At 44.1% G+C, this 103,121-nt stretch overlaps 3 protein-coding genes across 3 annotated transcripts; 2 read left to right on the top strand and 1 right to left on the bottom strand.

The window, feature by feature from the left end:
• Positions 1-8,938: 8,938 nt before the first annotated feature.
• On the top strand, positions 8,939-45,653 carry HOMER2 (homer scaffolding protein 2). Its single transcript, XM_014944643.1, has 8 exons — positions 8,939-9,739; positions 26,804-26,935; positions 33,815-33,907; positions 35,161-35,300; positions 36,680-36,836; positions 39,135-39,245; positions 42,165-42,245; positions 43,614-45,653. The coding sequence occupies exons 1-8, from the start codon at positions 9,500-9,502 to the stop codon at positions 43,800-43,802; spliced, it is 1,143 nt and encodes a 380-aa protein (XP_014800129.1). The 5' UTR covers positions 8,939-9,499; the 3' UTR covers positions 43,803-45,653.
• A 14,284-nt stretch (positions 45,654-59,937) lies between these two features.
• WHAMM (WAS protein homolog associated with actin, golgi membranes and microtubules) lies at positions 59,938-75,966 on the bottom strand. The gene is made up of 11 exons (XM_014944644.1): positions 75,285-75,966; positions 71,822-71,995; positions 70,333-70,483; positions 69,656-69,825; positions 68,789-68,954; positions 67,650-67,837; positions 66,091-66,177; positions 65,911-66,006; positions 65,266-65,527; positions 64,654-64,863; positions 59,938-61,238 (listed from the first exon to the last, which is right to left on the bottom strand). Exons 1-11 carry the CDS (start codon positions 75,819-75,821, stop codon positions 60,952-60,954), a joined length of 2,328 nt encoding a protein of 775 aa, XP_014800130.1. The 5' UTR covers positions 75,822-75,966; the 3' UTR covers positions 59,938-60,951.
• Positions 75,967-81,915: 5,949 nt separating this feature from the next.
• On the top strand, positions 81,916-99,138 carry FSD2 (fibronectin type III and SPRY domain containing 2). The gene is made up of 12 exons (XM_014944424.1): positions 81,916-82,700; positions 82,781-82,876; positions 83,759-83,992; positions 85,282-85,304; positions 85,934-86,055; positions 87,103-87,258; positions 88,156-88,290; positions 89,033-89,186; positions 89,542-89,675; positions 91,625-91,757; positions 95,929-96,105; positions 98,250-99,138. Exons 1-12 carry the CDS (start codon positions 81,957-81,959, stop codon positions 98,500-98,502), a joined length of 2,361 nt encoding a protein of 786 aa, XP_014799910.1. The 5' UTR covers positions 81,916-81,956; the 3' UTR covers positions 98,503-99,138.
• The last annotated feature ends 3,983 nt before the right edge of the window (positions 99,139-103,121 follow it).

Genomic DNA, 103,121 nt, shown 5'->3' with positions numbered 1-103,121 from the left:
AGTTTTTACAATATTTTTTTAAAACTAAATCGATTGCCTCCCCCCCCCCCCCCCAGTGTAAGTGGAAGAAAAGCCTCAGGGGAGAGCATTTGAATAGGGTATGGGAAAGCATATCGATAATTACATGCATGGATTAGTGCACAAAAGTATGCCCCTCCAAGGATCCGCTTAGTTCTGTGGAGTTTGAAATAATGGAGTGTTTAATCATATTATTTTGCAATAGTGAGGCTTTGATTATGCTACTGATTAAAATCAACTTTTCAGATTTCTTTGTGCAAAGATAACCTCATCTGCCATGCAAATTCTTACAGCAGGGAAGAAGAAAAGGTCCTAACATAAAGATGCCTCGGTGGTGGTGTCAGTGGGTTTGTCGAGGACAATCTCACACATGGTCCTTCGCTTTGGTCTTCTGTTTGTAGGTACAATGCATTTTGATCGTACATCCTCTGAAATTTAGTATCTTCATTTTTTAAAAAATAAACACCAAATAGCCCTCACAAACTCAAAGTATCCCCAGCCTCCTGCGCCACACAGAAGACATAGTGCAAAGGCTTAATAATAATAATAATGAAGACCTCACTAGCACGCTAAAGGATTTTTCCTGCTGGTTTACAAATGCAAAATAAATTGCTCTCTTCCCCCAACATTGTGTTTACGTTATTTTCTCCTCTTTGATCATTTCTCACCCATGGTAACTCCAAATGTACGGTGTCTGATGTTGGGTGAGGAGGCCTGGCAGCGATGGGCTGCTGGTACCTTATCTCCCCCAGCAAGGCCAGTGCTGGGGGTCCCTGGGCAGTGCCTGTGGGGTGGGTGAGGGCTCCAAGGAGCGCTGCCCCTTGGGTTTGGGTGCTGCTCGAGGACCTTGGTGCTGCTCAGATCTGCACAATGGCTCCTTATTTCTCCTTTGTAAAGGAAACAGACCAACATCCTTGATGTTTCACCTGTGCGTGGGGAAATTCACTGTGGCACAGAGCTGTGGGTTGGTGCTGGTTCGGGCAGCAGCAGAGGCTGATGTGTGCCCCACAGGGCTGAGATGAGCATTTCCCACATGTGGGGAACCCCTGGGCTGGCTCAGCCCCACACACCCCACTGCAGTGAGATCCTATGGGGTCCCTCCCTCCATGGGTCTTGTCCAGAGCTTTCTTGAGCAGCCGCCAGCATGTGGAATGCAAGGCTAGGGCTTGCAGGTGCTTCAGCCTCCCTCACATCAGCAACACAGGGTAGGTTTTGGTGTGTGAGGCAGAGCCCAGCGGTTGTCACCACCACTGGGTGGGGGCTGAAGGCACCATGCAAGGTGTGGGGGGGAGGCTTCTGTCCCTCTCCTACAGGTTCGTGCTCTCTGCTCCAAGATTTACACTCCCAATTTACAATGGCAATCTCTTGCTGAAATAGTACAATGCAAACATTGTGCCACAGCGGAGCCTGTGCTGAAAGCATTAACCCTGCTGGAGCTGGGGCGGACCATGAGGATGTCATTTTGAACCGCTCCAGAGAAAGAGGGGGGTTTGGGGGGTCTGTTTGTGTGCGGATGCAGCCTCATTTGTCAACAAAGGTAGCGGAGGTGCTGGGGGCAAACAGAGTACAAGTACTTTTTTCTGTTTAATAGGGTTTGGATTTATCCCTATGCAAATGAGAGGCTGTGTAATCATTCCTAGGGGTGCAAATTTATGGATCATCTTTCAGTGTCTTCTCAAGAAAAATCTCTGAAATAATCAGAGTAACCCAACCATTTTCACACACACATACCTCAACTTGTTTTTTTCTAATTAATAACCTTACCTGTGCTTTATTCACAGTGTCTTGAAAGGTTAATAGCTATCTGGAGATAGCCCAAAAATAAAGTGTGAGCTTTTTCACTGCCGAAGTTAAGCCTTTTAATTTGTATATTGACTTCATATAGGCATAATAGTATAGTGAGATCTCACAGATGTTACAATGATTTTCATACTGAGAGCTTTTGTCATGAAGATTTATTCTTTTGGACAGAATAAATCAGCCACAAATCAAAAATGAGTTTAATTAACATCTGTGCTTTTAACAAAAAATTCTTCTTTAGCTAGCTAGTTTTTTTTCTTAATTTTTTTTTTTGTCTAAGTAACTGGAACTATTATATTTCCCGCAAATGCAAGAAGCACTTCTGCTAATTACATTTTGTATGTTGAAATAGTAATAATGCCTATGATAGGAGGTAGCTAAAAAGATGGAGAGGGTTGCATGAAATTCATCTATTTCTGCAAGTGAGTTAATATCAAACCTAGTGTAAAGTGGGCAGCAGCAAATCACGACTGTGGCTAGTTGAATGAGTTGCACGACCCTGCCCTTGACGAGGATGAGCTCTGCTGCTGAATTCAGCACTTCTTTTCAGCCTCATCACAGTCGCTCACAGGCAGATAGGTCTGCCTACAAGAGGCATGAAAGACTGAAAAGAAAGACTTCAACTAAACTATATTTTCGAAGTTGCTGTTTCTCTTCCTTGTTTGTTCTTTTTTTAGGGATGGTGCAATTACTGTCCTACTAGACTGAGTTTTTCAAAGGTTGTTCCCTGTACCCGCAGTTCCTCCCTGCAGCAAACACCAGCAGTGCAGCGCTTGGCTAGCAGCGTACCAACAAAGGCACTTTAGGGCGGTTTAATGCGTATTTATTTTTTTATAGAGAAAAAAAAAGAGCAAAATTCGAGTGGAGTTGTCCCCTGCTAGCCCAGCCCATCACTCTGGGCCAGTTCTCCCATCCCTCATGTACAACAAAAGATATTAAGGCCTTCCTCTTCTCTCTGCGCTCACCTTTCCTGCCCTCTGTTGCTCTGGGTTGCTTCTCCATCCTTCCCAGTCATTTTTGCTGTGGAAATCCCTGCATGAGGAGTGTTTGTGGGGCGGGACAAACAGGAGCTGCCCAGGTGTGCACAGCTGAGCAGCTCTGGGAAGACCCACACCCGGCCACCAGTGCTTGGCTGCTATCGGGTGGTCTGCAGGCTGTGATTTTTAACTGATCCAGAGAAACAGGAAGTCTTTGAGGATCTGTTTGTGTGCTGATGCAGCTTCATTTGTCAACAAGGGTAGGAGAGGTAAACATGGTACGAGTATTTGTTTTAATTTAATAGGGTTTAGCACTATCCCTATGCAACTGGGAGGCTCACCTGCCTCCTCGTCATGTGCAAACACTTGTTGAAACCACCAATAGCTTCCCTCTGTTAATTTTTACAATAATCCATTTTGTTGAGTGGTGAATATTCAACTGTTGATTTAGCCTTTCAAACTCACGTAGTTAAAAACTTCCCTGGGTGGAAGATCTGGTTATAAAACTGCCCTGCAATGATAACAATGCTACAGAGAGGGAATGAGGCGGTTTAATTTTATTTCCAGGCTTGCTACTGCCTCTGTTATCCCAGGATGCCTTCTCGCTCTCGATGGCTGTTTCCTCAGGTGTAACACGGAGCCGTCACCCTCTGGTTTGCTTCCCCCTGTGGGTCCTGCTCCCCTGTGAGCCGGGACGGGGTCTCCTCTGCTGCTGGTGACGTGCGCTGGCAGCCGGCACCCGAGCCCGCCTGTCACAGCCCATGAGATCGGGCTGACCCAGATTAACGAGCATATGCCAATTTGGGAAGGGAGCAAGCTGCCTGCTTTCCGGAGGCTGCTCTGCTGCTACCAAAGTCTGTAAAATGTGGAGGTTTAGGGTTGGCCTCTCCCCAGCTCTGCGTATTGCCCGTGCTGGCAGCCCAGCCTGCCGTCCTGGTCCCTGACCCCGGTCAGGAATGGGGCAGTGATGGATGTTGAGGCTACTGTATCTCAGGGAATTGGGCTGAGACAGCTGAATTTGCTTTGTTTGTGGCGAGTGTAAAGGGGATGTGCTTGTCTTGGCTGGAGTGCCTGCTGTGAGGTGAGGAGGGGTCCTACAGCTCCATCCTGCATCATCATTAAGAAGCTAATTGATGTGGCTTTCTGCTTCCTGAAAGGATTTGATCCAAGATGGCATGAGCCTTCCCTTTGTAGAGGTAACAGGCTGGAGGATAGCGGACTCTCTCTTTTGCTCTGAGCAAAGATTAATTTTGTGTATAAACCACAACCAGTGTGCTAATTACTGTGAGCGACACCATGAGCTGTTAACTTCTCCCCACAGCAGTTAACTCCTCCATCAGATGTCTGCCTTTACTTGGATTTTGGTGTTTCGGGGTGAGGGCTGGGTTGTTTTTTAAAGTTTGAGATGAGCACATATGAACAAGTGAATAGTGTTACAGGCAGATGAAACAGTAATTTTCACAGGAAATTTTTAGACATCATTACTTGCCCGGACTTTCATCAAGATGGCTATTTCAAATAGGAGAACAATCTTTTTGAACTTGGGGGCCACCAAGCAACAGCACAGCCTGGCAGAGCAGCTGTGCACCCCGAGGCCCAGGGACCCCCAGTGCCAGCACTGCTGCCAGCTGAAGGGAGACATTTGGTGGTCATGGAGGAGGGACTGGAGAGCTTGCTGCTTTTGAGAGGCAGGAAATATTTATTCAGTTTTGTTTGGGACCAAAGACACGAGATTGCCTCACTAATGTTGCTTATTTTTGCATTATCATAAATAAATGCGAACAGCATTCCAAACTACATTATATATGAAGATACACATAAGGAATTTGTTCTTTTTATTGCACTGTCAGGCAGTAGTAGCGATATTTGATCCAAATAACTATTGGCACCAAGTGTATCATGTTTGGTTTAGCAAATAAATTATTTTGTATCATCCCGAGCAGTGCTGGGGGGTTTGTCACAATCTAGGATTTGTGCGTTCATACTTCTTTTTTTGAAAGATCCTCATTATCTAATACTTGTTATAGCAAATCACTGCAGATCTGCTGGCGCTGTCAGGTAGCATAAACCTCAGCGTGAGCACGATGCTGGCCTGTAGCAGGAAGCACCATGTTCCAAAAACTCTACGCTGACGTGCTGTCTGCAGGCATGTGCGTCCTCTGCCAAATGGCAGCTGTATGGGAATGTTTTCTTTTAAAAAATGTATTTATTCCAACTGGTAAATTAGACAGTGCAAATCTGGCTAGTATTAGTGTGGGAAGAGCACAAATAATCCTGTCCTTTAAACTAGGAATCCTCTTCATGGAGAATTTGATGTGATCTATTAATGTGCAAATAGTGGTTTTGCCTCTGGTGGAGCACCAGGCAAAGCTCCTGTCACAGATGTGTTTGATGTCCAGATCCTGCAAGTGAAGGATCTGCTTTGTTCTATTTACTGCTCGGTCAGCACGTAACTGTCCTGCGTAACTGCGTAAATTTGCACTGGACACTTTGCAAATTCAAAAGAAATTGGGTGCTGATCCCTCAGGCACCCCTGTGAGTCACTGTGTTATATTTACCACCAAAAAAGATTGCTCCAACACACAAGTGTTCACATCAGCGGTGCCTTGTTCAGAGCCGGAGCCGGCTCCATGTGGCCCCGCACAGGGCTGGGGGCTGGGGCTTTCCCAGTTGCCAGTGGGCCACCAGCCAGGGCTCATGGTGCCACGGCTCTGCCAGCCACCAAAACCCCACAGCCCTTACGGTGCTGGCTGCCAGTCAGCTCAGGCTCTTTACAGCTGAAGTGATTTAAATCACTGGTTGTGCTCATGATTCAAATGATAAACAAGGAACTTGGAATTAAATAATTTGAACTTTTCCTAAGTGAGAGCTCATTCCGGTTGATTAGGAGGAGTAATATAAAACACATGGCTTGCAGCTAGTCACACACTTGTAAAATTTGACATGGTTGTATATTAACCAGAAAGTGATACAATATCTCACACAGCTGTGGATGCCGTTAGTTAGCTCCAGAGTCTTGCTTGTTGCTTTTTAAATTCTTCAGAAAAGGTTAATGACATATTTCTACATTTATGGAGAATGTTTGGTTTTTACTTGAGATTTGTCTCACGTGACACTAGGATGGAAATTAAAAGTCAACTAAAGTGAGTAAAACCATGGGTTGAAAATTACAATCATATTTATAAAGCATGCTGTCCATATTTAATAATAAAAAAAGCTTATCAAAGTGCACTTTATGTCTTAATCTGCATTATTAAACAAAGAACTATTAGCTATAATTTAGGTTTCCATTTGCTATTTTTCAAGCAGCTTTACTCTAAACAGTGGATGTTACTGTCAAATTGATTTTTAAAGAGGTTTTTTTTATTTTGAAATAATCATTTAATCAATCATTAACAACTTTGCTTAAAATTCATGGGAGTTTAAACATTCATAAATTCCCTTTGTTTTCTGATTTACAAGTCTGCAGCCTGGCTGGCTGCTCCCTGCCTCCCCAGGCAAACTAGCAGCCTCACATAACGACCAGCTTACGGGTCGAGGCGGGATGCGCTGGGGGAATTTCGAGTTAGCATTGCTGTGCTTTTAAGCATAAGACTTGATAAATCTCTGTCAAAATGAAAAGGAAAGAAACCCTGGTAAATTAAGTCATTCCTCTATCAGTAAAGCGCTTTCTTTAATGTCAAAAGTTGCAAGTGAGTAACGCGGAATCATCCTTCTCAATTTGGAGCTGTGTAGGGCCATGGTAAGTGTTGTAAAAGTGCCTAATTCAGCGTATCATTTGAAAATGGAGTGCCACAGTTTTACAGCTGCCTGTGTGCATGCTTCGCTGGTCAAAGGAGTGAGGGGTGCAATGAAGGAGGATATTTCCCCGCTATGTTAAGAGCTGCAGTGCTGGAATTTGTTGACATTGTTGGCTTTGCCACCGCCGCCGTGGTGCAAGGGAAGGCACAGTGGCACCGGTGGTGCGGGCTGGTGCCCACTGATGGTGGGTTTGTACTCCTTGGGGTAACAGCCGAGCGCAGACCCCTGGGTGGATTCAGCAGCAGGGAGTGGGGCAGGGCAGGCAAGGCTGCAGAAATGCATTTTCTTGTCTTAATGTTTACGAGTCAACGCTGGGAAATCCTTCCAGTGTCCTCGGGGCACTTCATCCGCTCCAAGGGGTCAAAAATCCGTCCTGGGGCTTTGCTGCCTTACAGAGCCACCTATGCCAGGAAGGTCAAAGGCATATATTTGAGACTTGGCACAAGGTCAACAGCTCATTTACCTTGAATGACTTAAAATGCTTAAGTTTACACGTTGCTGTTTACACATGGGGCTGTTTGCACCCAGGAAGACAAAATGGACTTTTTTTTTTTTTTTTTAATAGTCTCAAAGATTAGAAACATAGTCAGGTTTTGCCTTTACTTTTTAATAAAAGCCCCACATGAATGGATAGTGGCTATCTCAAGCCCTTGGCTTCATTATCCATTAGTTTATCCACTTGGATGCATATTGACAACAGTAGCTGCTACAAGACTCCTGATAAAATGGAGAAAGATAGTTTTTTCTTCAGTCCACTTTTGTTATCTTCAGATGTACTTTATGTCCCTGCTGCTGCAGAGAGGCCAGGCATAATTTTAACAGTGTTTTCTGGTATTGTTAAGATGACTTAACAGAGTTAAAGTAGTTTGTAGAATGGGTTTGCATGAAGGAAAAGTCTGAAACTTCTGAAAGTTTAGACTGCAATATATAGGCCATATTACGGTTAGCAAAAACAATTATTAGCAAAATCCACAAAAAATATAGAGCTAAGTAAAAGGCAAAATAAATTCAAATTTATTCTTCATTCAGGGAAAGTCTGTATTTTTACAGTAAAAGAATAAGTAGCTTGGGGAAAACTTCCCTTTCTGGTATTCCGTAGTGCAAACAAACCCCACGACCTTCATGGGCATTATGCTGCTAATCCTGTGTAATGGATGATGGAAATATTTTAAAAATGTTACGGAGACCTGCCCCTTCTTTCCTCCCAGCTAAGGACGGCATTGATTTTAGTGTGCAAAATGAGTCAGGTTCAGTGAGTTACTGATAAGGAAGAGCTGAATCAAATGCTGTTCTTCCACAGCTGTAACGTGACAGTCCCATTGAAATTTCAATTTATTTCATATAAGTATTTTACAGAGTTCAACACAGTTCCATGCAGAAACCTGCATGGCAGCCCCTGCAAAAATGTAAAACTTTGTATATGTCTTGCCAGGAGAAAACCATTGTTTCATTTTCTCCCTCCTGAGGCCTTGCTGGGCTTTGCAAGCTCACTCCATCTTTCCTGTGCTAGTTCTACAGGTAGATAGCTTCATCTGTTTGATATTTGTTATTTCACTTCCCTCAATTTTAATTTAACTGCAAGGGTCAAGATCATGTGTGGTGTTCGATACAGTTCCTACATACAGTACCTGAAGTTGTTCTATTCTGAAAATGCACAGGTGGGTAGATATACAAGAAGTTGAAGATTATAGGAATGTTAATAAAAACATACTTCCAAAACTACGGAACTGAGAATAATGGAGAGAATTATTTATATGAATAGGAAAGACTAGCATGTGAGAACAAGAGATCTCTCTGGCTTTCACCTACCTCTTTTCATTTGCTTTATGCAGAATTCAGCCTGGGAGCCTTTTCAGTTTCCATGTGGTAAACATTTTTGTGCAGAAAGTCTATTGTAGTACAATTGTTTTTGAATCCTGTCATAATTCTGTCAAGTGTAACTATTAATGAATAATATTTTGTATGTGTTAACAATATGTTGAGCGATACACTTAATATAGACTTTTATATACTGTAGCTTTTAAGAACTAAAAGTATAAAAATGTATATAAAACACAGCAGAGCTTGATTTGCAGTTTACTTCTAAACTTGGATTAAAGTTATAGTTGGAAGTGAATTTAGCTTTATGCCTTTAAGTAAGTCTTAATTCTGATTTTCAACCTAGATGACTTTGTGTGTATCACGGTTTGTTCTTTTGGTCCTGCATCCTCTCTGCTTTTCTATGTGATTTGCATTGTCACCTGGTGAAGGTAAAACAAAACCCCTTCACTGTGTGCACGATTTTCTTGATGAGTAAAAGCATCTGAGGAGGGCTGGTGTTTAGGTGTCTGGGCCAATACATCACCCACTGGTAGTTGATCTGAAAGATAATATATATCAATACAGGGTTTTGCTTGAGTTTCTTTTCTCCCTTGCTCCCCAGGATCATTGACTGGTTTTGCATCTGATGAAATTTTCATGCCCATCCACAGAACAGTGGGAATCTAAGGATAGAGATTAATTTTTCAGTAATTATACCATGCCAGTAGATTGCTGGATTCATCCCTGCATCTGCAGAGGACCCCTGGCTGTAGGTGGTGGTTCACAGGAATGTGTGGCAGGAGGAAATCCAGCCGGGGGGAGCTGCTTGTTTCTTTTGGCAAAATATATGGATGGGGAAGGAAGGAATGCATGTGAGTGTCCTTTCCTGGAAATGTTTTGAGGAAAAAGTGGGTACTGAGCTGGTATAACATGCAGAGAAAAAGCTGATTGCTTTCTGGGCTACAGCAGTAGCTGTAGGGCACTGAGTGTCACTGACGGATGCCAGGGAGAGGTACCCAAGGCTGGATTGTGGCTCAGCAGCATCACTGCTCTGCCTTTTCACTTGGGGGATTACCAGACACTCTCTGCCTTGTGCTTTCAACATGCCTGGTCAAGGCTGGGCTTCTGGGACATTTCATCTTCCGCAGACTCATGCATCCATTTCTCCTGTCCCTCCCTATTCCAGAGAACAGCCCATCTTCACCACCAGAGCCCATGTCTTCCAAATTGACCCCAGCACGAAGAAGAACTGGGTTCCCGCAAGCAAGCAGGCTGTAACTGTTTCCTACTTCTATGACAGCACGAGAAACAGCTATCGGATTATCAGTGTGGATGGAGCCAAGGTAGGAGGCTGATGGTACCCTGGCGTGTTTACTGTGTGGAGAGGATCGTGACTGTCAGCCTTGGATGAAGGTAGACATAGATGGGCTACATTAAGCACTTAAGTTCATAAGTAGTCGCTTTTTTAATATAATCCATTATGGACACTTGTAGTCATAATTGGAAAACTACAGGGCACCTTAAAAGTGATTTTGCCAAACTTAATTGATTTTTCTTTCTGACTAGTTTGACTTCTTTGACTGATCTTAATGAGCCAAGAGCTTTAAGTGTCCAAATAGAGTCTGTAGCACAGTATCTGAAACCTCCACCCATACTAGGCAGATAAGGCTGAAGCCTTTTTAGTGAAAAAATGTTCTTTTAAAGGGAATGAGGAAACAGATATGTGCAGGCTAGAGCTTTTAATGTAAATGCCAACCGCATATTCACTTTCGCCTGATTGAACTGTTTACAGGTTAGCACTTAATTTTCTTCATCATTTGCACTGGATTTCATTAGCCTCAGGTAACAAATTAGGCGTGAATACTTTTCCCCCCTCACTTTTTTTTGTTATTTTATTTTGCATTACCAGATAGTTTGCTGACGTATTTCCTGTAAGAATCCTGATCAGTTGGATTGGTTGCTCAATCAAGTGTTTTTATTACATACTAGGTTTATCCCTCTAATCAGTCCCTCTGAAGTAAGCTGTAAGGTGACTGCTTTCCCCTAGCAGACCCCAGTCAGTGGTGTAAGTTAAAACATTTCACTCATCTACAAAAACCATCGGTCGTTTATGTCAAAGCACCAACACAGGATAATGAGACAAGTTTACAGCCTGTTTATCTGTGTTCCTGTTTGGATGAGGATGTTAAAATATCACTGTCCTGGGAAAGAGAGATCGCAGAAATCATCCCTTAATAATTTTCTATTTGTCATGCCTATTTCACATGCTTGTTTTTCCAAACATCTCCTGTGCTACATTTGGTTATATATTGGCTTACAAATCAGCCCTACTGCCTGCTTAAATTGATGGTAATGTTTCGTCGATACCAGTACAGCATTAATATATCACCATCATTACGCTGTTTGTGCCGGTGTGTTCATTTCCATAAATGCCAGCTAACTGCCCCGGCTGACTGTTTCCAGTCAGCTCACACAACCCCTGCAACTTGCTGCGTAAAACTGAGCCCCCCAAAATTTGCTTACACCCCACGGATGCTCCTGCTCCTGCTTGGGCGAAGCTGGTGGGCTGCTGATGCTGCAAACCCAGGCGAGTGTGACTTCCAAGCCAAAACTTCTGTACCTGCAGCAGTGGGTTGCTTGATTTGTGGATGTGCATGCATGCATTAAGACCAATTAATTAAAAGAAAGTAATTACTGTATGTGGCAAGGGGAAGCTGCAGGGGAAGAGTCTGCCCACAGCCAGAGGTCTTGCCCAGAGCTGCCCAAGTGTGTGCTGAGAACAAGGTGGGCATCCAAGCTTTGCTTTGTAATCTACCCCAAAGCCATTCAGAAGGAGCCACCCCTCTGTTTTAGTGTGTCCCAGAAGAAGGTGAGCTTTCCATGATTAAAATTCTCCCCTGGGGCTTCCTGAGCAAGAATCAATTGCTGCCCACATGAATTATTCCTCTTGTATTGAACCTTTGCTGATTAAGGAACAGGTGGAGAAGAGATGCTGCCTTCACGCTCACCACTGGAGAGTCCCCAGTTATGCTGCCTGTCGAATTTAACAGTGCTGATTTGGAAAAAGAAGTGTATTTATGCCCAAATAAGGTTAAAAGTTGATTTCTCCCTCAAACAACTATTGTTTAATTTTTTGACCTACTTTTCTAGCCAAAAAATGAAACTGGGTAGAACTGTGAGAAAAAATATGAACAGCATCACTTGGTGTTGTCCTGCTTTCGGACATCTTTATTAGAATAATGTCTTTTGTGTGTTGGCAAATACCAGATAGATTAGCATCACGGCATCGCTGCAGGCAAAAGTTATCCCTGTTTTAGAGACAAAAAAGCTGAAGCTCAAGTAAATTAAGGGACTTGGCCCTAGAAGGAAGGTGGTGATGAAGGGTGTGTATCTCTTACAATTCTCTGTCTTTGTCTGAACTGCCAAGGGGCTGTTCTCACAGTTTATTGTAGAGAAGCATGTACAATGCACATGGGCTTGCAGAAAAATCTCTTTTAAATCCAACTTCTATACAGCAGTTGTAAAAAAAAAAAAAAATTAAAAAAAAAAATTAAAAAAGGCAGAAGGAATCCTTACAATTTCTCCTTCCTGGCAGATCCCCATCCCTCATCCCCAAGCCCCCTGTGGCACAGCGGGAGGGTGAGGGGTGCTGCAGGGCAGAGGGGAGTGGAAGGATCTAGGAGTGGATTGAAGGGGGAGATTAAGGGAACCGCTGAGCCCATGTGTTTAGGGGTGTAAATATTAAGAGATTTTGTGAGGGTGTCTGGCAGAGGGGCAGGGGTTTGCTTGGCTCTGCTGCCAGGGCAGTAGGGCATGGACCCAATGGCCTTTGGGTCCATACCCGTTTCAAAGTGGTGGGGCAGGACAGAGGGTCTGGCAGGTACATGTGGAGGTAGTGAAGATGGACACTGCTGCAAAGAGGAAAATGGGACAGAAAAAGAGTAGGGTAAAGATAGGGAGCAGAGTGAAGTCAAGGGAGCTTAACTCTTCCCTTGCAGAGGGATATGCAAGAGGCTTGTGCTGAAGACCAGGAGTCCGGTATGACGGAGGGCAACCGAGCGAGAGCGTACACCTTCCAGGTGCCAGGTTTCTTCCAAGTCCTCCCAGCTCAATGACAGAAAACCCCATTGAAATGCCTGGGGAGTCAGGCATTGATAAGTGGAGACCCCAGCTTCAAAACAGCCTGTACCACTTTAATTCCCCATGGTTGCAAAGCTAGAAGGGAACAGGTATTATAATTCCTGTGTCTTTCACAGAAAAACAGGTGCTGTGGACAGTAGCTTACAATTTATAGCAAAAGCTTTCACAGATACTATACAAGTATACACTGGATGATCTTAACCAAGATACTGTTACCAAACAAGGGAATAGATTAGTATAGCTTTTAATTACATTATAATTGACTTGTATGTTGTCGAAAATGTAATTTCATCATGATGTTTTAAGAAGTTTCTAGCCAGAGGCTGTTTAAACTGCAGCATAACGAATGCTGGAGGAAATGATACAGTAAAATGCAGGGGCACACACTGATTCAGAGTTAATGAGGCAGCCAAGAGACTTCGGCATATGAAAGTGCCCAGCGTTGTGGGCAAAAGTCAACCCTGTTGAAAAATGACAAAACACAGCAATGATGCAGGGAGAACATGAACTTGTAAGTGCCTGGTTGCTGTGTAGTGTGTGGGGAAAGCCGTGCACGGGGCCTCTCATTAAAAGTGACCTACATTATTCTGCCTTTTAGAGGCGAAAAAAAATGTTTGAAAGCATGAAAATTACTCAGACTGATATCCTCCGTTGTCCTCTGGAATAATGCATGGTGGTGCCCTGGTTGATGGGTTTGTTTATTTTTTATAAATTGGAAATATGTGTTATCCAAACAATATAGACAGGGGGGAAAGAATGAAAAACTTGTTTCTGTATAGAATTTGAGAAGGAAATACAATCCCTCAGAAACAAGCTGCTGTCCTCATTTTAAAATGTTTAGATGATATATTTCTATAGAACCTGTGATTGCAACAGCATTGCTTTCATCTTTTGAGAAATAAGTTGTTAATAAGCTATCTTAAAAATTAATAGCCAGCAATAAAGTATATAGTGAGACATTCTGAGATGGCAGCATCAAAGTGACACAGCAAGAGTCATCTCAGATGCCAGTCCTAAGTTGTCTCTGAGAGGTGTTTAAACAGATGACTAGAAAAAAATCAAATCAGGCTTTAAAAGGTGTATAGATCGAAAGAACGTTTTTGGTAAATACATGATACAGAAGCAAAGACTTTGTGTTTCAGAGGAAAAAAAAGTTGCTGGCTGACACTCATTCCCAGTTGCTAGATCATTTAAAAGAATTTATTGCATAACAATTACCTTGGATATTGAAGATCAGTAGCTAACTTGGGCATAAGTGTGTGAAAGTATTGAAGGGAGAACCAGAAAATTGCTGTGTTGGGAAAGGAAAAATCAATGGGTCTATTTCTGAAGTAAATTGCAATTAGTAGGAATAAGAAAATGGGCCAAATTTTGCCAATCAGTATTCACATAATGTTCCCTGAAGTGAATACTGTCCATTATGCAGTATAATGAAGGTGTTTGATTAAGTGACATATATGCCCTTATCATGGGATCTATCAGTGAATGTCCCAGCAGGAGTGGACAGTATGATTCCCAGAGCAGAATAAAGCTGGAAGGGACAGAGCCCCAGAAGCACGTGGTAGCAGATATTTAGGGAGGTAAGAAGGAATGATATGTAGATCTGCTAATATTTGATGTATTTCTGGCTTTCTCAGTTCCTGTACTAGTCCTAATTGCTACCTAATTTAATAGCTGCCCACCTCTTTATGACCACGCTTTTTGTGTTCTCACGACTGGAGGCAGGCCTCCTCGGCACACTCAGAGGAAATTCGGAGTTCTTCCAGTGCTCTGTTCAGAGACTCAAAACAAATCATTTTCCTTGCCCATGGAACTGGAATTATTTTAAGACATAGTTGTTAAAAATATCCTAGGGTATTTTGCCAAAAGGTGACTCCTGAATTTAAGAAGCTTTCCTTTCACAGGAAAAAAATTGCAGGGTATGGTAGCACGGATGAAATTCCTTCATCTGGCAAGTCCTTTATGTTATTTTTTTTCTTTCATTGACGTAAATTCAGCCATTAAACCAATAACAACTCTTTCTCAGGGAAAACCTACCAAGTAATTTAGATATTACAGAATTTTTGGCACTGAATTAAAGAAGGATTCTGGCAATGAGTACCTCACCAGGGGCCTGCGTTGGTGTGGCAGCATTTACCCATGCCTCTAAAACCTCATGGATCTGATTTGCAGTAACGTGTAGCAGAAACAATCACAACGTCACCTTTCCTCTTGGCATTTGGATTATCGGTGTGTGTTTGCCTGACCCTGCACTCTATGAATGAGTGGTGTACAGTGTTTCACATTTTTTAAATACCTAAGTTTTTTAACTACCTAAATTTTCAGGTTTAATAGTTTTATAGTGAAATGATCAGAGGATGTTTTACAGCCTTGGGTAGGAAAAGATAAAGGGATGTAAAAGAAAGCAGAAGGGACCTTCCAAAGTGGTGTGTTGCCCTTTCTTTTAACGTTTATAGAGAAATTCGGAATTAAATGCTATGATTTTGAAAGGTGCGGGTGAGCATATATGTGTGTTTTGTCAAAGGGATGGAGATTCTCTTATTTCCAGTTTTGCCTGCCCTAGTTTTATTTATGGCCATGGCTCGTCAGGAGCACTGCGTGCTGTTTGCATCCTGGAGGAGCAAGGTGCTGCTGGGTCCCAGCCGGCTGCCCTGAGCCTGCTGAAGTGCTGAGACGCCCCGCTCCTCACCCTGAAGATTATTTTACTGACTGCAGCACTAGCTGGACTACAATTTCCAGAGAGCCCCTGCTAGTAAAATCTGATTAAATTAGCAGAAAAAAAAATTTATTCCAATTTCTGAAAGCATTTTTCACTGCTGAGATGGATATTTCTATTTTTCAAAACTTTTTCTGCTATGTTTTTTTTTTTCCCTTCACCGTTTCTTCCAGGCTGGGTGGGAAATCCCTTCTTTTCTGCTCGTTTCAGAAAGAGTGTCAATCGTAAAACGAGCGTGGAGAAAGCTCAATATTACTTATACTTGTGGCACTGAGAACCAACATGAAAAGGACCTTTCATCAAAAGGCAGTGTGTGACACTTGTTACTGTTTGAAGAGCCCAAGAGACATATCCAGCTTAAGGGTGATGCCGCATTAGGGTAAGCTGGTGGACAGGTGACCAGGTTGTGACCTCTGGAGGTCCAAGCTGACTGATCCAGTGTTCCTGCATTCTTGGCCATGCCTGTCCAGAAAAGAAACCTTTGTGTCCCATAAGAAAAGATTTCCAGTACTGGTCTGGATGATGACTGTAATACAGAAATTTAGGCATATTTGATGGCCTTCATCTTCTCTTTATCATAGTATGTTCAATACTTTGTGAACTCTTGGAGCTAGTTTCAACACGATTATCAGCACTGGAGATGATACTGGAGCCATAAAAGAGTAATTCCAACAAATGGAACTAATTAACCCCCCACATAAAAAAGAACATCTTCTGAAATACAAAAACTGGGTATAGAATCTAATTTTAATGCATAATCCTGTCTTCCAGTGTGCATAGTTTGCGTGTCTGTTGTAGTAAACATCTCATTGCTTTTATGCTAGTGAGATGACTATTAAGGAAAAACATTAGTTGTGGTTTTATGGTCTTTATATATACACATCATATAATAGATAAGTACCATTGAGACAGAGCAACTGTAATAATATTAGCGTGTATATACTGTGAATCCATTCTAGAGCCTTTAAAATAATTTGATGCCATTTAATCCAGTCTCATCAGATGAGTTTTCTTTGTAAGGCAGCTCCAGTGTGGACTTTTCCTGGTTCAGATTTCCCAGCCTGTGCTGGAGAACGATGCTTGTCTGCTGGAGACATGTTCTAGTACCCGTTGTGCTCAACGAAGTACTTTGTAAAAGATGACTGAAGAGTCTCTAGCTGCTTTTTGCAGCCCCACTTGGGCTTGTTGTTGTTGTAAATAATGAAGCTGGATTGGGCTGCTCTCTGAGAGGCAGCTGCTCCTTTCGTAGTGAAGTTCTTCTTCATTTTGTATGATGAACAGATTAAGAGCAGGAGAACATCTGTCCTGCCCTGGGCCACAGCGCGCCAGCCTAACCTAAGCTGGAACCAGTCTCTCTCATTCAGACAGCGAAGCAACTTGCAGTAAATAATTAATATTTTTACTGTGCTGGTTTTAATAGCTATTTCCTGATTTCATTTAAAGCTCTTGTGGAGCTGCAACTTCTAGATTTTTGTCATCACTGTGAAGGACTGAGGGGGGACTCTCAATTTAAGGAAAAGCTGCCGTCAGTGGGTGGTGGTGGTGCCGTCCAGGCAGCAGCTGCTGAGCAGCAACCGGGATGCGGGGAATGGGGGCACTGGCAGGAGACTGTCTGTGGGGTGGCAGGGGGTGGGTGTCGGGCACCTCAGTGGGGCAGGCTGTGCTCCAAAGGGGTCCTGTGGAGACTTAAATCATTCAGCCTGTGGAGTACTGACTGTGAATGTTTGGGTTAATAGAAGTGGAAGCAGGGACAGATGCAAACAGAAAACTAAATGCACGTTTTAAAATGAGGATCAGTATCTATGTGGGGTCAACACGCTGGGGAGTGCACTGGATCCTTCTGCTACATAGGCTTCACGTTCTTCTCAAAGACATCTTTGAAATAAGAGCGAATGAAATTAAGGAAAATAACAGTTGCCAATGATCTTAAAATATTTGTGTTGTCTGTGTTTGTGGTGTACTCATCTTGACTAAAGTTACTTGAGTTTTTCTCTCTAGAGGTTAAAATAACTTGAGAACATTTTCTTTGGAATTTGGCAATGAAGAAATACATAAAGGAGAAGCAGAGCTGTCAGCCAAGGATAAGACTACCCACTTGCATCATCCCTTATTTGCTTAAGGTGATATCAAGTATTCAGAAATTCAGGCTGAGGGGAGGTGCAGGATTTAATAGGAGGGAGGATAGTACATTGCCTGGAGTTGTGTCTGCAGGAGAATTTTCAGCAGTTGCCAAGACTGGTTTAGAGAGGTAGAGCTAGTAACATTGGGTGCGCTTGTGTCAACAGGTCCATGAGTGTTCAGAGGATAAAAAAAAAAATACATACTGTTATGGCTTAACTGCAATGGTAATTTCTAATACCGGTGGAGATGGGTTGGGAATGGAAGGAAAAATTAAAAATGTTTGCACAAACAAGACCTGGGGCTTCAGGTCAAAGAGAACTTGTCAGAAGCTCAGAAACGGAACAAAGTAAACACCAGGAAATTTGGTCAGTCCCTTGAGACTGCATCAACCAGAAATCTTGATCATCTGCTGAGGATGTGTTTAAAAAAAAAAAAAGTCTGGAGCTGTAGAACTCATATCACTTAAATGTCTCTATATTAATCTCTTTCCAAGTTATTAACTTTGAAATGTGAAAAATCCTCTGTTCATTGTCTGGATTATTTCTGCAAGCAAATCCTTCAGAAGCCGGTTAGTAAGCTTAGGAGAAAAGATAACAAAGTGCTGGCAACAGCTGTATCCTTGACAGAAGAACAGAAGCACATCTGCCACTGTTTGATCCTATCTGGCTCGTTTTTCTGCTTGTATGTACAGCGCGTGTGTGTCACTGGCTCTGGAAAGACCACACAGCCCCAAATGCAGGAGATCAATGTTGCAGAAAACTTTTCAGAAACAATTTGTTAAAGCAATTTGTTATTCTTTAATTTAAAAAGAAAAAAAAATATTTTAAAGAAAAAGGGGGGAAAAGATAAAAATCCATGATAGAGGATTTCTTGTGGCACCACCCACCAGCAAGTAAGGAAACTTTGGTCTGGGTAGATTTTTCCTTTTTAAAACCTCTCCATAAAATTTCTTGGAAAAGCTCTGTAAAAGAAAGTGTTGTTTTAGCCTGTAACTGCCTCGTGCACAGCTGTGTCTGATCACCATACTTGAGTATGGATGGGGCATCTGACCGTGCCAGAGAGGTTAATTAAACCATGTGATGTTATTGTAAAGAAACCTTGATTGTAAATCAAGCGAAGGATGCCTGGTTTAGGTCATGGTCCTTGAACTTAGCAAAGCATTTGTAGGATCTTGCACAAATTTTTGGTGAAAATAATCCATTCCTGCTGTTAGGTAAAAACAGAAAAAATTCAAAGTTTTTAGTAACATCATCAACACAGGCACAACATGGTAGAGTTTATAGATGCTTTCCCTCATCTTTTTGGTTTCATTAGCTGCTCAAAACAAAAACTGTGGGATGAGACTGAAATAGGCAAGTTCACAGATGGTAAAAACTTCCGTACCTTCTCAGCGGACCCCAGGGAGCAGAGTGGTGCTCAGCTTGCTTGAGGGTTTTGCATTGTGCTGCCTTATTCTTCCAAAAGAAATTATAAGGGAGCTGAGGAACCTTGTGCTCAAAGATGAACTGAGCACATGCTCCATCCCCTTGAACTTTCCACAGCCTCCCCCCAGGGTATTAGGGACTTCCATCAAGAACTGCAGTAAATGCAGCACTGGTTAGCTGTTGGTTTCCTAATCTGGGATTTTTACCCCCCTTTTTTTTAAGTTCAGCTACTGAAATAATAAAGAATAATTCCTATAAGCTGTGCTTCATGAAGCTCTGAGGATTGCTTGTCCACTGAAACAGCTATATAATTTATTTTTTCCCTTCCCCTCCCCTCCCCACGCTGTAGTGCCAGGGGTACCTAATACTTGGAAATCCCTATTCAGAGAGTTAATGTATCAGACATGCTAATCAAGTCGTGCCAGATGGAGTTTTATAAATAAACTACACTGCATTGTGTATTCTTAAAATTTGAGCATCAAACATAATTAAAGGCAGTGTTTTCCTAGTTTTACAAAAAACCCTCGAAACATCGCTTCTTTCTTGATTCTAGATTGTGAAGTCACATCCAATGGCACAGTGGTTGTTAGAAGGAGATTGAGGAACAGTGTAAATGACTATCAACCATTAAATAGTAGCTGAAGTCCAAAGCTGATTCTCCCTGAGGAGTCAACAGGATGATCACATGAGCCCCAGCCAACCTCCACCCAGCTTTATTTTCTAACAGCAAAATACAGGGTGAGGTGTTTGTGAAGACACAGAAGGATTGGTATTTTATATTATCTCATAGGTACCTTGTATCTCCAGTTATGTTAATGAATTACTCTTAAGTATCGCTAGACCTGGTTGCCCTTGATTGTCATGTAACAGTGATCACTTTGAGGTGCTTTAGAAGTGTGTCATCTCCTAAAAATAATGTACCTGCCCTTCTTGGCCATTCCTCATGCTAAGGGACAGCTTTTCCAGGTGTTAGAGAGGAAGTGGTCAGCTATCCTATTGTTAACATCTCACAAGGGGTGTGTAGGTTGTTAAAGAGTAGAGAAGTCTTTAACAAGGTCACATGGTCCATGCCATTTCTGACCTCTGTGAAGGGTCCTTCAGACTTAAGTGAAGCTGTTGTCATACAGCTGGAAGGATGCAGAAAATTATCAATGCTTAAATAATTCATGTAGTGATGTGTTTATACTCTACAAAAAAAAAAAAAAGACAATACGCTTTTACTAAATCCTCCAAAGCATGAATGTGACATAAATATAGGGTTTTTTTAATTGTATCTAATGGTAGATAACACAACCTTCTTCCTCACCTGGATTTTAGTCACTAAGAAAAAAATCTCCATTGTATTCTTCTCCCTGTCTCTGATAAGTTAGAAATCTTATTTCTCGTGTGAAAATAACACACAAGCATTTTGGTGTATATATTTTGTAAAATGTTGCATGAAATTCCTGGGTAACAATTTTTTCCAGTGTAGAGGGTTTGAAAATCCTTGCTGTAGATTTTCTTCATGAAACAGCTGCTGGTGCTTTGAATCGTGTGGGTGGGTGGATGTGTGTGCTGTGCCTAAAAGGAAAAAAAAATCTAGTCAGATGTCAAAGCAAAAATAGGAGATTTTAGAGACTTAGACTAGGTGGAGGAGGTGGGAATCCAACTCTGCAGAGATGTTAATTACCTTGGGAAGAAAAAGAGTGCAATGGAGTAGGTGTAGCAGGAGATTTACTTAATAGAATTCACATAATCATGAACCCACTTTTGTTGCATTTAGACAGGTTCTCAGCGAGGGCTTTACAACAGAAATATTTTACCCGAGGAAAAACAGTTATTAGTCTTTTTATTGGAGAGGGGTGGCTATTTTCACATCTCTTTTCATGAAGGTGGACAAGAACTGTATGGGGTTTGTTTGATTTGTTGGCTTTTGAGGTTAAAAATGAACCTTATCATTCATTGAATTATCCTGGGGATGCAAGGTGATGCAAGATGACAAAAAAGCGATGTGCAACTGTAGAAATGGCCCTTTTCCCCATAAAGCAAGCAGCAGCAGCTCATGAGATGCTTTATCCACAAAAGGTGAGTCTCCAGTCTGCAGAGGGAGCTCAGGTTGGGAAGTAAATGCTTCGGACTGCAACAAGTCCTCTGCAGTTTGCAAGGCGTGCTGGCACCTTCCTCTTTGCAGAGTGCAGATGAATCACTGCGGTTCCCCTTCCACTCCTGCCTCCCACGGCAATGCACGGTGTGGCTATGGGAGCTTTTGGAGTCCATGGATAGGGGAAATAGCTACTGTCCTGTTTAACTGTGTAGAACAGAAACTCTTGAAAAGCAGTGGCTGGTGAGGCTTACTAGCACTGTAGGGGTAAAATGAGCAGGAGTCTGGTAGTAGATGTCCTTCTACCTGTTGCCTACCCTGTGCTCTGCACAGACGATGGAGAGGAGCAGGAGGAACAGCAAAATGGAGAAACCCAGTGCTGCTCTCAACATATTTTTACAGTGTTCCCGATCTAATTAACCTGTACCCTCAGCCTGTGCCAGGTAAAACACTGTGTACCATCAGGTGCAGCAGATAAAGTGAAGCCAGAACAAGTGCCCTTGCTAATTTCAGTTTTCCCAGGCTTGCTTTTTTTTTTTTTTTTTAAGGACCTTTTACAAAACCCTTACCGGAAGGGGGACACAAACTTCATGTCTGAAATTACTGGACTGACCTTAATAACCCACCCCCCACTTATTTTATTTGTGATTTTGCAGGTTTGTGGGTTTTTTTTTTTTTTTTTTTAAGGACCTTCTACAAAGACTTAGCAGGAAGGGTGGGAGGAAAGATTTGATCACATCTGCTGGCCCTGATTTGTAAAGCAATTACAAGAATCCTCCTGCATTACAGGTTCACTGTTTTGGCCAAAGGCTGTTCTTTCTTTCATCCCCAAGTTCTTGCACTGCTGTGAGCATGTCTTTGTGCTGCTCCTGCTTTACTCTGTTACCTGGCCTCAGCAAGGGACTCACTTTTTTCACTTTAATAGGACTGTCTTGATTAACAGTGTGTGTGCGTGTGCTGGCTTTGTAGGACGAGAAATGAAATGATCAGTTTATCACCAGTGTCATATTGTTGAAAAGATGGTACATTTAAGTCCAGAAGCTCTCAGCAGAGGCAGGAAGAATGCTAGATAGCAGAGGATAGTGCAAATCACAGAAACGTAGGTGGGTTAATTCCACAAAGAAGTTGCTGAACATTTGGGACATAGAGAGAATTTCTCTGCAAATCCATCCCTGTCTCCTCATCTTTACCTCCAGTGTCACAAGCCCTTCTGATTCACGTCGACTTGATGAGCTGGAAGAACCTGCTGAGCCTGTGATAGCTGTGGCCAGAGGATTAGCAGTTTCTTTCGCTCTTCAATTCTGTTTTTAGACTGGGATACATCTTTACTGAAGATTAGTAGCCTGGTGGGTTGGGGAAATTAAATTTCGCAAGGGCTACAAACTGGAAAGCACATATTCAGAGGTGTGAAAATGAAATGGGGAGGTTTTAATGTAGTGACTTCTTAATGGGTAAATCCTATGGCCTCGAGCCTTGGGGCTTTTCTGGAGGTGAGGTAACTTCAGAGTAACAGGTGATGTGAATTTAAAAGGGAAATTCCAGAATAATTCCTAATCTGGCACTCTTGTCCTAATTTAATTTAACGCTGTTCTAAAATATATTGGCTAATATATTAATTAGGTATTTCATAGCTGTTATTTTGGTCTTTTCTCAGGTAGGGAAGCTTGTGGCAGGGCTGGCTCAGTTGGCTCATCATCCCCTTTGGTTGGTGTCTCATCAGAGGAGGCATCCTGGCCAATTCCTCCCGGCACATTGGCCCTCCTCCTTGGGGCTGTGCTGGTGGCTCTGCCAAACGCCCACCACAATCCCTGCTCTCCTCCCCTTGGAGCTGAGCTTGCTCTCATCCCTGCTTTTCCCTCTTGCCAATCTGTCGAGCCGGGGCCAGCATGACCAGGGTGCTCGCTGTGAGCCACAACAGCGAAGGGCCCCGTGTGCTGCTCCAGCCCCTCTCCCTCTGCCAGCCCACACGCACCTTCGCCTCGTGTTAATGAAACAGTGACTGGGATAATGTATTTTCAGGAGCCACATCAGCATTTCCTCTTCCATGCGCTGTTGTGGTACAGGGAGTGTGGGAGGGGAACCCTTTAAATACTCAAAGCATCCCCTAAAAGAAATGGCAGCTGTATATAGGGGCACTGCTCATATATTACGAGCATCATGAGTTGCCAATACATATTTTTTTTTCCCTTCTCCACACTCAGGTCGCCTCATGACCTCTCCCTGCTTGATTTATTTGGCAGTTTGTCACCGTGGGAAGGCAGCGGGATGGGTGTGTTACAGCCTATGAATGTTCTGCTCTATGCCAGCTTATTTGCATTCACTTTTATCTGATGAACATACCTGGTGTGTTTCTAAATGTCTGGAGTCATTTCTGGTTGATGTAGCACTACCCTGTACAGTGAACATTCTTCTGTGTCATCTTCAAATAAAACTTTAGATCTGTCAGGATTGTTTTTCTCCCAAAGGAAGTGAAATTAGTATGAGATTTTGTTTGGTTTATTTGGATGTATCAGGAATGTTCACCATCTGATATGCTTGCATGTAGATGAGAGCAAAGGCAGATATTTTTTCTTTAACCACATGTAGACCACTGAGTATGATGAATGAGTTTATTATTCTCTAAGGTGCTTATTATGTTATGCTCCTCTTTGCCTTTGTCTTTAGGGAGAACTCTTTAACCACTTCAGGGATTGATTGCATTTGATTAGAGAGTAGTTTGTCTTTTGAATCCATTATCCTGGATGAAAGTCCACACGTTTATTCTGTTTTCTGATGCAGCTGGAATTGCACCATGTGTGTATTATACGAATGAGGACCAAATGCAAAGTTATTTCGTAAGAGCCCATTTGAACTGATGAGTGGCCTTTTCTTATAGAACTGTAATACTGTATTGCAGTTAGGGGTGGAAAAGAGCCTGCAGGCTCTCCCTGTCTACAGCAGCTTTCAAATAGTGCCCTTTCCTTTCTGCACCCTTCCTCCCAGCTCCTTCTCCCTTTGAAACTTGAAAATTCTGGCTCATCCTTTCATGAAAAAAATACAATTTTTTCCAGCTTGGTTGAACATTCCTGTTATGGTGGCCACAAATGCTTCCCCTGCCTTCTGCCCTGGATGGAGACCTTCTACCCAGGAGATGGAGGAGTGGTGGGGAGTACTTTTCTTCTGGTCTCACGTAGCCGAGGGTGAGACAGCTTTGGGAGGGGGGACAGGCTGGGCTACCTGTGAGCCTTGCTTTTCATTGTTCTTTGAAATCGTAACACCCTTTCTTTCTCCTAAACACAACCAACATGATTGTTCTCTGGCCAATGTAGTGTCTCTGCCCTGAAATGATGACCAGGTTCACTTCAGGGAAGTCAATGTCCAGGCTGATTGATGCTCCCAAAGTTTAATGTTATGGCATCTTCCTGCGAGTGTGAGGGGTGAGGGTCGGGGGGGAAGACCAGGTGGATAATGCAATGTACCCACAGCGAACGGCTCCTCTGAACGGTTTCCATGAGCTCTGATTTTATCTCCTAAGCTTCCACTTAGGTTTTCACTTCTCTGTAGGAATGAAGTGGTTCTGAAGTGCCTGACTGACAGAGGAGGATTTAAGGGGGAAAAAAAACAGTAGAGCCGACTTCCAGGCAGTTTCACTAATTGCAGCTTATTATAAATTTAACAGATGAACTGTCAGTTTCTTGAAGGTGTGTGATCACCACAACCTTTTCTTGGATTCTGCGCTGGCTATAGAAGAAAATTAACCTCTAAGGTGCTAAGCTAATGTAGTGCCTTTCATTGCTCAATAAGGTGTTCTTTGATTTACAGTTTGCAGGCTTCATTATTCCTTTTATCACATCTTTAATAATATTGGACTATGGTCTAAAAAATATCTTTGCTGTGTTTTTTTTATATATTTGTATTTAGTCAATGATTATTGTAGGAGGTATGGAAGAACTGTATTCTTCTCAGAGTCTGCTTCCAGCGAGTGAGCCTTTTGCCTTTCAATAAACTAGGTCATTTTATTAGTTTTTCCCTACAGATGTCTAATTTGATACTGAAATAATACTTTTTATCACTTGAAATTTCTGGGTGTTTCATACCTTCTAAAATAAATTCTGTAGCTTGAGAAGCTAAAGATTTGTAAGTACTTCATCTGTCTGATGTGAGATTTCAAAAGAAGAAATATACATATAGCACTTTCCTTAAAGTTTTTGGAAAGCATCCCGATTTTTCTAGCTTGGTGGTATCTTTTCCTCCTGTTCTGGTTACTCTCTGTATCATGTAATCCTCATATCATCATACTCCCTTTGCGTTGTCAAAACCCTACATCAAATCTTTGATTTTCTTTTAATTTAAATCTCTGAAATTGCACTTGGATTTTTTGTTGGCTGTGTTTCTGTTGCGTGACTTAGCCGGAGGAGAGCCCATCTGGGCAGCTTTGCTTATACCTCTGCCTGTCAACTGGCCATTAAAAAAGATGTTTCAACCCCAAAAACTGGTGTCTGTATGGTGCGCGATGGCCAGTGCTGGCTCCAGAGTCACCTCTGCCCCTTTCTTCCCTGATACTTCCCATGCAAAAACCAATTTCAGGACCATCAGCCACCTGGCCCTCATCTGGTTTGATCCTTTTGGTGAAGGCTTCAGTGATAGGACATGTCAGAAAATCATATGTTTATTTGGAAGTTATAATGCAAAAAGAGAGAACCACTGAAGTTGAGCAGTTTCTAGGAAAGAAAAAAGAAGCATCAGCATGGAGGGCAGAAGTTAGGGAGGGGATGGAGGCAAGTAAAAATCTTTTTCTGGTAAATTTAATTCACACTTTTTGCTAAATGTAAATGATAGCTTAGGAAAAAAACTGCTTGGAATACATAGTAAATGATGTTGCCAGGATACTTCCTGATCATGTTAATTAAACTGTCCCACAGATTTGGCTTAATTACTGCATAATTTGCATATTGGAAATGATGGTACGCATTACTAAAGAAAGCTCCTATTCTGGTAGCAGAAAGAACATTGTAAATGAATTAATTTTCAGGGGAAGGAGTCTCTAGACTCCTATAATGAAGTATCTTGGAAATAAAGTTAAGGTTTTTGATAATGAACTGACATATATCTCATTCCTTTTTGCAAGATCACATTTTTTGATTGCTCCACTAAGTTCCTTAGAGACCTCATCCCAACAGCCTTCCTCTTGTTGGCTATATCTTTAATCACAAGAACCACTCTTGCATTCAAGGTTACTGGTGGTGAAGCAGATATTAGCTAACTTGTGTTAAGCAGGAGAATATTTGTCTTCAGGCCTGCATCTGTTACTGCATGCACATTGTTGGTTACGCACTTCACCTCCCTCCTGCAATGAAGTTAAACCCACTATTAAGCTACCAGTTTCTCCTTATCTTGCTTTTTGTTGTTTGAGTGGTTTTTTTTAATTTCTGACATAGCTCTGGCATCCTACTTGTGGAGGCCCGAGGCGAAATGGAGAAAAGCAGAAATATCTCTTTGGTCTTCCAGCCTATGGCAGGTGGTGTTGGTGGACACCCTGCCTGGAGGCCTCAGGCCATGCTGGGTGCCTGGGGGGCAGTGGGAGTAGCCAGTGTGCTACTCCATGCCTCTGCCTTTGTAATGCTGAAAAAAGCGGAATTTGCATCTGCATTTCTGCCAGGGTAATTTTATAGCCCCTGTCCCTGCTGTCGCTTCAAGTTCAGCGACGTTCCTGCAGCTGTGTTTAACTGCAGGTCTGTAATAGTGCCTTGGAAAAAGAAGGTAAAACATCGAAATTCCTTCATGAAGTATGACAAGATAGAAACTGTTTTGTTTTGGGAAAAAATCTTCTGAATACAGCAATTTCCCAATTTAGACTGATAATTGCTTTGGAGGATATCGTTGCTAGGATATGCATTTCCGATGTGTCTTCAACTTTTTAATTCTTTTTTGATCTGTTTCTAAACAGGTGATCATAAACAGCACAATCACGCCTAACATGACCTTCACTAAAACATCGCAGAAGTTTGGCCAGTGGGCGGACAGCAGAGCAAATACAGTGTTTGGATTGGGCTTTCCCTCCGAGCAGCAGCTGACAAAGGTATGGGGAGGGGGGCTCATGGAATCTCTGCGAAGGCTGTCTGGTTTCTTATTAGTGAGGAATTGCATCTATCCATTCGACCTCTTCTGAGCTGCATGCTTCTGCAAGTCCTCTTCATCCATGCAAGTTCTCCATCACGTGTAATTACCTGATGCCTGTGTATACAGAAACAGGCGGTATCACAAACTTTGTAGTCAAAGCTATAAATTAAGTCTGACCACTGACAATGGTGCTAGCAAGGTGATCTCAACAGTATCTTGCCCAGCCTGGCTGAAAGCATTTGTGCTTTCAGATGTTTACAGAAACAGCCCGTACTCTAGTATTTTTGACATCTCCCTGGCCTATGTGCTCCTTTCAGCTCAAAGTGGCACCAAGAGCAAAGTGAACCACTGATATACCTGGACCATTGGGTGGCATTAGGACCGCCTAATGTGTCTGAAGGAAGAGAGTTGCTGTCCCAGCCTCAGAAATGTGTGTTTTGATGACTTGCTGCCGTTGGTAGCTCACTGAGGTAAAGGAGTTACCAGCCCCTGGGGCTTGCTGGTGCCCTTGTTTCACAGATACCGCTGATGGTGGGGCTGTGCTCTCGGGAGGCTTGGTAAACTGCCCTCAGGAGGCTCAATAAACGGATCTGGGTTAAAATAAAACTGCATTTCTGGCATTTCAGCTCAGTGTTGTGATTCACAAAGCTGCTTTATCACCGACCTGAGGAGGTGGCAGTGATGGGGGATGAGTGGCCGGGGAGGTGTGACACCAGGTTTGCTGGCAGAGCTGCCTCTCCCAGAGGGCAAACCTGGCCATGGGTTTGGTATTAATGCAACACTTCCCTGGACCAGAGACGGGCTGCAACAGCAGGCTTGCAAAGTCTAGAGCTGCCTCTTGTCATGAATAACCAGCAGTTTAAAGTACATCCTCTCTCATTAGATTAGTGGTCTTGGCCAAGCGCTCGTCAAGCAGCTGAGATGTTTGTTTATGTAGTAAAAAAAACCCCTATCTATCTAACACATAGTTGACACCTGAAGCATGGCTACTTGGCACTGGGTGTTTTCAGTTAACTCAACATTGTGTCCTTGGGCATGGCACACAGTCTCGTGTTGCTGTCCTCTTGTGTGCTTTGATAAGAAAAGAATGAGGAGAACAAGGTGTTTTTTGTAGTATCTAAAATAGCAAGGGCAGACCTTTGCAAGAGAAGGATACTTTTCCACCAACGGAGTTGTTATAGGAGTTTATTATACTAAGTCTGCCTTATTGAGTTTATGCAATTTCCGAAAATGTTCATTTTTTTGCAACTGTTTCTTAAAAGTAAAACATATTTTACTTTTCACGTTAAATTAGTCTTGGACTTGGGACGTCCGTAAAGGTGCCATGGCAATAATCCACTCTTCTGGGATGCTAAGGCCACCCAATCAATCACATGCAAAACTGTTTTTTAGGAATGAGGTGCTGGGTATGTCTTATGTCTACTTAAGTGTAGAGGAGCTCGTTTCACCTGTGCATATTCTCCCCTCCTGTGGCAGAGAGGTGTTTAGTGTAGCTAATAAGTAGCACGGGAGTAAGAGAAGATTAAGGCAGACCTAGGGGAATAGTTTGTTTTGAGTAACAGATAAACCTGATACAATGCAACCTTTGGACACCATATCAAAGAATTAGCACTTTTGGATAGTAATTTTTAATCCTGGATTACTGAAGTTGCCAGTCTGCTGTGTGACAGGTGACTACATGGTACCTCAGTGCCAGCTGGGGCTAAATGTGCTCCACAAGTGGAGCAGGTGGTGCTGAGGCTGGCTCAGGAGACAGAGGTATAACAATGGATTTGGAGGCCCTTGAACCCTAATCAGAGAGATTTTACCATATTCTCCAACACTATCCAAACACGTACTTAGAATAAATTAATGCTGGTATACGAAAGCAGCTCTTCAGTGTTCCTGTGGCCAGACTAGAGCCAATCTGAAAAACATGTCGTGTGGGCACAGGGGCCTCAGCACCAGCTGTTTCTCTCCAGATCGGTTTGCACATCTGTTTGCACTGCACGATCTGCTGAAGAGCCCACTGCCCACAGCCTCCTACCTGCAGGGAAAGCTTCCCAAATCAGCAGAAAGACTTTTTTTCTGGCCAGAATATCAAAGGGAAGCACTTCTGAAAATGGCTCGAGATGATCTATTTAAAAAAAAAATTAAAAATCTGACAGTTTTCTAGCTGGAAAATGTGAGAAAACCTGGTTTATTACCACTGTGCAAAGCAAAGGGACAAAGATAGCCCTTATCATCCATGGTTCTCAGTTTAATTATTGAACCATTAATAAGAAAGATCAGAGATGGTGGAGAGATTACAGATGTATAAGTGTATTGGGAGTAGTAAAATCAAGTTTAATTTTATGTTGATATCATTATACTCTTATAAAAGATATAAATTAAAGCTTGCCAGTTTCACTGGAAATAATTGAAGCTTTTAGTCAGGAATTGGAAGGACACACTAAAACTCCACTAAACCAGAGATCAATAGCCCTGGCTTAAAATGAATGAATAAATAAATAAAGCTGAAAAATGTCTGCTGAAAACAATGAATAATAATGAGATGGGAGAAGAGGTTAGCAAGCCTAAAAAGGTCTGCATTTTTAAGTATATTGGCTGGCCTAATAAAAGATATTGCCTCTTTCTAGTGCCTTGCTTCTCTTGAGATGCTTAAGCATTAATCCATATCTATAGGGAAAAGCAGTTCAAATTAAACATAAGCCATTAATAAAAACTGCATTCAGTGACCTAGTAACCTAATTACCATTCACATTGATTGAGAGAATGCCAGGGCTTAAAGTTGATGTCCTACTCGGGGTCCTTTTCCCCTCTTGCAGGACTTGCTGACCCTCCTTTCTCTCCCCACCCTCAGCCTCAAGGCATTATTCAAACATTGCTGCAGCCAAATCGAAACAGGAATCAGCAGAGAATTAATGGTGTGCCTGTGTGTGATGAAGAGGCAGGGCCGGTGCTGTAAAGGTAGTGATGTGTTTTGCACATGAAGCAGTTAAGTAAAATTTCTGCAATCATTCAGGATGCTTGGAGGCAGACATGCTCTCTGAGGAGCTGCAAGTAGTCAAGGGCACAGGGACAAAGATTTATACAGGTGCGAAATCCCAGCAAACCCAGACTTTGCACATCATAAAGCAACTGCATCCAGCATCTGGGGAGCACTGGAGACTGTTTCTCTGCACGCGAGCACATCGTGTGAGCCTTGTGCCAGGAGCTGTGTGACAGGGGAGAAAGCTCGGAGCAGAGTCTGCCCCTGCCCCAGCACAGCCCCCCCGCACAACCGGCACCGCTGCTGGCAGCACACTGTGCCAATTACTGACCACTTTCTGGAGTAAATAGCCTTTTTTTTTCTGCTGATCTGCCCGGTACCAAGGGCTCATCCAGAAAAAGCCACGGGCAGAGCGACACGTGCATTGTGGGTCACGGCACAGCAGTGCTCCCCAACGGGAACGTCGCATCGCCCAGACTTCTGCAAACCGAGAGGGAGATGAAATATTTATGAGACTGCTTTGGGTGGGAGCAGCTGTTTCATCTATCTGACACTGGCACAATTTGTCAGTAGGAGATGTAAAATATTATGCCAGATCAGGAGCTTAAAATTTACCCATTCAAAATAATGCTTTTTAATGTATAAAATGTTAGGAAGGTCTATTAAAAAATATATATATTTCTCCAGGTGACAAGCTGGCTGCAAATTTGAACAGCCTTTGAATAATTTGTGCAATACACAGTAGCATCCTTGAGTCCCCATTAAATTTCACTGGCCAAGACTCATAATCAGCAGAGCCCATGGGCTGCAGCAGCTTTAGACTGAACGGCTTCACAAGCGTTGGTAGCAGTAAGTTTTTTCCATATTGCAGTTTGGTCTCATAGTTTCCTGGAGCATCGGAAGACACATCATGTAATCCATGATGGACTATTGGAGTGGTCTTTAGTTGGCGTTTCTCCCACCCCAGTTTTTTTTTTTTTTTTTTTTTTGCTAATTTTGGGAAACTGCCCAAGGACAAAGGTGGAGGAAAGGGAAGATGAAGGGCGGGAAGATGGATGGAGAATGAGCATGATGATTTAGTTTGTTTTAGATATTCTTACATGCGTTGTCCCTCAAGACCACATTTACCAAGCTTTCATTTACTAGATAGAAGATTATTTCACGTTTTAACTAGGATTTTCTCATTGAAAAAGCACTCCCTATTGTTGCAATGGTTTGATAGCTCAAAGTCAACTTAGATCTCGGAGGTGGCATGTGATTTTGTAGAATCAATTATTTGAGCATTGATTGTGTTTGGGACAGATGAAATCATTTACTGGAGAGAAAGTATCTCTCAGCTTTCTGCTGGTGATTAGACGCTGTGGCCGTGCCATCACTCCTGGAGATGGCCTCGGGATCTGGGTAGCTTCAGAAACGCCTGCGCTGCTGCTGTAGCAATTAGCATTGGTAATGCAAGACAAGTTTGGGCTGTCAGCACCGTGTTGCTGCACTCAGAAGAGTAATCAAGTGAAAGGCTTTAATTTCATAACAAGCCAAGTTACCCTCTGTAGCTTTCAAAAATAGACTGTTAGTAAAATCTAGCAGGTATTAATTAGCTAAGAATTAAAAGAAGTTGCAGCAGAACTCTTTATGGGCTGACTTTCCTAATGTGTGGGGTAAACAAAAAAATGGAGACAGTCTTTCACCACCATTTCCGTTACAGCTGTCTTTACGTTCCTAACAACAAGAAGAATGAAGGGTAATATTTTGACTCTTAAAGCCTAAGATCTGTCACTAAGATGGAGAAAAATTCAGTTATTTGTGCTTGTTTCTAAAAGCAAATGTGTTAAATACACATGTTGATAAACTAGAGACGTGGCTGAAATCTATTCGGCAATGACATCATTATTGGTTTTATATTGAAGATTAACTTTTCTCAGTCACATACAATTTTTTATTATGGAAATGTGGGAAAATGTCCTTCTCTTCTCACCTCATGTAATTTTTCACAGCAGTCTCCTATGTGCTTTATGAAGATAGCAGCAAAAATAAAATTTGATAGATCACTTCCAATTCTTTTTGTCTTTTCATATTTCATATAGACCATGAAGAACCCTCATAAATTTTTCGTACTTGCCCATAAAGAGTTATTGTAAAAAGGAGGCTCAAAACAGCCCTTTACTATTTGCAAGAAACCCAAGTGTAGAACTTACTGTTGATACAATATTTTAGAAAAAATCAGTTTGTTATAGCTGTTTTGTCGCAGCAGGAAATACATTTTGTGTAAAGTTGGAGTTAAATCACTTAAGGTGAAAATGTTGTGTAGTTGTTCCTAATGATCTTTATAGTGCTACAAAGGTAATCAAGTCATTTGTGTGTGTAGTAACTGCACATGCCATCCGAGAGCACGTACTCTGCATATGCAATTTCAGCTGTTGTGTAGAAAACAGCTGGATTCAAGAGTTTTGATCTTCATTCATAATGCATCATCACAGATCATAGTCTACCCCCGAAATTTCACTTGGCTTTGCAAATGTGCTTGTCCATGGGATTTAAGAATGATGTATGTGAGTTCATTGGAAATTTTCGTATGTCTGTGTTATACAAAACACAGGTGCCTCCACATAAAAGTTCAGATTTCTCTTAGACCAGTTGAAGAAAATTTGTTTTATCAGTCTTTATAGCCCCAGCGTTTTACTGAGAGAGAGCATACTAAATACCTGCTGTAAATCTAAAAGTTAGAGGATAAGATTAGTAAGTGGATAATGATTCTTCCCATTCCTTGACTATAAAATGTGATGGTTTTTTCATGCTTTTATTTACACTTCTGTCATAAGTGTTCTGAATTATCCGAGGATATAATGGCAATCCTTTTATTCACAAACTGTGCAATAAAATACATGTATTTATATTTTTGCTTTTAATATGTCTTTCCTTTCTAGCATTTCAAGTTTCTTCTCAAAACACAGGCAAGCAAGACCAAGCTGCTTGAGCAGAAAGACAAAGTTACTCATTCTTATACTGGATACATCTTAATTAAAAAAATGAATTATGTATTAAGCCTTTTCTCCCATCTTTGCAATCCTCCTTTTAAAACTTTAAACACCGTTTAAAGTGTTTAAAGCCCTAGAACCCTGACTGGCTGTGATAATAGCGGTATTTCAAAAGTGCCAGACTGGCTTCAGAGCAGATATCCTACAGCAACTTGTAGAGATTGGGATCGTTACTTTTCATCTTTATCCTTCCTTTCCCCTGCCTCACCCAGTTTGATATAACCCTTTTACAGGAAGCATTCAAGCCTTCCCCTGAAGTCTTCTACCTTCATTTTTGCCAGTAATAAGAAAATTAGACCAGAAAAGCTGTGCTTTCATATGGCCTCATCGTACATTCAGATCTACCTTCTTCTCATTTTTTTCTGTATCTTGATAATTCCTTGCTTGCATCCTCCAGATAAGCTCATTTGCATTCTTTAATTTAATTGACTTGCTCTTAGGAACAGAAGACATTGATAATTTTTTTTATCCAAACATATGTCTTTAACACTTTCAACTTTAATAGACTGTCAACACCAAGTGAAACAGAGGAGGAGGAGGAAATAAACAAAACCAAATGAAACCAGTGAACACTAATAGCTCCTTTTATTCCCCATGGGTTTTTACTGTGATCGGCCAGAGCTATAGTGATGTCCCTCTTTTAAAAACATCCCCATTCCTTTTTAAAGAACCTCCCTGCCAAAGAATTAGAATGTTTTTTCTTGCCAAAAATTTTTAATTATCAAAATTAGTTGTTCACTTTTAGAGGTCAATGAACCATATAAAGACAGTAATCTGCATAGCTTAATAGAGATAAATCATTTTAATAAATATCTTTCATGCTGCTTTTTTCCAGTTTGCAGAGAAATTCCAAGAAGTAAAAGAAGCTGCCAAACTAGCAAGAGACAGATCTCAAGAGAAAATTGAGACCTCAAGCAATCATTCCCAGGTTTGTAATTTAGCTTTAATGCCTGTATTCATACAGGATAAATAATTTAAAGTTAAATTTTCTAATGGACTGTACCAGCTTCTGGCAGCAAGCTTAAAGTATATACAATGAAGATTGCCGAAGGTAATTGTCAGCTGCTGGACATTAACATTGTCAGAGGAATATTTTTCATCCATCTGTGCTCTTTGCCTTCATTTATATCTATTTTTTTTCAGCAATTCTTGAGCTGTTATAACTTTTTTAATAACAAAAAGCTGTACGTCCTTTGATTTGTAGTGTTACGCTTACTTTGGTCACTGGAAAGTAAGTCAGTGTGGTGCTTCAGCAGACAGTAAATGAGATTCATTGAGATAGTTTGCCAATGGAGAGACTGACTTTGTGGTCATAATATTTCATTGCTTAGGTGTGACTAATGGAAAGCTGTGGGGTAGGAAGAGAGGCCGTGCGTGTGTTCCTAATTTTACAATACAGTTTTCTAGATAGCACATGATATAGCCGAGTTCCTCAGAGTCCAGGGAAATCTGGGTTTCTCACAGATCAGGGAAACTGGATGTTGTCCCAGTCTCTCCATATGTTTGACTGGAAGTTCATACACATTGCATTAGGTGAAAATGAGCCCCGTTTAGTGGGTGCTCTTGGCCTGGGCTGAAGTTCAGAGGAGAGTTAGATTAATTTTGATCAGAGGGAAATTCAGCTGCATGATCAGAAAAAAGTTGCTGAGTGCTCTTAGTCTTGCAACTACCCCCTTTGTGGGGTCCACAAAGATCAATCTGAGAGACTGACTTTGGATACTCATTTTTTGGAGACTGGTCATGGCCTTCATGGTTCACTTCATTTGTTCTCTGTTGGTGATCAGCACCAAGCAGTCTATGAATGGTATCTCTTTGGAGGAGCAGTATCTTCTTTGTTATTATTTTTGGTTTGGACTTTGTGTGATACCAGGTGCACTGCATTGTTTCATTATCTTAAAAAAACCAAACCACATTTAGAAAACACAAGCCTTTTCAGTTAAAACACTTAAATTTTTTTTTTAATACTTTAAACTTCCATTTTGTGTATCATTACCATTTTTTCATTCTTTTTAAGCAGACTGGCTTTGCAGCCAAGATGTAAAGGGTATGTGTTTGTTACCACTGTTCTGCCAGGAAAGTATACCCAACCTCAGGAGGGTGGTATGGGATAAAGATTACAAGGAAGGTGGTGTTGTGGAGTTTCAGGAGATGCCCAGTGTTCATTTGTGTGTTGTGCTGCAGGAATCTGGACGTGAAACACCATCTTCCACTCGAGCATCTAGTGTGAATGGGACAGATGACGAGAAAGCATCACATGGTGGTCCTGCTGAGGCACACCTCAAGTCTGAGAATGATAAATTAAAAATTGCTCTAGCCCAAAGGTGAAGTTCCTTTAATATCTAAATTGCATTGGAATAGTGTGCTGTAATTATCTGATGGCTAATGATATTAACAGAAATTATTCAAATGTAATTGCACTAATTTAAAATGACACAGCAGAATGGATGAATGAGCAGATTTGAGCAAGTATGTCCTGGTATCCAGTTGAGAGATATTTACTTCTTTTTTTTTTTTTTCCTGATCTAGTTTGTGATGGAATGAGAACTCTTTTACTCTGCTGATGCCAACTATTATAGCCACTTTCATTTGTGAAGTTTTAGAGCTACAGAAATAACATTAAAGCCATGGGGGAGCAATTGCTACTGATAACATGTGAAGCCAATTTCTTCTTCCTCTTTGAATTTGCCACATTTACTTTGATGAAAATAGATACGGATGTTTAAAATTATAAAAGGGAATGAACTCAGCTGTAAAAAGTTGAAGTGAGAAATATAATTCCACCAGGCTGCTTAGAAGTCTTAGGGGGATGTTTCTAAAGCTGTGGACAATGCCCCTTGAAGTCACATTTTTTGCTATTTGCTTTGATAAATTATCTGAAAATGCTGAGAAGAGTAATTTGCAGCCATAGTGAAAATACAGGTGTTGGAATATGCAAAGTTAGGACATTAAAATAGAATCATTCTCTGCTGGGATCTTGCCTTGTTTGCCTCTTGATGTGAATATATCTGTGAATGGAAAGAAAATCTAACAGGATCAAGCTACTCTTAAAAAGCTATTTAAAAAGTAAGGCAGCAGCACCATAAGCAGTGTTACCCAGTGAGCAATTCTACAGCTGCATATATTATATTTGCAGTACATCGTCTCTCTTTATTGACATTTCAATAGCGTAACCTATTTCAAATCATAACATTTGCTCGTTCCTCCTGCTGAAGACACCTCCACAGGCAAGTAGCAACTAGCATGTGGGGACCTTCAAAGCCTTCCTTCCATTCACTCTCTAATCTCCTCTACGCTGCAGCTTGACGCTTTAGGGAATGAGTAGTTTAATTCTTCATCATTATGTAACACTCCTATATTTAAGGCTGAACATTAAAAAAAATAATCAAATATAAGTAGTGTCACCCCCTGACATCATCTGTTCTGAATTACCATGCCATCTGCAAATGTGCAGAGTGGCTTTGTTGCACGGGTACCGGGTCCCCAGGCGGGTGCTGAGCGAGGCACAGCCACCCAGCTCTGGAGAAGAGCACGGACCGTGCACAGCCCCAGAGAAAAACCCTGTTTGGAAACGGTGGAGATGACAAACATCTGAGTGTGCTTGATCTTAGAACAACAGATTATTGGTGAATGTGTACTGCGGGTGGAGGAGTTTGCAGTCAGGTTAAGGTGAAGCCCCCTAATGGCACCCTGTTTTTTTCAGTTCATCCAACGTGAAGAAGTGGGAGACGGAGCTGCAGACGCTGCGGGAGAGCAATGCCAGGCTGACCACAGCGCTGCAGGAGTCTGCAGCCAGCATCGAGCACTGGAAGAAGCAGTTCTCAGCCTGCAAGGAGGAGAATGACCAGCTCAGGACCAAGGTAGCAGAGCGTACCCACAGGGGAGCCATCTCTTCCAGTTAGCTGCTCCTGCCATTGCTCTTTCTCTTGGATTTCTGCTGCTTTGTCTTTGTGTGTGTTAGGAGATAGATTTTGTCTTTGAAAGGGAGTTAAAGGGGGGAGTTGAAGCAGCTGCTTCTCCTTGCACACAGGGGGGAAGTTCCGAGGGCTGGGCGTCAGTGGGAGGACGGGTGCTGCCACATCTCCTGAAGCTCCCTCTCTGCCTCTTGGTTTGGGAGAGTTGGTGTCAGCAGGGGCTGCTGGCTGGGGTGATAAAGCAAAAAAGTTTTAGAAGTGGGAGTACTATTTCATACCCCTTTCAAAGCTTGTTTTGAACTGCCAGATGATGAATGAGCAGAAGGCAAGGTTATGGCCTGGTTACCCACAGGCAACCAGGCTGGGAACCACTCAGTATTAGAAGCAAATCCCAACAGCAGGCAGGGGAACGAGGACAGGAGTTATGTCCTCAGCACCGTGAGCTGTGAGCTGGGCCCTCCAGTGCTGATGCCGGGCACATGTCATCCAGAAACCTGCCAAGAGGCATCATTAAAAGCCTTTTCCCCTCCGTTATTGAGCACAACGCTTCTCAGTAGTGTATGACTGAGCAGTGGCTACAGCAGAGAACAATTGAGAAGTTTAAATTTTTAAAGCCTCGGTTTAGAGCAGTCATTGGTATTATCTCTCAAATAATCCCACGCTATCTGTCAAGAGCTGGTAGCAGCCCCACGTGGTGCTGGCACCAACCTGGGCATAGGGGACCCTGGTTTCCATGAGCACCCCTTGCAGGGGTAATTTCATGTTATTAATCTTAAATGTCTTTGAAAAAGAGCTGGACCCTTTCGCTGCTCACTCAGATGGATCACTGGGACATTTGGTGTAGAGATCAGATTCTATCAGTCTGGTGAGGATTTTTTTTGGTTTAGTGTTTGCAGTCAAAGAGGGGAAGGAACTTCGTATGTGTGTCAGTAGGCTGCAAGCAGCGTTTCAGTGCTGGAGGTGGCCTGGGTTGCCTGTTGGCACTGAAAATCCATGTGGAGCAACCTTTTCCCCAGGCGGATGCTCTCTGTCTATTCACATGTATTTTAGGTGTGCATAGTGATAATTCAGAGATCAAACCAGAGCTGTATTAACTGATGTTATATTAACAAATTAATATCAGTTGTTACATGATTTGGGTTCCTATATCCAGTCTCTTTTGGAGAGGGGAGAAGTGAGAACAGTACGTTAAAGAAAATAGTATAATTTGCTATTTTCTACTAATCACTAACTACTAATTTGTAGTTTTTTACTTTTCTGTACTGTTGCAGTGAAAAGTTGTTCTCATTAAGCAATGAAACAGGCCGCATCTGAGTAGCTGTAGTCTAGATATGAAGAGATTATCAAAACACTGCCTTACTACAGCTCCAAAATCATCATGCTGGTGACTAGCCAGGCTCTGCAGTAATGCTGCCTGTGTAACATGCTGTCTTTTTCTGCACAGAGAGGTTTTTCTGAGCTTTTCCCCCAAGTAAGTTCCTTGCTCGGCGCTAACGCTGCGCCACTGCAGCGCCCTGGGAAGTTCCTTCTCCTTTATTAATTAGGTCAGAATTTTTTGCATATTGCTCTACCTTTCAAATGAGGGAAGTTATAATCCCAAAGCAACGCGAAGCTGTGAATTAAAGTACATCCTTTAATGAGCTGGCCCCTCAGCCTGTGGGAAGTGTATCTCCTGGGAGCTAAGTCCAGAGCTGGCGGGAGGAGGTATGGAGAGAGCAAAGCGCGTCCCTGGGCGAGAGAACAAAGCGGCGTACGTTACTCTGAACTGGTGCTCCTCGCAAAGTTTTGATGTTGTATCTCTCATACTCCAGCTAGAATAATAAACAACCCTTGAGGGGGCAAAGCTGGGAGCACTGGAGAGATTTCTTTCCCTTGCTGTGTTAAGAAAACCTATCCCTTATAGTCCTGTGTTGGTTTCATAGAAATGAAGTGTGGATTTTATCCCCAGCCCCACTTATTCTAGCAGCACATTCTTGAGTAATTAGATGAGATACTGTGCAAGAGAGAATAAACACAGTCCCGGGGCTTCCTAATGGATGTGTAAATTGGCTCTTTTTAAGGAAAGAAGTGGTAATTTTGTTGCAGTGAATCAAGTGGTATAATCTAGAAACAGATCCATGAGAAATTGAAATAGCCTATGCTTCCCTCTGCTCAGTGGAGCAATGCCCCTTTACATCAGCTGTGGTCTGCCCCAGATTTTCAGAAATCTGAAAGATTTCACCTAATGTCTGACATTTCTTAAAGATTGAAGAACTGGAGGAACAGTGCAATGAAATAAATAAAGAGAAGGAAAGAAATGCGCAGCTGAGTAGACGTCTCCAAGAACTAGAAACAGAACTTCAGGACAAAGAACTGGTAAGTGCCCTGAACACAGAAATATCATGCTTTAGGGTCTGAGAGAGTCTGTCTGCCTCCCGCTTGGGATGTAGATATATGGACTGACCCACCTACAGCCAGAAGCAGCCAGATGTCTCAGGGTGTCACCCCTTTCTAGATTTTCCACTGTTTTGATAGACATCCTCAGGTTTCAGTTCCATGACGTTGTTATTTGTGGTGACAGCACACTTTAATTTGGCAGTGGCCAGTCCAGTCCAAACCATGACAAGTGGTTGGCAAACATGATACTTACAGGTATAGAAGTGGTGAAACAAGTTGCCCAATGCCAGACAGATGTTTGCTGAGAACAGATTTCGTTGCCAGTCCCCGTGTCTGAATTCCCATATACATCAGGAGCATCATTAAAAAGGCATTATTTACAAAATCACTTGGCTTTTGCATAACAAGTCCTGTTTCTTTTTCCGGATGGCTTGTAGCCTTCAGCTTTGCTGTTTTATGGTCTCATTCTGATCTCAGGACTAATGCCAAGAGTGAGAAATTCAGATACATTTAGAGTACCCCAGTTTGTCATTTTTGACACATAGGGTGTTCTTTTTTCTATGGAGAATGATATTGATGGCTTGGAGCCCCTGAACAGTGGGGAAAATAATGGGATCCTTGTTTTTTTCCTTCATTACAGTGACCAAATGCTCTGTGCTGGCTGAAGAGAAAAAGCTGTCAGCGGGCGCTGTAAAGTTTGCCATGTGCCATTACAGCATCTCTGCTGGTGCTCTTAAAAGCAGTGCTGTTAAGGGGTTTTAAGATGGCACAAGGAAATAGTTTAGGGAGATGGATTTTGATGCACTGTTATAAATATGTTTTTTAGCCCCATATTTCAAAGGAAAATGTCATGCTTTCTTCCCAAGCTTTCTGTGGTAATAGCATGTATAATAGCCCTTATTCTCTGCTAGCGTTTTCTTCAAGATACACATTTTTATGGTACCAAATGAACCAGAAAATTGATTGACTTGTGAATATTACATGCCTATCTTCCATTTACACTGACAATACACTAACTTGTTTTCAAACTGCATACTTACATTAGCAGGTTCTTCATTAGATCTAAATCACCCATAAGTAACCTTTTCATGGTTTTCAATTCAAACCAGCGTGAAGCCTGCTCATGGACATTGTCATGTAAGAGGATCTGCTGATACCCTCTTCATGTAGGAAGCGAGGAGAGAGAAATATAAAGACATTGGAATCAAGACAGAGCTATCTAGTGAAATATTTATATTTTACATATATGTCATAAGCCGTATAGCATATATACGCACACACAGTATTATACTATATATAGTAAGTATCCAGTGTAGTAGTGTATGTATATACTAAGATAATATAGCATAATATATTTATATTTTAAGATATGGGCCACCAGACGTTATTTATGTATATACAGATACATATATGCACAGGAACTCATATCTCAAAACAAAGTGTAAGTTGCCCTTTCTTTCCCCTCTATCAGCAGCTGGGACACTGCCTGGATGTAGTTGCTATTATATTAGTTACAATCATCAGTGCAGTTCATAAAAACTCTGTAGTATTATATGATTTGTCTTCTTACATGAATGTAGACTAATGCTGAAAAACTGGGAGGAAACAACAAAACCAGTTAGAGTTGCCCTGGAATTACAGAATTTCTCGAAAAAATAAATAAATTATTGATGTAAAGACAGCAGCATGCTCTCCAGGCTACACTGGATTCTCGTGAAATTTGGGAAGCGCTGAATATTGATGTACTTAAAGCAAGGGAATCAAGTGGCCTTGAGGAAAAGCGTTATTGTCAGGTTCTGTGGAAGAGCTTGACTTTGAATTCTGTTACACTCACATTGGGCTGTAAGTTTGCCTGTTAGGGAAGAAATCCCCTTTTGTAGCCAAGAAATCTGCTTTTCAGATAGGGGTGTTTTTTGTGTCAGTACAGCTCAGAGGAGACCTACCCCTGTTTGCTCTTGAGATGGTCACCTACAAAGGCAGTCTCTGGAGGAGGACCTTGCACTCTCTTCAAGTCACAGAGTTTCTCTTGGACCTACAAATGTGCTTTTCAGATGCTCTGACAATCCTGTAAAATGTGCAGCTTTTTCCGAGTCTTTCCCTACTACCCACAGTGGTGGTGTTCACTTGTGGTGTTAATGCACTCAGCTCTTCCAATTCCCATCAGAGACATGGTCTCCTATCAAGTCACATTGCTCTTTTCATGAACCCCTTTCAGCCAGTCCTCTCAATTTTGATAGTGATGCCAGAACTGAATACAAATTGGGGGGAGAGGCCTCGGAGCTGTGTAGTGGAGGAGAGCCCGTTACAGGGTCTCCTATCAAGTCACATTGCTCTTTTCATGAACCCCTTTCAGCCAGTCCTCTCAATTTTGATAGTGATGCCAGAACTGAATACAAATTGGGGGGAGAGGCCTCGGAGCTGTGTAGTGGAGGAGAGCCTGTGCTCTGTAATGATGCCTCTATATATTCAGCTCATAATGCCATTGGCCTTTTTTTGCTGCCATATATCATTGAAAATTCATGTCTAATTTGTTCTTCGCTACCATCTATGAATTGCTTGTAGCATTACAGCCCTTCAGGTTTCTCTCTTATTGAATGTACCTTTTGCATAGGTATGTGTTTGAGGTTAAGATTTCATTAATATAATTAATAGCATTCATGCTAGAGATTGGATTACGTTGTCTGTTTTAGAAATGCAAAGTCAAAAATGTAGTGCAAAAATGTATTCGAGTAGAAAATTAGCATGAGTTTTGGAATGCAGACATGCTATTTTGATTATTTTATATCCAAGTACTCTACAGTATACAATAAAATATGCAAAGTCATTTCATATTCTCAAGTTTTCATTATGTTTTAAATTGAAGCTTGCATTCTTTTTTTTTTTTTTATGTTTTCAAAGGAACTGGAAGAGCTCAGAAAGCAGGGTGAAATTATACCACAGCTAATGTCAGAATGTGAATCTGTATCTCAACAATTACAGGTACAGTTTAGCAACAAAATTAATTTTAAAATGGTTGATACATTTACTTTCCTTCTCATAACTATATGCTTTTCTCTGTTCAGACTTCAGTGTTTGAAGGCAAAAGAGCTCCAGTTGGTAAAAAAGAAAAAAAGCCAGCTAATTACATGCAAAAATACACTGTGCCCCTCCCAGCACAGGAGTAATTAAATAGCTTTGTTTCTTTGCCTTGCTGTTTGCAGAAATTGGTTAGCCTGGGATCGCGTTGCATCTGTCTCCTCCAGATCCCAGGCTATCTTGTATCCCATGTTCCTGCTGCTCTGGGCTCCTGGAGCTGCACCACAGCCATGTGTGTTAAGCAGCACCCCGAGACCTGCAGCTAATTGCTTCAGGGGCACTAGGGAAAGCTTTTTGGGAAGAAAGAGATGAGCGTAGCTACACACCACCAGGGAAAAAAAGTTCACCTGAGGATGCATTTATGTTCTGTGTCGTTCCTTCCCGGCAAAGTGTGGCTGGTTGGGCTTGGCATTGCACGTGGGGCTCCTGCTGGGCTCTGGGCTTCCCACCTCCATCACTTGTTAATGTCAGGGCTTGCTCAAATGTAGTAAGTTAATACACGCAAGGAAAACGAATTTAAGCTGTCTCATCAATGAAATCAAATCCGCTCCATCAAACCAGCCATCAGTCTGATAGTCTAAACAATGTGAAATTATTTAGAAGGCTGCTGAGGAGTGCAGATGCTGAAAATGGTTAAAAAATGAGTTTTGATTGATTCAGTGTGGTAAAATATGTTGTCTATGGGGTTTGGTGAGAATAAGCATGTGCTTACAGGCATGAAATGGAGAACAATAGGCAGAAGAGCTGACGAGAGGGGCAAAGAATAGAACACACTACAGCAAGGGAAGTGTTACACTGCTGCCCTGTTCCTTGCCTGGGTGCTCCTGCAAAGTGAAATTTAAAAAAAATACCAATAAATCCTGCTGCATAAAGCAGTGTTATTCCTCAGTTAATATTTTTTAAGCTTGTTTTTCACCACAGATAATTCTGTATGTAATTGGTGGCACAGTGTCTAATTCTGCCACTGTAGCAATGACAGAAATATATGCACAGTGCATGATTTAAATCCAGCTGAATTTTAAGATATCAGCCAAGTGACAAAAGTCTGATGGAAAGCGTCTTTTCCAGTTAATCTCTGTCCTTTCCTGCATGGGCTCTGTTTCCTTTTGATCTGACTAGCACATGTCACTTGCTCTCAGAGGTGCTTGTGTTAATCTGTGCAGAAGTCAAAGCAAACTTTTACAGCCCGGCTGCCATTTATTGCTTTACCCTGTTAAATGCTGTTCATCCTTCTTCTCTGTGATTCATCTTACTGTCTCTTTTGTCTTTAAGGCTGCTGAGGAAAAGAACAAAGATCTTGAAGAGAAAGTCAGAACGCTAAGGACAGAAGTTGAAGAGAGCAAACATAGGCAGACCAACCTTAAAACTGAATTAAAGAATTTTTTAGATGTACTAGACGGGAAGATAGATGAATTACATGATTTCCGACAAGGACTGTCTAAACTTGGGGTTGACAACTAGATGGCAATAGAATTTTTTTTTTGTAATCTAGGGTCTGGATGTTTGATGTTTTGTTGATCCCAAACGTGTTTTACAAAATATAACTAGAATGTTCCACTTGTTTGCATTGTTTTTGTACATAGAGGCTGAAAATTTGCTGTGGGGGTTTTTTGGGTTTTTTTGGTTTATTTTCCAAACCAATCGTGCTGCTCACTGAATTCTGTTGAGATTAGAAACTTTCTATATTGCTGCTCTGGCTTCGTGGGGGTTGGGAACAGGTAGAGGGTTCTGTCTCAGGAATCTGGAACTAGATCTACCTTAAAATGAATATGCAGTTAGTTGTTGCAGGGAAATTTATATCTTTCTTAAGGGCTGTTGCAACCATAGAAACAGAAAACAAGTCTTTTTCTTGTCCGGACTATCAGCACTCCTAGCAACATCCACTCTTATTCCTTGGTGGAGCAGAGAGAAGATTAGTTGGAGCTCCTGCAGTTTGTAAAATGTGCCTGTGATGAGCTGCAGTCAAGTGAATCACTTCACACAGATACCAGTGTCTTTAGGGACCATGTCAATCATGCCTGAGTCACCGAAAAAAAATAATCCAGTGGATTTCAGATAACCTCCAATACAGGTTGCATGTGCTTGCCTGGACCCGTACAGCACAAAGCGATGATGTAGGAAGGAATCTCAGCTCTTGAAGTCATGCATCTTACCCAGTAGGTGAGGGGAGCTTCTCGTGCTTAGCAAGATCACCTCTCTCTGGCCTTCAATTTTGAACCCCTATAGTTCTGTCATTATGTGCATCTCTGAAAAATGCCCACCTGAGTCTCGGGACCAAATATTTCTTTTAAAAAGCGGTATGTTGCTGATTTTTACACAGAGCACATGCACCTCTGTGCAATTTGATCACTGTTGGTTAATTTCTGCAGCAGTGAAGAAGGAAATGTTGGTCTGAAGAGCAGTCTAAGGTTACTAGAAAAGGGGGTTGCTCGGAAGCCAGTTTCTGCCCAGGAGACCAGCAGGGTCACGGCCGCATGAAATTAAAATCCTTTCCTATGATTTCTGCATTCTCACCTCATGTATCTTTGACAGTAGGGTGGGAATTAGTCACGAAGTTAGACTGTGCAAAAAAAAAAAACCCAAATCAAAGGGCAGAAATGCTGTTGTATTCTCAAACTGATTATTCAGCAGCTCTAAATACGTTTTGAGAAATGTATATGGTGGGCTCCAATGAGAAGTTCACTTAATCAGAGACAGGGATGTAAAAAGGACCAGAGAGGAGATGTCAGCCCAAGTTTTGCTCTTGCCCCCAGGACTACCTTCAGCTCCTTTCTCTTTTTCTCCCTAACCTGGTTTGAGAGTCTGTTTACAGAGGATCTGAATTAATTCAGGAAAGAACTTTTGTTTATGTGACATCATTACTTTCTTAATTCAGGCGAAAGCTCGGTTAAGCACCATGTTAGTGCTGTCCAGCAGTAACTGATATAAAATGGCTGTGGTTTATTTTTTTTTTATTTAGGGGCTTTTTTATTTTCTTGGCACATCTCAATTATAAAAGTGACCTTTAAAAGAAAGGAGGCTATAGATGAAACATGCATTTAATACTTTTTGCATGTGGATACATAACCCCCCTGCTGGAGATAAGTTCTGTCTTCAATTGTCCCTTGAATTTTCATTTCATCTGTTGCTGTTGTGTTACCTTCATTGCCTGTTTTTTAGACTGGACTTTGTGTATTTTTGCTTTTACTCCTTTTAAACAACGGATGTGAAGCTGGAACCTTTCATAACCATTATGACCATTTAAGTCTCTTTAAAAAAAATTGCTGTAGGCTGTTGATATTTAAAAATAAAAATAAAAATCAGGTACATAGAATGTAGGCGTGTGAAATTAGACTTTGCCAGCATGGAAGATTCAAGAGTTGCATAATGTGGGGTTAGATCAGACCTCAAAATTGAAAATGACGTCAGAAACTGTGTGTGGTTGTGCACAAGTAATCTCCATTTTTAGTCTTTTTATTTGATAGGAAGTCGGATAGGCACCATCATTTAAGAGGCAGCTTGTCCTGCTTCTCCTCTCCTCCCATGCTGCTTTAGAGTTCCTGAACTGCAGCCAGTCTCTGCATCAGCTGGGAACCAGGGAATGACACAGCTCAGATCTGCGAGCAATACAGGTGGTCAGGGTCCTCCTCACCACAGTGTTTTATTCCTTTGGCACTGAGGACTCTGCTCCATCTCCTGCTTCCTTTTTGCCTTTGAGCAGTACTAGGTCTTCCTTCTGGTTTTAATATGAAATGTGATTTTTAACATGTTTCCAGGTAGAGGAAGAAAAAGGCTCTGTGAACAAATTATTTTATTGAGGTTAATCCAGATCTGGTTTCGCCCTTTAATCAGGTCTATCTCAGATCCAGTTCATTAGGAATGTATTGAAGCTACTCTTGAATTGCAGGAAGTGTTTCTGTGGGATTGCATCGATTTAACAGATGGAGTTTAATACTGGCACATTAAACCAGCGCACAGCTTTGACACGGGTGGTTATTTCTGGGTGCTTCGTGCCCACTGGAGGAAGGATGGGGGTGTCCTCAGAGGAATCCCTGCTCTGGCTCTTCTAGTCATGTCCCAAATGTATCTTTTCCTGATCTGCTGCAGCCCTGATGTTGAGCGTAGGGGTGTTTATTCATGGCTATATGCTATGGGAAACTCCATCCTTCAAGCATCCAAGGTCTTGCTATAATTGCCCCCTTCCTCTGTTTTTCCTTCCCAAGAGCGGTGAGTTGAGAGCTTCTATGTATAATCACTTAAAAACCTCCCCCGCGCTCCGTCTCTTTTAACCTTTCCCTCTGTCATTGTATTTTTCCACTGCAAAAGCCAGAAGTGCACTAGGAAGAGATGGTACATGCTCTGGGAAATGTAGGGATGCCAGCCCAGCTCCTCTCTCCAGCCTGGCCCCGTCCCTGCCCCAGGGCTGGAGCCCCGCGCGCCCACCGAGTGGGAACCATTGGTGTCACGCACTGATCGTTCCTTGATGCTCTGTGGTGGCCCAGCAATAACCTGTGTGCCAGACCGTGAGTCCCATGCTGCTCCTCAAGAACGCTGCCTCCCTCCTGGTGGGAGTACTGGGGCAGCCAGCCTTCCCCCACCAAAATGCCCATGCACTCCTGCAGATGCATTTGTTCCTCCATTTGGGCATGTTGGATATTCAGCACATACCAGGACCTGCACTCAGCCGGTGGCCACCTGCTTAGGGATGGCCCCAAATGTTGCCGGGGCCAGGAAATGCTCATCCTTGTCCAAGAGAGGGTCTGCAGAGCATGTATTTTTTAGTTCTTAAAAGACAGTGCTGTGCAAAGCCTGATTTCCCCATGCCATCAGGCAATGAAGTAGGTCATTGCTCCGTCTCCATCAAACCTGAGCAGAGATGTCTTTATACAAGGTTGTATCTCACCTTAGGCAATCACAGGTCCCCTTTCTGAGCACAGGTTTCTCCCTCCACGTGGTTGATGGCAGGATCTATCCTACCTCAGTTACATGGCTCTTTCGTTAATAAAGGTCTTGTTCTTGGCACTTCCCATGCTGATGGCTGCCAGCCACACTGCCACGGGTCCCACCATGCTGCCTGTCCTGCCTGTCCACCCTGGTGGTATTGACAAGCTGGCAGCTCTGGGAGCAAAAAATGTGAGCTGGTCTCTTATGACACCAGGTTAGAGAGTGTCTTACTGCCTTTTTCATACTGGGCTTTCCAGTGAGAGGCTCCTTTGAGCTGGTGTTAGAGCTGCTGAATAACAGGGGAGATTAGGGGTCTGGTGGCCAAATTAGACAGATCCACTTTGTATTGGCACAAAACCTAAAAATATTCAGTGACATAAAAATATATGGAGATCTTTTTTTTTCAAGGGGAAAGAATGTTTCATTAGATACATTATTTCACATTTTGGAAAATGACCTAGACTCATCTTGGAATAAATTATTTCAAAATGGAAAACTGAAACATTGTTTCACACCCCAAAATTAAACAGGTTGACCTTCTGCTTTTTTCCTATTTGGCTAAACCTTTATTTGCTGGTTTTTGACTCATTTTCACGGGTAGTTTTGTTTGGCCTAAAAGTGCATTTTCAGTGAAATTAGTACTTTCCAGTGTTCTTCTGTCTGTGTCTATTTGGTATCTCCTTTACTAAATGAGCTCACTGAAGAAAACTGTATTTTCTGTAAGAAATTCAGTGCCATCTCTCACTTTAAATATCCTAGTGTTCAAAAGATGCACTTTTTTAAAGCGGTTTTAGACTGGGTGTGTCTGTGCGTCTAAATGTTATTTAGACAATGCCTTGTTTTTTCTAGACAAACACCCAATGTTATTTTTTGTGAGCGATTTAGGGTGGACATTTTTTAAAGCTGCTCAATGAAGAGGGGAAGAGTTTCTGCTGTTCCTCCTGCCAGCCCTGCCACTGCCCTCGCTCTCAAAGTGCGTGAGCGAAAGCATCCATGATGTTACGGTGAGTGCTCACCATGCACTTGTCCCACCTTTGCTCGGTGGCCCCTGTCCCCCTCTCAGCAGGGTACAAATTATCCATAGGCTTTGCACTCTTCTGTTGTGCTGGTGGTTTTTTTTCCCAAGCATTTATTTTCTCCCTTGTTAAATTTCTTGCTGCCTTTGGCTGCTTTGTAAATGACTGAAGGAAAATTCTCCATTGCTGCCACCACCTCGTAGTGGTGGGAGCTTCTCAGCTCTGAGACCGTGCTTTTCATCAGGCTCTTCCGAGTAGTTATCTCTGCAAAACCCTTCAAAGCATCCGTAGCTTGTAAGGAATATAGCGCTGTCTTCCTGAGCCTGTGGATTAGCGAAGATAAAACCGCTCTCAGGGTGAGATGCCCCACTCAGCTCAGTGTGGGGCTGATGCTGAATCCAAAGGGAAGGGATGGAAGGGGAAACCAGCAGCAGCAGGTAATTTTGATGATCATTTCAGCAGAAGCTTCGGTGAAAGATGTGCTCTGCCCACAAGCTGTGGATGTGCCAAAGGTCTAGGATGGCCGCGCTGATCCATCAGCTCATCGGCCTTTGTCCGGGCAGTTCTGGGCTTGTCAAGCCTGTAAATATCCTGAAGTCCTCAGCATATCACTGGCGTGGCGATGTGAGGGATGGCAGGCGAATGTCCACACACACAGAGCTGAGCAGCACTGGTTTATGGTCAGACACTTTCAGTCAAAGCTACGAAAAGCCGTTGCCATCGTTTGCAGGCTCAGCAGTACCAGAGACCTTGCAGAAGGGCAGGTTCAGCTTTCGGGGGGCTGTGAGGCAGCGAGGACTCCCTGGATGGACTGCCGGGCTCTTGTGGTGGGCGCCAGTTAGCAACGGTAAGGCACAGAGATACCCTAAGGGAATTTTTCTTTCCATGGATTATGTTCAACAAGCACCTGTGTGTCAAGCAAAGCAATAGGTAGCCACAAGCCGTTTAATCCAGCCAGACCTCCCAGCAGAGAGTGCGGGCTGGACGACACGGCCTGGCCGGGGATGCTGCGCCTGGAGGCCTGTGCCCCCGGCAGCTCAGCAGGGCTTTAGGCTGGTTATTGGAGTGTGAACTCAGCACTTGTATGACATTCGCATTGCTTAGCTACTGTTCTCTGCCACACGGGATAAGGTACCTGCAATGGAATCCAGTCAGGAGGGGAATGATGATAAATGTGATGAAGGTGCTTCCCAAACGAGGGCTCTCCTGCAGGCTGCGGGCAGAGCTGGGCCTGGCCGGGAGCGCTTTGTTTGCGTCCCTGGGGGATGTTGGATATCAAACCAGTTTGACTTTCTGCTGTTTTGTCTTACCTCTTCTGCTTTTTCGTTTTCTTTTCTTTTTTTTTTTTTTTTTTTTTTTTTTTCAGATGACGAAAAAAAAAAAAAAAAAAAAAAAAAAAAAAAAAAAAAAAGTTCTAGGAAAATTTTTTTTTTTTTTTTTTTTTTTTTTTTTAGCAGATAGCCTAGGCATACAGTCTTTGGATGGAGGTGCCTGTACCTCCAAAAAATTTTATATGCACATTTGAAATAGGTTTTGTTTTTCCTCTGTGGTCATTTAGTTACCTAATAACAATGGCACTTGTGAGAAAACCACTTGAGAAAAGTCTGTCTGCTGTTCTGTTTTTGTTTGGGTTTGTCTTGGTTTTTTTTTAACACTGGTCAGCAATAATTATTTTAGCCATATACTAGTTAAAGAGACTGATAATGTAAGATTTGTGAACTAAGCTTCTAAGTTTGCGGTGCATTGATTAACTTGGGTATGTGAAGAGGGAGCTATGCTCAATAAAAGAGTATTTTGCAGCATTTAGGTATTTTCATTTAATTGCCTAATAGTGATCATGAACATACTGTTCTATAAAACTCATCATGAGTGACAAACAAAGCACATCATTTTTACCATGAATATACCCCTTGTAGTTGAAAGTTCTGAGAGTGTTTTAGTGTGGTCTGCTATACCAAAATATTTAGATTATTATGAGATTTTAGTACTAAAAATAAACATACACCCTGTTTTTACTGTTTCAAGTCAAGTTTAGTGAATGACTGACAATTTGTTGATATACAACTGTGGGAAAACACTGCAGTGCTCTAAATGTATATTTTTATTTGGGTTTATTATATTTAGTATATGGTTTAATGAAAACTGAAGTGTTTACTACAGTTGGATCATTGTAAAAACATCTCTTACCTCGTCATTTTGTCTGCTGTGAAAAAGTACTTCCCTCTTCCTTTTTTTCTTTTCATTTTTTTTTCAAATTGACGATAAACAGTCAATGTTAACATTTAGACTCCTAGTAGCAGTAAATGCTGGGTTTTATATATATAAAAGGAAAACTTGATTTTTTTCTTTATGAACTTATTATATAACTTTGTGATTTTTATCTGATTTTATTGTAACATAAAGTTGTTTTATGTAAAAATATATAGTTTAAGTAAAATCTCTTGTCTCACTGACTTTATTGCCTTCAGAAAATGAGCACGCTTTCCCTCCTGCAGATGCAAATCTGAACTCGAGGCAATGCTGCCCTTTGGTAAGAGGAATCTGGTAGCTGTGTAGTCTCTGTAGCTGTGGCACATTCAGATGGGAGTGCAAGATTGCATGGGGTACATACTAAACTGGAACAGCAGTATCTAGAAATACTTTGGCATGAAATTTTGGACTTATTGCGTGCAGAGAAAGGCCTGTTGCTCAGCGAAGGCTTTCTGTTGCCCTGGTTAGGGGATGTTCTGGAAGGAAAACCCTCCGGTGATTCCTGTAATTGATGTAGTAGCCTCTGGTGGTGTTTGGAGCTGGTATTTTCTCTGGAGGAGCTAACTAGGATTCAGAGTAACCCTCTGTATTGAAATTAGAGAGGTTTTGACACCAGTATCTCCTGCATCAGTACATCGTGGTTAGTAAAAGCCCTCTCAGAAGAGACTGCTTCCCAAGGTCCCCGCTGGTGTCCAGTGACACAGTCCATGCTCAGCAGCACAGCCCTGGTAGGGGATAACACTGAAGTCCATCTACAGATAGCACGAAATGATGCTCTCAGCATCATCGTGTTCATCGTACAGACACTGTGTTTGCTGTCTTTGCACCAAACCAGGCTTCCCCTGGAAGGGGGAGGAAAGGGAAGGGAATAAGAAGGTTCACAGACCGTTAAACGGCCGAGACTCATCTTGCCTTTGTTAGTCTGGGCTACAAGGCTGCAAATGTCAGCTTTAGGTGAGCAAGAAACACATCTGCCCCTGACCTTTCACCAGAGCTCTTCTACCAGGCACCATCAATAGCTTTGACAAGCAGTTCAGCAAATTTTGGCAGTTCCTGAATATCCAGTAGCTATAAAAGCAGCTCATAGGTACTCTGGTAAAATGCAAGCAGCAGTCTCTAATTCTGAGCAAAAAAAAAAAAAAAAGGCATTTATCTATTTGGATTTGCATAATTATAAAGCTGAGCGTAATAGACGTGCCTGTGTGTACATCCAAGCACCTACAGCTATCAGAATCCAGCCTCGGTCTCCCGTTACTGAGCCAGCTGATGACCCCGCAGTCACGCAGCACCGCTAGCGCCCCTCTCCAGTCACCCATGGGGACGTGCCACCGGTGCGTGAGGTGCTTGTTGGGTACAGGCACATCTGACACTTCTGTAGGCTAATCGCCTCGTTAAGTCCAGGTTATATTTTTAGCACTGAGAAGGCCCCTGGTCCGTGTGAAAGGCTGTTCCTCGCCGGCTGTTGGTAACGCAGGTGACCAAAGGAGACAGATGAGTGACGCTGCCATCAGGGAAATCTGCTGCTGACTGTCTGCCATCCTTTCATTGTCATGTTCCACTGGATTCATACCGGAAAGCTCGGGGAGCCTCCTAAATGGGGTTTGTACTTCTGAAGCTACCCATTAAACAGCTTTTTTACCTTGCTGTGTGATACTGAGTTGCGATGTGCCACCTTGGGGTGTCTGGTGAAAATATGAGCTAAAGTGAGATGAAGTTTAAGTTTAATGTTTGACACTTCAGCAGAGGAATGGCCCTGTAATTTGTCCTCCTTTTGGTTAGCTTGCATTCCTTCAACAGCACAGGAGAAGCTAATTTCCTTTCATTTGGAGAAAAAAAACCAAACCACCATGGGGGAGGCCAGTATAAAAGCAGGATAGCGGATGAGATCCCTGCGCAGGAACAGGCTTGCTCTCTCTATAACATGTGTAACTGGTGCCAGTGCTGAACTTACATAAAATTCAATATTATTCTGTCCCACGCACTCCAAATGCTTTTAATGTTCTGCACTTTTCATCTGAAGGCATGTCTGCACCAACAAGGGAAGAAAAGAGATGTGTTAATTATATATTACTCTCTTAACTGTCTCCCCACTTCCTAGGAGACTTGAGCATTTATGCACAGATCCACTAATATATAGAGAAATGTGCATACATTTTTCTCTTATTTCTTTTTATCTCCTAACAAGCTCGTAAATAATTTTATTGATTTACAATATTAAACATCCTTTACATAATCGGCATTGCCAACCAGAGCAGAACGGCAGCACCAGTGAGCCTAATAGGTTAGGGGCTAACCTCCTCCTGTGAACAACTGAAATGTCAGATATGGAAGTGCAGCAGAAGCAGCTGAGAAAGTGAAGCTGGGCAGTGGATGTAGCTGGGACCCTGACCCGCAGCGGTGGTGCAGCCACGCTTCCACCACTGAACCCACTGGAGCAAAGTCCAACCACCCTTCAAAAGCAGAAACAAAACACCCCACCAGGTGCACGGCCAAGTTTGGGCCCAGCGAGCAACGCTCCAAGTGGCCTCCAAAGACTCGTGAAGCGGCTCTGCAAAGGCCGTGCCGGTAGCCTGCAGCACCACTTCCCATTTTAACACTAAACACACGCCAGCGTAGAGCCACCGTGTACCCGTCCCAGGCTGTGAAGAGCTGAGACCTGGTGAATTTTAAAAGCTCGGCTAATCTTTGCAAGGCAAACATCTCCAATCTTATTGCAGGAGCGCTTTGCTGGGAACACTTGACAGATCATGGCAGCTGAGTGGTACTTAGCTCTGACCTCTGCCTGCGAGTTGTTCAAAGACAGATCGCCATGCCATGAAACTTCCTTTGGGTCTTAACACTTCCCTTGAAAATTGCATGTATTTCAAACACTTTTCAGAACTGTTAGTTTGTCTTCTCAGAAGCACTGTCTGAAATGAAACCATCTCTAGATGGAAAAGTGCAGGCTTTCATTTGGGATGAAAAAAAAGAAATGTCTGTGTGCCAGTGTGGGGCCCAGCTTCTGGCTTTAAGGCTGGTACCCCAAGTGTACCGGCACAGCACCTAGGAACATTTTATTGAATCAGTCCTGCTTGAGCAGAGCTTTGGAGACCGACTGTTCTCCACCATAAAATGCATTTTTTCATAAACACATGCATCCTTGTGGTGGTCTGTATCCAGCATCCAAGAGCTAAACCCCATGCACTTTTCCGGCACTGTGCTTCCACGTGTGGCTGGATACTGCAGTCTGAGCGAGGGCTTAAATACCCTGAGCAACATTTCTTGACAACAGTTTGCATTTAATTAGTCAAATTTATGAGCAGATACATCTATCAGTACATGAGGCACATTGATTCGAGTATTTTTGTTTCCCTTTCATGTCCTCTTCATTCATTAGTACTGGCAGTCTATGAAAAAGAAATCTGTGGCTGCTGTAATCAAGAGAGATTGAGCTCTTGCTTTTCTCCCAACTTTCCATCATTGAATATGATTTGTTGCATATGCCCTGAACTGTGCTTAATGTATGCGGGCTGGAGGGAATTCAGACGTTCAGGGAATTATAAATAATACCAGCACAGGCAACCTTTTTACGTTATCATGTCACACTGAAGTGTATCAGTTTTTAAAGCTATTTACTTTCAGGCTTTTGCCATTTATTTTCTTGCTACTATTAGCCATGGCTTTCATTTTTCTGCAGATGCAGGTTTATACCATTCATTAGCCTGGAGATAAATGATGCAAAATGAGATCCCGGAGTTCCCTGAAGAACAAAGAAGCCAGGAAAGAAACAAAGTATTGGTGTCTTTCAAATCCTGCTTATCTATAGCAGTGTTGGGTGCATTTATAAAGATAATCCCTGGCTCTGAAACCTGAGAAATCGCAGTGATTCACTTTCTCCTTATGCTGTGGAGGTCCCGCAGTCATCAGCAGAGTCATTTCAGTGGGAGGGGAATGGCTTTAGGAGAGGGATGAGAGAGACTTACGAACACCGCTTAAAAGACAAGACGGAAGAGAGGCACAGATGCCTTGCACTGCAGCCTTGCTCTTCTAAATCACAGCATTTCACATTTTGTATGCCTTATTGGTTCAGATGAAAGATGACCAGAGCCCCGGTCCCTCCCTAAGGTGAGCTGCAGCATCCCTTGGCAACCCCCAGCATCAGCTGCCCTACTTTTGTATCTCATAACTGGGTACCAGAGACAGAAGGTGAAACCTGTGACCTGCAGAGGGTTTTGAACAAACCCGGGACAATTTTCTTCAGATATGGTTGCTGTAACAGATTTGGCGGGTGTTTCTTTTTTATATTTCTGGATAAACCAACATTGCCGATCATAGTTAGCTCCTCTTTAGAAAAGCACCGTAAAGGCATGGCAAGGCTGTTACTGAGGTACCAATCCTTAATTCCATGTGTGATAAATACACATAGAAGCCAACACTAGCACTGATGGGAGTGTGCAAACAGGGACTGAGAAGCACAGTGTTTCGACAAATCATTTTGCACTTTGCCTTTTTTCCTGCAGCAGATGCTTCTTGGTGCATTTAGATGTGCAAAGTGCTCCTTTTGGCAGCACAGGTTGAGATGCACTTCTGCTTCAGTGCTCTGTGTGCCTGCACGCCCGTGCACACTTCTCAGGATTTTTATTCCAAAATAACGAGCCCGCTGGCTCGGGAGGGAGGAAGGGAGCAGAGCTCTCTGTGTAGGCTGGGGGGAGTGTGCTTGATCCCATTTTGCTGTCACCTCTGCTTCACAGGAAGAGACCGTGGGCAGGGCAGTGACTCATTTGCTGATGAATAAGTGATTCGAGCACATCTCCAGGAGTGGGACAGATTCATTTTGTCACCCACAGCGTCTGCACTGCCCACTGCCACGGTGCCGAGACACGCGGATGCCAGGCTGCTGGCGTCGGAGCTGGCTGCCTTTCAACACCTTCTGGGTGAGAAGAGGATGGAAACCGGGGGCAGAGCAGAGGCTGCTGCTGGGTCTCAGAGAAATACCTTTCCATTCTGCAAAGACACCCATGGGTTGGTGCTTAGGCTATCACCTTGGGACAGAAGGGAGCTGCAAATGTCTTTATGACACTAAGAGTGATTAACCAAGTCTTTCAAGTGGGGAGTGAACCCACTCTCTCAGGAGGACATCGAATTTCTTCCCCAGGTTGCAGCCACGCCAGCATTTCCCCAGACTCCCCCCACTTTGGCTACCAGCAGGGCAGAGCTGTACGTTACCAGTGGGAGGGGGGAAGAGGAAGGACGCTGCTTGTCAACCCTGTCCTCAGTGCTTTGCTGAGCATCTGGGGAAGGAGGGGGCTCCAGTGGAAAATGAGCAACTGTAATTTTACTAAATATATATTCTGAGCAGGCTGTGGCTCATTCTTACTGCTAGAGCAATGGCGTGCTAAAGATGGCTTGTTTTACAAAGCATTTTCACAAGTAGCCGAGCTGTTAATGTCAGTGCTACCTGAGCAGACTTAATTGTGCTGCTCACTTTTGGCTTCGCATGACATGCTGAGAATGAAAATCACATACCTTTTCGCCAGGAAAAAAAAATGCCACATTCTGGAGCGGTTTCGAGCGTGTGTTTCCCCCAGGGATTCGCTCACATATTGTTCTGAGCTGCTTTTGCTGCCAAGGTTTGCTGTGGCATTTATTGAAAGATGCCTTCAATACCACTCACATTTTATCATCGCCACGGGTTTAATTGAAACGATGTGTCCCTCTTTCCTGCCAATATCATGTTATTGTGGTGTGTAGCGCACAGATGTGCTCTCCGAGGCAAACAGGAAGTTTTGGAATTAAAACCCCACTTTTCAAGTGAGGGCATGCATAGCCTTAAATCTCATTTTCTCCAAAGGGTGCACACTCTCATCTACCGACCTCTTCTTTGGCAAGGAGGACTGAAAAAAAACAGCATTTCCCATCTTTTTTTTAGGCCTAATGAATGCCTTCATACTGATAATCTTTCTCCTTCTTGCTCCTGGTGTCCTGGCGTACATGTGCATCTTTTAATTTTAAGGAATAAAAGAAGTGAGTGAAAGTGATTGAAGGACGGATCATGGATGCTGACCTGCAAACCTTACCAGGCTCTCTGAAAATCAGGTTAAACCCTGATTTTTGGCAGAAATAGAAATTTAGTGGTTTGGGGTTTTTTTCCTGGGTTTTAACAGGAAGGCAAATGCCTGCAGCATCCAGGCATGTGTGGCTGGGAGCAGGCTGCCCATGCAGCACACCAGTCACCTCCAACCAGGCATCATCGAAAAGAGCCAAGGAGAAGGAAACACATGTGGTTCGTATGGAGTCGGGTGCTGGAGTCTTTAACACAATTTGATATTAGGTGAAGTACTTTTATAGCATGTTTATAGCTCTCTGTATATAGAAATGCACACAGTTGCCCAGCACTGGAGGTGAGGATTGGACTTCTCCTGGCTCCGGGCACATTCCCCATCCCTTGTGCAAACAGATTAATTCCATGACCGATAGACACGGGTGAGGTGTTTCCTGTTGCTGAGAAGCCCATAGGGGAGGACAGGTTATCTTTGTGCAAGCACATTATATAAATCAGCATCAATTTCCATATAGTATTAAATTAACTCAGGGAAGCTCTTTAAACATAGATGAGTGAAGTGACATACTTGCTCAAGCCCCTGTAACATCAGAGTCTGGATCACTTCAGCGTGTTCACACTCAGACTTGATTTGCTTGATTCAATACCATTTTGCAGGAAAAAAAGAAAAGCCAGTATCCAGCCTGCACGTCAGCCCTGTGTGCTGAACTGGGGGGCTGCTTATAGAGGAGCTTCATAAATCCTGAAAACCAGCATGCTGACAGAAATGCTGACAAATCCATAGCTGCACTGGCATTACCAGCTACGGCCTCGGTGCTCCGTGCGCCGGGTAACGCTGCCACGACTCCTCTTGCTGTGATCAAAGCACTGGGATTTCAAAGTAAAATTCTTTTAGTCAGACCAAGTCGTCTTTGAATACATTAAGTTTAAACCTCCCTAAAAATAGTGGCAGCTACTGTCTGGCCTGCCCACGTTTAGTTAGAGACATCACAAGCCACAGCGATACTGATTTATAAAAATTGGTCTCTTTACCTCATAACCAGGCTTCCCAGCAAATCTGTGCATTATTAACTCTTTAAAGCCAGGCATCTATATTTTTTTCAGTTCAAACAGCCATTTCTGCAGCTGGATGGTTAGGGCAGACTATTCCCATCAAGGGATTTATTTATTAGCCCAGGGTGAGATACTTAAAGGAGGGTCTTAGATGTCAAAAACGTTGACAGCAGTTTTGCAGGTTAATATTAATCTAATCTGGTAGAGCTGGTCATCACGGAACCAACCTGTCACTCCGGTCTGTCCCATTTTGCCCATTGGCCCTTGCACGTTGTGGAAAGCGCATGGCACCCGCTCCTGCACCGAACCTGCCGTGGTGTGAAGGCACCTGCTGAAGCCTGAGCTCAAATCCAGATTAAGGTCTCTCTCCTCCTGACACTTGTGGTGGATTCTCTCGCGTGTCCCATCAACCCAGGGTAAAACAGCCTTGGGGCACTGGGGCCATTTCCTACCCGCCACCCCCTTCACAGCCTGGTGCCAGCGGCACGGGACAGGTCATTGTCACCAAGAGTCAGAAGGAAAATCTGAGGGTGATCCAGTAAGGGTTTTTGGTTTTTTTTTCAGTCTTCTTACGTTTGGGCATCTCTCAGAAAATGAGCTGTGGCTTCCCCTGCAGAGCAAAAGGAGCCCCGGGGCAGCACAGCAGCGAGCTCCATCCATGGGCTGGCCACCAGCTCAGCCCTCTCCCTGCCACAGCCCATCAGCCACTCCAGCAGCACCTCGGGGGCTGTGTCTGACCTGCTGTGAGAGATGGCCCGTGGCAGAACCTCCACCACCTTCCCAGGCAACCTGTCCCTGCGCCTCTCTGCTCTCACTGTTTGTCACAAAGGTTTTCCTGCCGTTAACCTGATCCTTCCGGCTGTAATTTAAGCCTGTTATCTCCCTGTGAACATGCAGAACAAACTACTCCCCTCCTCTTTGCAGCAACCTCTTATGTATTTGAAAACTGCTCTCTTGCCTACTCTTCTTTAGGCTAACACCAGTGCTTTTGGTGCTTGCTCTGGTCATGTTTCTGACATCCAGGAGCAGTGGTGCCCCGGCAGCACCCACAGGCCTGGCCAAGACCCCACCATGGTCTCCAGGCTGTGCAAGGGCTGCTCTGCCTCCTGGGAGCCCAGTTCCCATCAGGGCTCATCTCTGCAGAGAGATCCTTCAGACTTTGGTACTGAACCAAGGGGCGAGAGAGGTGGACTCTGCCATGCCAACTACAAAATTGCTGCAGCACATTTTTCACACAGCAGGCCTGCTGGCCATACCACAAATGAAGTGGGCTTCAGAAAAAAACTTCAGATGGTTTCTGAGAGGGTTTTTAAGGAAGTTTTTCAGCCTGGGATATTGAACACCTGAGATCAGCCCCTACCTGAGCTTCAGGTACGCTTCCAAAACTCCAGGTAGGAGAAATCACCGTCCAGCATCACTGTTACTCATACGGCCTCTCCTGGGTAAAATTGCTGCTGTTAAACATACAAAAGCTGTAAGATTTGTTGGAGAAATCACAACCCACTTACTCTCTGCATACTCTAAACTGCAACATTACTCCCTAACACGCTAGCTGAGAATTCAACTGTAGCAATAAAAGGGCGAAGGGCTCTGCCCTGGACTCAGAGCTGCCTTTTGGCAGGAGGGACAGGCCAGGGAAGGCAGCCAAGCCCCTGCACCCTTTCCTTTTAATTTTGCCTTAATTAACCACACTGCTGAAGGGCACAGCTCATACCAGGGCACCTTTCTCTTCCCCTGCCCTCCCCACTGCTGGCCGAGCACCCCCTCTGCCCAGGGTGCCTTGAGGAAGGCATCTCCCCTCTCAAAGGACCAGATTTTGTCCTCAGTTCCAGTCTGCAGGAGGAATTCAATGCTTGGGATGCTGAGGCCTGAATGTGCAAAACTTACCTGTGCTGCTGACACTCTTGCCTCTGTTTTGCTTGATGACAGTGGACAAGAAAAAAACAAAAAGAAAAAAAAAAAGGTTGTTTTTTTTCTGACTTCCAAATAGCAGTAGGTGCTGAAACAGTAAAAAATGAACCCCCAGCTGCTGCTTCTGCGCCTTGCATGAAAACTGTTGCATACATATTTACTGTGCTGATTAAACAGATCTGCTACTCCGCAGTAAAACAGGGAATTAAAGCACCATGCTTACAATTCTGTTACCAAATTACAGTTCATAAATATTTGAGAAAATAAGGGCATTTATACATACAGCTAGTGACGAGCACAGATGCTGTACGGCTGCCACTTGCTATGAAAACCAGAGTACCAGGGTGTAAGTAGTGCTACTTCCCAGCAGCATCCAAAAATGAGAGCACTCTGAATCCACTACTTCTGTCAGGATATATTTTATTAAAGGTCAGTATAAGTTCCAAAAGAAACTTTGAATCGTTTTTGTCACTACCTACCCAAAATAGAAACAGTTTCTAAATTGAATGTGGCTGAATTTTTAAATAGACGGGTTCCAGGCACAATACAAACATCTGCCATTTATAAGGCTATCAGGTAATTTAAATTCATGAAAGTAGCTATAAACACATATTGATGTTCTCAGTGGAGAAATGCAGCTCTGCATTACAGGGCTAGAGCCCAGAAAATATACACAATATTTTGGCTGGCTCTTTCATGCCAACAGTTCATTGTAACTGTAGACGTATGAAAAACATTTAGCATCTAAAAATCCCCTATTTTAGGCCTCCTGCTAAAAAGTAAACTTTTCAGTAGTTACTACAGTAGTGTTCATTTCAAACTTGGAGCAATTTTTCCAATCAGCATTACCAAGCCTATTCACAACTGCACACTTTACAACGTAACAATAAATGAAGTATCCATGTAGCTATTTGAGAGTAGCTGTATTACAAAAGCAAAATGCTAAAGAATTTTCTGGACAACCGAGGTAGGAATGAGAGGTTCCAGATTAAGTTTTCCATTCTGCCTCTATCACCATGGATTTGGTTCAACTTCCATTTAACAAAATAAATTTTCAGTTAGCTTTTTGCTCCTTAAACTTTGTTGTGATAGCATTACTTACTGTGTTAGTAACAACCTAAATGATGTGTCACAATCCAGCATTTTAGCTGTCTTCAGATGTGGTGAAAACTCTACATGGTTGAGCCAGAAATACCTATTAATGCAAGCATAAGAGTACTGGAGTATGATTTTTCATGCAAAAATAAGAATCTGAAGTTCCTATAGAAAACCAACAGGATTCTTTTCCAAGGCATTTTTGTATATGAGAAAACACACAATCAGGCTGTTCTTTCATTTTGAAAGGAACAGTCTTCTACAACGTGCAAAGTGAGACACACACTCTATTCCAGTCAGTAAGTCTGTTACTCTGAATTCGTTAGCTGTCCCATTCTCCATTACCCTGATCATTGTTCTCCTCTTCTTCAGAATCAGCAGACACTTTTTTAATTCTCTGGATGGCTGCCTTAATGCTTCTCTCTAGCTCATTAGTGGATCCATTACTGACATCCTTCTCTGTATCTCGATTCACTTTCCTCAGTTTAACTCCTTGCCTTATGGCAGAGAGGATGTTGTCTTTTACAGAGGCGTACGGATCTGGTGGTTCCACTTTGCGAAGATGAACTTCACCACGTTTAAGTGAAGCCAACACCTCATCCATGGAACCTGCAACAGATAAGTCTATTGTTACCAGAAGAATGAAGAAGACAACCACACTCGGAGGTATAAAACCCTACCCAAGTGTTCAGGGTTCTTCCTTTCATCTTTGCTGGAGACAGGAAAAAGACTGGTTTGTTCTGGCACAGACTTTCAAGCTTCTGCAACACCAGGCTCTGGAACTGCTTTTAAAAAACAGTTAAAGCTTTTACATCTTGAATTGGGAATCCAACGCCTCTTCAACATTATACGAGGTTGTGCTTTAAGCAAGAAATTATACACAAGGGAGGATGCTTCTTTTTCATTACAACTTTATGGGCTTTCAAAAAAATTTCACTGAACCAAAAAATCTCTTGTATTCTGCATTAGAAACAATCTACTCTTCCTCCTAGCTCGCTCAGATGCCTGCTGAGACTGCCAATTGCATTTTTGCTCAGCCAAGAGAAAAACGAAAGGATTTGAGCAGAAGGGCTTGAAACTGCACCACTGAAGTCAGTGGGAGCCAGATCATACCCTAAGCAGGCAGCTCTTTTCTGTACAGACTTAAAAAATAATTCCCCTTTTACAGCATGATTTAAATCTCAGGTGTATGTTTCTGAACTTCAGACCATAAAGGACACCACACTGAGAGAGCTTCCGCTAGTTCTCTTGATACGCACCATAATTTGTGTTTCACTCCTTCTGTTGGACTCTCTGTGGCTGCTGCAGACTGCTGGAGAGGGAGGTGGTTTCCCTGGACAGCAGTTGGCTCCTGCAGCCACAGGTTCACACCATCTGTGCCTCACAGCTAGAAGTGCTCTTGCCATGCGCAGTGCACAAAAGGTTATGCGATTCACATCAAACACTCGAAATGTAACATTCTGCTAAACCCTATGGTACCTTCTGAGACTGAGATGCCAGAAAAGGATCAAGCAAAGATCCACCCAGTTGTCTTACAAAGCCTTCAAGTAAGCCTTAAGTCTACTAATCAAACGGGCTGCCCAGTAAAAGCCTAGTCAGACTAAGAAATGCTAAAAGAAGTTCCCCTTGGAAAGTATGTTAACACATTACAGACAGTATTTTCAACACCAGAATACAAACCTCTCCTGGCTTTTCATGTGCAAAGACACGAGTAGCCCACGTGTAACTGAAAACAACCTGTTTATGAGCTATTTCAGTAAGTTCCTGTGGCAGTATTTTATCCATTACTATTACAGCAATTAGCACGCTGGTTTTTTTCATGAAATACATAAAAAACCAACCAAATCTCTCCAATAAACGAAACAGGATTTTTCTTAACCAAAAACAATGAAAGGACATCTATGTTAGGCTGTGAATGGTAGTAAATATTAGCTACTAGCATGGCTGTTCCAGCAGCAATCAAACTGCTCTGGTGTGCAACTCCTGCTTCTAATCAAAGCTGCTTCAGAGTATCTGTGGTGGAGTTATCCCATGGCCTTCCCTGGCTGATGCCTCTCACCGATCCACTGGATGCGCAGCAGCTTGGCATCGTAACTCGGCTGCCTCAGCCCTCCAGCTCTCGTACTTCCCCACACCTTGGAAGAACTGAAAATGCTGAACTTTCCTCGGGATTTCTGCCCGCAGTTTGCCTCTTAACTGAGAGGATACAAAGGCTGCTTAGATGTATTGTGAATAGTATGAAAAGGAAAAGGAATGTACCACATTTAAAGACATGCTTCGTTCTAGCATAAGCTCCACAGTGAAAAATGACAATAAAAAATTGCTGTCTTCCAACTTAGATTAATCTCCCTGACAGAGTAAAAATATCTGCTTGCTTTAGAGATAAAAATAAGCCTGTTAGCAGGATGTAACCAGTGCAGCCTCGGGAGGCTGCTGAGCTCTATTCTCATTCAAACTACTGTTTCAATTGCTGAGTTCAGCCTTCAATTACACCTGCATGATCTTGCTAACAAAGCAGAGGTGTAACTGAACAGGATTTTTGTCCTAGGAATGTTAGTATGCCAACACTATCCATCTGCCTTTCAAATCCTGGTTGAATTCTGCATGACTGCTCTGACGAAACCTTTATTTAGAAACCAAGCAAATTGTAAGTGGACACAGGCTGTGCAGACCTTAGAAATGCAAACAGCCCAACTGCGAGCTCTGGAGTACATAAATCATAAAGTGTAGTCTTACTACAACCACAAATTTACCCACAGTGGTCTTCTGACTGGACAGGCGATTAATTCTCAGTCAAAATACCACATTTGGTTCAAAAGTTGCAAACTCTTGGCAAGAACAAACCCCATAATAAAAATTGCTTCTCACCAAACAACATGAATAAATCCTCTCTCCTTGGAATTTCTTCTGACACCTTCCTGCCTATTGCAGCAGTGGGATTTTCAGCATCATGAGAACGGCAGGTCCTGAATTAAGATCTCCACAGAACTAGCAGTGCTGTGATTAAGCACGGGGCCATGGTTTCAGCTGGGACAGTGTCTAATTTCTTACAGCAGCTGGTATAGTGCTGTTCTGGATTTGGGATGGGAAACAGTGTTGACAGCACGCTGGTGGTTTTGGCTTTTGCTCAGCAGTCAAGGCTTTTTCTGCTCCTCCCCCCACCCCACCAGTGAGTAGGCTGGGGGTACACAAGAATTTGGGAGGAGACACAGTGGGGACAGCTGACCTCAACTGACCAAAGGCACATCCCATACCATCTGATGTCATGCTCAGTATACAAAGCTGGGGGAAGAAGAAGGAAGGGTTGGAGACGTTGGGAGTTACAGCATTTATCTTCCCAAGTAACTGTTATGCACGATGGAGCCCTGCCTTCCTGGAGATGGCTGAGCACCTGGCATGCCCACGGGAAGTGATGAATGAATTCCTTGTTTTGCTTTGCTCATGTGGGGGGGCTTTTGCTTTACTTATTAAACTGTTTTTATCTCAAACCATGAGTTTTCTCACATGTACTCTTCTGATTCTCTCCCCCATCCCACTGGGCAAGAGTGAGCGAGCGGCTGCATTACTTATTAAACTGTTTTTATCTCAAACCATGAGTTTTCTCACATGTACTCTTCTGATTCTCTCCCCCATCCCACTGGGCAAGAGTGAGCGAGCGGCTGCATGGTGCTTGGTTGCCAGCTGGGGTTAAACTATAACACACAGTTTAAACCTTTAAGGCTGTACTTAATAATTAAGGATTCCAGCAGATTCAAGTCCAAATGTCCTAAAAGATTGATCTGTCCAATTGCTGAGTCACACACTCAGGACCCTGTGAAGTGTATCAAACAGAATACACAAATCATTGTTACTCATTTAACACCCTGAGTTACAGTCAGTGTTATCACATGTGGTTTCTTAGACTAAGCTTTCCATTCTCTTGAGTAAGACTGCGCACTATTCCTGTCCAGAACCACAGAGAGGGAGAGAACAGAGAAATAAAGGAAACAAAGAAAAAAACACCAGTCAACGTGAGCCTTCTTACCTACGTAATTATTTATAGATCTCCTGGATGAGTCATCCTGTTTGTGCAGTGCAGGGCGCTCTGTGGGGCCATCGGAGCGAAGGGGAAGTGGCTTATCCTCTGCTGCAAATGGTGTCTTTAACTGGAGAGGTAAGGGGGGAGGTGGGGGAGGAGGGGGTGGAGGAGGAGGTGGTGGAGGAGGTGGTGGTGGCGGTAAGGATGGAGAGACCATCAGTCCTGGAGATGGTGGTGGTGGGGAGGAGGATGGAGAGACCATCAGTCTGGGAGGTGGTGGTGATGGGGAGGAGGATGGAGAGACCATCAGTCCTGGAGATGGTGGTGGTGGGGAGGAGGATGGAGAGACCATCAGTCTGGGAGGTGGTGGTGATGGGGAGGAGGATGGAGAGACCATCAGTCCTGGAGATGGTGGTGGTGGGGAGGAGGATGGAGAGACCATCAGTCCTGGAGGTGGTGGTGGGGGTGAGGAGGAGGGACAGACCATCAGTCCTGGAGGTGGTGATGGTGGTGGGGAGGAGGACGGAGAGACCATCAGTCCTGGAGGTGGTGGGGAGGAGGACGGAGAGATCATCAATCCTGAACGTGGTGGTGGTGGGGAGGATGAAGAGACCATCAATCCCTTGCTGTGCTTTTGTTGCTCTGTGTCACCATCATTAACAAATATCTGGACAGGGATATCTGCTGGGGTATTCTGATGAGAAGCTTCTGATTCTTTGGCTTCTACTAGCAGTATGCTCTTTGGCTGCTCTGGAGCTGCCCTTGTTCTCGACGAAGGTGGATGGGACAGTACTGCAACCTGCTGAGTGATGCTTCGTGGCAACTTGGGACTGAGAGGCTGGGGACGAGATGTTTTTAGAACAACATGACCTGGACACTTCTGAAAAACAAATCATAAGGCAGGAGGTCACATCTGCACTGGACTGTCCAAAACATCAACCCCAAAGAAACAAAAAAAGCCACAGAGTACAGACCTCTCCCACTCACCCATTCAAGCAGAAAATTCAACCCTGAACAGACTCAAATGACTATCAAGGTATTTCTTTCAAAGCCATTTCCTCACTTTTATTCTTTGCAACAGGGTCTGCATCTGGAAACTATATCCTTAGTGGATTTTATCCTTTTGAGTCATTACACACAACCCTCTTTTTAGGCTATCCAGATAGTGGTCTCTGGTTTGGACCATGCTCACACATGAGCTACAGCTATTTTCTGATGCTGTATTTTGACACCATTCCAGACTACTGCGTTCACAGTACTTGCCTCCCTGAATGTTTTCAGCCTCTCCAGTGTTTTCTGACGTTCCTGGCTTATCCAAGCTTTTTTCTTTTTCTCCTCCTCTTTTTGCTTGTCTCTCTTCTGCATTAGAATACAAGTAAGTGAGGATTAGTGTGTAAAAACAAGCAGCTGCCAGATTCTCCAAGGCTGCTACTTGGTACTCACAATCTGTATACTGTGATGCTGCAGGAAGCGTTTTTTGCTCTCTTCTGCCTGTTGCAGTCTCTGCCGATGGCTCACTTCACATTGATCCTGGTAGAACAGCAAAATTCATGCAACCCTTGGTTAGTTCACATTTACTGTGCACCATCTGTGCCATCAACTCCTGTGCAGAAGCCACTAAACAGTGACCAAGGCCAAGTGCTTGGCTGTGCCAAGAAGGATGGCTAAGCTCAACCAGTGGCAGATGCGAGACCCTGAAGGTGAAGCCTGTGGGATTCCTTCATGGCTAAAGCCAATGGGATCTTTTGTTCTCCTAATTGGTGTATAATAACCCTATTAGGGTTATTCATGCTGCAGAGGAAATAGACCCAGATCTGAACTGATCCCTCTGTATTACATTTAGGTTTAAAAAAAAAAGCAGAAGGAAAAAAAGAAAAAGAAGCAGAAGCAAGCTCTGAAGAAATTGCATCCAGGTACCAGCTGGAGGGAAGGGGTGCAAAGCCATGAGGAAGGCAAGAGGGAAGCTAGCAGGGCATTACAAAAATACAAGGCTACTTTCCCCCTGCCCCTTCTTTACCATAGCTTGCAAGTACAAAAGTTGGGGAAGCAAAGGCACGGGAAGCACAAGTGCCTAACATGGGTACCTTCTGTTAGTAACAAAGTGCCACAGAGAAGCTGCAGGCTTCAGTATTTTCTCTGGGAGTCGCTATTTGTCACTGTACAGCAGGGGCTTATCCACACGGCTGGGTAAGCATTTGCAAATCATCTGGCATTTGGCATTAGTGTTATACAACCAACAGACAGCAATTAAGTGAATGAAAACAGAAGCAAAGGAAGCACCTGCCGAGGAAGCAGTTGCAAGCAAGAGACAATGATGGCTCACAAAACATTTCCAATGTCATTCCCATTTTGTCCAGGCTAGTGAGGGGTAAAAGGCCAGATAGACTTGAGCTTAATCTCTGGTCTCTGCCCCAGCAGAACTGTGCAGGTGTAAAGCAAGCTCAGCTCACTGGGAAGGCTCGTGAGAGTCAACTGTGATCTCACTTGTCTTCCTAGTGCTCTGCTCTGAATGGGAAGCAAAGGAAAAAACTGCCCTTTGCACAGAACTGAGAGGCTGGAGAGAGAACTGCAGCAGTTTAAATTTCCCCTCCCTCCCATTCAAGGCTCAAGTAAGTATCACTGTGTGGGTTGCTCTGTCACTGCAGCTTCCCTCATTGTAGGCCAGGTTTCCTCCTTTACTGCAGCTGCTTTGTAAAACTCTGCCAGGGGAAAGCTCCAGCTGATCACAGCGGGGCTCTGGTAAGGTTTGGCTGATAGAGGAACACCTCCTGGGTCATCCATGTAAGTTTGTGCTCTCTTAATAAACCCGGGAGGCACTTGCACCACACAGTGGAGTGTAAAGCTTAAAATCACATTGCCCCTCTTTCTGTGTGGTGGCCTCAGCACTGAGTCACGTATCATCTTGTATGCTCCACCCAACGCTTCCCTGGTTGTTTCCTGTCCATCCCTCATGAGTCAAGATATCAGCTAAAGAAAATGCACATCTCCAGGACTGCATTTACTTTTTTGTTCCTGAGGTAGGCTCTCCTCGCACAGACAGTCCCACGCTTTGTCTCCAACTGCTTAGTCTTCTGCCTCAGCATCGTCATTTCTGACAAGTTAGCGTAATGTTGTCCCATTGTCTGTTCAATGACCTTGAGCTCCTCAGGATTTTCACATGTATCATAGTAAACAACTTCATCCTGTTTCTCTAAAAAGGCATTTGGCATTTTTTTAAAAAACCAAAAATTGCCACAGTTATTTAAACATTTAAAGAACTAATGACATTTTAAAAGCCACTGAAGGCAGTGAGTGAGTTAGTAGAAAGTATAATGCTCCAGAGCCGAGCTTGGTCCCTCAAAGTCTTACGCAAACATGTGACATTACTCACAGGGGCGCTTTGCAGGATCAAATTTATGCTGTTAGCATTTGTTGTTGTTTAGCTTCCTCTTTCAAATGTCTCTCTGTGCTTTAACTCCTACCTTCACCGACTGGAGTTTTCCTGGAAAACTGAAGACTGTTCCGAACAACACTGGGTGACTTATTTTACTATTTACCAGGTTTTAATTATGCAACAAGCAGGAACAATGTTTACTTCACAGTGTACGCAGTCATAGAGAATTCATAAGCACAAATGAGTACAACAAGACTAGTGCCTAATTTGGTCATAAATATGTTACGAAGAGACACTGGAATATAGCAGTACTGAAGTACCATCTAACTATAATCACCTCTTTTTGTCATTACAGGATGTTGCAATTTCTATATGTTAAACTACAACAGCTTTGTGATGAATTTCAGGGCCCATTTCAGCAGGTGATGATATCAACAGTTTCTATGCATAGATCCTGTAACTATAAGCATGGTTAAATATTTTCAATATAAGTTACTCCATACGCTAAACCAGTGCATGCACATATCACAGCTACTGTCAAGATGAGCTAACAGTGGTTTTTTTTAAAAAAACTTGTATTATCAAATTAATGCCTAGTTAGTCAGAAGACAAATCACCAGATTGTGCGGTGTTTTCCAAAGATGCTTTCTACTATCAAGACCTGAGCAGTAACAATCCTCCTTTTTTTATTTTTTTGTTAAGTGAAAACAGAGCAGGCTATATCACTCCTATGTTTTGGATACATGTTTAATATTTGTTTATTCTTACCTTTAATATGTCTCCTTAAAGTGTCCAACTGTGCGATAAGCAGCATCTCTTCATGTTTCAATACTTCAAGCTGTACATTATATAATTCCAATTGGGTTTCATAATAGTGTATTTCCAGCTCCTCCACTACAGTTAGGTTCTCTTCCTGTTCACTGAGGTTTTCCATCTGTATACCCCCAAATAGAAAATAAAAAGCATTAATAACAAAATATGCACACATGAAAAATGCATGGATGCACAAATACCTGTACAGAGCCTGGCCTAACTGGCAGCTGCTTAAGTGCTTTGGTATGGAAAGCACAGAACTTTAGAAATGGCTTGGAGCAGAAACTCAGAGGAGCAGAAAGCCTTATTAACATGAAGTGTACTTTTACCTTAAGTCTACCAGGAAAGACTTCCATTATAATCTGCACAAACAATACTGCTCCTGAAAACAATTATATATGGTGCAGTACACTACTCTTGGAAAATAAATGCCAGGTACTCATAGCAGCAGTTAGATAGCATCAAATCAAGATCAGAAGATTAAAATTAAATAAGTATCTTTATTTTCCAGTGTCCTCTGAAAATAGTATCTGTCTTCATCTCCCTAAAACTAACAATTTTAAAGGTTAATATCACAAATGCTAACACAACACTTGAACTACAAAAGCATGCATCTTAACCTTCACTAAGTGTCCTCATATGTGCAGGAGCAATTTTAAAAAAACTGGAGACATGCATTTTTCCACAAATTAAACCCATGTTGAAAACCTAAGCTGTTTCGTAGACAAAGATTTTGACAGTTTACTCTCATGACCACTTTGGCAGGTTTTGATCAGCCCTTCCAAAACCTGTGACAGAAAAGGAAGCTTTTGAAGGTCTTACATTTTTCTGAATGCCAGCTCTCTTCTGCTTCAGGCACAACTCTCTTGCTCGCAGATGCTGAAGGGTTTCTTTAGCTAACATACATTTCAGGTTTTCTAGTCGTGGCAAAGCTGATGCCCAGGAGGTTTTACCAAATCTTTCCTGATCTTGTTCCATCTGTTTGTGCATTGCTGCAGATTAGAACATTGAAATAAGAGATGAGAAATTCAGAGTACAGATAGCCCTTTTGTGTTTCTACTATAGCTGCAGTACTAAAAATGTTGATGCTATTAAAGAATTTCTGAAGCTTCTTTACAAATTAGAAAACTAAAAGGTTGAATTTATGATTCTATACAAGTAAAATACTTCATTGTACCATGGAAACATGCCGTAACAGTTACACAGTGATCTACTCAGCTAACATACTGAAATCCTTGAGGCTCGCATATTAAGTGTTAAAAGCATGCATGGTTTTTGTTCAGAGGTTTGCAGCCATAACTCTCAGGTCTTCATAATGTTTGTGTGCAAGTCAAATGCAAGTTGTAAGCCAAATTGGTTAAAAGATAATGCTTCTTAAGCTGGACACTCATCCTAACCTCAGGGTCTGCAGAGAGAGACCAGCAAAGGTGATAAAAAGAGCTCTCAATCCCTCAAGTCAAGTATTTACACAACCTTTTTGTGTATATCATTCTGATTACCTGCCAGAGCCTTTGCAGTTTCCTTGAAGTAGTTCACAGTGATATCCTGAATGGAGCATACAGCACTCTCAGCTCGCCTAGTCCACTCCTCAGCATCTTTCTGCAGAGCTGCTACTCTTTTAGGCCCCAAATTATCATACTGCAAAGATTTCTGCAAGGAGACAAAACTCTCAGTTACAACAGTGGTGCAGCCCGTATTATGCTACACTTGCAGACATTTCAAGCAAGGCAGAGCACAATGGCAAACATGACCTTCCCCCTCACCTGACACAAAGCAAATCACTATTCGTGTATGTGTATTGCCTTGTGCATTCTCTGGGCTAAACTCAGGGTCTTTGTTCCCCAATTATGACTCCACGCTTAACTTTGGATTAATTTACTTCTTAAGGCATTTTTAAACTATCATCTTAAACATCATGTCCAACACAAGTGTTTTTAGTTGTTACTAAAAGTAACTCAAAACGACTCTTCTACGTGCAATGTTCTCTTCTATTTTTCCCCACGTGTTGACAGCACATTGCACTCTCAGGTTCTCCGGGTTGGCAGTTCTTTCACACAGGAACAGCGATATAGAAAAGAAATGTAAGAGTGTATTTTCAAGTCCACCAAGTGTACATGGGTACAAGACTAGTATTCAAATATTTTTTTAAATAATTAGATATCAAGTTGAGCCTAAATATCCCTTAGAGGTTGTTTTATACAGAAACAATCTTTCTGTTTCAGCCATTCCAATTTTCACTTAAATTTTCAGTACAGCATACGAGATATTTTATCTCCACAGATTTAGACTTTCGGTATCCAAGAATCTTAGTCTAAACTTAAAACTGTTCTGCTCTTTTCGAGAACAGCTCACTTCAATTTTCACAGACTATTTAAGGAAAAATCAAAATAGTAGATGGCTGTCTTTTCCAGGGGCATCACAGCTTTCAGTATGTGCTTCCAGTTTAAGATGCACATAAAATTAAACGAACAGTGATAACGAACATGTTTTAATCTGTACTTTCAGCAGGTTGTAGCAGCAACAGGAAATTGCTTTATGTGGTAAGGTGTCCTCTGCCTTCTATTCCACCACCACAACTGAGCTAACCTGGTGCATCAGCATTGCTGAGGGATGGCATTCTCAATGTCACAAACCACCCCACTAATTGGATCTCTGTAAATTCAGCCTACCAGAGACTAAGTGCTAGAGAGGTGGAGCTTGGCAATGTTTTCCTTTTAATTCCTCAAAGCAGAGGGAGGTGGGACACTGCTGGGAAGACAGCTGCAGTGTTATTCAAGCCAATACCATGGACTCTCAGATCTTCTGAGAGTGATTCTGCCTTAACTCTGAATTTCTCAGTCACATTTGGTGGCTTGGCAGGGGAAATAAAAAAAAAGCAGGTACAGACAGAAGTAGGAAATGTTAAGTGATTTAAGTCTTAAATGCTCCAAGAGCTGCTGATGCCCTACTATATAACTTGGCCTTTCACTTTTGTAAAGGCAGACCTACCAGGATTTCCAGTTTGTAGAGTGTCGCCAGCTCTCGCATATCTCTGAAGGGCTGCAGTAAATACTGGTAGAACTGTGTTGCCATGGTGACCAAATCCTGATAAGCTTCGTCTTCCTCTTCATAAACCTTCATCAAAGCCACCATTGTGTCAGCATTTTTATGCTGCTGAAGAACCTAGTGGGATAAAAGGTAAATCAGACTTGGATGCTTTGCATCTGTGTGTGCTGATGAGCTTTGGTGGAAAGGACCTGCCCTTTGTCAGTCGATGAACAGACAAGGCTTCCCATTGCACAGGAGGCGTACCCCAGGCATCCAGCAGCCACAGCCACCCCCAGCTGGAAATATCGTTAACACCACACTGTTAAAGGCACTAATTGCTGCATATTGCACTGGGAGACTGCAAGGAGACTCACGCCTAGGGCTACCACCGCAGAAGTTCTAATAGCTGTGTGCAGATGACTTGGTCGCTGCTATTTATAGACACATATGGGAAACTGGGGAAGTCTGTGTACTGGAAGGACAAATAAGGTATTCTAAAACTAGCTCTTGCATTGCTTCCACAATTACTAAATGCCTGCTAATATGCAAGGAGTTTCATCCAGAATTTCTGGCTGTGGGCATAGAAAAATCAGATTGCCATTTAAAAATAAGAATTCAGTAACAGATTTCTACTCCTGATATACCCTGCAGTTAAATTCCTTTAACATTTGTATAATTTATAATTCATTCTAATCTTAGTTCCAGTGATACTAAACTTTGTAACTTGTAATTCTCCCATGGACCACCTGCCTTTCTGATACACTAGTCCTTACTTAAGGTCTTTATTTGCTTCTATGACAAAATACAAAGTTGAAAACTTCCCCTCAGTTACATTTGTTTACTGGCACCAAAGATTCAGAGATTCTTCTTTGACAGCAGCTAGCTTAAACCACGGTGTGCTCTGTGTGCCAAGACAGAGTGAGCCAGCTGAGAGAACAGAGCAAAGTTCCACGGAGAAACACAGACTTTCCTGGAAGGACAGTGTTTGCTCTACAGCTCTGTAAGGAGGGACAGAGGATGTTTGGTGCTACAACAATGAGAAAAAGTATTAGAAACATAAGCTTGATTGTGTTGCAACTGGAAAGCAATGGAAGTAAACCATCACCTCTGCTCTTGCCAGCTGAGTCTGGGTAAGTTAACAGGAGTGAAGTTCCCAGCTGTGGAGGCATTTCCATAGGGAAAATCTGCGGAAGTCAGCTCAAGGGCATTTCCCCCCCTTCAGGCCTGGCACAGGCAGGATGGGGGAACAAGGGGATCTGAATGGCACCATTTCTGATAATCCAAGAAGTCCTGTAGCCCCTTCAGCTTCCCCAGGAGCTTGTGGAAACCCAGACGCAGTCCTAGGGCCCTGCAGCAATTTAGCAGTCTGCTTTTTCCCCCACTATCAAAGCCAAATAGAAACACAGTACTTCACCCTCTGGTTCCCATACTCAAAGCAAGCAGTGAGGGTCATGCTGCTCCTGGGGATGTTTATACTGAGTAGAAGGGAAGTACCAGTTAAATTTTAAAGCCAACTCATGACAAAATTATTCATTACCAGGGTTTGGTTCTTTTTGTTTTCTGTTTTAAACTAAAAACCTTGGTTTTACACAATATGATATTCTTTTCATAGAATTTTGGTTCACCATTAGCCCAAGTGACTCCTGCGGTTGTTTTAACAGTATTGCTCTTAGTTTTCTTCTTTTGTCTTTGAACATACACAAAAGAAGTATTTACACAGTACTACTCTCCTCCATGTTGTACCGGGTACCTTCTGCATTCTTCAAAATTAATTTCCTGGCCCAGAGGATGAAGTATTTGAGAAGGACGTAGATATAAAAAGGTAAGGATGCTCTGATATTTAAGGCCAGTTTAGTGCTAGAAGAGGCAAGTTTTACTTCTTGAATCCTGCATAACTTGGTCTAGACTGCAATATAATGAATTTATATCCCTGTTAGGCCTGCAAATACAGGAACACTCTACAGCGTGTTTAGCCATATCCAAAATATAGTTAGAAATACCAGAATAACTGCTACTGAGTTATGCCTAACTACCAAACCACCATATGGCTGTACATGCTTGTGCTGCCTGCAACAGATCATGGTGGCCAGAAAGTACTTCTAACTGGGCCATGAACTGTTATGGTCAGTTACAGAAACTGTAGTCTTTTTATACAACTTTGTGCATGAACTTCATGTAAACTAAAGTTGTGTTTTTAAAAACAGTGTTTTTCTGAAACAGTAATGTTGTTACAACTGTTAACTAGTGAAATAGGAAACAGAAGGCTAAAGCCAACTGTCTCAACTTTCCCCCAAAGCACAATCATTTTCATAAAACACCTTTCAGCTTGTTTTGCCAGGAAATAGAGTGCAAACATACTGCAAGAAAAGTATAGCAGCAACACAATGGTGATCTCTAACCCTTATTTAAACATGCCAATGTCTTATTTGCAAGCATGTTACTAGATACCATTCTTTGAAGTCACGATTGCTACAAGGGGGGAAAAATCAGCACAAGAAGAAACTTATGGTACCAAAGGTAGAAAGGGCAAAAATCATCACTAATTCATACAATAATTAGGCCAGAATTTGACACTTAGAAAAGACATGCCACAATTTCTGACTATAAAACACCTATTTGGCATAGGTCCATGGCTCAGTTTGGTTTCAATATACTTGACTGAGAACCCCCCAGTTATAGGAATCATTGCAAACAGGCAGCCAGAGACCTTCACAGGGAGGTGAGAAAATGACAGCATGATTGTTCTTTCCCTTTCGGTTACCATTCAACCCATTGCACAACACTGCTGGATATTTTTAGCAAGGTGTTTTTGTAGGAGCACTTGAAGCTTAAGTAAGCACCCCAATGTCTTACAGGGACTGCCCACCCGGGGCTGGCTTATTCCCCACTTAATAAAGTGGTGCTTACAAAGACTGATGACACTCAGTGCTTGGGAAAATTGACTTAGCGGCTTCCAGACAACCAAAAAAGTGTTTGTGTTAGCAGTAATCTGAACATCGGACAATGCTATCAGCAGAGTGACATTAGTGACTCGGTCACCCTTGTTCACATTACCCCAGTGCGAGCCTGACCCGAGCGAGGGAAGCACTCGTGGCAGAGGCTGCCAGCCTCAAACACGCACCTCCCGGCTGACCAAGAGCTGCTAAACTGAGGCTCGGAGAGGAGCACCTGCGAGCCCTGCTGAAATCGGTCCTACACCGAGGGGAACCTGCTTCTCCCTGCACGGAGAGCAGGGGTGGCGCTGCAGCACCCCCGCCCCGCACCCCCCAGGGACAGCCCCAGGCCAGCCCAGCTTGGGGCACCCCCAGGCCAGGCCAGAGGCGCCTGCTGCCCCCCTCAGCGAGGCTGGCCCAGGCCGCTGCCCCCTTCAGGCCCCGCCGGGGGCGGCCCCTCCGCGCCCCCCGCCCGGCCCCGGGGCCCGTACCCGCCGCAAGGCCTCCTTGGCCCGGGTCAGGTGGCCGCGCAGGGCCTTCCCGCGGAACTCGTGGAGGCTCTCGAAGTACTCGTCGTCGCGGCGGCGGTCGGAGGCGAAGAGGGTGTCCAGCACCACGCGGCCGCCGCAGAGCTCCAGGGCCCAGCCCAGGTACCGCTCCAGCTCCCGGCACAGCTCCTGCACCTCGGCCTCGTCCGGCGCCGCCCCGCCGGGGAACAGCACGGCCCAGAGCCCGCCGGCGGTGGCGCCGGGCAGCGTGGGCGGCACGGCGGGGAAGGCGGGCTCCAGGCGCGGGCAGACGGCCGCCAGCTGCCGGTGGACGCCGCGCAGGGCCGGTGCCGAGAAGAGGCCGGCCCAGCTCTGCGGGGCCTCCGCCGCATCCTCCGCCCGGCCGTGGCAGGTGACGGCGAAGGCGCCCTCCACGCCGTTCCAGGCCACGAGGAAGCGGAGCCGCAGCGGGCGAGGCTCGGCGAAGGCGGTGTCGCGCACGGCCACCCACCCCTCCAGGCTGTCGGGCTGCGGCTCCATGATGGCGGCCGCGGGGCGGCCCGGGCCGAGCGAAACAGAAACCCACCGGCCGGCGAGGTGTCACGCGCACCCGGCGAGGGGGCGGGGCCTTCGCGCGGAGCGGCACGTCACGGGAAGCTCGCCCACCCATTGGCCGGCCGGGGGGCCGTTCACGGGGCCGGCACGAAAATAAGTAAGAAAATGAGAGGAGTGGGAGGCGGGGCTCGTGCCGCGCACGCGCGAAGGAGGGAGGAAAAAGTTCGTTGAAACGAGCAGCTGTGAGTGTGGAGGGCGGGGCGCGCGAGACACGGGGCGGGCGGGGGGAGGAGGGGCCTCACCTCAGGGCCCCGCCATGTCATTCGGTTGGGAGGGTCCTTAAAGATCCCCCCCCCCGCCACGGGCAGGGACATCTCCCGCCAGACCAGGCTGCTCAAAGCCCCATCCAGCCTGGCCTTGAACACCTCCAGGGATGGGGCAGCCACAGCTTCTCTGAGCAACCTGTGCCTCACCACCCTCACAGCAAAGAATTTCTTCCAAACATCTGATCTACATCTCCTCTCTTCTGGTTTAAAACCATAACCCCTTATCCTCTCACTACATTCCCTGACAGAGTCCCTCCCCGCCTTCCCTTTAGCCCCCTCTAGGTACTGGAAGGGGCTCTAAGGTCTCCCCAGAGCCTTCTCTTCTCCAGGCTGAACAACCCCAACTCTCTCAGCCTGTCTTCATTGCAGAGGTGCTCCAGCCCTCAGAGCATCTTTGTCACCCTCCTCTGGACTTGCTGCAACGGGTCCATGTCCTTCTTATGTTGGGTGCCCCAGAGCTGGATCACAGAATCACGGAATCTCCATGGTTGGAAGGGACTGCTGAGATCATCGAGTCCAGCCACAAAAAAAACCAAACCAACAAACAAAAAAACTAAACAAAAAACCACCCACACCAAAAAAACACACCCACAAACAGACACAAACCAACAATCACGGGCCCTGAAGAGCCACGTCTGGAGGGAGGAAAAAGTTCGTTGAAACGAGCAGCTGTGAGTGTGGAGGGCGGGGCGCGCGAGACACGGGGCGGGCGGGGGGAGGAGGGGCCTCACCTCAGGGCCCCGCCATGTCATTCGGTTGGGAGGGTCCTTAAAGATCACCCCCCCCGCCACGGGCAGGGACATCTCCCGCCAGACCAGGCTGCTCAAAGCCCCATCCAGCCTGGCCTTGAACACCTCCAGGGATGGGGCAGCCACAGCTTCTCTGAGCAACCTGTGCCTCACCACCCTCACAGCAAAGAATTTCTTCCAAACATCTGATCTACATCTCCTCTCTTCTGGTTTAAAACCATAACCCCTTATCCTCTCACTACATTCCCTGACAGAGTCCCTCCCCGCCTTCCCTTTAGCCCCCTCTAGGTACTGGAAGGGGCTCTAAGGTCTCCCCAGAGCCTTCTCTTCTCCAGGCTGAACAACCCCAACTCTCTCAGCCTGTCTTCATTGCAGAGGTGCTCCAGCCCTCAGAGCATCTTTGTCACCCTCCTCTGGACTTGCTGCAACGGGTCCATGTCCTTCTTATGTTGGGTGCCCCAGAGCTGGATCACAGAATCACGGAATCTCCATGGTTGGAAGGGACTGCTGAGATCATCGAGTCCAGCCACAAAAAAAACCAAACCAACAAACAAAAAAACTAAACAAAAAACCACCCACACCAAAAAAACACACCCACAAACAGACACAAACCAACAATCACGGGCCCTGAAGAGCCACGTCTACACATGTCTTAAATACCTCCAGGGATGGTGACTCCACCACCTCCCTGAGTGTTCCAGTGCCTGACCACTCGCTCACTGAAGTAATTCTTCCTAATACCTAATCTAAACCTCCCCTGCCACAAATTCAGACCATTTTCTCTGGTCCTGTCATTATTCACTTGTGAGAAGAGGCCATCTCTACAACTTCCTTTCAGGTAGTTGTAGAGGGCAATGAGGTCCCCCCTCAGCCTCCTCTTCTCCAAACTAAACATGCCCAGTTCCCTCAGCCTCGCCTCATATGACTTGTTCTCTATGCAGGACTCCAGGTGAGGTCTCACCAGAGCAAAGGAGAAGAATCATTTCCCTCACCCTGCTGGCCACGCTGCTTTTGATGCAGCCCAGGATGTGGTTGCCTTTCTGGGTGCAAGCGTGCATTGCCAGCTCATGTTGAGCTTCTCATCCACCAACACTGCTAAGTCCTTCTCCTCAGGGTGGCTCTCAGTCGATTTTCTGTCTATCTTGTATTTGTGCTTGGGATTGCCCTGATACACATACAGGTGCCTGCACTTGGCCTTGTTGAACTTCATGAGGTTTGCATGGGTCCACCCCTCAAACCTATCCAGGTCCCTCTGGATGTCATCCATTCCCTCTAGCATGTCAACCACTCCCACACAGCTTGGTGTCATCATTGGCAAACGTGCTGAGGGTGCACTCAATCCCAACATCCATGTCATCAATGTCACCAGCAATGATGGAAAACAGAACTGGTCCCAGTACTGACCCCTGAGGAATGCCACTCACCCCTTCTCACCACTTGGACAACAAGCCCTTGACTGCGACTGAGGGGAGGGGGGAGCAAAGGGGGGTTTATGTAGCATGTATCTCTTACCCAGGCCTTGTGTGCGAGGCCAAGTGGCATTCATGGTAAACAGAATGTTATATTCTACTCTTTGGAAGAAAAGCTGACATTACTAAGTTTTGAACAAATTCAGGCCTGCAAGATAGTGTTGCTTAACAGTATAAGGACAAAAATAAGTTCTCATTTGAAAAATTTATAAAATCTGTCTGACAGCATAAATGTTAACATTTCAGCAAAGGCTACCTCATTTATGTGAAAACATTTCTGCTCTGATCTCACAGATGATAGAGGCGCTGTCAGCGGTAATGAGATCAGGACTACATGGGTAATTAACTTGTAATTCATTACTGAAACAACAAACAATTGCACTGCTAGAAATCTGAGAAAATGACACCAAGTTTAATAATTGGAAAAGGAGGGAAAAGCAGAGCTGTGTCAAGATCCAATAGACATTTCCCCTTCTGCTGTCCCCTGAGCTCCAGACATATATATAATGCAGCATCCTCAAACGTGCCTCAAACCTCTCACCAGCAAGGCTTGCTTAGTAGCATGTGGACAAGGAGAAGATTGTGCCTGCTGGACAACTGTGGGTTTGAGTGGATACATAAAGCTGAATGCTACAGCAATCACAATAATCGGTGGTGATATACAGCCTGGTTTTTACCAGGTGCAGCACTACTGAGCACAGACTGAAGGGACACGTTCCCATGAAAACCCTCCCTTGCTGGGCCGTTGGCCACTTTCTTCACTACAGTTAGCTTTCCAGTGCTCTAGCGTACACATACAGGGTGGGGATGTATGTATATGAATAATACGTGTATGCAACACTATGATTCCTGATTTTTTTCTAAATTCTGATTTTTAAAGGTTTTTTTTTTTTCCTAGAATGTAATCTTGATTCCAACTCAGCCCCATAGTAAGGCTTCTGCTAATTTAATAGAGAGAAGGACTTTGCCATGCAACTTCTGGAAAGAACAGAACAGATACTGCCATTTAAACATGCAGCAACGCTGTAAGTACGAGTCCTGCTGTTTGAGTTCGTTTGTGCAGCGTGCACATTCTGTGTGTCCCACACACGATACTCTGCCCAGCACTACAGCCTTGCAAGTCACACCTAGAGTCGATGACTGTACTCTGCTGGGTTTATTAATACCAGCTCAGAAAGTGAGAGGGTGCTCTGACTTTAGCAAGGGGTCTGTACAATTGTTCCAAGTACTTCAGATCCAGGAATCAACCCTCAGAGCCTTTTCTTGGTGTGTGACATTCATCCTGGTGACGCTCAAGTAGCACGCTGCTGAAGGACAGCCAGGGCACATCTATATTTATTCCATTGCTCATTGCTGGCATGTCCCTGGGGCAAAGAGGCGGTCTAGGGTTACGGTAATAAGTCTTCCAACTGCAGTCACAGGAAAGTGGCAGGGAATTGCTTTCGTGTGAATTCATTTTTACTAGGGGAAATAAACGCGAAGTTTGATGCCATCTGAGCTATCAGAAGAATTTATGACGTCTTAAGATAGAAGGCAAGTTTTTAGGTAGTAACATTCTTTGTTATGTATTTTCAATTACTGATGGTCACAGACTTAAACGTTCTTCACTGTAATTGTATCTGTGCCTGTAAACTGAGCAAACACTGAGCAAACATCTGAAAATCTTATTTAGGCAGCAGGGTTCCAGACGAGTTTAATTATGCTCATTTTAATTTATGTAATTTAATTTCATTTTGGTAGGAAAAATACTTGTTAATTCACTTTTCAGGTTAGTAGTAGCTTCTAAAGCAAGCCTTATTGTTACAATTATGGGGGAAATAGTCTTTTCGGAAGCCAGACAACATTTTCTGGTATGTGTCGAGACCTTTGCTCTTTTGATTATGTTAAAATTTGCATGATTTATTTTATCACCTTTAGTATAAATAGTATTTCTGCCTAACTTCAGTGTTTTTGTCTATAGCAAGATATTGCTAGCTGTAGAATCCACACCCATGTCTGCAGTGCCAGAAGACAAACCGTGAACTTCTGTGTGTGTTTTCTTGCAGAGCTGGTAGGCTGGGCTGTTTTCAGGCACTGATATAAAACTGGAGAGTTAGAAGTTTCTCTGCATTTTTCACTGGTTCAAGAGGTTGCTTTCTAATAAGTCACTGACTGTGTTGTCTTTGTTAGCTAAGTAAATCACAGGAATATTAGCAAAATATTGATGAAATAAATTTGAAGGGATAGCAAGTACTTGAAACTCCAAAGACCATAAAAAGTAGTTGGAAAGAAAAGCTTATGTGAAAGTTTCTGCAAAAGTTGTGATAACCTTGATGTCTGACTGACCTTTTGGCTTTTTTTTTCTGCAAGAAAGGGGTTTTGAAGCTTTCATATGCTTCAAAATGAGCTAGGACTAGATGCAACAATAGGTTCATTAATATTCAGCTGAAATCTTTCTGTGAACCCTTTTGATTGCAGTAGTAAACTGCTGAGAAAATTGAGGTGAGTAGTTTTGTAGCCCTGATGTTGTTCGTGCTGGTGGGCAGCGGAGGGCTGTGGGACGTTGCAGCCCTGGCAGAGCACTGTGTCTGTACCGGCATTATTTCTCGTGCTGTTGTTAATACAGGCTGGTTGGAAAGAATGGGCTTGGGTAGTCAGCATTAAGATTGCCCTTGCACCTTTCATGTTGTCCCACACGCACCTGCTCTATCATGCAGCTTTGCATTTCACATCCACAGGCTCTTTTCACACCTCCCACGTTGGACAGAAAGGACAAAGCGTGCAAGGTCCAGGTCAGAGCAGACATCTCTCAGTTCAGGGGTCAATGACCTGCCTTGCTTCCTAGTTGCTGTATGCTTTATCATAGGAATCATCATTGATCTTTACTTCTGAGCTTCATTTACGTTAAAATATGTATTTTCATAGTATCTGGGAGCACCCAAAGGGCAGTATTTTTCCCTGTTTTGTAGAAAGAACCTGAGACCTGGACTGAGAATAACGTTAAAAAAAACCAACCTCAATTTTCAGTGTCAAGAATGGCAACTTGAAAAATCCAGAACAGGATTTTTCAGAGCATTTACGAGTGTGTTACATGGAATCAGTGGTCACAAGTGAGGGCATCCTACAGTGTGTCTGACTGACAGGACAGTTCAGAAAGAGCGCTTGACAGCAGCTGAAGGGTGAGCAGACTTCAAACCAGGCCATCTCCAATTGCACAGAACAGCACTAAGTGCGCCCGAAGCACAGTCAGTGTTCAGCTGAGGACAGGACTACTCCATGGTTTGGAAATCAGACATCAGGGCCACAGATGGAGCCACTCAGAAAACATAGGATGCACACCAGAGACAGCTCTCTGCTGTGCTTTGCATGGAGGCCAGAAAAAACAAGCTTCTCATGGCTTCAATTCACTTCACTCCCTGCTTTGGTCTTTCCCCTGCCTACCTCCAGGACTTGAGCTGTCCTCAGCCAAATCTGTTCCATCTATGTATTTTTAAGCAAGAAAAACTCATGCGTGCTATCTAAGTATGTAGCTAAGGATCTTTCTTATAATTTACAGGTTTCAGTCTTGTCATCTCCAAAGCCTCACTGAGGATACCAATGTCATCCAGATCTGGCAGCGCAAGAGACAATGAAACTAGGGACCAGTCTCATGGTCGTTCAGCTTCCCCACCAGTCCCAGAGCTTAGTGAGACTGAGACCGGAGGCTTGATATTTTATCACATGGATCTTTATGGATCAAAGGAGAGGTTTGATATCTTTCCTGAAGAGCCATCTGGTCAAGGAGACAGATCTCTGGGGGATACCAGAAGAGAATCTACATTGAGTAGCGAAAAAGTTCAGCGCTCACAAGAAGCTGGATATGACTTGGAAAAGGAGGTTGCAGAGTTGGCTAAGATGTATGGACTTGATGAAGACAGAGAAAAAGAGCTTGAGCTTCTTGGAGGACATCTGGAAATGGCTGAGAGCAGACGGCCACGTGCTCGCACAGAAAAAGCAGGATCACAAGTCTCCATATATAATGCATCAAAAAGCAGCTCTCCAGTGAAAGATCAAAGTCAAAGCACAAAGCAACGGGGACTTCCTGGTGAAGCTTCTCAAGATGAAGATCAGAGCAAAGGCAGAGCCGAGGATGAGGCTGAGAGCCACACATGGTCCAGAGAGGGGCTTAGCAGTGGCAGCATATTGGATGAGTGGGGCAGTCAGGCTGCCAGTGAAGAGGAAGAAGGGGCAGATGTTTTTTGCTCTACCTGCAAGATCCCAATCCGAGCTTTTGACAAACTGTTTGGTGAGCACAAGGATCACGAGGTGTCTCAGCTCCCCAGTGCTGTGGAAAGTGAAAAGGTAAGAGTAATACCAGTGCACTGCAGCGCCTCAAAAACAGTGTTCAGAGATACTAAGAATCACACTGGGTGTTTTGGTAGGAGGAGATCCATAAAAATATGTGCAAGTTGGAAGAGCAGATTGCTCAGATGGAAAACTTTGCCAGTCACTTGGAAGAAATCTTCATCACTGTAGAGGTAAGGCATTTTTTCTTGGGCTAACTTTGTGGTACTGGGGTTACAACAGTTTTCACAGTCATAGTGTTCAGTTGTTAATGAGGTAATTATGGTAACTGAGCACAGAGTTATCTTGGGGTTTACCTAGACTAAAGTACTTGGGAAAATTCATCCTAATTAGTGTTTTAAGTGGGCTAGTAAAACCACATTAAGCATTTGAACAGACACTTGCATGCAGAAATAAAGTGACCCCCGCTCAAGTTATCTTAGTTTTAGATGGCCGAGGACCTGTGATCTAACTAGCGTTAGAGCTTCAAACTGAAGCAGTAACTCAAGGCACAGACTGGCTTTTCTCTGCTACGTGTGGCACAGGAGGGTGTTGGTGCCTGAGCAGTGGGCAGCTGCTGGCAATAAAGCCTTTCAGGGTCCTTAAATCCTCCTTCCTAATGCTTTCTCCAGCAGCGAGTGAGGATACCAGCATTAGCTGCTCAGCTCCCCTAGCGCAAATCCATGGATCCCACTGGGTTGCCATGGTTTCTGTCATGGAAGGATGTGCTTGACTGTGTTGGTGGAAACACTTGGTGAGATTATGGCTAGGATACATCTCTAGTTGTGCTCCCTGGGCTTAGGTCGGAGACAGTTGCCTTGCATCATTGTTTTTGTGATAATTTCTGATGATTTTATTATGCCTGGAACCAAATCCAACACTCTCTTTTGCCTCAGCGGGGGGTGAATGATTAGAATAAAGCCCTAAAAAATGCAAATTACTCAAATTACAGCTTCTATGTACTGGCATTGCCTCTCTGGCAAGGAGAATTTTAGGCGGACCTGAGTAAGATTTTTCTCTGACTGAGCTATGGATCAGGCCTGACAGTAAAGAACAAACCACCAAATGCCTTGCAGGAAAACTTTGGGAGGCAGGAGGAGAACTTCGAGGTGCATTACAATGATGCAGTGCAAGTACTTGCTCAGAAGTATGAAGAACAGTTGGAAGCACTGGGGGAAGAGAAGAGGCAGAAGCTGGAAGCTTTATATGGGCAGCTGGTCAGTTGCGGGGAACATCTCGACACCTGCAAGGAGCTGACAGACGCAACCCAGGAGCTTTACCTGGAAAATGACAAAGCCACTTTTATGAAGGTAAAGAGCTTTAACTGGCAAGGCCCCTTCTAAATGGTCTTTGCTGCTTGCAAGTAGTCCCCAGCTGGGAAGTCCAAGTGGCTCTATTTCTAGAGAGCATTTTGGGTGCTCGGTCCATGGTGCTGTCACTGCTCCAGGTGCTTGGCATGGTGACATTGACTTAGTGGGGCAACTTGATGGGGCCAAAATGCAGAAGCAGCAGCAGAAGTTTGTAACTTGAATGCTCATTGATTTATGAGTCTCATTGGGGTTCAGAGGGAAGGTATCTCCCTAAAAAGCTTATCTCAGGAAACTCTGGAAGCACTTAGTGTTCATTGCCTCATGCAGGCTCAGCTCTCTCACTCTATTCTGGGCTCACAGCAGGCAGGCTGATGCAACCACTTTGGAAGATGTTTCTTTTTCTTGCTCATTTTGTTGGAAAGTTCAGCTGAACAGGAGGCTCCACACTAAATACATCAGGAGCTCCTGCAAAGTGATGGATGAATCCCACTGTTGAGGAGGTGTCGAGAAGTTATTTTTCTTTAGCAAGTAGAAAAATAATTGGAAATAAAATGAGAATTTTCACTGCCGATGAGCGATTGCTGTAGTCTGAGTGTCCTGTGACTCAGGTGGGTGGGAGCATTTCTATAGCACAGCCACAGTAACTTCTGAACCGGACAGTAAACAAATCCCCTAACACCTCCAGTCTGCTCCAATGGATCAGCTTGCTGTGTCACTCCAGCCTGCCTGTTCTTCACATGAGCTGACTTTTCCTGTTTATCTGCATCTCTGGAATAACCTTATTTTCTCCTTAGCTCTTAAACAGTTTTACATCACCCCTAGGAACCATTATTCACCAAGAAGTGAATTAGCACTTGGTCATGAGCTCTCAGCTGCTTAGGTTTCTCCAGGGACGGTGTGTCTGTCTTCCAGTAACATGCACTGCTCAGATGTTACTGATCATTTCAGTAAGTTATTTTCCCCTGCTGTTGTTTCTTTTTGTTTGTGAAGGATCTGTTGGCACTTTGGACACTTGAGGAAGGATACCGTCTAGAGTCTAGATGGGTAGACAGGGGTCACTCTCTGATATTGCACATTATCTTAGTGTAAATTCAGCCAAGATCTGTCCATTTGAATGGACAGTTAGGCATGACTTTGTTCTTAGGGCTGGGTGAGAGCCAATTAGCTCACTCTAAGGGCTGCGTTTGGGACAATTCATGTAAGACAAGCCAACAGCATGATGTATCTGGCTTACTGGAAGAAGTGTATTATTCTGTCTTTAACACTCTCTCTCTCTTTTTTTTCTACAGGCAGCAGTAACCATGGTAGACAGGTAGTATCACAGTCTGGGATTTTGTGCCATATTCCTTCCTGCTAATTGCGCTTGTTACTGGAGACATTTGCATGTTCGGGACACTGTTCAGGCACATAAATGTTATCTGAGCTACTAGAGCTATTGAAATCTTTACTATTTCTGGTTCAAGCTGCAGCAGAAAAAGTTGCTCTAATAAGTTTAATGCTAAAAACCAGTTTTGAGCCAATTTTAAAAAACCCAAAGGGAGAGTTAGAGCATGAATAAATCACTGTTTTCAGCTTAGTCATAAGGAACTAATTTCAGTGACTGGAAAACAGGATTGTTAAAGATCTTGAAAGAAATGCCCTGGATACAAATCTACCTAAAACTGAGCTCCCCAAATAGATCAGTAACAGGCTTATATATGCATTAGTATAGAGGGGTAGAAAGTCAAGCTATGGGAGCTCAAAACATACTGAAAGATCTTGGAGCAGTTGAAAGAAATCAGCATGGGGAGGCTGAGCTTTGTTCCACTATGAAAACATTACTTTAAGGAAGTAGCGGTTATCTTAGAGTTTGCTGTTCTTTTCCTCTTGCCAATAGGTATCATAGAAAGGTATCTCCAACGCTATGGTACTTCCAATTAGATTTTTTTCCTACAATTACAGGCTAGAAGAATTCTTAAAGAAAGAAGTGGATTTAGAGCTTTCAACACTGCCAGAGTTTGAAGAGCGGGTCATAGATTTCTCTGAAGTTGAACAACTAATGAACTCCATTAATACTATTCCAGGTACTCTTCCTATTTGATCATTATTTCAGCCCTATTTACATTTAATTAAGGACATGTATTAGACAGAAGTCCATTAGTTTTTTTAAAGAAGAACTGCAAAGGCAGAATTATTTTCTTCCTAGTTTTCCCTCTAGAATTTTTTGGTTGCCTATCTATACAGAGATACTGGAAGTTATTTTGGGGGCAGGTTTTTTCATTTGTTTTCCATATAAAATTACCAGAACTGCAAAGTTTGGTCTTCCCTGCTTCTGCTGCATGGTTTCCTAGAAGACTCACAAAGAATCCCCCCTTCTGTTGCGGGTTCAGGCTTTGGTGATAACTTGTCTTACCTTGTGTGAACAAAGCAGAGAGGGACACCAGACTGCTTTAAACAACGCGCACCGCTTCTCTTGATAACCAGATTTCAGTGGCTAGTTCCTCTGCTATTTAGAAAATATTTTTCTTATTATCTGTAGGAAACAGAGCAAAACCCACACAAATTTCTAATAATTAAGAAAATAAAAATATGAAAGATTTAAAATCTTTTCTGGCACACCACAAATGGTCAGAAAGAACAATATGCATTTTTTTTATGCCTATACATTGTGTTTCCTTAAAGTAAACCAGCATTTTCTACTTGTTTGCTTGTGCTGCTGACCCCGTGTTGGCCAGTTTTTCCCTCATCTTTCCCCCAGAGGCTCTGCAGTCCCGGGCTGGTCCACACAGTGCAGTACCTGCCAGATGCTGCTCCTGCAGGGCTGCACTGGCTCGGGGGGAACAGCAGCCTCAGGGGCAGGGGAGGTCAAGTGTACAGACAAGGGTTAGGCTGAGGCTTATGTATGTATTTGTTTTGATTTTGACTTGAAGCAAGGCTTCATACCCCAGTGACCTGATTTTTAGGTGCAACTGTTTAGAGGGTCAGCTCCTAACTCTTCTCCCTATAGGAGAAACATGATGCTATTCAATGCCTAGGCTTTGTGCAAACACCTTTGTGAGAGGACAGAGTCTGCCTGTGAACAAGGTATCATGCTTATACCCTCAAAAACTGACCTGTTTTCCCCTCTGCAGCTCCTTGTGCCCCTGTGATCAATCCCCAGGCTCCCAATGCAGCAACTGGCACTTCACTGAGAGTTTGCTGGGGACTCTTCTCAGATGATACTGTCCAGTGCTACCAGCTGTGCTACAAACCAGTGAGCAACGAGAGGCGCAGTGATGAACAAGCAGGTGAGGAGGCCTGGACCCAAGGGGACACCTCAGCCTTCCACTGACAAAACCAGCCAGTTCTAAAGTGCCTCTGGACTTGCTGTGGCAACCCGAGCACTTTCTGTGCGCTCTCTCTGTCACCCGAACTGTCATGTCCACCACCACAGTTCCTGCTTCTGGCTTTGTCACTCTTCCCCTGCCAGGTCTGCCATGCTGCTGGCTGCAGCAGGACCTGTTGCAGGAGCAAAGACAGGATGGGGCAGCAGCTGGGATAGCAGGAGTGGGAAGGGGACAGTGGATGGAGTTGGGTCTCAACAGTAGCATTTCCTTTCCTGGAGGGCAGGTGCTGTGTGAGACATACACACACTGCATTCACCACAAAGCACAGTATTTTTAGAGAGTAGATCATCATAATATCAGCATGCCCACTGAAACCCTCCAGTCATTTTACAGTTTATATCAGTGCTAATAATAGGCAATAACTCCCCATCACCCCCCCCAAAAAGAACCACAGAACTATCCTAAAATGTCCCAGCCTGGTGACAAAACTGCCTTTGCTAATAATATTCTTGCAGAACCTCTTACTGGAAAAGCGTCCCTGTAGTGAGAACGTGCAGGGTCTTTTTAGAAAAAAATCAGTGCCAGGTGGGTGACCCTTGTTACTGGTTTTTGGTGTTTGATTTTTTTTCCTGAGTGATGTGGCTCCTTCAGAAACTGATGTGTTATCTGATTTGTGCCTCCTTAGAAGAAGGCATGGTAGAATGGCCTGACAGCTAATCAAAGGGCATGGAGCACAAGGAGCTCTCTTGGACTCAGCACACAAAACAACGCACCTCAACTCCATTACCTGAGGCAGCTTTGGGGAAGAGTGGGTAACTCTGTAAAGGCACTGTAAATGCTTTCTTGTTTTCATTTCAGAGCATATGCTACAAGTCAAAGAAACATACTGCACCATTACTAATCTGTTGCCGAATACACAGTATGAATTTTGGGTCAGTGCTTTAAATGCCTCTGGTATCAGTCCACCAAGTGAAAGAGCAGTTTATGTAACAGGTAAAAATATTTTCTTCATATGACTATGTGACCTTCATAGTGAAATTCACTGTCACCTCTGAATTTTATGCCAGTAATGCTTTCTGGGCACTTTGTTTCTCCTGATGTAAGTCTATTGACTACATGGGAATGTCTTACTTCTATTTAGAGAGCCTATCAAGCCAATTGTCCCTGTTTTAGCTGAAGAAACAGAAGCACAGAGACAAAATAATTTATTTAAATGCAAGCATGTAGAAGACCTGACAATAAGACTCAAGTCTCCTAGTTGTGCCAGGTGGATGGCAGCCCTCCTTTTATTGATCTGTAGGTATTATGTGGATTCACCTGCTGTGCCCTTTTTAACTGCAGTTCAGTCAAGCATGTTTTGTGATATCCTGACATCAGACTGAGCAAGTCAGAGATGTTCAAGCACTTGTTCCAGATGTCTTTGATATCGTAGAGCAGAGAAGAGATGCACCTTTATGACAAAGATAAAACCAATGATAGAAAACAGTTGTGTAAACAGTTTCTATGTATGTTACTTCTCTGATTAATTCTCTTGGGACCTTTATAGTCCAAATTAAGTCTTTGAACAGTACTGTTAATCGCCCTGCCTGCTGTTTGTTGCCCATTGGGGAAGCAGGTTTCTTTAACTATATAGTATTAGTAAACAACTTTGTTCCGTTTTTTAAGACTTCAAAGCATGTTTGTTGCAAACATCTTCAAGCAACAGCTTAGAATTGTTCTTTTGCTTACTTTTTAGCTCCTTCACCACCTATCATAAAGAGTAAAAAGATCCGAAGCTGTGAAAATGCAGCCTTGGTGTGCTGGGAATCCAGAGACATTAACCCTGTTGATTCCTACATGGTTGAATTGTCCAAGCTGACAGATGAAGAAAATAGCAATGTTATTACTGAGTGAGTCACTATTCCTCTGAGTCCATGACCTGCAGAGTTAAAATCTAAGGAAGGACCCATAAGCCTTTGGTGAATCCCCCTTTATAAACATTCCTCTTAGTAAAATTAATTGTATAAATGTTAATCAAAAATTACAATACAGGGTATGGAAAAAGGGCAGAAGCAAATGTAAAAATCTGCGTAGTCTGTCTCAATCTCTTGCCCCCACTACTGACAACTGTACAAGGTAAAGTGTTGTTGATGGGTTACAAGAGAAGCTGATCATGTAATTTCTTCTTTGTTGTTCAGAAAAATAGTCTCAAAGGCCTACTTTTGTTCTCTACCCTATCATTTTCCATGGATTTATTTTCTGTAGATCTATTGTTGGGATTCCTAACTGCGAAGTCCTAATTCACCTCCAGCCGACACAAAGCTATCGCATCTGCGTTAGAGCCCTAAACCTGGGAGGTTCCAGTGAAAGAAGTGAACCTGTCCTGATACACACCACAGGTACTGTACAGCTCAGAACAACTCCAGCAGCCTGCTGTAGCATCTATTATCTCAACAGAGAGATTCCTGCTGGTTTCAATGGCCTCTGGATCAGGTCCTATTCTCTTACATCTAATTACACACCTGGTGACCTTTTAGGAATGAAAAAACCCACTTTTCGTAACAATAAGTGCATTGCTTTAGCTCTGTAATTTAAAATAATTTCTGTCCAGTACATTTGATACTTGAAAGTTACTAATTTCTAAACATTTAAAAAGACAATATCAACCCAACACCCCCAGATGTTGCCGGCTTGCCAAGTACTGACACACCAATGAAGAAAGTTGTAGTGTGATTTTAGTTTACTTCAGAGATTACCTTGTAATGATGCTGCTGCTGGGAAGCATGGCTGAGACCGCCAGTCAGCACTTTCCAGAGTCATTTGGATATGCAACATCTTCCTCTGTATCTATTGGAACGTCTCCAGCTCAGCGGGGGAAGCTGTGAGGGCTGGTTCCCTTTATTCATGAGGGGAAAGGCTGTCCAGCTTTCAGCTGGAAGCTTTGCTTTTGGTAACTGACACAGCATTATCATCTCTGCTCTCAGTGTCACGCTGGGCAAGGATTAACCTTCTCCCCCAAAGGAAGCTGGAAGCCCTTTCCCCTCACAACCATCTAATCAAAACTCATTTTAATGAGTTATAGGTAGATACCTGTTTTCATTTCCACCACTGCTAAAATGATGCTGCAACTTCCTGGAGTGTCTCAAACCTCCCACGTCACTCACAGATGCATTCACACCATACCTGTGTCTCTTCTGACCTTACCTTCTGCGAGAGGTTTGCAAATTGTGCTTATTTGGCAAGCTGACCTCACACCCATTAATCTGTGAAAGGCTACGTTTCAGTAAGAAGCCTGTCTGCTCCACATCAGTGACAGCACAGAAATGGTCGTTCTTACATCCCTGGAGAGGGAGGCTGCCATTGTGTTCCCATTGTTTGTGTGTATCTCAACTACTTAAATCAAACTCAGTATTTGAAACTGCCAAGTCTGCTTGCACAGCGTGTGTTTGTTTTCAGCAGCACATGCCTGTAATTGCCCTGTCATTGTTTGTATTGTATTTGCATTGAAGTAACTCGCGGTTTGATTATAATGATTTCATCTGGGATTAACACGGAGAGATTCATCTTCTCTGAGTCTACATTATGCAAGCAGCTGGTGCAAATTGATCTGTCAGCTGCAAGCGCTCACCTCCAAGGCTGGCAATGACCTTTGCTTCTTACCTACCCGGGTGGGTACACAAACACCAACCACAAACAGCAGCTGTGACGCAGGTGGCTGCTCATCAAAGCACAGGGCACCAGACCTGCTCAGTGACATCTCCCACGGGAGACAGGCAGAAGTGCTCTTATCCCGGGCTGGTTTAGCTGACTTACCTCTCTGGGGGCTGATCTGAAGAGGAGATGCTGAGGCATGAGGGATGCTGCACGTGGCACCTTTGTAGAGGTTCCTTCTCTTCAAACTGTGCCTGGTGTTTATGTGGAAGAGTGAGGCTGTGGAGAGGCCTTTAAGGCCACCTTGTCCTTTCAGTGATTTGAAATAGGTCACTTCAGTTCTGAGGAAGATGACTTGAAACTGGACAGGCCATTTCAGGGAGGACCCCTCATCTTTGCGTAGCTACTTCCCGCAATGCCAGCAGCCTCGAGCTCCAGCTGGGTTCAAATCCTGGTTAAAGCCCCTTTTCTGCTTTTTCACAAGGCTGTAACTAAACAGTGTTAAGCTGTAAAACACCCACTTGTTTGAAAAAATCCAGACAGACAACCTTGTCCTCTCAGTGTCGGCCACAGATTCCTTCCAGAGCACTGGTTAATCTTTTTGAGGAGCCAAACAACATTTCACCACACCCTTGCTGCAAACCCTAGTGCCATAAGAAGATCTGGAGTTATCCTCAGGTGTTCTTCTCTCTTGCAGGCACCTACTTCTGCCTTAACGAGGACACGGCCCACCCTTTACTGGCGATTCTAGATGATGGATTTACAATTGCATGTGATCAACTGGAAAACCCGGAGTGTGATCTGCCCGTCTATGATAACAGCTTTACAAGGTATACTAAGGAATTTCAGTTGCAATTAATGCATGTGGTTTGTGGGTGCTTCACCCATGATGCACCCCGACCTTGAATTTAAATTCACTAAAAAGGTTTACTGGTGTGGCAGCTCTCCCCACCTTCAAGCCCTGTCAGCTGCAAGCGCTCACCTCCAAGGCTGGCAATGACCTTTGCTTCTTACCTACCCGGGTGGGTACACAAACACCAACCACAAACAGCAGCTGTGACGCAGGTGGCTGCTCATCAAAGCACAGGGCACCAGACCTGCTCAGTGACATCTCCCACGGGAGACAGGCAGAAGTGCTCTTATCCCGGGCTGGTTTAGCTGACTTACCTCTCTGGGGGCTGATCTGAAGAGGAGATGCTGAGGCATGAGGGATGCTGCACGTGGCACCTTTGTAGAGGTTCCTTCTCTTCAAACTGTGCCTGGTGTTTATGTGGAAGAGTGAGGCTGTGGAGAGGCCTTTAAGGCCACCTTGTCCTTTCAGTGATTTGAAATAGGTCACTTCAGTTCTGAGGAAGATGACTTGAAACTGGACAGGCCATTTCAGGGAGGACCCCTCATCTTTGCGTAGCTACTTCCCGCAATGCCAGCAGCCTCGAGCTCCAGCTGGGTTCAAATCCTGGTTAAAGCCCCTTTTCTGCTTTTTCACAAGGCTGTAACTAAACAGTGTTAAGCTGTAAAACACCCACTTGTTTGAAAAAATCCAGACAGACAACCTTGTCCTCTCAGTGTCGGCCACAGATTCCTTCCAGAGCACTGGTTAATCTTTTTGAGGAGCCAAACAACATTTCACCACACCCTTGCTGCAAACCCTAGTGCCATAAGAAGATCTGGAGTTATCCTCAGGTGTTCTTCTCTCTTGCAGGCACCTACTTCTGCCTTAACGAGGACACGGCCCACCCTTTACTGGCGATTCTAGATGATGGATTTACAATTGCATGTGATCAACTGGAAAACCCGGAGTGTGATCTGCCCGTCTATGATAACAGCTTTACAAGGTATACTAAGGAATTTCAGTTGCAATTAATGCATGTGGTTTGTGGGTGCTTCACCCATGATGCACCCCGACCTTGAATTTAAATTCACTAAAAAGGTTTACTGGTGTGGCAGCTCTCCCCACCTTCAAGCCAGGCACCAAGTAAAACTTGCAGACACGTTTTTTGCATAAGTGACTATGATTGTCTGCAGTCTTAGAAAACTGCAAACATCTTCGTCGATCCTTTTAAAATACGGATTACTCATCTTTTAGAAAATCAGATTTATTGTAAGGTATTTCAAGCTGGGCTTCTAAGGTAACTATTCAGTTTGAAATGGTACACTTTCCCCATAGCTTTTTGGAGAGTAAAACACCGTCTCCATTTCTCCAGGCCCCATAGTTTCACTGAGGTTATTGTTCCTGAGCACCATTACTGAGCTCCCTGTGCCCTGTTGCTCTTTTCTGAGAATTTCTAGGGTGACTAGTACATACACATCTACAACACCTCCCTTTGCGTGATCTGTGCACTGACTTCTATTAAATTCCAAAACTTTCTTCCCATTAAATTCTCTACAGAGACCCAAAACCCCAGAAAAATGTCACAAGAAAATAAAAAATCAAACCCCATATACTCTTAATACAGCACTACTTGGATTTAAAAATAAAAGGCATAATTATTAGATTCTATTTAATTACAGCGATCCAGCACTTGCACGCTTCTAAGAGTTGAGGAGCTGCTCCTCTGCTGGGTGTTGCTCCCTCTCTCCTGCCCCTTCCTCCCCAAGCTGCTGAGGTTATGGAGCTTTGCACATGAGGTGCAGGAGGCCCTGTCCATCCCTCCTCGGTCTGGCTTTCACACATGGAGGTTTGGGGGCTGTTTTTATACAGCTCTGCCCAATGGAAACCACCAAACATTCATCTTACGTAAAACTTGTTCACTACAGCAAGTACTACAGAATGGGCAAAACAACCCTTTGGGGCTTTGGGCACCTGACTCTCCCCTTTGAAAAAGGCCTGTGTAGTTCAAAGCACAGTTGGTCTCTTTGGCTGTTTGTTTTTTTAAACAGATGCCAGGAAGTGTCTGATGGGACTTTCAGCAGCTCTCATTGATTTTGTGAGTTTAATCTCTCTCTCTCTAGCTGCTCTTTGGAATTTAAGCGTCACTTGGAATTTAATGCAAGTTCATAAAGAGGATTACAGATGCAGCCAGCCACAAATGTGCTTACATGCTGGGCACTTTGAGCTAAATTTGAACAGGTATTTAAGTGACAAATGAAATGCTAAGGAAAGGAGAGTGATCTGAATACTTACCTCTTACTGAAAGATATAGTTGATACTATTTGGGTCCACAGATTTTACTTTCAAAAGAGAATTAGACCTTTTGCCATTGAAATGAGAGACTTAGTTTGCCAAAATGCATGTTTCCAGTCAGAACCACAGAAACAACATATAACCAGGACAGGCATCTGCAGACACAGAATAATACAAGCCCACAACTTAATCCCTCCATGGAAATGGAGCAACGTTACCAGAGGGCTCAGTAGAAAAGAGCCAGGAGATAGAAGATTCTCTTCATTAAAGTCATCATGATAAGCCTAAATGGGATTTCATCCCACTTCCACAGGGTGCTTTTATGTTTCACATAAACAGCCAGAGCTGGCACTCATCTCATTCTGAACTCCGAGGCTGAGTTTTTGATGCTGCTGTGAACTCTCAGAAGCCTCTTTCATGCCAAGATACTGGGGCGGGGAGGAGGGAAGAAAAAGCTCCCAAGCTGAAATGACTAACACTCATCCTACAAGGAAATTACATCGTGAACTTTTCTTTCTGAAGTTTGTGTGATCTCCAAAGGACTAATGTGTTTCCTAACCACAGCAGCTCCCACGGGCTGACTCAGGTTTGCCTTGGTGGCTTTACAACTCTCATTCCTATGGTAATATTTTGCTCACAGATGCTTACCCATCCATTTTTGCATCATTCCTTTTCCTTCTCGAGCTGTAGCAGGACAGCTTCTTGGAGTCCAGATTTCGGCAGCCTTTAAGCTATTTCCAGGCCAACTACATGCTCTTGTAATGAAGTGCACGCTCACTGTAAGCAATTGCTGCAGCAGTGGCACTGAGCACAGTTGTCCTGTCCCAGGATAACACACCATATGCCCTCTGAATGCTGAGGGCAGCTCTTTCTCACCACTACCTGGAGGTAGACGAGCCCAGGGCATCTTCCAGCAGCATCCTTTGCCTCTGTAATTTACAACTTTAGAGGACCCTACCAGAGAAACAAACAGGTTGTGTGTCACTCCCCATCCAAAACTGAAGGTGTGTTTTGAAACCTGCTATCCCCTGCGATGCAGCAATGACAGCTAATACATCCTGTGCTTTTCCTGAGGAAAAGCTGGGCTGTAGTCTTACAGGATTCATGTTGCCCTCTTAAACTCAGGGTGTTTCAAAAGCATTTGACATGGGCTATTTTGCCCATCTTTCTTGCTTCAGAACCTGTGTTTTTGGAGACTTACATCTTCAAAGCGCCCAGGTTTTTGACTCTGAGACTGCCTGTAAATCAAGCTGAAGGGTCTCTCTGTGGGACATTGTCTGCCTCCTGCACATCTTTGTAAAGAGCCATCTTCTACACACTTCCTATCATAAAGGCTAGAAACCACAGGCTACTGCTAAAAGCTTTCACGGCCCAGGTACCTAAGCAGATTCCAAGCTCTCCTACCGTGTCCAATTCTTGCTGGTCTCTCCAAAGACAGCATAAGCAGGTCTCCTCTTCTTCAACTGCCCCAGGACTTTCATGCTGTTACACTGCTCCATTCCTGATGCTGAGTGACACATAAACCCCTGGGCTGATGGGAAGAAAACACAAAATCTGTAGCCTCTTTTCCTGTGCTATACTGGAGTTCACCAGACCACCTTCTTTTGTAAAAAGTATTAACTTTCCCAGAAAACCCAGGCAGCACAGAATGCTGCTCTCCCTGTTCCTTAAAGTGCCCAGGACTCATTTATACAAAGCACAGGTAAAAACAGGGTAGGTGTCACAGAGAAACCTGCAGGTTTCTCTTGTGAGAGAGAGCCAGTGAAAGTGGCTTTTGTTTATTGATCTGTAATGTCCAGGTACATTACACACCTAAACATTTTAAACAGCATTGCAGAGCCCCCACCAAAGCACATATTCCTGTCTGTCTCCCACAGGTGTATTGGGATCCTGGGCAGTCTGATCCCGTTTCCCGGAAAGCATTACTGGGAGGTGGAAGTTGAGGAAGATACAGAGTACAGAATTGGTGTGGCTTTTGAAAACACTCCAAGACATGGTTATCTGGGGGCAAACAACTCATCCTGGTGCATGAGACATATCATCACACCATCAAGGTAAGGGCTGTGGAGGCTACAGGTCTCCTACAGGAACACCTCCTGCATGGACACCTGCCTGCAGAGCAGCAGAGAGCTCCTGCTGGCAGGGGCAGCCAGAGATTTTATATCAAAACCCAAACCAACCACTTAACCAAGTACCTGTGGCACTCCACCGTTGGCACTGTGAACAAGTGTTAGAAGCTGGAACCTTTAACCAAATCCTACTGCTTAATGACATTCTCACATTGAAATAGGCAGTCCCAGGAATAAATCTGAATAAAATCTGCGCTACAGAAGTTAGCTGTAAAAGCCTTGTTTTAGATCACCAAAATGCCAGTCAGAAGTCAGAGAGTAATAGATCCGTAGCTGAACCTTCTGGCTCTCCCCAGACACATGTATGTTACCATCATTGCCTTTGACTCCCATGTGTGATTCAGGCACCCAGTGAAGCATCCAGGAGCAAGAAAACAAGTCATCCCCCACCTCCCCAGCATCCCTGGGTATTCCCTGCTGCCTGTCTGAACGGCTCCCCAAAGCCTGCCAGAGTTGCCAGGGTCCTGCTGGGTGCCCTTGGTGCCTGGTCACCACCCGAGTGTCCCCTCATCAGCAAACAGTCAGGGTGGCAGAGCAGGGGCCCAGATCTGCCTGTCCTCAGCCCGCTGGCACACAGGGAGGGGTTCTAGGTGCAGCTCAGTTGGCTGGAGCAGTCTCCTCCCCAGCAGCTGGCCCACTGCAGAGTCATGGTCTTCAGCAGCGCTGGGATTCACCTCCCACACAGCAAGGAACTCTGCTTAATGGGGGAGACCAAAGCTGCTAAAGCTAATGACTCTCCCATGCACTGCAGGCAGGCTAATTTGATTTGCTTGCTACGCTGAGCTAAGAGGTGCATTGAGGTTTGTTCTCATTCTTCTGGAGCAACGAGCACGGACTTCAGAGAGAAAAGGGAGCTGGGCCATCGCTCAGTTTGAGTCACTGTCATACCCATTTCTGCAGGGAAATTGTCTCAGGTTTGAGTGGTGTGGGTGGAGGAGGTGGTTAGTGAAGAAGCTGGCCCTTACGAAATGCCAGATAACTCACTTCAGCTGAATAAATCTTCTCATTTATGCTCAGAAAGGCACATGTTCCCATAAAAGTCTCATTTTTGGTTGCAATGTGCCACAGTAGGGAGAGCTGTTTGAGTAACTGTTGAAGGACCTCAGCGCTACTTGAATGGTGACTACACAGGGAAGAAGTGAGCTACCCTCAAAGCTGCTTACCTACAAGGCACCTCCCTGGCCTCCAATAATTCACAGTCCCACAATCAAAATTAAAAGATGTCACCCTCTAGTAAACAAGCATGAAGACTGGAACTTCCCCATCAACACCGCTCTGGCTGAGCAGGGAGGTCTTGTAGGAAAAGCTGCCAGAAACATCATTTGGGAGTGGGGTCTGAAAAACGATGTCCAATAGTCTGGAGGCTGCCTAGGGCAGTGATGCGGGCAGCCTCTGCCCAGGGGGCTGCACTCCCCGGCTGCTGCTGCTGCGGTGGGTGTGAGTAGTTCCCTGACTCTGGCAGGGAAGAGGGCTCAGTACCACAGCCCCTCAGGGAGCAAGTGGGCAGCGTGGCAGGGCCTGGAAGGACAGGGCTGAGTCATCTCACCAGCTCCCTCCTCGGCAGCGCCTACAGCTACCTGGGGGCAAGGCTGCGGGGGTGGCAAGTGTTGCCCTGAGGCAAGCCTGCTGGCCTCACAGAGCACACACAGGCCCTTCCTGGAGGAAGTGACAACTTGCCACCCTTCAGTGGCAAGGGTGCACCCTTCGATTTAGAGGACACCCACATTGCCCCTTGAGACACGGAAAAAAATGGCCAAGTCCCACATTGCGCTCCGACCTTGTCCATATCTGGAGGCCACCACTCATCCACCCACAGCCAGGCTGGGATACGAGACAAGAGCTGTCACACGGGTTGGACAGGCAGGTCTGAGCACAGGGCACGCCACCGCTCGGCAAACACGGCCACTGCTCGGCAAAGCGGATGGGGCTGGGGCAGCAGACACAGGGCACACAGGAGGGACAGGACTGTGAAGCAGGAACATACCCTGGAACCCACCCCCGAGCACAAGGAGCTCCCCTTAGGGAGCAGCCAGTGTGCCCTTGGGTTTTTGTCTGTTTCTCACCTACAGGCACAAGTACGAATTCCTGCACAGTGGGATGACACCAGACATCAGGATTACTGTCCCCCCAAGAAGGATTGGCATCCTGCTGGACTATGAGAACTGCAGACTGTCACTTTTCAATGCAGATATTGCCCAGCACCTTTACACATTCAACTCACACTTCCAGCAGTACGTCCACCCCTGCTTTGCTCTGGAAACACCTGGCATCCTACGGATACATTCTGGAATTGCGATACCCCCGTGGACTGCCCTCCCGTAGCCTGCATTCTGCAGCTGCACATCTACACATCCCCTGCACCGAGAGATGTCCTCTTTCAGCATCAGCTGCTCCATCACACTCCCTGTGAACCAGTGCTCTCCCCAGAGAGAGCAAAGCAACCCTCACCCCAACCAGCTCCCAGGCCCCAGCCCCTACGGCAGTTTCTGTCCTCTGAGGCAGGATCTTAGCACCAAACCGTTACGGTCACAAGATCCATCAGCATCCCAGAAATTCTCCAGTCAGAACCGGATACCATCCTTCCCAGAGGGGACAGTCACCAAGCAGCAGTGGCAGCTGGATCGCTGGTTCCCCCAGTATCCATCTGATGCCTAGGGAACCTGCCTAGGGAACACAGCAATCATTAATTCAACTCTAGTGTCTGCCGAAGAGCTAAAAATTCAAAGAAAATTAAAAATAGCAAAAGGCGTATCACTGCTAGACAGGGCTGAAAACACTCCAGCCATGCTGCTGATCTCACAATCAAGCATTCTTGTCGCTATGTGAAATCTGTGACACAAGATAATCAAGTACACCTCCCTCGAGTGTGAGCTGTTAGCGCCTACCGTACACAGCCAGGGGTCTGAAATACCCAAGCATGCACTGCAGTCTCAAATATTAAAAGCCATTTTTACAGAATGCCCATGCTTCTAGTTCATTCATCAAGGGAAAAAACAAAAACCAAACCGAGGCCTTTTGCAGTGCCTGATTGCCCCTCTTGAGAAATCTGCATCGTTTTTAGCTTGTTCTTTTTGGCCACACTCACCTCAACGGGTGCATCCTCCACACGCAGACCTGTTCTCCCCTCAGCACTGGCCCTCTCACCCCTGACACTGTACCCTTGAACCCTGAGGTGCCCAGTTGGGGCTGGAAGTACCCCAGCCCAGCACTGGGCTGAAACGTCCTTGTTTAGGCTTAATTCTCAGACACCAGGCTATCAGACCAGCACTGCCGGTCGATCAGGCTTGTCTAGCTTTAAACAGCCTCATTTGTGTATGTCAAAACTACCTGAATTTAATCAAGAGTCAAAGCAGAGAAGCTTTTCCACAGATTTATTGTATATTCATTACAAAAACATTGGTTCAAGTTTTCATTCTATGGGACAGTGAGGAATAGGTGGCGGTCTCTACAATATTCAGGATCCCTACAAACACACAGAGCCTAGCAAAAATGAAGAGATGTGATGCAGAATCATGTTCCAAAAGCTTGTCTGTTCTTCCCCAAATAGCTTTAAAAACGTCTCCCCAAAACAGACTCTGCAGAAACTATAAAAAGAGCAGCTATGTCACTATGACAGTGATTAGTACCATCTTCTCTTAGGTATCTAGGGCTGTTACGGTGGCTTTGTCAGCCCTCCTGTAAGGCAGGCCAGAGGTGGCTTTGTCTCACAGCGAGCACAACTTGTGTCCACCAGGAAGAGGTGGCTCATTCAGCAACCACCACCAGTGCAGAGGGCAGGAGGTGCCAGGTGAGCCCTGCTGACACTGGCAAGGCCACACCAGAGCACAGCAGCTCAAACGAGCAGCTCCTCTTGCCAGGGGATGAAGTGATGAGAGAGCACCACCCTAGTTGTTTTAACACTTTTTTTTTTTTTTTCCCTTTGCTTAAAAACGTATGCCTTGATTCAGGGTCCAACTTCCACCCACTGGAACATGTTTTACCTTTATCTGCCAAAAATCGAGAGCCACACTCTTCAAGTAGGTTATCTGAATGAGTAAAACACACAAGTGTCAGAGGTATGAGAATGTGTGAACCTCCCAAGAAAGCCTTTAATGCAGAACCCAACGATTCCAATGAAAGCAGGTGTTCTGAACAGCCCCACCACTTCCCCACCAACAGCTTTCACCCCAGGTGATTAAACCATACCTGTATCCCAGCGCCAGGGTGGCTGTTCACCTCAGATGATACAAGAACCCAATCCAAACTATTTTTCAACTGATGAACTGCCCTGGGAGTCCCCAGGACTTCACAACCCCCTCACAGGAGTGCTGCAGGGACAAATCTTCCAAGCCAAACACAAGGTGTTTGGATGCCCTTGGAGTAGGACTCTACAAGTACCAAACAGCTCCATCATTAGGTTGCCTGCTTGATGAGCTCTTGGAGAACACAGGCCTGATGAATGAGTGCAGAGCAGCCGCTCAGCTGCATGTGACTCAGTGGTCATCGCCAGGCACGGCACAGGACGGCTAAGGCAGCAACAGAACTACCTGAAAAAAAAGAAGAAAGAATTGGCTACTAAGTTAAAAACGGTATGGGAAATGAGTTTGCACATTTCTGTTTAATTAAAGCTTCACCTGTCAGCAATAACCCAAGCATTTCCTCCCTTAGGAATCCCAACCCTGTCACTTAAACATTTACACAACAAAGGAAAGGGCATGAGCAACCTAAATTTTCTAAAATGAGCTGTCACTGTGAATTACCTCTATATAAATCCTTTACAGGGAGGCCACCACTCCCACTATAGGGTCAATTAATCAGCCCAGCACCCAAACTGGAAGTTCGCATGAACCTCATCTCTCTATGTAAGTCCCCCAGAGAAGGGAAAGTGCAGTACATCTGTCAGACTGTGAGTACGGACCAAACCCTGCACAGAGCTGGAAGCTGTATTTGACAGTGAAAGGGGAGTCTCCTGCTGAAGCTAAAGGGCAATAAGAGGTACCCCAGAGCAGACCAACATCAAGTGTAGTTGGTTTACCTGGAACCCTGGGTATAGCAATTATCTTGGAGAACTGTGTTGAGCTGTCGATCTGTGAACTATTTCTTTGCACTGAACCATGTCTCAGATGAGGCACAACCAGTTCTCATCTCTGGCCTGTCTACAGGAACTCTGGCTCACTGCTGGACTAGATCACATGAAAGGACAACGGTTAGTTAAAAACCAAGTTGTCCTTGTCTCTGACAACGAGTTATGTGCTGCAAGATGCATTCTTCCTGGTAGCCATTGGCATTTCTCTTCGTGTTCCTTTTCACTATATGCATTTACTGGCATGCAGCAAAATTCATCTTCTGTGAAGGACAGGAGCTCGTGCCTAAAGCTCTGGTATTGGGCACCTGACCCTGACAGGCTGCCCTGATTTGCAGCAGTGATCCATGCATCCCTGCAGAGCTTACAGCAGCAGGTACCCCCAACCCCGCCTCACCCAGCAGCTAACTGGGGACTTTGCCAGGGCTGCCCAAAGGCCCTCAGGCTTAGCAGAAGTTACCCTCAAACACCTTCAGGGTGGGCAAAAAGGATCCCTTTTTCCAATTCCCTTCTGTTCCCTCGATTTAGAATACGAGTACACGCTGTTGCCACTGGAGGGCATCACACGAAGCCCTTTCACAAGGCTGCATTGGTTACCAGCCAGGTTTACACAAACCGCCTATAGCTAAACAGAAAGTTAGAGCTTCCAAACCAGTTACCATGATCTTCCAGCGCTCCGGCATCCCTCCTCGCCCAGTCCTGGAGCCGGGAACAAAGGGACCCACAGGCCTGTGAGCAAAAACACACAGGTCAAACAATGTCAAAAGTACAAATACAAGAACAGGCAACAGAACAGCCCTGAAAGACAGTTTAGTGTGTTTGATTCAAACCAAACACACCCACTATTTTCTAGAGAAACATGTGACTTTTAACTTACTCCCTCTAATTGCCATTAAAACCTTGTAGGTAGAGGAAGTAGGTCCTGACTTTATCTCACAGGCAGGCCTTGTTCTTCCACCACTTAATTTAGGAGGATAGTATCAGTGAAGTCAATATAATGTCACTGGCTCCACTTTCTTAGTCCTCCAGATATATCTCTGTAAGAAACTCCTGGAAAGTCTCATAAACTGACTGTGCTTTCCTGAAGGAGACTGCAGAGCCTAACCACCCAGCCTCCCTTCAGGGCCTGGAAGGCAATTGATCCTGTCCTCAAAACCCAGCCATGCCTTTGTGAACGGAGGGCTTCTGCTTTCCAACAGGACCCCGTATCACTCATTAGCGATGCACAGGAAAGCAGCCAGGGACCATGCAAAGACGAGGCTCTGCTTCCCATTCGGCTCAGCACCTGGACTCCACTGACTCCCCGCACAGTCCTTCCACAGCCCAAAGGCGCAACATTTCTCTCTGTGGCGTTTATCATGGTGTTCTCAATGGGCCAGTATATATTGGGCCCAAGTTTATTTAATCCTCTCCCAAGCACATTTACGTTTTAAGCTTTATATATGCGAACAATAGCGAGGCCACAATCTGCTTCATAAAATGGCCGTAAGGGGCTGCACTCTCTGCCGAGAGGGTGCTTATCCCACAGCTGGAGCTGAATAAAAGTGTTTCGGTGGTTTTTTTTTTGCTTTGTTTTGTTTTTTCCTGCAGACTCAGAGCAGTGGCTTAAACACAGCACCAGAAAGGCTGCAGCAGCGAGGAGCAGGGGTCCCACACAAACCCTCCTCAGGCAGCCGGGCCCGGCAGCCATAGAAAGGGACCGGACAGGGCTTACCTGCCTCTCCCGCCAGCACCGGCAGGGCATCGGCCGCGGGGGGTTTCCACAGGAGATACACAGCACGGCGGCGGATCCTGCAAGGCGATACGAGTAATAAAGATAAGAGGCAAAGAAAGCCGCGCACCCCGGGTACCCTCCGGCCCCCGGCCGCCATCAGGCTTC

Source organism: Calidris pugnax, unplaced genomic scaffold, assembly GCF_001431845.1.
Source record: "Calidris pugnax isolate Ruff unplaced genomic scaffold, ASM143184v1 scaffold70, whole genome shotgun sequence".
NCBI classification, from domain to species: domain Eukaryota; kingdom Metazoa; phylum Chordata; class Aves; order Charadriiformes; family Scolopacidae; genus Calidris; species Calidris pugnax.
This window is presented reverse-complemented; position numbering and strand designations above follow the sequence as displayed.

Bases quoted from the DNA above. Each gene is read 5' to 3' on its own strand.
- HOMER2 (XM_014944643.1), top strand. From the start codon at position 9,500: ATGCCTGGTCAAGGCTGGGCTTCTGGGACATTTCATCTTCCGCAGACT. The intron at 26,936-33,814 runs GTATGGGGAGGG...GCTTTTTTCCAG, and splicing joins CCGAGCAGCAGCTGACAAAG to TTTGCAGAGAAATTCCAAGA. The intron at 35,301-36,679 runs GTGAAGTTCCTT...TGTTTTTTTCAG, and splicing joins AAAATTGCTCTAGCCCAAAG to TTCATCCAACGTGAAGAAGT.
- WHAMM (XM_014944644.1), bottom strand. From the start codon at position 75,821: ATGGAGCCGCAGCCCGACAGCCTGGAGGGGTGGGTGGCCGTGCGCGAC. The intron at 70,484-71,821 runs GTAGGTCTGCCT...GTCTCCTTGCAG, and splicing joins TCTACAAACTGGAAATCCTG to AAATCTTTGCAGTATGATAA. The intron at 66,007-66,090 runs GTGAGTACCAAG...ATTCTAATGCAG, and splicing joins AGCATCACAGTATACAGATT to AAGAGAGACAAGCAAAAAGA.
- FSD2 (XM_014944424.1), top strand. From the start codon at position 81,957: ATGTCATCCAGATCTGGCAGCGCAAGAGACAATGAAACTAGGGACCAG. The intron at 83,993-85,281 runs GTAAAGAGCTTT...TTTTTTCTACAG, and splicing joins ACAAAGCCACTTTTATGAAG to GCAGCAGTAACCATGGTAGA. The intron at 88,291-89,032 runs GTAAAAATATTT...CTTACTTTTTAG, and splicing joins AAGAGCAGTTTATGTAACAG to CTCCTTCACCACCTATCATA.